Source organism: Lissotriton vulgaris, chromosome 5 (genome assembly GCF_964263255.1).
Source record: "Lissotriton vulgaris chromosome 5, aLisVul1.2, whole genome shotgun sequence".
Classification (NCBI taxonomy): domain Eukaryota; kingdom Metazoa; phylum Chordata; class Amphibia; order Caudata; family Salamandridae; genus Lissotriton; species Lissotriton vulgaris.
In genome coordinates this window covers 2,029,154,543-2,029,298,721 of record NC_141693.1, presented here as the reverse complement: position 1 = coordinate 2,029,298,721, position 144,179 = coordinate 2,029,154,543, and the positions used below count along the sequence as shown (strand labels likewise).

The 144,179-nt window shown below is 48.5% G+C and overlaps 1 protein-coding gene across 3 annotated transcripts; it reads right to left on the bottom strand.

Moving 5' to 3' along the window:
* Window positions 1–73,887: 73,887 nt before the first annotated feature.
* On the bottom strand, window positions 73,888–141,805 carry URM1 (ubiquitin related modifier 1). 3 transcript variants are annotated; one of them, XM_086924928.1, is made up of 6 exons: window positions 141,680–141,724; window positions 112,533–112,603; window positions 100,694–100,769; window positions 93,036–93,117; window positions 87,049–87,121; window positions 73,888–75,117 (listed from the first exon to the last, which is right to left on the bottom strand). In XM_086924928.1, exons 3-6 carry the CDS (start codon window positions 100,716–100,718, stop codon window positions 75,049–75,051), a joined length of 249 nt encoding a protein of 82 aa, XP_086781054.1. In that variant the 5' UTR covers window positions 100,719–100,769; window positions 112,533–112,603; window positions 141,680–141,724; the 3' UTR covers window positions 73,888–75,048. The 3 variants fall into 3 exon arrangements, with proteins under 3 accessions (XP_086781054.1, XP_086781053.1, XP_086781052.1); XM_086924927.1 differs by lacking the exon at window positions 100,694–100,769 and having other exon boundaries at window positions 87,073–87,121; window positions 141,680–141,805; XM_086924926.1 differs by lacking the exon at window positions 100,694–100,769 and having other exon boundaries at window positions 141,680–141,798.
* Window positions 141,806–144,179: the final 2,374 nt, after the last annotated feature.

Genomic DNA, 144,179 nt, shown 5'->3' with positions numbered 1-144,179 from the left:
GCTGTTTCTGAATGGGTGTTCGCTGCTTCTGAATCGGGGTTCATTGCTTCTGAATGGGTGTTTGCTGCTTCTGAATGGGTGTTCGCGGCTTCTGAATGGATGTTCATTGCTTCTGAATGGGAATTTGCTGCTTCTGAATGGATGTTCATTGTTCTGAATGGGTGTTCGCTGCTTCTGAATGGGTTTTAGCTGCTTCTGAATGGGAATTTGCTGCTTCTGAACAGATGTTCATTGTTCTGAATGGGTGTTCGCTGCCTCTGAATGGATGTTCATTGTTCTGAGTGGGTGTTCATTGTTCTGAATGGGTGTTCGCTGCTTCTGAATGGGTGTTCGCTGCTTCTGAATTGGTGTTCACTGCTTCTGAATCGGGGTTCATTGCTTATGAATGGGTGTTTGGTGCTTCTGAATGGGTGTTCGTGGCTTTTGAATGGATGTTCATTGTTCTGAATGGGTGTTCGCTGCTTCTGAATGGATGTTCATTGCTTCTGAATGGGAATTTGCTGCTTCTGAATGGATGTTCATTGTTCTGAATGGGTGTTCGCTGCTTCTGAATGGATGTTCATTGTTCTGAATGGGTGTTTGCTGTTTCTGAATGGGTGTTCGCTGCTTCTGAATCGGGGTTCATTGCTTCTGAATGGATGTTCGCTGCTTCTGACTGGGTGTTTGTCAATTCTGAATGGGTGTTCGCTGCTTCTGAATGGATGTTTATTGCTTCTGAATGGGAATTTGCTGCTTCTGAACGGATGTTCATTGTTCTGAATGGGTGTTTGCTGCTTCTGAATGGATGTTCCTTGTTCTAAATGGGTGTTCGCTGCTTCTGAATGGATGTTCATTGCTTCTGAATGGGTGTTCATTGTTCTGAGTGGGTGTTCATTGTTCTGAATGGGTGTTCGCTGCTTCTGAATCGGGGTTCATTGCTTCTGAATGAGTGTTTTCTGCTTCTGAATGGGTGTTCGCTGCTTCTGAATGGATGGTCGTTGTTCTGAATGGGTGTTTGCTGATTCTGAATGGATGTTCATTGCTTCTGAATGGGAATTTGCTGCTTCTGAACGGATGTTCATTGTTCTGAATGGATGTTCATTGTTCTGAATGGATGTTCATTGCTTCTGAATGAATGTTCATTGTTCTGAATGGATGTTCATTGCTTCTGAATGGGAATTTGCTGCTTCTGAATGGATGTTCATTGTTCTGAATGGGTGTTCGCTGCTTCTGAATGGATGTTCATTGTTCTGAATGGGTGTTCGCTGCTTCTGAATGGATGTTCATTGTTCTGAATGAGTGTTCATTGTTGTGAATGGGTGTTAGCTGCTTCTGAATCGGGGTTCATTGCTTCTGAATGGGTGTTTGCTGCTTCTGAATGGGTGTTCGCGGCTTCTGAATGGGAATTCACTGCTTCTGAATGGATGTTCATTGTTCTGAATGGGTGTTCGCTGCTTCTGAATGGATGTTCATTGTTCTGAATGGGTGTTCGCTGCTTCTGAATGGGTTTTAGCTGCTTCTGAATGGGGATTTGCTGCTTCTGAACAGATGTTCATTGTTCTGAATGGGTGTTCGCTGCCTCTGAATGGATGTTCATTGCTTCTGAATGGGAATTTGCTGCTTCTGAATGGATGTTCATTGTTCTGAATGGGTGTTTGCTGCTTCTGAATGGGTTTTAGCTGCTTCTGAATGGGAATTTGCTGCTTCTGAACAGATGTTCATTGTTCTGAATGGGTGTTCGCTGCCTCTGAATGGATGTTCATTGTTCTGAGTGGGTGTTCATTGTTCTGAATGGGTGTTCGCTGCTTCTGAATGGGTGTTCACTGCTTCTGAATCGGGGTTCATTGCTTATGAATGGGTGTTTGGTGCTTCTGAATGGGTGTTCGTGGCTTTTGAATGGATGTTCATTGTTCTGAATGGGTGTTCGCTGCTTCTGAATGGATGTTCATTGCTTCTGAATGGGAATTTGCTGCTTCTGAATGGATGTTCATTGTTCTGAATGGGTGTTCGCTGCTTCTGAATGGATGTTCATTGTTCTGAATGGGTGTTCGCTGCTTCTGAATGGATGTTCATTGTTCTGAATGAGTGTTCATTGTTGTGAATGGGTGTTGGCTGCTTCTGAATCGGGGTTCATTGCTTCTGAATGGGTGTTTGCTGCTTCTGAATGGGTGTTCGCGGCTTCTGAATGGGAATTCACTGCTTCTGAATGGATGTTCATTGTTCTGAATGGGTGTTCGCTGCTTCTGAATGGATGTTCATTGTTCTGAATGGGTGTTCGCTGCTTCTGAATGGGTTTTAGCTGCTTCTGAATGGGAATTTGCTGCTTCTGAACAGATGTTCATTGTTCTGAATGGGTGTTCGCTGCCTCTGAATGGATGTTCATTGCTTCTGAATGGGAATTTGCTGCTTCTGAATGGATGTTCATTGTTCTGAATGGGTGTTCGCTGCTTCTGAATGGGTTTTAGCTGCTTCTGAATGGGAATTTGCTGCTTCTGAACAGATGTTCATTGTTCTGAATGGGTGTTCGCTGCCTCTGAATGGATGTTCATTGTTCTGAGTGGGTGTTCATTGTTCTGAATGGGTGTTCGCTGCTTCTGAATGGGTGTTCACTGCTTCTGAATCGGGGTTCATTGCTTATGAATGGGTGTTTGGTGCTTCTGAATGGGTGTTCGTGGCTTTTGAATGGATGTTCATTGTTCTGAATGGGTGTTCGCTGCTTCTGAATGGATGTTCATTGCTTCTGAATGGGAATTTGCTGCTTCTGAATGGATGTTCATTGTTCTGAATGGGTGTTCGCTGCTTCTGAATGGATGTTCATTGTTCTGAATGGGTGTTTGCTGTTTCTGAATGGGTGTTCGCTGCTTCTGAATCGGGGTTCATTGCTTCTGAATGGATGTTCGCTGCTTCTGACTGGGTGTTTGTCGATTCTGAATGGGTGTTCGCTGCTTCTGAATGGATGTTTATTGCTTCTGAATGGGAATTTGCTACTTCTGAACGGATGTTCATTGTTCTGAATGGGTGTTTGCTGCTTCTGAATGGATGTTCCTTGTTCTAAATGGGTGTTCGCTGCTTCTGAATGGATGTTCATTGCTTCTGAATGGGTGTTCATTGTTCTGAGTGGGTGTTCATTGTTCTGAATGGGTGTTCGCTGCTTCTGAATCGGGGTTTATTGCTTCTGAATGAGTGTTTTCTGCTTCTGAATGGGTGTTCGCTGCTTCTGAATGGATGGTCGTTGTTCTGAATGGGTGTTTGCTGATTCTGAATGGATGTTCATTGCTTCTGAATGGGAATTTGCTGCTTCTGAACGGATGTTCATTGTTCTGAATGGACGTTCATTGTTCTGAATGGATGTTCATTGCTTCTGAATGGATGTTCATTGTTCTGAATGGATGTTCATTGCTTCTGAATGGGAATTTGCTGCTTCTGAATGGATGTTCATTGTTCTGAATGGGTGTTCGCTGCTTCTGAATGGATGTTCATTGTTCTGAATGAGTGTTCATTGTTGTGAATGGGTGTTAGCTGCTTCTGAATCGGGGTTCATTGCTTCTGAATGGGTGTTTGCTGCTTCTGAATGGGTGTTCGCGGATTCTGAATGGGAATTCACTGCTTCTGAATGGATGTTCATTGTTCTGAATGGGTGTTCGCTGCTTCTGAATGGATGTTCATTGCTTCTGAGTGGGTGTTCGCTGCTTCTGAATGGGTGTTCGCTGCTTCTGAAACAGGGTTCATTGCTTCTGAATGGGTGTTTTCTGCTTCTGAATGGGTGTTTGCTGCCTCTGAATGGGTGTTTGCTGCTTCTGAATTGGTGTTCGCTACTTCTGAATGAGTGTTTGCTGATTCTGAATAGATGTTCACTGTTCTGAATGTGTGTTTGCTGCTTCTGAATGAGTGTTCGCTACTCCTGAATGGGTGTTCGCTGCTTCTGAATGAGTGTTCGCTACTTCTGAATGGGTGTTTGCTGCTTATGAATGGGTGTTTGCTACTCCTGAATGGGTGTTTGCTGATTCTGAATGGGTGTTCATTGGTCTGAATGGGTGTTCGCTGCTTCGGAATGGATGTTCATTGTTCTGAATGGGTGTTCGCTGCTTCTGAATGGATGTTCATTGTTCTGAACTGGTGTTCGCTGCTTTTGAATGGATGTTCATTGTTCTGAGTGGGTGTTCATTGCTCTGAATGGGTGTTCGCTGTTTCTGAATGGGTGTTCGCTGCTTCTGAATCGGGGTTCATTGCTTCTGAATGGGTGTTTGCTGCTTCTGAATAGGTGTTTGCTGCTTCTGAATGGGTGTTTGCTGCTTCTGAAGGGGTGTTCGCTACTTCTGAATGGATGTTCGTAGCTTCTGCATGGGTGTTTGTCCATTCTGAATGGGTGTTTGCTGTGTCTGAATGGGTGTTTATTGCTTCTGAACGGATGTTCATTGCTTCTTAATGGGTGTTCATTGCTTCTTAATGGGTGTTCATTGCTTCTTAATGGGTGTTTGCTGCTTCTGAATGGATGTTCATTGCTTCTTAATGGGTGTTCATTGCTTCTTAATCGATGTTCATTGCTTCTTAATGGGTGTTCATTGCTTCTGAATGGGTGTTCGCTGCTTCTGAATGGATGTTCATTGCTTCTGAATGTGTGTTTGCCGCTTCTGAATGGATGTTAATTGCTTCTGAATGAGTGTTTGCTGATGGATGTTCATTGCTTCTGAATAGGTGTTTGCTGCTTCTGAATGTGTGCTCATTGCTTCTGAATGGGTGTTTGCTGCTTCTGAGTGGGTGTTCATTGCTTCTGAGTGGGGTTCATTGCTTCTGAATGGGTGTTCATTGCTTCTGAATGTGTGTTCGCTGCTTCTGAATGGATGTTAATTGCTTCTGAATGGGTGTTTGCTGATGGATGTTCATTGCTTCTGAATAGGTGTTTGCTGCTTCTGAATGTGTGCTCATTGCTTCTGAATGGGTGTTTGCTGCTTCTGAGTGGGTGTTCATTGCTTCTGAGTGGGGTTCATTGCTTCTGAATGGGTGTTCATTGCTTCTGAATGGATGTTCGCTGCTTCTGAATCAGGGTTCATTGCTTCTGAATGGGAATTTGCTGCTTCTGAATGGGTGTTCATTGCTTCTGAATGGATATTCATTCTTCTGAATGGGTGTTTGCTGCTTCTGAATGGATGTTCATTGCTTCTGAATGGGAATTTTCTGCTTCTGAATGGATGTTCATTGTTCTGAATGGGTGTTCGCTGCTTCTGAATGGATGTTCATTGTTCTGAATGGGTGTTCGCTGTTTCTGAATGGGTGTTCGCTGCTTCTGAATCGGGGTTCATTGCTTCTGAATGGATTTTCGTTGCTTCTGACTGGGTGATTGTCCATTTTGAATGAGTGTTCGCTGCTTCTGAATAGATGTTCATTGCTTCTGAATCGGTGTTCATTGTTCTGAGTGGGTGTTCATTGTTCTGAATGGGTGCTTGCTGTTTCTGAATGGGTGTTCGCTGCTTCTGAATGGGTGTTCGCTGCTTCTGAATCGGGGTTCATTGCTTCTGAATGGGTGTTTTCTGCTTCTGAAAGGGTGTTTTCTGCTTCTGAATGGGTGTTTGCTGCTTCTGAATGGATGTTCATTGTTCTGAATGTATGTTCGCTGCTTCTGAATGGATGTTCATTGCTTCTGAATGCGTGTTCATTGTTCTGAGTGGATGTTCATTGTTCTGAATGGGTGTTTGCTGTTTCTAATTGGGTGTTCGCTGCTTCTGAATGGGTGTTCGCTGCTTCTGAATCGGGGTTCATTGCTTCTGAATGGGTGTTTTCTGCTTCTGAATGGGTGTTTTCTGCTTCTGAATGGGTGTTTGCTGCTTCTGAATGGGTGTTTGCTGATTCTGATTGGATGTTCATTGCTTCTGAATGGGTGTTCGCTGATTCTGAATGGATGTTCATTGCTTCTGAATGGGAACTTGCTGCTTCTGAATGGATGTTCATTGCTCTGAATGAGAATTTGCTGCTTCTGAATGGATGTTCATTGTTCTGAATGGGTGTTCGCTGCTTCTGAATGGATGTTCATTGTTCTGAATGGGTGTTCGCTGCTTCTGAATGTATGTTCATTGTTCTGAGTGGGTGTTCATTGTTCTGATTGGGTGTTCGCTGTTTCTGAATGGGTGTTCGCTGCTTCTGAATCGGGGTTCATTGCTTCTGAATGGGTGTTTGCTGCTTCTGAATGGATGTTCATTGTTCTGAATGGGTGTTTGCTGCTTCTGAATGGATGTTCATTTTTCTGAGTGGGTGTTCATTGTTCTGAATGGGCGTTCGCTGTTTCTGAATGGGTGTTCGCTGCTTCTGAATCGGGGTTCATTGCTTCTGAATGGGTGTTTGCTGCTTCTGAATGGGTGTTCGCGGCTTCTGAATGGATGTTCATTGCTTCTGAATGGGAATTTGCTGCTTCTGAATGGATGTTCATTGTTCTGAATGGGTATTTGCTGCTTCTGAATGGATGTTCATTGCTTCTGATTGGGAATTTGCTGCTTCTGAATGGATGTTCATTGTTCTGAATGGGTGTTCCCTGCTTCTGAATGGATGTTCATTGTTCTGAATGGTTGTTCGCTAATTCTGAATGGGTGGTCGCTGCGTTTGAATCGGGGTTCATTGCTTGTGAATGGATGTTCGTTGCTTCTGACTGGGTGTTTGTCCATTCTGAATGGGTGTTCGCTGCTTCTGAATGGATGTTCATTGCTTCTGAATGGGAATTTGCTGCTTCTGAATGGATGTTCATTGTTCTGAATGGGTGTTCGCTGCTTCTGAATGGGTTTTAGCTGCTTCTGAATGGGAATTTGCTGCTTCTGAACAGATGTTCATTGTTCTGAATGGGTGTTCGCTGCCTCTGAATGGATGTTCATTGTTCTGAGTGGGTGTTCATTGTTCTGAATGGGTGTTCGCTGCTTCTGAATGGGTGTTTGCTGCTTCTGAATGGGTGTTCACTGCTTCTGAATCGGGGTTCATTGCTTATGAATGGGTGTTTGGTGCTTCTGAATGGGTGTTCGTGGCTTTTGAATGGATGTTCATTGTTCTGAATGGGTGTTCGCTGCTTCTGAATGGATGTTCATTGTTCTGAATGGGTGTTCGTTGCTTCTGAATGGATGTTCATTGTTCTGAATGGGTGTTTGCTGTTTCTGAATGGGTGTTCGCTGCTTCTGAATCGGGGTTCATTGCTTCTGAATGGATGTTCGCTGCTTCTGACTGGGTGTTTGTCAATTCTGAATGGGTGTTCGCTGCTTCTGAATGGATGTTTATTGCTTCTGAATGGGAATTTGCTGCTTCTGAACGGATGTTCATTGTTCTGAATGGGTGTTTGCTGCTTCTGAATGGATGTTCCTTGTTCTAAATGGGTGTTCGCTGCTTCTGAATGGATGTTCATTGCTTCTGAATGGGTGTTCATTGTTCTGAGTGGGTGTTCATTGTTCTGAATGGGTGTTCGCTGCTTCTGAATCGGGGTTCATTGCTTCTGAATGAGTGTTTTCTGCTTCTGAATGGGTGTTCGCTGCTTCTGAATGGATGGTCGTTGTTCTGAATGGGTGTTTGCTGATTCTGAATGGATGTTCATTGCTTCTGAATGGGAATTTGCTGCTTCTGAACGGATGTTCATTGTTCTGAATGGATGTTCATTGCTTCTGAATGAATGTTCATTGTTCTGAATGGATGTTCATTGCTTCTGAATGGGAATTTGCTGCTTCTGAATGGATGTTCATTGTTCTGAATGGGTGTTCGCTGCTTCTGAATGGATGTTCATTGTTCTGAATGGGTGTTCGCTGCTTCTGAATGGATGTTCATTGTTCTGAATGAGTGTTCATTGTTGTGAATGGGTGTTAGCTGCTTCTGAATCGGGGTTCATTGCTTCTGAATGGGTGTTTGCTGCTTCTGAATGGGTGTTCGCGGCTTCTGAATGGGAATTCACTGCTTCTGAATGGATGTTCATTGTTCTGAATGGGTGTTCGCTGCTTCTGAATGGATGTTCATTGTTCTGAATGGGTGTTCGCTGCTTCTGAATGGGTTTTAGCTGCTTCTGAATGGGGATTTGCTGCTTCTGAACAGATGTTCATTGTTCTGAATGGGTGTTCGCTGCCTCTGAATGGATGTTCATTGCTTCTGAATGGGAATTTGCTGCTTCTGAATGGATGTTCATTGTTCTGAATGGGTGTTTGCTGCTTCTGAATGGGTTTTAGCTGCTTCTGAATGGGAATTTGCTGCTTCTGAACAGATGTTCATTGTTCTGAATGGGTGTTCGCTGCCTCTGAATGGATGTTCATTGTTCTGAGTGGGTGTTCATTGTTCTGAATGGGTGTTCGCTGCTTCTGAATGGGTGTTCACTGCTTCTGAATCGGGGTTTATTGCTTATGAATGGGTGTTTGGTGCTTCTGAATGGGTGTTCGTGGCTTTTGAATGGATGTTCATTGTTCTGAATGGGTGTTCGCTGCTTCTGAATGGATGTTCATTGCTTCTGAATGGGAATTTGCTGCTTCTGAATGGATGTTCATTGTTCTGAATGGGTGTTCGCTGCTTCTGAATGGATGTTCATTGTTCTGAATGGGTGTTCGCTGCTTCTGAATGGATGTTCATTGTTCTGAATGAGTGTTCATTGTTGTGAATGGGTGTTGGCTGCTTCTGAATCGGGGTTCATTGCTTCTGAATGGGTGTTTGCTGCTTCTGAATGGGTGTTCGCGGCTTCTGAATGGGAATTCACTGCTTCTGAATGGATGTTCATTGTTCTGAATGGGTGTTCGCTGCTTCTGAATGGATGTTCATTGTTCTGAATGGGTGTTCGCTGCTTCTGAATGGGTTTTAGCTGCTTCTGAATGGGAATTTGCTGCTTCTGAACAGATGTTCATTGTTCTGAATGGGTGTTCGCTGCCTCTGAATGGATGTTCATTGCTTCTGAATGGGAATTTGCTGCTTCTGAATGGATGTTCATTGTTCTGAATGGGTGTTCGCTGCTTCTGAATGGGTTTTAGCTGCTTCTGAATGGGAATTTGCTGCTTCTGAACAGATGTTCATTGTTCTGAATGGGTGTTCGCTGCCTCTGAATGGATGTTCATTGTTCTGAGTGGGTGTTCATTGTTCTGAATGGGTGTTCGCTGCTTCTGAATGGGTGTTCACTGCTTCTGAATCGGGGTTCATTGCTTATGAATGGGTGTTTGGTGCTTCTGAATGGGTGTTCGTGGCTTTTGAATGGATGTTCATTGTTCTGAATGGGTGTTCGCTGCTTCTGAATGGATGTTCATTGCTTCTGAATGGGAATTTGCTGCTTCTGAATGGATGTTCATTGTTCTGAATGGGTGTTCGCTGCTTCTGAATGGATGTTCATTGTTCTGAATGGGTGTTTGCTGTTTCTGAATGGGTGTTCGCTGCTTCTGAATCGGGGTTCATTGCTTCTGAATGGATGTTCGCTGCTTCTGACTGGGTGTTTGTCGATTCTGAATGGGTGTTCGCTGCTTCTGAATGGATGTTTATTGCTTGTGAATGGGAATTTGCTACTTCTGAACGGATGTTCATTGTTCTGAATGGGTGTTTGCTGCTTCTGAATGGATGTTCCTTGTTCTAAATGGGTGTTCGCTGCTTCTGAATGGATGTTCATTGCTTCTGAATGGGTGTTCATTGTTCTGAGTGGGTGTTCATTGTTCTGAATGGGTGTTCGCTGCTTCTGAATCGGGGTTCATTGCTTCTGAATGAGTGTTTTCTGCTTCTGAATGGGTGTTCGCTGCTTCTGAATGGATGGTCGTTGTTCTGAATGGGTGTTTGCTGATTCTGAATGGATGTTCATTGCTTCTGAATGGGAATTTGCTGCTTCTGAACGGATGTTCATTGTTCTGAATGGATGTTCATTGTTCTGAATGGATGTTCATTGCTTCTGAATGGATGTTCATTGTTCTGAATGGATGTTCATTGCTTCTGAATGGGAATTTGCTGCTTCTGAATGGATGTTCATTGTTCTGAATGGGTGTTCGCTGCTTCTGAATGGATGTTCATTGTTCTGAATGAGTGTTCATTGTTGTGAATGGGTGTTAGCTGCTTCTGAATCGGGGTTCATTGCTTCTGAATGGGTGTTTGCTGCTTCTGAATGGATGTTCATTGCTCTGAATGGGTGTTCGCTGCTTCTGAATGGATGTTCATTGTTCTGAATGAGTGTTCATTGTTGTGAATGGGTGTTAGCTGCTTCTGAATCGGGGTTCATTGCTTCTGAATGGGTGTTTGCTGCTTCTGAATGGATGTTCATTGTTCTGAATGGGTGTTCGCTGCTTCTGAATGGATGTCCATTGTTCTGAATGAGTGTTCATTGTTGTGAATGGGTGTTAGCTGCTTCTGAATCGGGGTTCATTGCTTCTGAATGGGAACTTGCTGCTTCTGAATGGATGTTCATTGCTCTGAATGAGAATTTGCTGCTTCTGAATGGATGTTCATTGTTCTGAATGGGTGTTCGCTGCTTCTGAATGGATGTTCATTGTTCTGAATGGGTGTTCGCTGCTTCTGAATGTATGTTCATTGTTCTGAGTGGGTGTTCATTGTTCTGATTGGGTGTTCGCTGTTTCTGAATGGGTGTTCGCTGCTTCTGAATCGGGGTTCATTGCTTCTGAATGGGTGTTTGCTGCTTCTAAATGGATGTTCATTGTTCTGAATGGGTGTTCGCTGCTTCTGAATCGGGGTTCATTGCTTCTGAATGGATGTTCGCTGCTTCTGACTGGGTGTTTGTCGATTCTGAATGGGTGTTCGCTGCTTCTGAATGGATGTTTATTGCTTCTGAATGGGAATTTGCTACTTCTGAACGGATGTTCATTGTTCTGAATGGCTGTTTGCTGCTTCTGAATGGATGTTCCTTGTTCTAAATGGGTGTTCGCTGCTTCTGAATGGATGTTCATTGCTTCTGAATGGGTGTTCATTGTTCTGAGTGGGTGTTCATTGTTCTGAATGGGTGTTCGCTGCTTCTGAATGGATGGTCGTTGTTCTGAATGGGTGTTTGCTGATTCTGAATGGATGTTCATTGCTTCTGAATGGGAATTTGCTGCTTCTGAACGGATGTTCATTGTTCTGAATGGATGTTCATTGTTCTGAATGGATGTTCATTGCTTCTGAATGGATGTTCATTGTTCTGAATGGATGTTCATTGCTTCTGAATGGGAATTTGCTGCTTCTGAATGGATGTTCATTGTTCTGAATGGGTGTTCGCTGCTTCTGAATGGGTGTTCGCGGATTCTGAATGGGAATTCACTGCTTCTGAATGGATGTTCATTGTTCTGAATGGGTGTTCGCTGCTTCTGAATGGATGTTCATTGCTTCTGAGTGGGTGTTCGCTGCTTCTGAATGGGTGTTCGCTGCTTCTGAAACAGGGTTCATTGCTTCTGAATGGGTGTTTTCTGCTTCTGAATGGGTGTTTGCTGCCTCTGAATGGGTGTTTGCTGCTTCTGAATTGGTGTTCGCTACTTCTGAATGAGTGTTTGCTGATTCTGAATAGATGTTCACTGTTCTGAATGTGTGTTTGCTGCTTCTGAATGAGTGTTCGCTACTCCTGAATGGGTGTTCGCTGCTTCTGAATGAGTGTTCGCTACTTCTGAATGGGTGTTTGCTGCTTATGAATGGGTGTTCGCTACTCCTGAATGGGTGTTTGCTGATTCTGAATGGGTGTTCATTGGTCTGAATGGGTGTTCGCTGCTTCGGAATGGATGTTCATTGTTCTGAATGGGTGTTCGCTGCTTCTGAATGGATGTTCATTGTTCTGAACTGGTGTTCGCTGCTTCTGAATGGATGTTCATTGTTCTGAGTGGGTGTTCATTGCTCTGAATGGGTGTTCGCTGTTTCTGAATGGGTGTTCGCTGCTTCTGAATCGGGGTTCATTGCTTCTGAATGGGTGTTTGCTGCTTCTGAATAGGTGTTTGCTGCTTCTGAATGGGTGTTTGCTGCTTCTGAAGGGGTGTTCGCTACTTCTGAATGGATGTTCGTAGCTTCTGCATGGGTGTTTGTCCATTCTGAATGGGTGTTTGCTGTGTCTGAATGGGTGTTTATTGCTTCTGAACGGATGTTCATTGCTTCTTAATGGGTGTTCATTGCTTCTTAATGGGTGTTCATTGCTTCTTAATGGGTGTTTGCTGCTTCTGAATGGATGTTCATTGCTTCTTAATGGGTGTTCATTGCTTCTTAATCGATGTTCATTGCTTCTTAATGGGTGTTCATTGCTTCTGAATGGGTGTTCGCTGCTTCTGAATGGATGTTCATTGCTTCTGAATGTGTGTTTGCCGCTTCTGAATGGATGTTAATTGCTTCTGAATGAGTGTTTGCTGATGGATGTTCATTGCTTCTGAATAGGTGTTTGCTGCTTCTGAATGTGTGCTCATTGCTTCTGAATGGGTGTTTGCTGCTTCTGAGTGGGTGTTCATTGCTTCTGAGTGGGGTTCATTGCTTCTGAATGGGTGTTCATTGCTTCTGAATGTGTGTTCGCTGCTTCTGAATGGATGTTAATTGCTTCTGAATGGGTGTTTGCTGATGGATGTTCATTGCTTCTGAATAGGTGTTTGCTGCTTCTGAATGTGTGCTCATTGCTTCTGAATGGGTGTTTGCTGCTTCTGAGTGGGTGTTCATTGCTTCTGAGTGGGGTTCATTGCTTCTGAATGGGTGTTCATTGCTTCTGAATGGATGTTCGCTGCTTCTGAATCGGGGTTCATTGCTTCTGAATGGATGTTCTCTGCAATCGGGGTTCAGCTTCTGAATGGATGTTCGCTGCTTCTGAATCAGGGTTCATTGCTTCTGAATGGATTTTTGTAGCTTCTGCATGGGTGTTCATTGCTTCTGAATGGATGTTCAGTGTTTCTTAAAGGCAAAAGAAAAAAGCTGGATTCTCTATAACTGGAAGAACAGGTATTTTCATTCCTTTTCCGGTATTCATATTTTTGGGACTCATTGAGGATGTAGTGGCAATTCTCTTATGCCCGGACATGCAAACACACACTTGTTTCTCACAAACTAACCGTCTTCTAACAACCGCAGACTTTAAGAAATACCAAGCGACTACACTCAAGGTAAGCCTGTGCAGCTAACCGAAGGGACTCCAACTGGACTAAAGATGTGAGTGATGACAGGAGAAGTCCTAGCTGGACCCTGGTTGGTTCTCTAAGCCTCTGGTGTCTTGAGCTGGCCTAGGCACCCTCTGTGGATGTGGATCTGACTCTTCGCTGCTGGGCGGATGAGGAGGAACCTTACTTTCTAGGCGGTGCTCACAGGTTTATGCCTCTCTTGGCGCTGCTAGCATGTTCACGCCTCTCTTGGCAGTGCTAGCAGGTTTCCGCCTCTCTTGATGCTGCTATGAGGTTTACGTCTCTTTTGATGCTGCTATCAGGTTCATGCATTTCTAACTAGGTTACGTCTCTCTTGGCAGTGCTAGCAGGTTTACGTCTCTGTTGGCGGTGCTAGCAGGGTACGTCTCTCTAGGCAGTGATAGCAGCTTTACATCACCCTAGGTAGTGCTAGAAGGTTTACGCAACTCTAGGTGCTGCTAGCAGGTTTACGCATCTTTAGGTGCTGCTAGGTTTACCTATCTATAGGCACTGCTATCAGGTTTATACATCTCTGGGCACTGCTATCAGGTTTATACATCTCTGGGCACTGCTAGCAGGTTTATACATCTCTATGCACTGCTAGCAGGTTTATGCCTCTCTAGGTGCTGCGAGCAGCTTTACGCCTTTCTAGATGCTGCTAACAGGTTTACGTCTCTTTAGGCACTGCTATCAGGTTTATACCTTTCTAACCAGGTTACGTCTCTCTTGGCAGTGCTAGCAGGTTTACGCCTCTTCAGGTGGTGATAGCAGGTTTATGTCTCTCTTTGCACTGCTGCCAATCTTATATCTCTCTAGGCAGTGGCAGTAGATTTAAGGCTCTATAAGCTGTGGTAGCAGGTTTACGTCTCTCTAGAGAGTGCTAGCAGGGTGATGTCTCTAGGCGGTGTTAGCAGGTTTATGTCTCACTAGCCGGTGCTAGCAGGTTTGCGTCACTCTAGGAGGTGCTAGCAGGTTTACAAATCTCTAGGCGGTGCCCTCTCTAGGCAGTGCCAGCAGGTTTACGTCTCTCTAGGACCGAGTAGGTTTACGTCTCTCTAGGCAGTGCCAGGAGGATTATGTCTCTCTAGACAGTGCTCTCTCTAGGCGGTGCTAGCAGGTTTATGTCTCTCTAAGACCTAGTAGGTTTACATATCCTTAGGTGCTGCTAGACGTTTACGCATCCTTAGGCAGTGCTAGCAGGTCTATGTCTCTCTAGGACCTAGTAGGTTTACATATCCTTAGGTGCTGCTAGACGTTTACGCATCCTTAGGCAGTGCTAGCAGGTCTATGTCTCTCTAGGACCTAGTAGGTTTACGTATCCTTAGGTGCTGCTAGACGTTTACGCATCCTTAGGCAGTGCTAGCAGGTCTATGTCTCTCTAGGACCTAGTAGGTTTACGTATCCTTAGGTGCTGCTCGACGTTTACGCATCCTTAGGCAGTGCTAGCAGGTCTATGTCTCTCTAGGACCTAGTAGGTTTACGTATCCTTAGGTGCTGCTAGACGTTTACGCATCCTTAGGCAGTGCTAGCAGGTCTATGTCTCTCTAGGACCTAGTAGGTTTACGTATCCTTAGGTGCTGCTAGACGTTTACGCATCCTTAGGCAGTGCTAGCAGGTCTATGTCTCTCTAGGACCTAGTAGGTTTACGTATCCTTAGGTGCTGCTAGACGTTTACGCATCCTTAGGCAGTGCTAGCAGGTCTATGTCTCTCTAGGACCTAGTAGGTTTACGTATCTTTAGGTGCTGCTAGACGTTTACGCATCCTTAGGCAGTGCTAGCAGGTCTATGTCTCTCTAGGACCTAGTAGGTTTACGTATCCTTAGGTGCTGCTAGACGTTTACGCATCCTTAGGCAGTGCTAGCAGGTCTATGTCTCTCTAGGACCTAGTAGGTTTACGTATCTTTAGGTGCTGCTAGACGTTTACGCATCCTTAGGCAGTGCTAGCAGGTCTATGTCTCTCTAGGACCTAGTAGGTTTACGTATCTTTAGGTGCTGCTAGACGTTTACGCATCCTTAGGCAGTGCTAGCAGGTCTATGTCTCTCTAGGACCTAGTAGGTTTACATATCCTTAGGTGCTGCTAGACGTTTACGCATCCTTAGGCATTGCTAGCTGGTCTATGTCTCTCTAGGACCTAGTAGGTTTACGTATCCTTAGGTGCTGCTAGACGTTTACGCATCCTTAGGCAGTGCTAGCAGGTCTATGTCTCTCTAGGACCTAGTAGGTTTACGTATCTTTAGGTGCTGCTAGACGTTTACGCATCCTTAGGCAGTGCTAGCAGGTCTATGTCTCTCTAGGACCTAGTAGGTTTACATATCCTTAGGTGCTGCTAGACGTTTACGCATCCTTGGGCATTGCTAGCAGGTCTATGTCTCTCTAGGACCTAGTAGGTTTACATATCCTTAGGTGCTGCTAGACGTTTACGCATCCTTAGGAGGGGCTAGCAGGTCTATGTCTCTCTAGGACCTAGTAGGTTTACGTATCCTTAGGTGCTGCTAGACGTTTACGCATCCTTAGGCAGTGCTAGCAGGTCTATGTCTCTCTAGGACCTAGTAGGTTTACGTATCCTTAGGTGCTGCTAGACGTTTACGCATCCTTAGGCAGTGCTAGCAGGCCTATGTCTCTCTAGGACCTAGTAGGTTTACGTATCCTTAGGTGCTGCTAGACGTTTACGCATCCTTAGGCAGTGCTAGCAGGTCTATGTCTCTCTAGGACCTAGTAGGTTTACGTATCTTTAGGTGCTGCTAGACGTTTACGCATCCTTAGGCAGTGCTAGCAGGTCTATGTCTCTCTAGGACCTAGTAGGTTTGCGTATCCTTAGGTGCTGCTAGACGTTTACGCATCCTTAGGCAGTGCTAGCAGGTCTATGTCTCTCTAGGACCTAGTAGGTTTACGTATCTTTAGGTGCTGCTAGACGTTTACGCATCCTTAGGCAGTGCTAGCAGGTCTATGTCTCTCTAGGACCTAGTAGGTTTACGTATCCTTAGTTGCTGCTAGACGTTTACGCATCCTTAGGCAGTGCTAGCAGGTCTATGTCTCTCTAGGACCTAGTAGGTTTACGTATCCTTAGGTGCTGCTAGACGTTTACGCATCCTTAGGCAGTGCTAGCAGGTCTATGTCTCTCTAGGACCTAGTAGGTTTACGTATCCTTAGGTGCTGCTAGACGTTTACGCATCCTTAGGCAGTGCTAGCAGGTCTATGTCTCTCTAGGACCTAGTAGGTTTACGTATCTTTAGGTGCTGCTAGACGTTTACGCATCCTTAGGCAGTGCTAGCAGGTCTATGTCTCTCTAGGACCTAGTAGGTTTACATATCCTTAGGTGCTGCTAGACGTTTACGCATCCTTAGGCAGTGCTAGCAGGTCTATGTCTCTCTAGGACCTAGTAGGTTTACGTATCTTTAGGTGCTGCTAGACGTTTACGCATCCTTAGGCAGTGCTAGCAGGTCTATGTCTCTCTAGGACCTAGTAGGTTTACGTATCCTTAGGTGCTGCTAGACGTTTACGCATCCTTAGGCAGTGCTAGCAGGTCTATGCCTCTCTAGGACCTAGTAGGTTTACGTATCCTTAGGTGCTGCTAGATGTTTACGCATCCTTAGGCAGTGCTAGCAGGTCTATGTCTCTCTAGGACCTAGTAGGTTTACGTATCCTTAGGTGCTGCTAGACGTTTACGCATCCTTAGGCAGTGCTAGCAGGTCTATGTCTCTCTAGGACCTAGGAGGTTTACGTATCCTTAGGTGCTGCTAGACGTTTACGCATCCTTAGGCAGTGCTAGCAGGTCTATGTCTCTCTAGGCGGTGCTAGCAGGTTAATCACACAAACAGAAGTAGGAGTGGAAACATTTGCTTAAAGAGTCTTATGGCAAAGTCAATATGTTGGAAAAACTGCCCTCACCCTCAACATTGTGGCATGCTTCCTCCGTGGGCTGCTAAACACACCCCTGCTCAGACCAACGCATGGGGTTTATTTATTATTTGTTTATTTGAAAGGTGTTATATAGCGCTGGCTAGACCCGAAGGTATCAGAGCGCTCTACATGAGTTTCAGACCATAGTTGCAGGTTTCATCATTACAAGATTACACAGTTTCAGAGCATAGGTACTTAGTTACATGTTAGATCGAGAAAAACAATAAGGACATATACGTAAGGGAAAGAGCAGGCATGGGGAGATTCACGGAGAGGGGGCAGAGGCAGGGTAAGTAGACAAAGAATGAAGGCAGGAAAGAGGTGTGGGAGGGAGAGAGAGTATGAAAGAGGAGGGGAGGGTGATGGGGGCACAAACCGGACGACGAGTAAAAGCAGCGTCCTAAGTCCAGTAAGATGTGATTCCAGGGGAAGTGGAATCATTCCCACAACTCCATTGCATGAGGCTCCCTTGACGCAGTGGACTCCAAGGCATATATACTGGATCCTTCCCCAACAAGGGGAGAGGGAGTGCTTGAGCATGGGGGCCATACCATAACCACAACTGTGAGTGGCTCTCTAGGCGCTGTGGACTCTCTCAGAGGGGTAACTGAGACAAAAGAGTATGAATATTGGATCTTTCCCCAACAAGGGGAGAAGGAGTGCTTGGACAAAGGGCACCAAGGACAGGGGGCTAAGCGGCGTAGATACATGACAAGGGTCAGGGAGAACTTGAAGACAAAGGAAGGTAGTCAGCGAGTTGTAGAGTCCCACATGGAAGAGATACAGATAGAAGAAAAGGAAATGTATAAGTTGTGTAGTAACTCTGGGGAGAGATGCAAACGGGTAAGCTCAAAATCGCAAAATAGTGATAGTAAGTAAAAAAACTACTACATACATTGGTGGTTAGAGTTGTATCTCCGCAGATAGAAAATTCACTCAGGATTCCATTATCACAACGATTAGTCTAAAAACGATTATATAATATTTATCTCATGCTCCAGGTACCCACAGGCAAGGGCGCACACAGCAGCATGTGGCCAAAGGTATTTATTCGGGTAAAAGATAACGCCATAGTCCAGCTTCTTTACAGTTCATTTCATTTCATTTCATTTCAAAAAATCTTTATTTCGATCACAGATCATAAAAGATAGAGAACAATATATACAATTAAAAACTTATTAAACATAGTGTGATCCAAATTTAAGAAAATAGTTTAAATATTGGTAAGAACCACAGGTGATGTCCATTATACCAGTCTTTTCATCATTCGACTTCGGGTGAACCACAATGAAGTTAAAAATTTTGAAAGTGCAAAAACTACAGGAGGTGAGAGGTCTGATTTTAAGACTCTATAAGCGGTTTGGTAAGATCTAAATCCCAAGTTCCTGAGCATCGGAACTAACCAATATTTCCTGCTCCGCTCGTAGCCCTTGCAGAAGAAGACCGCATGCATGTCGTCCTCCTTCGGGGGTGCACACATTGGGCAAGATGATACGGTGGAGCATGATGTCCAGGATGCTGTAAACGAAGCCAGAGGAAGGCATCCATAGCGCCATTGTAGAAACAATTTCCTTGTTAGTACAGGGGAAATCTCATCTATAGTTTTTTCGAGGGAATAGGTGTCTTTCATTTTCAGGAATAAGCTTGTCAGGGACCCCTCTCGAGTATCATTAGAGGCTCTAGTGAGCGTCATGGCGTAGTAGGCACTCGCGAGTACCTTTTTTGGGATCTTGGTACATGAATTAGAAGGATCTGTCCATAGTTCCGGGAAACCCATTTCCTCGAACCTTCCCTTGACGTAAGTCAGCCAAGGAATCCTCTTTATGTTCCGTAGTTCCAGGAATTCCTGTAGTTCCTCTCTATAAGTTACGAGGTCTGGGCTACACCACAAACGCCTCCAGAATTTTAGGGGTTTGAGTCCTAACTCCTCTGTTATCGGTTTAATTCCCAGGTCTAATCTAAGTGGTAGTAACGGGGTGCTCTGGGGGAGGGCAGCTACCTGTCTCAAAAATTTATTCTCAGTGGACTGTAACTTGGAATGCTGGGTGTGACCCCACAACTCACCCCCATATATAACCCCTGCCCTGGCTTGTGTTTTATATATATGAATAATTGGGGTAAGTGGTCGATAACTTGATTTATTTGCCAGGCGCAAAGTGCCACCCGCCAACTGTGCCAGTTTGATGGTCACTTTGGCCTGGTGCGACGTTCAAGTTAAGTGTTCGTTTATAGTAATCCCCAGGTATTCGATATTATGCACCCGTTCTAGTTGAACCATGCCTAGCTTGGGAGGGGCTCTATTTCGGGAGTTGGGATTAAGAATCATGAATTTTGTTTTTTGGGGATTAACTTCCAGTCCCCGGTCAGAGCAAAAGTCTAGGAAGCCATCCAAAATACGTTGGATCCCCATCGGGGATTTAGACAGCAACAGGGTGTCGTCTGCAAACATAATTGCGGGCACCCTGTTGCCAGTCAACTTTGGGGCGTCAGAATTGGCAATCCTGTTTAGGTGGGCAACAACCCCGTTCACAAAGATACAAAAGAGGGTGGGTGCGAGCACACAACCCTGTCTTACACCTCTGCGAACGGGGAACCTTTCGGTTAATTTGCCACCTTTGCCACACCTAACGCGGGTGTAGTTGTTACAATGAAGTCTCATCAGGATTGCCAAGATATCTGCGGGGACGTTCAACTCTTCCATGACTCTCCACAACCTTGCTCTAGGCACCAAATCGAAGGCGGCACGTAGGTCTACAAAGATGGTGTAAAGACTGCCGCCCTCGATTACCGCTGTTCTCCAATAGAGCAGGTGTAACCTGAATATTTGATCTATGGTGGATACACCCTCCCGGAATCCTGCCTGGTATGGGGACAGGATGTCCATTTCTTGAATCCACGCTTGCAAACGATTTAAGATCAGTCTGCCAAAAAGTTTTTGGGAAATGTCTATCAGACTGATAGGTCGATAGTTGGATGGGAGCAGGGGGGATCCCTTTTTATAAATTGGGACCACCTCTGCTCCCCTCCAAGTATCGGGCACAGTCATTCCCCCCTGGATGGCATTAAATATTAATGTGAGGTACGGTGCCCAGATCCCTGGTTCCTGTTTAAACAGGTCCCCCGGGACCCCATCCAGTCCCGGGGCTTTTCCAGCAGCAAGACCTTTAATGGCCTCCCTTACCTCTTTTTCAGTGAATACGGCCCCTGGAAAGGTAGGTGTAATTAAAAGTCCCTCACTTCTAAGATCCCCACCTCCCTCTGCATAAAGCGCTTCAAAGTGGGCCTGCCATACTGAAGGGGCTATATTGGGCTCTATTGCTGAAGATAACTCAACCGTGCCATTCGCTACTACACGCCAAAATTTACGTGAATCTCTAGTTGACAGTGCTTTGACGAGGTTCTCCCAATAGTCGTAGTCCCATTCCGCCCTAGCATTCACTAAAAGGGATTTATACTTATTTCTCCTGTCACGGATTTCTTCCCTGCTAAGGCGTCCCTTAATGGCAGATAGCAAATGGGCCTTGGCCTTCCTACACGTGGCGTTATACCAAGAGGTCTCTGTCTTATAGCCCTTCCTTATCGTAGAGGTTGTGAACAAATCTTGTTCAAGGGAGTCAATGATATTTTTGTGGATGAGTGCTAGCTCTCCTCTGGTGTCTTCATCTTGGTCTTTAGTGCCTAGATGGAAGGCACTTTCCAGTAATGGGATTAACCTTTCGTAAAGACAGGGTATTTTGTCCGATCTACTAGCCAGCTTCTCCCACTTGACTTTCCTACGATTGATTTCAAGTAGGAGGCCCGACTTGTCATTGCCAGATCCCTGTGATGTGTCCTCGTTCCCGGGAAGGGAGTAAGTCAGTTCCAGGGAATTATGGTCGCTATCCGATCTTGGGCACACTTTAAAGTCGACTATTGCTGGCCACATAAAAGTTTTGACCATGATATAATCAAGTCTGGATTCACTACCAGGTTTGTTGTAAGTGGGATTACTTGGTATATCCGAATTACAACGGCCATTACATGCCCTAAGACCGAGATTAAGAGTAAGGGCATTTATTTGTAGGGCCAGGGGGGTCCAGGCCCTTGGGGGTGGTGCCGCCGTCTCAGGTATGAGCCAGCAGGAATCTTCATCTAGAGAGGGACCGTCACGTAAACCAGGCAGAGGTTCATAGTGGGAGTTAAAATCGCCCCCAACCAGACAGGCAAGATCACACGGAATGCCCTCTAAGAACTTAGCTAACTCGTCTACCGTGGGCGACTCTTTGTGCATTTGGGTCGGCCTAGAGTAGATATTAATGACTAGTAGCTTTGATGAGTCGGGCCATTCTAATAAGACAGCCAGCACATCGTCAGAAGCGGTCTCCAAGTTGGAGGCTTGGCAACCTAGATCCGTTGCTACCCCTATCATTAATCCCCCAGATGGTCTCCCCTTTCCCCCCCACCTGGCTATTTTGGAGAAAGAGGCAAAGCCAGGTAACTCTATTGTTTCTCGCGCCCAGGTTTCTTGTAGGAGAATTAAGTTTTTGGATCTAATATAGGAGCCCCACTCTAAGCAGTCTAATTTACTGGAGAGCCCTGCCACATTCCACGAAATTACTGTTATGTGTAATGATTGGACACGTGGCGGGCTCACAGCAATATCGATGGGCTCGGAGTGGGCCCTTTGGTTTGGGAAGGGATGGGTCATACCCAATGGACTGGTAGCAGTGGGAGAGGAAGGGTTCGCCATGCCTGCAGTCTGGATCGGTTCACCTGAGCTTGCTGTTGATGAATCCGCCAGTGTGGATGTATACATGTCAATTATGGGAACTTTAAGTGTATTGATGACAGTTTGGGAGGTTGCAGGGGCAGCATTCCCCTTTCCACCCACCTGTCAATCTACCATATCTAAATTACTATATCGATTTTGTGTTGGTAGATAGGCTGGGTAGTGAGTTCTAAATGGCCCGGGGATTCCCCTCCTGTAGCCACCACCCCCCCTCCTCCTCCTGGTAACAGTTTCCCACCCAGCCTCGTCCCCGTAACCAGGGAAGTACTCAGTTGGTCTTCCCCTGTGTGGAGGGTAATTGTTGGTCTCTCTGGGGCGAGTTTCCCAGCCCTCCAGTAACTCTTGGTGGTGTCCCCACCTAAAGTCCTCTGAGTTATATAGATCGGAGGGGTAAAAAAATGAGAGGGGAAGTGTTTGGATGGTGTTACCAAAGTCCTCATCAGCAGCACTAGAACAGATATATGCAGCTGTGTTGGGGTCTCTGAAGGAAACCAGAATGCAGTCTCCTCTGATGGATTTCCTAGTATGCCCCACCCATGCTACTCTCTTGGTCGTAGAAATATCACTCGCTGTTCCTCTCGGAAGTGGTCTGTTTACCGAGAGCCAGTTTATCACTTTGTTCTTGAGTGAAGTGAATGATTCAAATGTGGGGGGGGTCAAGTTCAGGGACCCCAACCAAAACTACGGTGTAAGGGGCGGCTTCTGGTGGGAGGTTTACAAACTGTAGTTTACGTTTGGTATGTGGTTTCTCTCCCTCAAGTGGGGGGTCGTGCTTAATTTTTGTCAATGGCGTAGGATTTGGTTTTGATGAGGGGGCAGGTTTAGGAGTGGCAGTATTTGGTTTCTGTGTGGGTGTCGGGGCCTTGTGTGCAACTGTGGGTTGTGGTGCATTAGTTTTTGCAGGTTGTATGGATTTAGGTTTTGAGTCTGATGGTTTATTGTTTATTACAGCCTGTAGGTTGTTGCCTTTAACAGGTTTGAAGCCTGTACCCTCCTTTGATATTTTGGTCCCACTAGTGTCAGTTTTCCTAGCATCGGCAAGTTGCACGGTTGCCTTTTCAATGCTCACTAATCTTGCCTCTATCTTAATCAGTCTCGCCTCAAGGGGACTTAATAGAGACCTGAGCAGTGAGCCTATATCTTCCAAAGTGATGTCATCTGAGGAGGTGTCTAATTGGACATTGTCAGTAGATTGTGGAAGTGGGGTTAGTTTGGGTGGTCTGGAAGTGGTTGACGTTCCCGATCTTTCCACCGTGGGAGCAAGTGCGGTTAATTTCCTCCCCTTGCCCCTGGCTTGTTTGGATTTGGGAGTTTTGGACCTAGGTTCTTCTAAGTTTTGTGGCCCTTGCTTCTTTTTTGGAATGGCCCCCTCTCTAGCTCCATTATTGTTATCGCTACTGGGTTCTGTAGTTAGAGCTGTCTCTGTGTTCTGCAATGGTATAGGCTGGGTGTTTTGGGTGGTAGGTAAAACCATAAGGCTCATGTCCTCTAGATCACTTGGGACATCAATAGTAAGTTCTAGACTGGTTGTTGTGTCCGTGAGGTGGCATGGTACCTGATCAGAGCTATGCATGGTAGCCCTACCCGAACTATTTTCTGGGGTTCTGGCTAGTGCCATGGGTCCCATAGATGATCTCCTTACCCAATCTATCTCTTGTGATATTCTTCGCTCCAGGACCTGGATCTCCTCAATCAGGAGTGAGCCAGCCTTGGCAAAGTAGGTGTCAATGGGGCCTTTAACCGCTCCGGCTGCAGCTAGGGAAGATGTTTTACTTCTTGTTTCCCGTGTACACATTTCACAAGATGTCAGTAGTCTTGGTGGGGCAGGCAAAGAGAATGGGCCCGGACCGGACTCTCCCGTCCTCGAACGGCCTCAAACGGCCCCCTCTTTGCCCGGTCTTAGCCCCGGCCGAAGCCCCGCGCGCGTCCCGCGTGCGCGTTACTGGCTCTTTTAATCAAGGAACAGGGCAGGTAAAGGGGGCGGGAAGAGGACCAGCTGCGGCCGATCAGCGCCGCTCAGCACGCTGGTCCTCGCAGTCCCGCCTCCGGCCTTCGTGTGTGGATGGGCAGTTCCTGAGGGCTCGTTGGTGCTCCAATGCACAAGTGACCAGGTGGCAAAAATTGCTCCAACAATGTCTTGCGCCTACGAGCGGCACCCGCGAAGCGGGGGCCGCGAGGCGTGGTGTGGCGCAGCGGCCGGAAAACAGGCAGGGAAACCGGGACGGTAGCAGCACTCCCAGCAGGTAGGAGGAGGACACAGTTCACATGTCGGGAGTAGTAGCCTGACGCGTTTCTGAGCTTTCGCTCTCTTCAAAGGCACGACAAGGAGTTTGTGCTGCTTAAGACACACCCCAGCAGTCGATTGATTAACGCCCTCCAATGGGCTTCTCGAATGCACACAATGAATGCTGTGTCTTATAGTCCAATGTCTCAAGCACAGGTTAATGCACATTAATTCAACTGTTGCATTTGAAGCCCTCCAATGGGCCTCGGACTGTGTGCTATCTATAAATCCCTCACACGCTGTTCCACAATGCGAGCTCGGCAGAATTCCGAGCCCCGTGGCACCCTATGTTCGCGGGGTAGTGCGGTCCTTCGCGGCTGGGCTGCCGCGTATTACATCATGCTCCAGGTACCCACAGGCATCTATCTACAGAGTGAACGGAGAAAGATGACATCAAAGGGGGTAGAGAGAGGGAGTAAGGGGGAGTTAAGATAGGTGATAGGAGAGACGGTATCTACGGAGTGAACAGAGAAACAAGACATCCAAGGGGTTAGAGAGAGAGGGATGGGGAGATGAGATAGGTGATAGGAGAGACGGGGCCTGGAGTGGTTGGAGAACGAGATAATGCAGTCCAGCCGAGGAGCAATGTCTGAGGGTCGGCAGGATGAGGTCCAACGGACCGAGGGAGAGGAAAAGAAAAACAAATGGTGGCTCCGTGACGAGGATATCGAAGGACAGCCATGATAGGATGCACGATGCAGAACATCACTAGTACAATCTTTTTCTCAATGCGAGTGGGAGGTGGCCATTCCTGTCGCTCGGGGGAGTCTTTTGGCAGCTCATCACACAGAGCAGCTGTTTACTGCTCCTCTAGAAGCTTCTCTCCGTTTGTCCTCTACTTCTTCCTTTGGGTTTGTATATTCTCGGAAATGCTCCTCCTGCCAGGGAGTCTATTGGGGCAGCAGCCCTCTAGTAATCTGGCATTTGGCCATGGCTCGGTAGCAGGTCCACTTTGTTGCTTAGAAAGATTCCTGTGTACGATCTTGGCACTAATGGAAAAATTGGTGAACAATTCTGATCATATCCTGGCCTTGCTTTTGTCTTTGACAAAGTTTATGATATTGGACAAAAGGACCTTAGCAAAAAAAGGCCACATCCCCTTTAGCCAAAGCTTGTGATGTGGTGAATGAAGGTCAATCTGAGCTTGATCCTCCAGCCCTTCTCCAAGCGAGTCTCATAGAGAGGATGTTGTTCCCATCCACTGTTGTAAGGTTTCAACCACACAGGCTGACCCACCTCAGTGTAGATTAAAAGACGAAGAGAAGAAGCTCTTTATGTCAAGGGATGGTCCAACACTGCAAATTCTGTGGACGAAAAGAAGGTGCACCAGGGATGGAGTCAGAGTCATCAAATCAGTCCAGCAGTTTTCTTTATTGTAGAAAGTGTTTAAAAAATGGACATCAGCCAACGTGTTTCGTTCCCATGGAGGAACTTCATCAGGGCTGAAAACATACCTTCCACCAATGATTGTGCGCTGAATCTGCTGTCAATGATGTTCAATGCTCATTTGCCCCGAACGCCTTCCATCTGCAGACAGTGCATGGAGAGAAACTCCAGAATGTGTTTGAAGTGCAGAAAACAGATGTTAAAAGTAGCTCAGGGATGTCCAATTCCCTATTTTATTCCCGACTCCCTGGCCAGGGTTATAAAGGTATAACAAACCAGAGGATGGCGGTGAACAGGGTAGATTATGAACCATTCACCCCTCCTCCCGGTATATGGGTGGAAATGTTTCATCCGGTTGTTGTGTCTTTCTCGGCTTTCGTCAGGACTACTTGATCCCCGTAGTCATACCCTCCTTTCCTACTTTATTATAAGTGGATGAAGGACTGACCCTGTACTCGCATATGGGTCATGTATCCACACTACGGATATAATCTGCACGGAGAAAATATGGCCAAATGAAAAAATGTGTGCAAAATTAATTCATATATGTGCATATTTTAAAAGAAACTTACCACTCTGCCCCTCTAACCTAAATCAGTGCGTACGATGACCTTAAGACTAATTGTTCACTCTCATTTAATCGCAGTATATCAGGACTGTGCCTTCACATAACGTTAATCAATGATGCAGACTTAGAACTCATAATATAAAAGTCATTACTCTGAACTCGAACACCGAAAGACAGTCACTCACGCCCTGGTCACCAGCAGACTCGACTACGGCAACGCACTCTACGCCGGAATAAACAAAAACCTCATCCGCAAGCTATAGAACATCCAGAACGCCACCGCAAGACTGGTCCTCAACCTGCCAAAACACTGCCACATCTCCCAGCACCTGCGCACACTCCACTGGCTCCCCGTCGAGGCGAGAATCACCTTTAAGATGCTCGGCCACGCACACAAGGCCCTCCACGGCACCGGACCAGCACATCTGAACAGCCGGCTCAAATTCCACGCACCCCAAAGGACCCTACGATCAGCCCAGCTTTCCTACGCTGTGGTCCCCCGCACCAGAAAGACCAGATCGGGAGGCCGCTCCTTCTCCTTCCTCGCGGCCAAAGCATGGAACTCCCTTCCGCTCCACCTCAGACAGACAACATCGCTCCCCATCTTCGCAAGAAACCTCAAAACCTGGCTCTTCAACAGACCCCTCCTTGATGGAATGGAACCTGCACCCCCATCCCCCCCCACCCCTAGCGCCTTGAGACCCTCACGGGTGAGTAGTCGCGCTTTAACAAACTCCTGATTGATTGATTGATTGAATTCACCCAAAGCCCCTTACACCACTCTGGGTGTATCGTTGTCCACAGAGAAATTAACCCAGTAATTCTTACCGAGTTTCACAGTAGTTTGAGCTTGAAAAAGTGTAGGACTGAATGTAGTCACACACTAGTTTTAAAACAAGGGGGTAATACATGAATGGTTAAAGAAAGACACAATAATCAACTGTGTTTATCATTCCTCATACAATCTAACAGCACTTGTTGTTCACTCGAAACACATGGAAAACATTCATGAATCTAACCGTGCCTGATCGTACCATGCGAAATCTTATATTGAGTGTTAGAAATGGGGATTTCTGGTTGGCTAAGGCTTGCGCCAAAGCCAGGCAGAAACCACCACTCTAGTCAGGGCAAGGAAGTCACCCGTGAAGATAACCCCTGCTCACCCCCTTGGTAGCTTGGCACGAGCAGTCAGGCTTATCCCGGAGGCGATGTGTGAAGCATTTGCACGCACACCCAGCAACAACACCCAAGGCCCAGCACAAAGGAAAGTCCACACAAGGTTATATATAAAAATAGCCTTTGTATTATACCAAACACATTAGATAATAAACACACAATTTACACTGTGCCAACTAGCACGGGCGGAATTTACAGGGGATTATATCACAGGACAGGGCCACATGGACCACTGTCAGGAATAGGCACTTGGTAGAACTAGCACTTTGTAGAGATAGCACTTTGTAGAGATAGCACTTTGTAAAGAGCACTTTGTGGGAATAATTGTGGCACCAAATAGCAAATGTAGCACACAACCAATAACCACTGGTAGAAGGTAAGTACACACTAGTAATCCTAACCACTTTAGGCATATATCACGCAGGGAACCATGAACTCACTAGCATAACTATACTAGGTAAAACTTGAGCATAAACACATTTAGAGGTATAGGCAAAAAGGTAATGCATATTATGCATAAAATCACATTAGGCAAGTAATCACATTCGCGCCAAAAAATCACATAACTGACCGCAGGCCAACTTGGCCTATCAGGGGCTCACAGGCCCAATGTCCAGAGTGTCTGGGCTGGGTGCGCAGGCAGCCAAAGAAGAATGTGCAACAGGCCTAAACGATGCAGCTGCCCACTAGGTGCTGGGCAGCTGGGGAACTGAGCCTGGCACCAGCGTGCCTCCTGGCTCTCCTCTGGGCTCTTAAACAACTGTGCCCCAACACGTCGGAGCTTCTTGGGCTCTGAAACAAAAAAATGTGCCCTTGGAGCCTCGTGGGCTCGAAACAACAATGCTAGCACAATGGGGGAGCAGCCCTCTGCCAACCGGGGCCGCTCTACCCTCTGAAATGCCCCCAGACGTTGGAGCCACGCACAGGCTCTAAAATAAAATATGCCCTTGCAATTGTTGGAGCCTCGTGGGCTCTGAAGTACAAAGATGCCCCCGTTCACGTTGGAGCCTCGGGGGCTCGAGATACAACAAGGTCGCCACTCACGTTGGAGCCACGGGGCTCTGAACAACAATGCCCCCTGGGTGTAGGAGCCACGGGGGCTTGGTAATTGAGGAATGTGCCCGACCAACGTTGGAGCCTCTCGGGCTCGAAATATACCAAAATGCCGCACCTTAGCAGAGGAGCGACCCGCTGCCCTCCGGGGGCCGTTCCTCACTGAATTGGGACCCCTCCCGAGACGCCCGCACTCACCGGCTGCTGGGAGGCGGCGTCTCCGCGGGGCTTCCAGCGGCGGCCGGTGCTCCTCTCGCCGGTCCTGGGCTTTGGCTGCTGGGCTCTCCCTTCCAGACGGGAGCCCCGGGATTCCTCCGGCTATACGCAAGAGCGCTGGGTAGGCTCCTGTTGCTTCCTGCTTCACGTCGGAGCACTTCCGGGTCACTGCAGGCAGAGCGACGGCCCGCAGTGTTGGTCGCTTGGTCAGCTGCAATCCGGGGTAGGCACCCGGTAAAAGGTCAGGTCCCTGGTGGGGTGGGCACCCGCTTGGGATATGAAAAAAATGGCAAATGAGCGGCTGAAAAGGAAGACAAGGGGGGATCCCCATGCCGGGGAATCCCTCGAGAAAGGGGATTGCAGCTCCGGGCTGCAGATGAAAACAACAGTGCTTCCTGGAAAGTAGAAACACAGCGCTTCCCAGGCGCTTTAGCAAACACAGCCACATATCCAGGCAAAGTCCAGCAAAAGTCTTTGTAGGAGGTGGGGGGCAAAGGCTGGGCCCAAGGGCCAGCTCACAGGGTCCTCCAGGCAGGGAGGCAGTCCCCAGTGGCGGTCCTCCTGGCGCCCAGCAGCAGCAGGCCCCCCTCAAGGTAGGATCAGGAAAGAGAACATTTTCATGGGGTCACAGCCCCTTCTTATACACCTATTTCCTTTGTCTTTGGCTGCAGGGTGGGGGAAATACCAGACGCAGCTGGTTCTGGAGTACTCGGTTGTGCTCAGCCCCTCTCCCCATTCATAGGACATGCTAGGGACATCAGACGCACCACAGGGGGTGGAGCCAGCATTGTGGAGGGAAGGCCTAGCCCTATTCAGGTCCCAGGTGCACTCCTCCCTGCCATCAACATGCAGATCTCTCCATTCACCACCGGGGCAGACCCATCCTGACTCCTGGAGCCAGTCACAATAGCCAGCTCCAGCCAATCACAAGCCAGTCAGTAAATTCACATTTATGACACATACATGCCAACTTCTAGAAGTGGCACTTCCACACTAGACACAGTAAATCTGCACACATCATCGCAAAGCATTTACTCTCACGAGCTCGCACATACCAAACTCGACCCTGCACTCCCCACGCATCAGGAACTACCATGGACACACACATTCCCCCATGCATTCCTATGGGAGGGCAGGCCAATCTCACAACATGCACTCAGAGTGCGCAAGCACTTTACACTGGGACACAGTGTTAAAGTGCGCAGAAGCCAAAAATAACAAACACCAAGTCACATACCAAAGCAAAAAGTTTAGGGGTGAACCTGCCAGAAGGGCAAAGTCCAACATTGAGTGACTGTAGGGATGTCATTCCCATGCTCTATTTATAAACGGAACCAGCTCGTTGCATTCGTTTGGTTTCTGCCCCCCAAAATTCCCCGCTTATTTAGTCAAGGTGAGTCCGCCTCTATGACAACGCCTCTCTATACGTGGTGAAGGTTCCGAGCAAATGATCGGAATCTCTTTTCACGATGTCTACACTTCCCATCACGTGATCCCGGAAGTAGTCACGTGAAGCGGGACGTCTGTGCTAGAGACTATAACGCAGCTGTTTACAAAAGAGAGTGCTTGAACCATCCTGTTGAAAAGGACATTACCACAAACTGTCCATGGAATAGGTTTCAATACCCGCTAAAGGTCTGCACATTTTACACCACATTTGGCGTTGGAGAGTGACACAACAGCTCCATAAGTGTCAATAAAAATATTGCCTGGAAGGAAGGAAGTGTCATCTGGGGTAAATAATTTCACTTATACGCTTCTTATATGCCATCGTCCACATGTGTGGAGATAACAAATAGCAAATGCCCCGGAATGCTACAACTTCGCTAGGGGAATATTAATTTCTGTCAAAACCAGTTCACTATCGTCTAATGAAAGATCTGGTTATCAGAGAGCGGGGTTATAGGTAGGTACTTTTATACCCGTAGTGCAGTGAGATAACTAGGGCAGAGCAGTAAGATGCTCCTATAACACTGTTTACAATCCACTAAGAGTACTCCAGGGAATGTCATCATTGAGGCCAATTTGATGGCTGCGGATCCTGTAAATCCACCTCTGTTCTCTCAGGAATAGGGCTTTTATAGGGTCTTGTGTCGTAGTAGGAATGTTTGGTTTGTCCGGTATAGTCCAATACAGGTCATTTACTAAGTGTCTTTTCTCTGCATAGTGTGTAGTAAATCGTGTCCTGTTTCGGTGGCACCTGATATTGCTTCTGTGCTCCATGATTCTGATCTTTACTTTTCGTGTCGTCATCCGCACATAGAGTAAGTCACAAGGTCATTTGATATTGTAAATGTCATTTTCTGAGTTGCAGTTACTTTGTCTGCGCTGTTCCCAGGGGTGACCCAGGCCGACATTGATGCTTTTTGTATTCTCAATGAGGTTGCAAACGTTGCAGTGACTGGGGAAAGATCCCATAATCTCTGTTGACCACTCCACTCGGTGTATCTGATCGTGGTCTAGTATGGTCTAGGTAGTCCCTCATATTGAAAGAGAAGAGAGGTTTATCCAGGTTCAGGCCATTCGAATTTAAAATCTGCCAATTTCTTAGTATAATAGGTTTGATGTTATTGGAAGCTGTGTTAAAGTTTATGACGCAGATGGTACTGTAGACAAACGGTTTTTCTACACTCTCCAGGAGGGCCCCCCTATTGCAATCCGTGCTCCCTTCTGTTCCTTTTTGATGATTTTATTCAGGTATGGCCTCTTCTGAAGTTTCACTGCCAGTGCATTCGACTCTACTTTAAAGTCCCCTGTGTCAGAACAGTTTCTCCGAAGGAGGCGGAACTGTCATACTGGTAGGTTTTCCCTCAATGATCTTGGGTGAAAACTCTCGAACAGAAGGTGTCTGTTCCTGTCCGTCGGTTTATGAAAAACCTGTTTCATGAGTTTCCCATCCTTAGGGACGATCTCTAGGGCTAAAAATGGGAGACTTTCCTTAGTAACAGTAGATGTAATATGTAGAAGGGGATTCTGGCTATTCAACCAAAGTAAGAAATCTGTGACGGACGATTTATCCCTCTCCCAAATGAGCAACACGTCATCAATTAAACGTCTCCATAGTTTGATATTATTTCCCCATTGTTGGATTTGGGGGTCTCTGGTTGGCACAGGTAAATGCTTGTGACAAGCAGGGACCCTCTCCTCTAGTCAGGATAAGGGGATCACCCTCTAAAATAACCCCTGCTCACCCTCTAGGTAGTGTGGCGCAAGCAGACAAGGTTTATCTTTGAAGTGTGCTACAGGTTAAGCATTTGTGAACACACATACAGTAACTCATGGCCACACCACAAACGGATACCACACTAGCTTTATATCAAAAATAAGTATTTTATGTAAGGCTTAATACAAGACCCAATAACGTTTTACAATGAGGCCACAGTACTAGTAGGGATGCGATGATTACTTCAAAAAATGCGTGATTTATGGTCCATGCGCTTCGCGCTGACTGTGCGCTTCTTTTGGGGCTGATAGTAGCACAAAAGTGTTAAATGAATGTTGCGGACTCTCTGGTCCAGGGCGCACACAGTCGGAGTGCGAATTGTACAGTACCTTTTTCTTAGTTGTTCTCGACGCAGATGATGCGGCAGGTGAAGACGTCCCAAGAGCGTGCGTTGGCTCTTCTCCAGTGCGGGCCCGGCTAGTGGAGGTGCCTCAGTTTGGGGCGGTTGAGCAGGGGCCACAGGGCGAAGTGGACGGTCTGGGTCGTGGAGCTTCACAGTGCGTGATGTTGATCCTTGTTGTGTCTTCTAGCGGGGATGCCGGGGTGCTGTGCGCAGCGGGCACACGGAGGCTAGTATGAGGCGTACGGGCTGAGCGCTTGTAGTGCGGCGCTGCCGGGTACCTGACGAGCGCGGTGCACGGCGGCCGGTACGCTGCGAGCGTACGGGCCGTACTTCAGTCGTGCGGTGCGCTCCTAGTGCTGAGCCAGCGGCAGGAGTGTGAGTCAGACAGTGCGGCTCGAAGGGGGGAGGAGGAAGCGAGGTGCGGGTGGCTCTTGGGGAACGTTGCGAGCTACGGCTCGAATTGAGGAGCGGAGTCACACGGTTCGGAGCGGCCAGGCACGTACTTCAGAGAGGGCAAGTGTACGGCAGGCAGATCTTGGCAATATCCAGCAGGTTTAGGAAGGCAGGAGGAGTCCAATAGTCCTGGGACTCCGTTCAGGGGGCAAGCTCACACACAAGCCCTTGGAGATAGTTGAAGCACAAGTTGAATAAAAGTTTCTTTCAGTCTTTTCCTCTCCTTTCACAGCAAGGCAACCACTGCAGGCCAATCCCCCAGACCAGGGACAGTACTCCTCCTTCAGCTTTTCCAGTTCCTTCTTGTCGGGCAGAGGTTCTTCTTGTTTCAAGCAGGATCTAATTTCTTAGGAGCAGGGCTCCTATATTTATACTTCAAATCTTTTGTTCTTTCAGGCCAGGGGGCCTTTGCCTAGTTCAGTCCAGTTCTTGAGCACTTTGTTGACAGGACTCTGGCTTCTTCTTTCAGTGTGCAGGGCAGAGACATCCGACGCTCCACAGGAGGTGGAACCAGCTTTGTGGTGGCAGAGCACAGCCCTATTCAGAGTCCAGGTGCACTCCTCCCACCCATCTGGATGTAATCTCTCTATTCACCACCTGGCTGCCCAGCCTGTCTCCTGGAATCCCCCCAGCCCTGTCACACACAGAAACCAGACAGCAGATACACATCCTAGCAGAGGCGGGCTGAAATGGTTAGGCAAGCAAAGACCAACTTTCCAAAAGTGGTATTTGCAAACACAGGATATTAAAATAAACTTTACTAAAAGATGTATTTTATTATTCTGAGTTCAGGCATACTAAACTTGAATTTCTACCATGTTCTCTGAGTCTGCTAGGATTATAGAATGTAATAATTCCAGCAGCCCATTCTGGCCTATGGAGAACAGGTAGCCTTACAATAGTGAAAAACGAAAATGGTTGTAATTCACTATTAGGACGTGCCACACACATCAGGGCTTGTCCTACCTTATGCTTACAATGCACCCAGCCCTTGGGCCTACCATAGGGGTGACTAACATGAAGTTAAGGGAAGGTTTAAGGACTGGCAAGTGGGTGCACTTGCGGAGTCAGCATGACAGTACCAGACTGCACGCAGGTTCTGCAATGGCAGACCTTAGAGCACTTGCACTGTGGCACTGATTGGCAGTGGCACAGTGCCCTGAGCGGCTAATATCAGCAAAACGCATGAGACACAGCAACAAAAATGGAAGGGAGACCCACGCCAACGGTACCAGGTCTAACTCCCATGGTCTATCAGGATCAAAGATGAATTGCCGTTCAAAGGAGGCTACATAAAGGCCGAACAAACGGGGGGCAAATGCACGACCCATTGAAATGCCATGGGTCTGAAGATAGCAGGTCCCTTAGAAACTCACAGAAATGTCTAGAAAGTGTAATCTCTGCCAGGTGTAATATAAATGACCTAGTGGTACAATATGACCAATCCTGCGCGTACAGAATCTCTTCTATCAGGGGACTGGTCATATTGTACTTGAGTTCCAAGGGGCCAACTATCTGTAGACCCATGGCACACAGTGCCGCAGGGCAAGGTTGAAGAAATCTAGCTCTTGAACCCAGGTCCGAGGACCCCAAAGGCCTCGACTCTCAATGGGTAGGGTGGAACTCCATTTGCAAGTGAGGTTTTGTGAAGTGTTGCAAGTTTGACAGCTCGCGTGGATCCCGTTCAGTACCAAGGACAGCCAAGTCCCCTCTGCACCCGGACTCCCTCGGCAGGGTAACGAAGTAATGACTGTTGGAACTCGATCTAGGGACCAGCTTGAAGGTATCCACAAGAGGGTTCATTAGAACTCACCCTGCGAGTGTCTGAGTGTCACCTGTGTTTCCCCCCATTCATTTAAATTTGGCCAGTTTGACCTAAAGTGCATGTATTTTTGAATGCTTTAAAAATCCACAACACCGGTTGTATGAATGATACAAAGTTTGTTTTGGTGTCTATATTTATATAAAAATACACTATTTTTATAAACTGGTGTCTGATTTCTTTCGAATTGTCTCAATGACTTATGAACCATAATGGCACTGTAAAATGCTTAACACATGTTCCTCCATTAAAGCCTGAATGCTCTTTGCCACACTGGCAGGATTGAGATAGGGATTATTGTTGTTGAATCTAAGGATCCTCCACTGTGTATTGTGAGATTATTACATGTTAAGGCCCCCAAGCCCATACCACATAATATTCCACCTTGCAACAATTACATGTTAAGGCCCCCAAACCTATACCACATAATATTCCACCTTGCAACAATCACAAAAACTTGCTGCGTTTTGGATCTATGAAATGTCTCGATGCTAGACACCCTCAATGATGGATCTTTTTCTCCCGTTCGAATATTAAGTTACCCACAGACCTGGGACCGACACAGAAAAGCAGAAGACCAGAGAAAAGACCGGAGGAGTGGTAGGCCTTCTCTCAGCGGGGCGCAGCTCGAGAGGATTAGTACTTTCAACTATCTAGGCATAAAACTATCTGGAAGTTTGTCCTGGTAACCACAGGGGACCAAGATGACCTTGAAACACAAGCAGACGGTTTGGGATCTTGAGGACAGAACATAGAGCTGCAAACCGGTTGCTTCTGCTTTGCAAATCTGTGCTCTGCCCTTTCTGAGCCTGAATTGTGGCGATGCGATAGAACGGACCATCTCACCAGATCCGAGCATCCATTTTTAAGGAGCCTGGTGTCGCCGCCTCAGATCGCCCGCTCCACCCTGGGAAACCTCAGCTCTGCAAAGTCGTCGGACGCCCATCCATAGGCGCGTCACCCTTGGCACAATGAAGACCCTGGAGACGGTTTATGAAGTTTCAAAAATAAACAGACTAATTCACCGTTTTGTTCATGAATATGTGTTATACGTTGTTTGTCTTGAATTCAGACGAGATGTATATATCACAATGTTCATTAAAAAAATCCGCTTTCGATGCAAATTCATCCACAAAGTATTAATGCATCATTTTCGGTTAAAGAGAATCGCAATGCATTTTGGGCACTAAGTCCTTCATCAGGGGACAAATCTATAAAGCAAACAATCATAAAGCGCCATGAGTTGGCCGTCCAATCGAAATAGTATTTACATGTTCCACAATGGCGTAAAAGATGCTGCTGCCAATGAAGTGTGGTGGCAGCAGGGCCTGGTGGGAATGTGAAAACTCGGAGATGCTTCAGGTAAGTGAGCAGTGTGTACATCTGCAGGGGGGCTCAACCGCTGTCCCACGTCATAAAGTGCACGAAAATACAGATGCATCAGAAGGTGGTGAACATAAGCCAAGGTGGATGATGGAGATAAGGCCAAGGTGCTCAGGTAACAGGATCAAAGTTCACTCATGGTGGAAACGAACAAGTAAACTGTGCCATGCACCTTAGTTAACCGTGTGTTGACCGATCTCTGTGCTAAATATGGCCGAGGGGATATGGTCACGCAGTGTCATGTGCCCGTGGTAAAAACGAACTGTTGAACAGTTCTGCACGTGGCCTGGGGGTGAATACAATAATCAGAAGTCGCAAGGAAGCTGTGGTGTGGACGGAAATGAGGTGGAAATGGTGGCAAAGTATCATTCTAGTGGTAAAACGAGTGTCGTAATCGAATGTAGATATTTCACTATTTCCCACACCGAAGCTCTGCCCGCTGCTATTTTGGATAAGAATTAGGTCCACTCACGAGCTGCTCCTGTGTGCTCGCGCCCTCGTGGGGGTCAGCCGCCCAGACGAATTGAACAAACAAGCATTTACAATGCAATGGTCTCGGAATTATTAAAGGTAGAGCTATTGGCATTGCTCATGACATTTTTTTTTAAATCATAAATAAATAGCAGTCATTTACAATGCCAATAACTTAATCGCTTGCAAATGCGAGACCTATTGCATTTAGACCCACACAGAGCCACACACACAAAGCCACCCACTCACACAAACAGAGCCACCCACACAGAGCCAGCACTAATTTGAAGGCTGTATGATGTATCAGGGTGGGGGGCGAGAAGGGGGCCACTCCTTGGCTAGGCACCTAAAGCAATAAAATGTTATTGTCGCTCTTTGTAGGGCATTTGAGAGCAGGGATTGGGAGAGGGGGAAGCAGTTATCAGTCACTTAAGTAAATGTGTACTGGTGCGAACATTCACATACGAAGCCAAACAGGGCCGGACTGGGAATTAAAACCGGCCCTGGCAAAGTGCTTGGCCAGCCCCCAGGGGGGGTTGGTGGTGCGACCGAGCTCTTTGCCAGTGCCGGTTTTTGGCCGATTTTGTTACACGGCCGATTTTGCAGATTTGCTGCAAAAACGTCCGTGTAACAAAAACGGCGCCCAGGGGCCCAAAACCGGCCCCCACCTTTGCGGCCCACCGGGGGATTGCCCGGTGCCCGCAACGGCCAGTCCGGCCCTGAAGCCAAACGCTTGCTTCGTGTCTCTCTGGAGTCAGGCATCATTGGTGTACACCTGGCTAACCTGAAGTCCAATCACAAGCAGTCTCCTGAAAGTCTGGAACTCGCTAGTGCAACAAAACTAAAGACAAATCTATCACCTCACACCCCCAAACACTGTAGCTCTGGCTGCATTCAGCCTGTGAGGCTTGCAGGAGGTGGAGAACTGTAGAATCCCAAGCCACCTTTTCGATCACGAGCTGCAAGAGAACCTAGAACATACCCAGAGAGAGATTTAGATATTACCAATTTAGGTAATGGGCAATACAATTCACTAGCAGGTCTATGGCAGGTAGATGAGGGATCCTATTTAAAATACAGGTAAAACCTTTGCAAGCACCAGGGGCCACATATCCACGTTATACAAACCGTTGATCCAACCCTTAGTCACACACAAAAATGAAAGTACTTATCCAGATTTCGGAGGAGGCCATAGGCAGGAGGAGACATGGTGCAGGAAATACATTGATGCTACACAGAGAACACTCCATAACTAGCTACTTCCCTTTGTATGTGCGATCTAATTAATACCAGGATAGCTACTAGGAAACAACTGAGAACTGCATGAAAACGCACAGTTCTTTAAGGAGTTGGCAAACAAATGTTGGCAAATGATGACGAAGGTCACCAAATGTTTAAATAAAAAAACAAGTCGAGGAAACAAACACACTCTCCCAGGTAGATACTGGACTCTACAAATCGTTCGCCCTTTAAAGTAGTGACTTTAACAGAAAACACCTGGTCAACAAATAAACTCACTCCTTCAGGAGGACGCAGGGGGTGAACGTCCCACAATTCACGAGGAGTCTACTGGAATAATATGACGTGCGCCTCATCTAAACCTTGCCGGGTGTATCAAGGCGCTATAAAATACAACAACCAACACCTCTAGAAAGGATTCGAAAAATATATTTACATGTGCCATCGCATACTGTTTATCCACAGACCGTTCGTAGTCGCCGAAATAACAGAAACAGACCACGTGTGAATCCGGGGAAATACAAACAGGCGCACGTGATCCCACCTCGCCCGTTTTATTAGTGGGGGTTGGGGCCGCTGCAAGTGTTAATTCTAAAGTAGAGTTTTGCCTTTGAAAGGAGGCGCACTCACTAGTGCCAGTTTACAGTGCTTTCTACCTAATAGAAAAATGCTTGTTAAATGATCTGTTGAATCCTTGCCTATACTTCTTAGGGCATACCGCAATAGTGTTTTAGTACCTGCTGATTCTCTTTTTTTCTTTCTTAGAGAACCCTTTTCCGACAACCCTCTCGAATTCTCCAGTTCCATACAATGTACTCTTACTGTTTGTTACTGCATTGTAACCGTGTCTTCCAGCAGCTCCACTTGTCCTCCGCTCTGGGTGCAGTTCTGGTGGATTGTGGGGGTTCGAGTCTCTCGCATCCAACTCCTCTGCCCTTGCCGCTATGAATGGAGAATCTTTCATTTTGGTCATGGGGGGCACTAAAGCTAAAGCTAAAAAATGATATGTATTGTCAAGCCAGTGTTATGTGAGGCATTGCTTGAAAGACACTGGGAAAGACTGAAACTGAAACGAACAGTAAACCGGACCACCAGTAAAAATGGGTGCAGGTCCCCGAAGTGCATACCCCGGAAGCAGCCTTGACCTGCAAAAGCCCATGTGTGCAGTGGGGGAGGGCGGAGCTGAGGCATTACTAATGAACGGGCGGAATAACGCTGTTTCTACAGTGCAGTAGCGATTGCCAGCAAAAAGCAAAAAAAAAGCATTGGTTGCGTGTCCACTACAGTGACGATAACGAGACACGCTCTGTTGCGCTGGGGGGGGTTTGAGGGGAGGAGCGTTGAAGCGTTGCGATCAATGCGCAGGGAATGGCATCAGGACAGTTCACACAGCCTTACCGGAAGTCAGGCAAGGTTGCCTGTGACGGGGGCGGGGCCGCGTCCGGACCGGAAGAGGAGGCAGGCGGAGTGAAAGCGTCTCGTGGCCCGGGACTCCTGTGAGCGGTGAGCGGTGGAGAGCCCCGGGGCCGCCAGTAGAAGCAAGTGTTGCGGGGCTACCTTGACCAAGAGGGAGCCCCGGGAATGGAGCTGGCAAGAGCCGCAGCTTGTGCCTTGGTGCCTACCCCTGCCGCGTGCTGAGAGCGGAGTCCCCCGAGATTGGTCTGGTAAGTTGAAAAGGGCTAGGGGGGGTGGGGGGACTCGGTGCACTTGTGTGTGTGCTTGTGTGTGTATGTATGTGTGCAACGGCACGTGGGGGGGCTCGGTGCACTCGTGTGTGTGTGCGCGCGTGTGTGTATGTGTACAGGGGTGTGTGTCTGTATGTATGTGCCTGCATGCATGGGCGCTCGTGTGTGTGTCTGTGTGAATGCGCATGCGTAGACAGCAGCTGGCCACAGCGCACTCGTACTTGTGCGTGTGCCAGTTTCAAATCGCCTCCAAGGAGATGCGTGCGGCTGGAAAGCAGACACGCCGACAAAAGGTCTCTGTCGAGAACGCGCTTCCGCGCGCTTAGCCGAGACTTAAAAAGGAGCTGGTTGACCAGCGCGCCGAGGCTTTATCCGATATTGGATGAAAGGGAATTTGGGAGAATGATGACCCCGTCCTTGTTTCCCCCAAAAGGCCAAGTAAATATACAATGTTGGGATTGGGAAGCAGAGGCCGAGCTAAGCAGCATGTCTTGGCGAAGTTAACACCTGAATTCAAGGGCCACAAACTGGACGGCTCTACGGAGCTCCATCTAGACTTCATACAACAAGTTCCCAATGACAGGAAGTTATATATCAGTTTAGGTGGAATGATTTCACAGGCAGACGGCACAGTAGTTCACCAACATCTCGGCATTGCTTTGATTGCAAAGCACCAATTGAATCTCTTGCCCACGTAAAGTTCCTTTGCCTGGCGTACGCCATCCCAGGGCATATTGGCTAAAACCCATGTGCAAGCAGCTCGGAACTCGGAATCACACCGAAGCCCCGCAGATTCTAAGATCTGATGCTAGACCCCTGGTTACCTGGGCGGTTGCCAAATTCCTCAGTCACATGTGGAGTATCAGGAGAAAAGCCCAAAAGGCAGGGGCATGCTCATTTTAGTATATGCATTATAACCACACCTCTTACGTTGATAGATGGTCCAGCGTCCACCCGTTTCTTGGACAAGCTTTTATCATATGTATCTGATGCCCAGTGGACCGATGTAGGTGTCCTGGTTGCTGTGTTGTTGCTCAAACCAGGGATCGGGTGGGGGCACTGTAGGATAAGTGCAAAGTCTGGGAATGGTCTCGGTGGAAGCTAGGTTGTAAGTCTTTTGCAACTCACCAAAGGAAACCACCTCCACCCCGGAACACAGATCGCCCACCCTAGAAAGCCCAATCAGATTCCACTTATGAAAGTCCTGTCTCATCCCCATTGTACCCAAAAGTTCGGAGCACCACAAGGGAGTTGCATGAGTGATGCTATTTCCGCACCCCAGTTTGCTAAATATCGTGTGCCAGAGGTGGACCGTCAGTGACTCCTTAGGTTAAGATGCTGTGGATTGGTGTAGAGCACTCGCAGACACCTCCTCCCTGGTTGGAGGACTACACAATCCATTGGGTAGGCTGGTTCAGTTATGGGTTGATGTACCAACTGGTTGATAGTCGCCAACTGCAATGCACTGCTCTGTAGTATGTTTGGATATCAGGTAAGGCTACCCCTCCATCATAGCAGCCTCTATGGTTTTGAAGTAAGCATCAGGCATAGGGAATGGCCTGTTCTGTAATACATACAGGAAGCGTGGTAGCGCCATCATTTTGAATAGTGCCGCTCTCCCCAGGAAGGAGAGCGGGAGCGACTGCCAATTTTGGACAGTGTTTTTAAGTCAGGTCAATGGGCCCTGTAAGTTTCTGGCATTTAAGAGGTCTGGACCGGTGGTGATGAAGATTGCCAGGTATCGGAACCCCTCTGCCACTCCCCGAGCCTCAATCCTTCAGCAGACGCGGCGCCGGCTCATGAAGGACAAATACCACCGATTTGGACCAGTTAACTGTATATCTGGAGTATCTGAAGGTGTTCAATATTCTGGGAATGGAGGACTGTGGAGCCACCACATAAAGGAGGATGTAATCCGCATATAACGATATTCTGTCTTCCCAGTCCTCCGTCCAACAGAGGCCACGGAGCAGCAGGTCTCCTCAGACCCTGGCTGCCAAGGGCTCAGGTATTAACGCAAATATAAGCAGTGATAGGGGCAGCCCTGCCTGGTACCTCGCCGGGACTCAGGACATCATTCCATTTACCACCGCCTACGCCAAAGTTTCACTGTGGAGAAGTAGAAGCCAGGACAAAAATCCCAGCCCAAAGCCCATATGCTTGAGCACAGCAAAGAGATAAGGCCACTCAATGGTGTCAAAGGTCATGCGTGCATCGAGGGACAAAACCACAGGATCCTCCTAGATTCTTAGTATGCGTCCCAAAACTCAGTTGATACGTTGCAAATTAAGAGCGGTGTTGCGACCCGGCATAAACCCTGATTGGTCTGGGTGAACCACTCAGCTTAGAAATCAGTGTAATGAGTTGAAGCGCCAAGAGTTTGCAAAGAATCTTAGCATCGGCATTCAGCAACGAGATAGGCCAGTAGGATCTTCCTGTCTTGTGTATAACAACTACAGATGCGAGTCTCCGATCTCTGGGAAGTATGCCAGTTCGCCTGCTCTCTTTGAACATCTTCAATAAGTGTGGTGCTGTGTAGGGTGCATGAGTTTATATAATTCTATCGGCAGACCATTAGGTCCCAATGCTTTGCCCAAGTTTACGGCTCTGATTGCTTGTTTCACTTGGTCCTCTGTAAGGTCGCTTTCTAGGAGCTTCACGTCCTCAGGTTGTGGTAAATAAAATTTACCGTATCATTTTTCCATACATTAAAAGTCAAAAGGATAGCTCAATCAAATGAGAGGCAGAGTCTGTGGAATCTGAGTCATACGGGCTTTAATGAAATACCTCGAGGTATGGGACATCGAGTTCCATCACCACTAAGGTTCAGGAAGGGACATTCAACATTTTATTAACATCACACATTATATATAGTAAAACAGTATAATTGAATCGAATACAGTAGGCGTAACAGGTGAAAAGAGAGAGATAAGAACACATGTGCGTAACAGGAGGCGGGTAAGAAGGCATACACATGGGCGTGTACTTGACATGTCAGAGAAAACGTCACATGATACGTCACAAGTGGGTGGATGCTTTAGAGAAAGTTTGCAGAGTCGGCAGAAATCTTTAACCTAGATGCGCGCGCAACTGAGCATGACGTGTAACTGGGGAGAGCTGGGGGCTTCGACTTTTACACTAGTAGAGGAGACTAATGTCTGGGATGTCAGAACGACCTGCACCTATAGCATATCTGGTATCTCATGTTTGGAGGATGTAGTGTCTGAAGTAAAAGGTCTCTCGGGCAGAGGCCGTTCATCACTGAATGCTAGTGCGTGCATATGAATCTTCATGTAGAGTGCGGGGGCCATGGGCCTACCATGGTAACGGGAGCAGTAAATTACTTGCATGGAGACAGGAAGGCAGGGCCCTTTGCTCTGCAGCCGGGAATATGTTTACCTATTTCACTAAACTGGAATGTGTTTTCGCGGAGGCTGAGCAGATAACTGTAGGCAAAACAACGTTTTGGCAGGCAAGCAGGCCGAGCCGAGCACCGCTCATCTGGGCAGGATGTAAGGTAGAGGTCAGGGATGCATACCTAAACTGCAGCTTTCAGAGGCAGAAAAGAACTTGGAGCTTCGTTAAGGGCCTGGTTCGACTGGGCCAGGAAACATGGAGAAAACGTGTGCTTTACTCAAAAGTGTACCATGTAAAGACGTTGGCACCGTAGGCCTAGAAGCCTAATTAACATGATTTTCTTGGAGAAGTGTATAACTGACATGTTAACGTTGGACGCAAATGCATATGCGTCTTTCTAGCATGCACGGAAAAGGAATTACATGACATACATGGAACACGTGTGTTTGGATGGGGTGCGAGTGGGGGACACATTAGCTACCTGAAAATTTCTATTACCTCATTCCCTCCTTGGCCCCTACTTCACCCTTTAGGATATGTCTATATTCATGAGACCATCTATCTGTTCATACAACATCATTTGCTCTTCTTTCTTTATTCGGGAACGGGAACGTGAACTTGGACGGGGAATACAAGCTGTGGCGCACAAGCCGCAAATCGCTGGCCCACATTGCAGACAGAGACAACAACTGAATAGAATAAGCAGTATTGTTCCTAGGAATGATAGCAATTTCCATCCCCAGGCAGACATCACACTCCAGAGCCAACCGGACCAAGTCCAGGTGCCTGGGTTCTGGTGAATCAGGTGAGCAATTTCGTGAAGCCTTGTTATGGCCTTATACACGGATGGCGCGTTATTAGGAATGAAAACACAACAACTGGATCCGATCACTCTACAAGCCCCGCCCCTATCGGCCAGGATGACGTCAAGGACAAGGCGATTTTGAAGAACAACAAGCCTCATAGCAGATTGTTCTTCGGTCAGGTTACCTAAAGCAGAAGTAGTTTCGTTCACTACCGCTTCCAGGGTTCTAGTTAATTTGCGTATCAATTTACTGTTTTGAACAGGACCTACAAAGAAAAAGAATCCTTTATTGAAATCTGTATATTGTTCCCACGTTGTCTCAGTCTGGTCGACAATTGGGGTCTTGATCTCCCTTCTATGTCTTACATTCACAAGGTGTGAATTTCGATGATAATCAGGCGGGGCTAGAAAAACAGGTGGTAATAGGAACGCAATATAACACGTCCCATCCCAATCAGGGGGCAGATGTACATAAGCTGTCTGACCACAAATAAAATAAGAATGGCGAGAGGCTTTGAAAGTAGACTTTCCTTTATCGCTGAATTCGACCACAGTATTACAATCACTGTGTCCTAGATGTACTGAACCATTCTTCCTAACGCATAATTCACCTTTCACTGGTAAAACTGTTATAAACGGCAAGTTCGAATTAGTCTCGGACTGGACGTTCAGGATCATGAGATTGAGGGAAAAGTTACCTAATTCATACACTTCATTTTCTAGATCGGTCCCTCTCCTTTGACCAGCTGCGTCTGGAAAACATGCTCTATTCATGACTGTATTCAGGTTCCCCCATATCCAATTGTCTTGGGAAACTTGGGACTTACTGTCTAAGGAAGACATTAAAGCAAACCATGCTCCACATGAACCATTATGTGTAAACGGGTAGGGAAAGAGAGGCAGAGCTCCCTTGTATTTCTGATAAGGTGGGAGTCGGCCACATACCCAGCAATTGGTGGCATTGCTGGTCTGGTGAGTATGGTGTAACATACGAATGAATGTATTATTGCGCATTGCTAATCGATAAGACAGCTCATGAGGGGGCAGGTTGCTGAAAGTGTGTTCTACAGAGTCATTAGAGAAAGTATGTACATGTGAATTGAAAGGAGGAAAGAAATCATGTAACAGGAAGCTTACACATATTATCGAAATGCTCAGAATAAACATGAAAATTAACGTTATAATGCATCGACTATGCAAGTTCTTACAATATTGTTCTCTCTTTTTGATTCGCCTATCTCTCTGACTACTTGGGTCTATCTTATACATGTCAGAAACCTGTCTAACCGCTTCACCCAGGGGGGGACTTAAACAATTAAACGCTGTCTGACTTACTAGACCTCAACTTGGCACGGTACTCCTGTTGTGGAGTTTTTTCTAACAGGGGAAGTTTAGAGTCAGTGTCCAAAAGGGGGCAGTCTTTAATCGAAGTCTCTGGACACAGTCCGTGAACTTTTTTAATATGACTGGAGTGGAGCCATCCCTTGCGACCTTTTAGCTTTACGGCGGTCCTCGTTGTCATCAACACCAGCTTTGGCTGCTTCCATCTGGGTTCCAGCGGACTTGATCTGTCGAAATTTCTAACGAAGACGTATTCACCTGGAACGATTTCATGCAGTTTTACTTGGGTGTTGTCCGGGAAGGCAGCCGCAACCTGTGAACGACAAGATTGTAGTGCAGACATCAAGGAAGCTAGGTAATCTGTCAGCATATTACTAACGACATCTGTAATCTTTCTAGGCATAGGCGTACCCCACATATTGGGAGGTCACCCGAAAATTACTTCATAGGGAGATAGTCCGGTTCTGGAATGAGCTACCATGCGCATATAAAAGAGGGCAACTGGCAGTGCTACGATCCAATCTACACCTTTTTCTGCACAGACTTTGGCTAATCATGTTTTCAGAGTCTGGTTGTGTCGTTCGACCAAACCAGCTGCTTCGGGATGTCGTACACAGTGAAATTTCCACTGGTAACCTAACAGGAGTGATACCTGTTTCATAAGCTCGGACGAGAATGGCTGTCCATTATCTGAGTACACGACACGGGGCAAGCCGTATCGCGGGAAAAATTCACGAACCAGCTGCTTGGCAGTGGTCGCGGCAGTGTAATCTGGGACTGGATATGCTTCTGTCCATCTGGAAAGGGCACATACAACTACAAGGACATATTTGAATCCTCTACATCGGTCCATCTGGATATAATCCATCTGGAGGACTTCAAAAGGATGGTCAGGAGGATGGAATCCACCTTGTTCCACGGGAATGCCTTTGCCTGGATTGAACTGACAACAGATCATGCAGGTACGCACTTTCTGTTTTGCTGCTGCACGTAAATGCTTGTTGAACCATAGATTCTGAATGCTGTCTAACATGGCTTTTTCTCCTAAGTGTGCAGGACTATGTGCTGTGTTAATGATTACTTGAACCATAGAGTCGGGGAGGAACCGTGTGGCTCTTCCCTTCGTCATCCATCCCTGTTCTGTTTGGATCCCTCCTTGTTCAGTCCATTTCTTGATTTCGTCTGGGGTAGCATGTGTCTGTATGTCGAGTACTTCTAGAATGGGATCCTTCACTGTCATAAAATGTGTCTGTGTTGGTAATTCAGTCTTTGTCGGGTCAGTCGGAATGTCTGTTTGAGTCTGAGCTGTGAGTTTAGCTGTTCGATCTGCCAGGTCGTTACCCTGGGAAATAGGATCAGTGACTTTCGTATGTGCCTTGCACTTCATGATAGCAATGGATGCAGGTAAGTGTATTGCTTCTAACAGAGCTTGAATAAGGGCACCATGCTGTATCTTGGCGCCATGAGAAGTTAAAAAACCTCTTTCTTGCCAGAGGATACCGAAGTCGTGAACAACTCCGAATGCATACTGTGAATCTGTATATATGTTTACTTTCAGGTTCTTGGCTCGGATGCAGGCTTGGGTCAGAGCAATGAGCTCTGCTGCTTGAGCAGACAACGTGTCAATACGATGTGTTTCTATGACTTCAGTTTCAGTGGTCACTGCATAGGCGGCCACTAACTCTCCTGTGCTTGTTCTCATACACGAACCATCTACGTAAAGTGTCAGGTCTGGATCGGGTAATGCAATGTCTGTCAAGTCTTGTCTGGGCTTTGTTACAGTATTGATGACTTCTACGCAGTCATGTGGTGTCGTGTCAATGGTGCTCGAGGGTAACAATGTGGCAGGGTTTAATGTATTGCAACGTCTGATCTCTATGTGTGGCTGAAACAATGTCAATTCGTATCCTGTCAGTCTTGCTATGGTCAAGTGTTGAGTCTGGGTTCGGTTCAAAAGAACTTCCACGGAGTGTGGAACTTGTACTGTCAGGGGATGTCCTAACACTATTGAATCACTTTGTCTGATTGCTAGAGCTGTCGCTGCAACTGATTTGAGGCACGCAGGCAGAGCCTGGGCCACTGGGTCTAATGTACTAGAAAAATAAGCACAAGGCTTGTGTTTTCCTGCTTGATCTTGTGTGAGCACAGACAATGCTGTGCCGTCGCGTTCAGTAACAAAAAGTGTAAAAGGTTTGTTGTAACATGGTGTAGCTAAAAACAGGTGCTTGACATAGGGCTTTCTTTAATTCGTCAAAAGCTTGTGTGTGTTCCTGAGTCCAAGGGAGGACAGTCGAAGTCGCTGCCTCCTGTGTTGTCAACTGTATGAGTGGTTTGGCTAGATATGCATATTGAGGGATCCATTGTCTGCAGTACGAGGTAAGGCCAATAAAGGCCCGTACCTCCTTTTGTGTCTTGGGTTGTGGCAGATGTGCAATTAACTGGATGCGGTCTGGTGTCAGTTGTCTCCCCCATTTGGACAGCAAGTGCCCAAGGTATACCACTTGCTGGGCACAGAATTGTAGCTTCGAAGGGGACACTTTATGCCCCTTTTCGGCCAAGAAATACAAGACAGTCAGTGACGCATGCTCGCAGTCACGTTCGGTCCGTGCTGTTATTAACAAGTCATCAACATATAGGAGCAGGGCAGTGTCAGCAGGCATGTGAATACTGTCCAGTTGACGTTTCAGGGCTTGACTGTAGATACTGGGACTTTCAGTGAACCCTTGAGGTGCACGTGCAAATTTAAAGCTTCGGCCATTTAAAGATAATGCGAAAAGATACTGGCTTTCCGGATGAATGGGGACACTAAAGAAAGCGTTCTTGAGATCAATTACAGTAAAGAACGCTGCTTCGGAATCAATAGCCGTCAATAAGGAGGATATGTCAGGCACTACTGGGTACTGAGGAATGATGCATTTATTCAGTTCTCGAAGGTCGAACACCAATCGGTAGACTGGTGGTGCATTTGGGTCTGTTCGTTTAAGAATCGGAATGATTGGAGAATTACATACATTGGAGTCAGTTTCTATAACTACTCCTTGGGCAATCAGTTCGTCAATAATCTTCAGTAAGGCTGCTACAGCCTCGGGGGGCAATTTGTATTGTCAAATTCGGGGTAGTACAACTCCTTGCTTAAGAGTAACACAATAAGGTGTAATGTGCATACAACCTACATCAGTTGGACCTTGTGCCCATAAATGCGCTGGTACATTTTGTAATCTTGGATCAAAATCTCGCAACACATAATGACCTTTGAAATCACATAAAAATAATCTCACTCCTTCCGGAGAACAACATATTACAGCTCCTAATGCTTTCAACGTTTTAATACCAAGCAGATTTTCAGGACATGCTTTCGTAAGTAACAAGTCTGTAGTACGGGACAATGGACCAACTTCAAGGGAAACTGGCTTTGACACTTCATTAACAATAGGCTTTCCTGAAAAACCCAGGGAAACATTCTGTGAGCCTGAGAGAGGAGCCCCTGGAACCTCGTCATGACTGATTGTAGTTCTGCTCGCCCCTGTGTCAATCAAAAATTTTCTGTCTTTCCCTAATACCTGACTATGTACATAGGGACCCTCTTGATCTACAGGAACCTCAATAAGAGGCAAGCCAACCTCCCTCTCTAGGCTGTTTCATGAATACTGCTGGTAATCGGGATAATCAGACTGTGCATACTGGTACATTTGTTGCGTGACATGTTGCGTGGCAGCAATAGGTTGGGGTTGGGGTACAGCTACTGTCTGTTGTGCTTGCTGTGGTGGTTGCGTATTCTGTGGAATATGCTGTGGGACATGTTCTTGTCTAGGAGGACGCGGTCTTTCTTTCGTCCTTCCGGTAGCAATATTGTATTTCAGAACCGTACATTTGTTTATATAATGTCCTGGCTGTTTACAGTAATTGCAATTCCCTTTAACGGGAGCTGCAGAATGACCTGGCGGTGCTGTACCCTTTTTCTGACCGTCTGCTGGAACAGACTGTGCTACTAATACTTTCATTTTCGTATCTTTCATACGTCTTTGTTCATGATCATGTTCCTCTCTAATTCGGTTCTGGTGGTACTGTAACATTTGTAACATTTGAGAAGGGGTATTTGCTTGCCATGTGCTCTCGACTTTCAGTACTCTATTTTTAACTTGGGGTAAGGAATTCTCGACTAATTTGGTCACAAAAAGATGTGGATATGATTCACTACTTGTTTTTAGGCCACTATTAATAATAAAACATTTCTCGAATCTGGAATAAAAATCACTAGTGTCTTCGTCTTGTTTCTGTTTGCAGGCTGAGATTGCATCCCAGTCTTCCTTTTTAATTGCCAATAACCTCAGCAAAACCTGTACTAATAATCCTGGTAATGCTTTAGTTTTGTCCCCGAGACCAGTACCTGGAACTCGTGTATTATCTTCGTTTTCTAATTCAGTCCAGATAATCTTTTTATCTCCCACCTCCCATTCTTTTTCTTTAAGTTTTTCGTAAATACCGGCTGGCAACAGTACCTTTAACATTTTAAGTATGTCGGAATAGGTATAATCCCCCATGAGTAACATGTCTTTTAATTCACGGTGAAACCCTGCTGGATCTTGTACATACCAGCTAAGCGTTGTTCGGTTGGAGAAAGATTCAAAAATGTTTGCGCTACTGAATCATCTTTATATACGCTGTTATTATCAGCCCATTGTACTGCTGACCGTGCTAGTTCTTGTTCACACATGGTACTAAGTTCGCTGTAACCTATTCGTTGTTTCAGTACTTTATCAGTGGCTTGGAATAAATGCTCAAGAGAACATTGTTCTGGTATGGGAGAAAGAAAACGTTTCTTGCTTTCTAGGCGTATGGGTCTGTCAAAAGGTCTTGCTCTACCTACGTACGCTATCATCTCTCGGTTTTCTTCTGTCTCTTCTAACTCATCTTCTTCTGAGGTTTCATTCTCTTTCTCGGCTTCCCTAGCTTCGTTTTCCCTTTTGTGTAGTAATACAATTTCTTTGCGGATTTTTCTGTACATGGCTTCTATACTACCTTGTGTATTATGTTTACCATCTGCTATGTTGTTACTCCAATTGACCAAAACATCCATTTCTTCTTTGCTTGTACCTGGCCGATCTCGTTCCCTTATCAAACAATTTATCAAAAACTGTAAGATAATTTTCTGTGTCTCAACCTTATTATGTGCCATGGCCTCGTGAATGCATTCTGGTCTCTCCCCTGTCCTAATAAAATGGTATATGTTATCTAGATGTTCTTCCATATGTGGTAGAAGAGTCAGATAATTTGTGACTCGTCGTAAACGTAGTGAGAATAGCATCATGTCGTCTTCGCCTGGTACTGGATCATATCTGCAATCTGTAATGCACTGTTTAAGGGTTTCGAACGTCGCTGCTCTGGGTGTACGTTGTAATGCTAACTCTCTAAGCGTCGTTCGTTTTACTTGAGGCGGGGTGCGAAGATGACCTCCTGTTGCGCCTCCTGAAGCGGAAGCGAGGGCATGAACTGGCTGTGTTGTAACTACTGGTGTCATAGCGAGTAAAAGTGGCATATGTAATGGAGGTGGACTCTGGATTGCAGCTGTCACAAAAGGATTGTGAGGACCAATGACAGGTGGGACAGTAACAGTAGCAGTAGGGGAAGTGACAACAGGTGCAGGAATCGCGTCTTGGTGACGTGGAGGGGTCCTGGCTTGAACAGACTGAATAGGCTGCTGTACATTATTAACAGGTGGTACGGGTACATTAGTATATGCTGGAGCAACATCATCTAAATAGGAGGAAAGGAAAATATCTGCTGCGGTCTGTTTATGACGGAGCTTAGTCGGGACCAATGGTGGTGGCAAGTTACGTGATACTTCCGGGGTCGCCTTGGGCAGGCCTTCGGCAAGAACGGGATACAGACCTGTAATAAGGGCATTTCTTTGTCTGTCTTGTTGTTCTATTCTGACTCGTTCTCCTTCTTCCAGTAACTCTTTTTCTCTGGCTTTTTCGGATTCTTCTCTACTTCTCTCTGCTTTCCTGATTTCTTTCTCCGTTCTTCTATGCGCTTCTTTACGCCATAATTCTATGGCATCTTTCTGGGATTGTCTGGCTTTCTTTTTCTATAATGCTTCTTCTACCCTCATGATGCAATCAGCATCCCATGTCCCTGAGACAGGCCATCTATACTTCTCTTCCAGACCCTTGGTATAGTCCACCCACAAATCTAGGTACAGTATGGCATCTAAGCCATGCTTATGGTACATAAAATGTCCAGGAGTGTCCCTAAGCGGGACGGGAACTGCTTCTTCGAGTATCCCTTTCCTAGTTCCTATCTGACGTAATTTCGAGAACAGTGGCATCTTTGGACTGAATTGAACGTGAACACAATAAACACAGTAATGAATTGCAAACAATCATTCATACCACGACATAAAAACACATTAAAACATTTTCGAACAATTTCTACCTGGTACATGAAAACATAATTCTGGTAAAACACTCGAGATCCTGGAATGCTGATTTACTAGATGCACTGCTAGAACAGTACAGACATACCGGTCCCATAAAGAGACACGTCATACCGTATTTACCGAAGTAAACACGTCTGGACCAGGTCTGTGTACCCAGACCTGTCTTGACCGGGCACAAATTAATGAACCCGTCTAGATGCGTTCCCAATAACGGTACTCACCGGGAAGCAGAAACTGAAGGCCTCGGAAACTGGACTGGACTGGACTGCGTCAGGCTACGAATTCTCCTACGCATGCGCTTCGGAACAGGTGGGCCTCTGGATACCTCGGACCTTGCTCTCTCGACTTGGGGCTCTGGTCGGGATCCTCCGCATTCCTCACCGCCTCGTCTGGATGCCGGGTCGCAGTCACCGTCTCCTCCGTAGGCCTGAGGGAGATTAGCAGGAAAACCCGCAGGAGTGCACTGGTTCCGTCACGGCTGTAGAAGGGGTCAAGGCCTGCGGTACATCGCCGGCGAGTGGGGAAGGGGGGGGGGGGGGGGGGAGGTCCCTATTCGGGCGCCAAATTATGTGGTAAATAAAATTTACCATATCATTTTTCCATACATTAAAAGTCAAAAGGATAGCTCAATCAAATGAGAGGCAGAGTCCGTGGAATCTGAGTCATACGGGCTTTAATGAAATACCTCAAGGTATGGGACATCGAGTTCCATCACCACTAAGGTTCAGGAAGGGACATTCAACATTTTATTAACATCACACATTATATATAGTAAAACAGTATAATTGAATCGAATACAGTAGGCGTAACAGGTGAAAAGAGAGAGATAAGAACACATGTGCGTAACAGGAGGCGTGTAAGAAGGCGTACACATGGGCGTGTACTTGACATGTCCGAGAAAACGTCACATGATACGTCACAAGTGGGTGGATGCTTTAGAGAAAGTTTGCAGAGTCGGCAGAAATCTTTAACCTAGATGCGCGCGCAACTGAGCATGACGTGTAACTGGGGAGAGCTGGGGGCTTCGACTTTTACACTAGTAGAGGAGACTAATGTCTGGGATGTCAGAACGACCTGGACCTATAGCATATCTGGTATCTCATGTTTGGAGGATGTAGTGTCTGAAGTAAAAGGTCTCTCGGGCAGAGGCCGTTCATCACTGAATGCTAGTGCGTGCATATGAATCTTCATGTAGAGTGCGGGGGTAATGGGCCTACCATGGTAACGGGAGCAGTAAATTACTTGCATGGAGACAGGAAGGCAGGGCCCTTTGCTCTGCAGCCGGGAATATGTTTACCTATTTCACTAGACTGGAATGTGTTTTCGCGGAGGCTGAGCAGATAACTGTAGGCAAAACAACGTTTTGGCAGGCAAGCAGGCCGAGCCAAGCACCGCTCGTCTGGGCAGGATGTAAGGTAGAGGTCAGGGATGCATACCTAAACTGCAGCTTTCAGAGGCAGAAAAGAACTTGGAGCTTCGTTAAGGGCCTGGTTCGACTGGGCCAGGAAACATGGAGAAAACGTGTGCTTTACTCAAAAGTGTACCATGTAAAGACGTTGGCACCGTAGGCCTAGAAGCCTAATTAACATGATTTTCTTGGAGAAGTGTATAACTGACATGTTAACGTTGGACGCAAATGCATATGCGTCTTTCTAGCATGCACGGAAAAGGAATTACATGACATACATGGAACACGTGTGTTTGGATGGGGTGCGAGCGGGGGACACATTAGCTACCTGAAAATTTCTATTACCTCATTGTGCAAGTGAAGGGAGCGGTCGATCGGCCAGATGATCAAGGTAGTCCTGTTCAGTGGACGTTCCCACAGAGGAATAAATACATGACTAATAGGTTGCAAATGTGTCAGCGATTGCCTGTGGGTCACTGAGATACTCCCTGTCATCTGAGCATGTGGTTGCAACCCACTGACCTGCTCTCTCGCACTTATCTAGTCACACAAGCAGTTTTCCTGCTTTGTCCCTCATCTCATACACCCGGTACCGCGCCTCTCTGTTTGCAGCCCCAGCCGCCTCCGTCACCTGATCTTTGTATTCCTGTTGTTTGAGGTTTAGAGTGCGTTGCGTGTCGTCATTTCCATTTCCCACCGGTTGAGTCTCCGCTCCAGCACCTCAACCACTGCCCTCGTCTCGCCTGTGTCCAACTATCAAAAAGAGGGCCTGCCCCCCGACCACCATCTTATAGGCCTCCCAAAGTGTCACAGCCGAAGAAACAGACTGGTACTGGTCTGAGGCTTTAACAAGCGACTTCCTAATTCCTGAGACTTTAATATACCAGGGGTTTATGGTGACTGTCCTAGTGGTGCGCAGAATGCTCACGCTATATTGTGCCAATTATTAGGGAATGATCAGATTCCCCTCACCAAGTGTCACACATCTCTAAAATGTGAAAGGTGTGAAGCCAGCGCTACAAGGCATGCAATTCAAGAGAGACTCCAGTGCGCCCCGGAGTGAAATCTGTATCGCTGTTAAGGTAAAGGGCTCTCCAAATGTCAACCAGGCCCAACTCCCAAACAATTTCTGTCAATCGAGTCCGTGAGGGGAGTAGCCGCCTTGGGGTCAGGCGGTCTCTATTATCACATAATGTCATATTAAAATCTCCCCCGAACAAGAGTCTTCCCGAAGGAAATTCAAGCATAGGAGCACCCGTCAGGGAAGGTTACACCATGTGGAGTCGGTGAGACAGATACTGATAAAATGTTGATTGTTTCTCCCTCTCATGTACCCGAGAGGGATGCGTACCTGCCTAATTTGTGCGACCATACCCTGTCGATAGTGAGGGGGAACTGTTTCTTAAGCAGTATCCCTGTGCCCCTTGAACCAGATGTGAAGCCTGCATGTGCCACCATTGGGTATCCCCAACAGTCTAGGGCTCGACAAGAGTTGCCCATGAGGTGGGTTTCCTCCAATAGGATAACATTGAGGGAGAGCCTTTGATATACTGACGCACTATTCCACTTTGGATCTTATCTCCCAGAATGTTTACATTCCATGTTAATAATCAGATTCCAGGGATGGACTTTCCTGCCATTGTGATCGTACACAACTACACATTGTTTGCCCGGCTTCACACTGGCCGATTCCCCCGGAGTAGCGGGCCGAATAACCCGAGCATCATTGGCCATGTTAAGTGGATTAAAGTGGTGTATGACAACTGTCTGCCTAATGTCACAGTATATAATAAAAGAACCGTTTAAACACCTTAAAATACCTTTAGCCTATCCTACTTGAAACACACCCCACGCATCCCTGCCTGATGGACCCAAAACTGCCCACCCCCGCTGATGTCCCAAAATATTGAACTCAGGAGCCCATAGATCTCCCTACTAAAACCCATAGTGATAGAACATTTAGAGCATTTGACCAGATAGAAAATAATGCAGTTTCAATAAATGAACAAGCCTCACATCCCCAAGGCAGTAACCATTACTAATCAAAAGGAGTCAGTGACAATCTAAGTACAATATGGACACCCCACCCCACCGCCCGGGTCCACGAGACCTCTCGCTCAGAGGGCACAGTACAGTGTCACTGCTATTTCTCAGCTTCCTCGAAAAAAGGATATCGCCCCCATGTGTCTTGACGCGGACGCCGCCTCAGCCGTTAAGTCTCCTGTGGACGCACACACACATCCTCCATCCGTGAAGTACTTACAGCGGAGTGTCCACCAGACGCTGACGATCTCCTCCTTCATCTCTCACAGCGTGCCCCGAGGCCAGGGCCGCCAACTGTATGCCATCCCTCAAGCCATTCCAAGGCCTCCTCCGGTGTTGAGAAAAACCATGCCTTACCCTCAGACTCAATTCGCAATTTAGCTGGTTAATCCAATGGTTAAGTCCTTTTTCTATCAGCACCTTCTTAAAATCCAGAAAGCTACATCTCGGTCTTTGTACCTTCAGGGTGAAATCCGGGAAAAAGGTAACGTTTGTATTATCATAGATCACTGGTGGAGCAGTGCGGGCAGTCTGGAGTATCACATCTCGATCCCGGAAGTTAAAGAGACGGGCGAGGATGGGTCTCGGTGGGGCGCCCTGTCGGGGCCGTCGACTTGGCACTTGATCAACTCTTTCTACTGAGAAGAACTAAGAGAGATCCTGGGGTGGGAGGTGTTTGAGAATGAGGGCGGCCCATTAAGGGACCCCAAAAATACGGCCGTTATTGCACCTGGATCTGCGCTCATAGTCCTCAAGGATTGCTTCCAGGTTGTTATAAACTGCCTGTAGCTCGTGACCTGGACCTTAAGGGCTTTAGTGTCCTTCAGCAAAGTCGCTGCCGCGCACTCCACCTCTAACTCTTACCCCGATATTCCGAAGGTCTGCCCGCATCAGTAAGATCTCTGTCGGGACAGAGTCTATGTGCTTTTTCAGTGCAGTGCGAACCCCTTGTATGGCTGCCATAATATCATGGAAGGACAGGGTGTCTCCTCCTGACGCTAATGGGGTAATCGAGGACGAGTGCTCCCGGGAGCTCTCTAGGGTCTCCGGTCCCTTAGAGAGAGAAAATTTGTCCAGTTTGGTCTGGTGGATTCCCTTCATGTTCTTGCTGGCTGTCATTCTGCTGAGGCAGGTTGAATGGGACTGATGCAAGGCGAATGGGACACTTGGATACTCGTTGCCGCCTGCCAGTTGGCGCGCTAGGCACTCCCACGGCCCATCAGGTTTCTCCCCACGTGCCTAACTACCCACCAGGGTACGTACGTCCACAACTATCAGGCGACGATAAGGCTGGACAGGGATCGGGCCTGTCTCACACCCGGGCCGAAGAAGGGATGGGAGGGGGGAAGGAATCCAGTTCCTCAAAGTAGACTCCAACAATACCGCTGTAGTCAGTGGGGTGCAGTGGGAATCCCAAGAAACCTGAGCACAGTTCGGGAGATTTGCACAGACTCTCCCACATACCTCTGCTAGCCTGGAGATGATGTGCACTCTGGTTGCTGGTGGCTGGGCCCTGCTCACTGCCTCACTCCTGGCACGGTGCAGCCCAGTGGGCGATGCCGTTAATCAAGATGGCGTCCGGCGACGGTAGCTCTTGTTCACGGGGCTGCCTCTACCTTTCTCCACACTTCATCGGTCTACTCCCCTCGGTTCACCACTGCCGCCCAGGTCAGGCAGTTCATCTCCGCGGGGGAGACGCACACAAATGGTCTCTACACATGCCTCACTTTGCTCTGGCCTCCTTCCCCTGTAGCCAGTTCGATGCGCGCGGACACCGCTTCAGAGGCGCCACGCGGTCTTTTGAGGTGCTAGCCGCTAGGGCAGAGAGGAGGGCCGGTGCTTCTTCGCCCCTCCCAGAGGAGAGGGCACACTTCAGGTGTCGCGGGCACGGCGATTGTCGCCAAGGGCAGCAGCTCCCGGCACCGCTCAACCCCGGGAACAAACCATCTGCACGCCACCTCCGTCGCTCTGTAGCAGATGCTGGTGTTCCGCCCCTTTGTACAGGTCTCCCTGCAATCGGCGCTTATGTCGATGCCCGGCTGCTGTATCACACTGGTCTATGGCAACCCCAAGCACCAGTCAACCCTGTTATCATTCAAATCATGACTAGAGGTCGGATTCTGGAATGGATACTAGGGGATGGGGTGGCTGGGTTACAGAGCCGCAGTAGGAAGCGGCCATCTTTTTCGCCAGCAGGCCATGCCCCCCGCCTTTTTTTAATCCTTAGGACATGCTTTTAAATTTGTGTTTTTCCTAAATCTTAATTATGATACATGTTCCTGTATTTTAAATGTTCTGTGTTTTACCATTGTCTGAAATTGAAGAAGTGAAAACTTTACGGCATGTATGCCGAAATAAAGTATTTATGAATGTGATGGAAGGATCCTCTTCTGCTCCCACAGGTCTGTCTTTTACCACCTGTTCATAGCATTTAAAGGATAACATTCTTGATGAAGTTAATTACAGTCTAGGGCTGCGGATGAAAGATGTGAGCCAGGTGAGGTACGGGGTCTCCAGGGCACGACAAGGTGAGTAACCGTGCCGAGGGCTTTGGATGAGACGCGTGGGGAATGTGAGGGACGCGGGGATGGCGCGTTGAGGGTCGAGATGTGAGGATGGTCATGGGTGAGATGTGCGAGTCAGCCAGGTGAGGTACGTGACGCTGGCACGGCGGGAGCGAGGTGCCTAGCTGGATGGAGGGGCGCGCGGCTCCGGCCAGGGGTGCGGGTAAGAGGAGCCGCTGAGATGAGCGTGTGGATCAGGGCAGGAGTGCGCATGGGTTGCCAGTGCTTACCTCCAAAGCTGGCAGAGACGCCTAGTTCATCGTTCTGCCGTCTCTGGGAGCCCAGCCCGCTCCTCAAGGTGGTATTTAGAGTTGTTTCTTGTTCAGTGCTCAAATGTGTGGTGAAGCAGAGCTGTATTTTAATGCTCATGTTTAGTGAACGACTAAAATTAAAGAGATCCCACCACAAAAGTTGTACTATAGCCTTATAGCCCGCCGTAGAGGGCTATACCGGCTATTAAAGGCCCTTTCCAGCATTAAAGGCCCCGAGCCGAAGGCGAGGGCCTTTAACAAGGGAGAGGGACTTTAATAACGGTATAGCCCATCTACGAAGGGCTATAAGGCTATTAGAACATTCTGTCACTAGAGGACAGAATGTTCTAACAAAAAAACAAAGCCTTTTGGAAGCGTGGGGGGATTGGAATCCACTCAGGCTCCCTGAAGCCTTTGTTCACAGCCAGAGATGTGAACAAAGAAACATTGGAATATTGGAGCTCCAGGCTTTTACCAGCAATTATAAGCCCAGAGCACTCCATTGTTTTCAATGGAGCTCCCAACATTCCAATGTTCTAATACAGCATCAGTGCTAAATAAATGCACAACCTTTCGTCGGTTGATGTGTTTCATTAAATGAAGGAAAATTAATAATAACGTAAACACAAAAATGATAATTGTGTTTACATTGTGCAACAAACTGACTAGAAAGTAGAAACAGACCTAATAATTTGGGAACTACACACAGATGCCAAATAGAGCAGCCGTTCTTTAGCTAGGGTCCGTGGCACAATGGGGGTCGGGGGGGGGGGGGTCTGTGTACAACTTCTACTTAGGGAATCCGAGACTGTTTAGGAAATAAAATATTAGAGGATTATTGGGGTGTGTATTCAAGCCGAGAACAGAGAAATGAAAAGCGCGTCAGCCAATGTTGAAGCAAACGCGGTAATACGAAAAAATAGTGTTTAGCTGCTAATTAAGAGACACTGTCTCCCACCGCAAGTAAAAGATCAAATCCCGGTGGGCGGGGCCAAAAGCGGACATGATTGCAAACTTCAGTGTAATGACGGTCCCCGGTGCAATCATTACACTGTGTTTTGCATCATTCATGACGCAAAACAACGCGAACCAAACAAAATTGGCGGCGGAGCCACAACACGACTTTTGGAATCGTCTAGATTCCAAGAAGCCCTCATAGAATGAGAGCAGCGCATGCGCTGCTTTCGCCAGGCCGAGACCTATAATAGGAGACTAAGCGCCAGATGTAGGTAGCCCAATACCAGTCGGTAACGGACGAAATTACAGAATTTCGGCCGTTACCAACCGGTATTCAGGCATTTGGGATGTAGGTGGCCTAAATTGCAAATTCAGTAATTTACCAATTTGGTATCTTAAGGAATCGGTAAATTACTGATTCCTTAAAATACCGAATCGGTAAATTACCGAATTTGCAATGTAGGGAGCACTCAAATGAGTGCTTTTCCCTTTTTAGGATTCGTTATTTACCACCAACTATAAGTTGGTGGTAAATAAGGAATACCTTTGAAAATGCAAATCTGTGCATTTTCAACTGTGCCATGTGGCAGACATACCTGCCCTTAGGGCATGTATGTGTGCCACATCTGCACACAAGCACGAATCAGGGTGTAACAGGGTGTCAAAGTGACACCCTGGCACCCTTGAATGTTTCCCCCATTTTACTGAATCAATATTTACCGATTCGGTAATTGCCATGAATGGCAATTACCGAATCGGTAAATACCGATTCGGTAAATACCTAATCTTAACAATTTGGTAATTTTTACCGAAATTTTAGCTACATCCCATTTACCTATTCCTAAATACCAAATCGGTAAAATTCGGTATTTAAGAATAGGTAAATTGAGATTACCTACATCTGCCCCTTAGTCCTTTCGGATGAGTAAATTCCTCCCATAGCAAACAGCGAACAATACTAGGTCTCTTTCCGAGACCTTCAGACAATCCTTTGATCCTCTACATTCAGCTGTTCGAGAAGGCTACTGTAAGAAGGGTTATAGTCCTGCTAATCGCAGAACTATGAAACTGGGGATTGCACAAGCCAGTTTGGTTTCATTGATTTGGCTCTAAAGCCTATAATCAGCTCGGTTTGATACATTAAGTCCCTGCTCCTGTGAACAGGGATGTTGTCTAATGACTCATACCTCGATTAAGCCACATGCGTATTTGACTAGACATCCAATACAGTACCTAGTGTGGATTCCTAGTAATCACCAGTAGTTTTTTAATTTTTTTATTTAAATACGGCATGACATGTAAGTCGAGTTGATTTCTAGCAAGCTTCTATGTGTGTTTTATTTGTAAGTTTAAGAATATGACACTGTTATATGAATTCTTATAGCTTGTAGTAGGCATTAAAGACTTGGATATCTTCAGAATTTCAATGCTGTTGAACTGTAAAGTGCTCTGACACCCAAGATCGGGTCTTGTTCGAGCTATCGAAAACACTGAATGAATAAATAAATAAATAAATAACGATGTGATCTATCCGTCCTTACTGGATCTGGACTCCATCTGATCTGTGATCCACCCGTTCTCACAAGATCTGGACTCCATCTGAACCTCGTGCTCTCAAAGGCCCTTGAAGCTCCGGAAAGGCCACTGTTCCACTTCCGTCAGCGTCAAGAGCCGTAACGTTCACCCTCCACCACTTCATGGCATTCAAAGTTCCTAAAATTCGTTACAGCCCACTTTGCCAGACATATCTCTAGCCAGCACGGAGATCTTGAGTCTCCAAATTAAAGGCTTTGTAGGACTTTGAAATGGAAGATTTTGCTCTTATCTAAAAGGAGTTTAAAAATAATCCTTCATATTATCTAAACTGTAATTTTTATGTTCATTGAGGACTTTGAAGAATCTGAAAATGGGCCATGCACCTTAGAATATGTATACCTATGACCCTGCTCACAGGCAGGTCGCTCCCCACACTGCTGCACGGCTCTGCCTGCATTGTTTTTGCCTAATCTTGTATTTTTCCCCTGTGCCTAACGTGCTTTCTTGCCCAGACTTGTTTTTATTCCCTTGCCTGTACTTGCTTTCTTGCCCAGACTTGTTTTTATTCCCCTGTGCCTAACTTGCTTTCTTGCCCAGACTTGTTTTTATTCCTCTGTGCCTGTACTTGTTTTCTTGCCTAAACTTGTTTTTTCTTCCTGTGCCCAGTTCTCCCGCGGCCCCCGCCCGTTTTTCCCGCCGCTGTGTCCCTGCGGCCCCGCCCACCTGCAACCCCATTCGCCGCCCCGCTCCCGCCTCCCAGCTACTCCACCCTCCCACATCCCCTCATATGGAAGCCGTGCAGCGGTGAAAGGAGCGACCTATGACCCTACTCGCAGGCAGGTCGCTCCCCACGCTGCTGCACGGCTCTGCCTGCATTGTTTTTGCCTAATCTTGTATTTTTTCTCTGTGCCTAACTTGCTTTCTTGCCCAGACTTGGTTTTATTCCCTTGTGCCTAACTTGCTTTCTTGCTAGACTTGTTTTTATTCCTCTGTGCCTGTACTTGTTTTCTTGCCTAAACTTGTTTTTCCTTCCTGTGACCAGGTCTCCCGCAGCCCCGCCCATTTTTCCCACTGCTGCATCCCGCCCACCTGCATCCCATTCGCCACCCCGCTCCCGTCTCCCAGCTGCTCCTCCTTCCCACATCCCCTCATATGGAAGCCGCTACGTGGCCGTGCAGCGGGCGTGCCGCTGGACGCCACGAACGCCACGAAGCCCGACACCGCTACGATGCCAGAACCCTATATGCACTCAACACCGGATGGTCACACACCTGCTTCCTGGCCGCCCGAAGCGCACCCACGGAGCTTTCACCTGCCGGAACTGCAGCTTCACAAGCATCCACCCCACCATGCTGCCGACCAGGAAAGAACCCAACCACCTTAGATGCCTCCTTCTCAACACCCGCTCCGCCCGAAAAGATGCCGTTGTACTCTGGGACCTTCTCGAATCAACCTCCCCAGACGTCGCCGTCCTGACGGAGACCTGGCTGAATCCCGCCTCGGCAGCCGACATAGCCATAGCCGTCCCGGAAGGCTACAAGATCACCCGCAAGGACCGCACCAACAGAGCGGGAGGAGTAATCGCCATCGTCCACAGGAACACTCTCAGGGTCTCAACCAACACCGACCACACCCTCAGCACCGCCGAACACCTCCACTTCCAGATCCACACCGACCCCAACACCACCCTCAGAGGAACCCTCATCTACAGACCGCCCGGACCCCGACCACAGTTCAGCGACTCCATCGCCGACTTCATCAGCACACACGCCCTCGCCTCCATGGACTACATCCTCCTTGAGGACCTGAACTTCCTTCTCGAGAACAAGGACGACACCAACTCCACTACCCTGATCGACAACCTAGCCAACATCGGACTCAGACAACTCGTCACAACACCCACCCACTCTGCCGGTCACACGCTTGACCCCATCTTCTCCGCAAGCCCCCACCTCTCCTTCAACCACCGAACTCCACTGGACCGACCACCGCTGCATCCACTTCACCTTCAAGAAACCCACCACGCAGATGTCTCACCGCTGCTGGAGCAAAGTCACCGAAGATCAGCTAACCACGACCCTCGCCCAGAGCCCACCCGCCGACCATACCGATCCCGACACCGCCTCCCGCAACCTCAGACAGTGGATTAACAACTGCGCCAACACCCTCGCCCCGATCAAGAAACCCTCCAACAATCATACCAACAAGAAAGCCAGCTGGTTCACTGAAGACCTTCGGGCCTCCAAGCAAACCTGCCAAAAGCTGGAGAAGATCTGGCTCCGTGAACGAACACCGGATAGCCACGCCGCCCACAAGAATGCCACCCGCAGACACCATCACCTCATCAGATCAGCCAAAAGGGCCTCCTTCACAGACCGCCTAGACAACAAGGCGCACAACAGCAAAGAGCTCTTCAACATCGTGAAGGAACTCTCCAACCCTAGCCCCAACACCAAGGACGTCCCACCCTCGCAAGACCTGTGCGACTCGCTGGCCACCTTCTTCCACCGCAAGATCACAGACATCCATGACAGTTTCAACGCCATGACCGCCCCGACAACCACTGAGTCCTCCGCCCCCACGACCACCATCTGCACCAACCGCCTGCTCTACTGGACCAACATCAACGACAATGACACCATCAAAATCATGAACACCATCCACTCCGGATCTCCATCAGTTCCATGCCCACACCACATCTTCAACAAAGCCAGCACATCCATCGCACCCCATCTCCGGAAAGTCATCAACACCTCCTTCGAGACAGCAACCTTCTCGGAGAGCTGGAAGCACGCCGAGATCAACGCCTTACTCAAGAAACACAAGGAGAACCCCAAGGACCTCAAGAACTTCCATCCCATCTCCCTGCTCCCGTTCCCGGCAAAGGTCATCAAGAAGACCGTCAACCAACAACTGACCAGCTACCTCGAGGAGAACAACATCCTGGACCCTTCCCAGTCAGGGTTCTGCAGCAACCACAGCACCGAGACTGCCTTCATCGCCGCCACTGATGACATCAAGTCCCTGCTGGACAACGGAGAAACGGCGGCCCTCATCCTTCTGGACCAGTCAGCCGCCTTCGACGCACTACGAACACGCATCCACAACGCTGGGATCCAAGAGAAGGCCCTGGACTGGACCACCTCCTTCCTGTCCGGCAGAACACAGAGCGTCCGCCTTCCCCCCTTCCACTCCGAAGCCACCAAGATCATCTGCGGCGTACCCCAGGGCTTATCCCTCAGCCCAACTCTGTTTAACATCTACATGGCAACGCTCGCCCACGTCGCCCATCGGCACGACCTCAACATCCTCTTCTACGCCGATGACACCCAGCTGATACTATCCCTCACCAAGGACCCCCACAACGCCCAAACCAACCTTTTTTTTTTTTTACGAAGGAATGGAGGCCGTTGCTGAATGGATGAGGAACAGCCGACTGAAGCTGAACTCGGACAAGACTGAGGTCCTCATCCTTGGATCCAACCCTTCAGCCTGGGATGACTCCTGGTGGCTGACCGCACTGGGAACCGCTCCACCACCCACCAACCACGCACGCAACCTATGGGTCATCCTCAACTCCACCCTCTCCATGACTAAACAGGTCAACGCCGTCTCCTCCTCCCCTGCTTCAACACCCTCCGCATGCTCCGTAGGATCCACAAGTGGATCCCCACTGAAACGAGAAGAAAAGTCACCCAGGCCCTTGTCAGCAGTAGGTTGGACTATGGTAACGCCCTCTACGCAGGAGCCTCGGCCAAACTCATGAGATGGCTCCAATGCATCCAGAAAGCCTCTGCACGCCTGATCTTCGACATCCCTCGCCGCAGCCACATCACACCCCACCTGAGAGACCTGCACTGGCTCCCGGTCAACAAGAGGATAACCTTCAAGCTCCTCACCCACGCACACAAGGCACTCCACAACACCGGACCAAAGTACCACAACAGACGACTCAGCTTCTACACCCCCACCCACCAGCTCCGCTCCGCCGCTCTCGCTACAGTCCCCCCCCCTTATGAAGAGCGACCTCAGGCAGCAGATCGTTCTCCCACCTCACCTCAAAGACCTGAAACACCCTCCCCATCCACCTACGGCAGACCCAAGACCTGCTGACCTTCAGAAAACTCCTCAAGACCTGGCTTTTCGAGCAGTAGCAGCATTCCCCACCCCAGCGCCTTGAGACCCTCATGGGTGAGTAGTGCGCTTTGCAAATTATATGATTGATTGATTGATTGTTTGATTGATTTACAGGTGTGAAACGTATATGTAGAATGCGTAATATGAACAGCTTTATCATGTATTTTACCTGCTTGTAATTGTCTTTACAGCAGTATGTGGAGAGGTGTGGCTCACTGGTTAGAGGCGGCAGACCTGTAAGCAGAGAACGGCCCGGGACCAGGGTTAAATTCCCGACGCGGCAGGGTCGTGGACCAGGGGTCAACGGGCTCGATAATTCTCGCCTCAGTGCCCACTCTAACCAGGGAACACACTTGGTAACTCTGGGCATTAAGCTTGCCTCATCTCTACAACGGCCCCCCACAGACGCCGGGGATGCCTGGTTTCACCCTGGAGATACCCAGAAAGGGACCATCTCACAGGGAAAACCAGGACGGGTTCCCCAGCGGTCTACAGCGCCAGGACACTCGGGTAGAGTAACAGTGCGCTTTACAAGTATCCCACATTTACATTTATGTGTATGAATAAATTACAATAAACTCTTACAGATTGGGCAGAATAGGATATACAAACTAAAAGCTGAATTGAATCATTTATAAGAAATGAAATGTATAAATTAGAAATGCCACTTTGAGCCTTTAGCACTAGGGAGCAGCTGTCTTTCAAAGGTTTAAGTCCCATTTAAATTGAAAAAACTATTTGCTTGAGAGAGTGTTGTCAACACTGTTTACTCAAAAAGAAAAAGACTTTATAAAATGAATTACACTGTTGCTAGGGTTATAATTATAAATCCTTTGAGGAGTGGACACCGTTTGCCTTATGAAGGATTTTCCAACCTAGTCTATAAATAAAGCAATAAAGAATATGTATTTCAGATACCCGAGAGGCACGTTTCTTCAGTTTTTGTTTACGTATTATTCGATGCATACAGGGGTCAGGAACATAAGAACTTGTTGTGGTTTGGAATTATTGGGCACGGCCCTCTCTGGAGGGTAACCCCTAAACGTTTTGCCCCTTCACCCCTCTAGTTTTCTGAACTTGTTTTTGTTGGTTTGTAGGGCTTTGGGCACTTTACCACTGCTAACCAGTGCTAACCTGCATATGCTCACTCCTTACAAAACGGTACAATTGGCATACACCTGATTGGAGCTTTAAATGTATGTGCAAGTCCCTCGTATATAGTACCACGGCCATTCGGGCAGTAAATTAAATGCTACTAGTCGGCCTGAAAAGCAAAACCAAAGGGGAAGATGGACAGAGTGTTGAACATTTCAAGCACTCACATTCTGTCCATCAGTTGTTCTTTTTGCACTAGTGGGCCACGGAACCTCAGCCTGCAGCACTTATTTTGCCGCCCACTCATGTAGCCATTTGAAACATGTCTCGGGTCTGCCATTGCAGCCTGGGTTCAGTTTTAAACTGCTAATTCGACCTGGCAAAATAAACCTTTGCAAGGCCTAAACCTCCCTTTTAGTACATAAAAGCCCTCCTAAGGTAGGTTCTAAACAGCACACAGGACAGGGGGCACACTATTTAAAAAGTTGGACATGTACTTTTAAGTCTTACATGTCCTGGTAATGGAAAACCCCTAAATTAGCTTTTCACTACAGTAAGGCCTACCTCTCCCATAGAATAATACTGAATTACCTTATTACATTTAATAAGTGCTAATATTTGATTGGAAGTAGGTAGAAATGTCCCATTTGGACTCAAATTAATTGTAACTTTAAATGCTTTTTAACAGTAAAGGCCGATTTTAGATTAAAAAAAATTGAAAATGCCACTTGTAGGCAATTGACACTTTCTTGCCCTAAACTTTGAGGCTTTCCATGAAAGTCCAACTGCATCTGCCTGTTAATTGTTCCCCATTTGGCCCAGACAGTGAACAATAGGACCTGGGCATAGCTGGGAGAGGGCAATCCGGCCAGCATGAGATGGGTGGAGCTGTTTTGAGCCTCACTTACATTTAAAGGTGCTGCCTCACCACTCACAAAAATCATGACACCAAGCTTTTGTCACCCCAGGCACCTTGGGGCCTGGGCAGGGAGGAAGTGAATTCCAGAAGTATGGGGGGGGGGGGGGCTCCAGAAGTTTCCACTGCCTTGTATCCAGAGGACTGCCCTGCTGCTTGCGGCCTGCCTTGTTTCCCAGAGGACTGCCTGCTGCTTGAAGCCTGCCTTGTACTCCAGAGGACTGCCATGCTGCTTGACGCCTGCCTTGCTTCTCAGAGGACTGCCTGCTGCTTGAGGTCTGCCTTGCTTCTCAGAGGACTGCCCTGCTGCTTGAAGCCTGCCTTGTACTCCAGAGGACTGCCCTGTTGCTTGAGGCCTGCCTTGTTTCTCAGAGGTCTGCCCTGCTGCTTGAAGCCTGCCTTGTACTCCAGAGGACTGCCCTGTTGCTTGAGGCCTGCCTTGTTTCTCAGAGGTCTGCCCTGCTGCTTGAAGCCTGCCTTGTACTCCAGAGGACTGCCCTGCTGCTTGAAGCCTGCCTTGTACTCCAGAGGACTGCCCTGTTGCTTGAGGCCTGCCTTGTTTCTCAGAGGTCTGCCCTGCTGCTTGAAGCCTGCCTTGTACTCCAGAGGACTGCCCTGCTGCTTGAGGCCTGCCTTGTTTCTCAGAGGTCTGCCCTGCTGCTTGAAGCCTGCCTTGTTTCTCAGAGGACTGCTATGCTGCTTGAGGCATGCCTTGCTTCTCAGAGGACTGCCTGCTGCTTGAGGCCTGCCTTGTTTCTCAGAGGACTGCCCTGCTGCTTGAAGCCTGCCTTGTACTCCAGAGGACTGCCCTGCTGCTCGAGGCCTGCTTTGTTTCTCAGAGGACTGCCTGCTGCTTGAGGCCTGCCTTGTTTCTCAGAGGACTGCCTGCTGCTTGCAGCCTGCCTTGTTTCTCATAGGACTGCCTGCTCTTTGAGGCCTGCCTTGTTTCTCAGAGGACTGCCTGCTGCTTGAGGCCTGCCTTGTTTCTCAGAGGACTGCCTGCTGCTTGAGGCCTGCCTTGTTTCTCATAGGACTGCCTGCTCTTTGAGGCCTGCCTTGTTTCTCAGAGGACTGCCTGCTGCTTGAGGCCTGCCTTGTTTCTCAGAGGACGGCCTGCTCTTTGAGGCCTGCCTTGTTTCTCAGAGGACTGCCCTGCTGCTTGAAGCCTGCCTTGTACTCCAGAGGACTGCCCTGTTGCTTGAGGCCTGCCTTGTTTCTCAGAGGTCTGCCCTGCTGCTTGAAGCCTGCCTTGTACTCCAGAGGACTGCCCTGCTGCTTGAGGCCTGCCTTGTTTCTCAGAGGTCTGCCCTGCTACTTGAAGCCTGCCTTGTTTCTCAGAGGACTGCCATGCTGCTTGAGGCATGCCTTGCTTCTCAGAGGACTGCCTGCTGCTTGAGGCCTGCCTTGTTTCTCAGAGGACTGCCCTGCTGCTTGAAGCCTGCCTTGTACTCCAGAGGACTGCCCTGCTGCTCGAGGCCTGCTTTGTTTCTCAGAGGACTGCCTGCTGCTTGAGGCCTGCCTTGTTTCTCAGAGGACTGCCTGCTGCTTGCGGCCTGCCTTGTTTCTCATAGGACTGCCTGCTCTTTGAGGCCTGCCTTGTTTCTCAGAGGACTGCCTGCTGCTTGAGGCCTGCCTTGTTTCTCAGAGGACTGCCTGCTGCTTGAGGCCTGCCTTGTTTCTCATAGGACTGCCTGCTCTTTGAGGCCTGCCTTGTTTCTCAGAGGACTGCCCTGCTGCTCGAGGCCTGCTTTGTTTCTCAGAGGACTGCCTGCTGCTTGAGGCCTGCCTTGTTTCTCAGAGGACTGCCTGCTGCTTTCGGCCTGCCTTGTTTCTCATAGGACTGCCTGCTCTTTGAGGCCTGCCTTGTTTCTCAGAGGACTGCCTGCTGCTTGAGGCCTGCCTTGTTTCTCAGAGGACTGCCTGCTGCTTGAGGCCTGCCTTGTTTCTCATAGGACTGCCTGCTCTTTGAGGCCTGCCTTGTTTCTCAGAGGACTGCCTGCTGCTTGAGGCCTGCCTTGTTTCTCAGAGGACTGCCTGCTGCTTGAGGCCTGCCTTGTTTCTCAGAGGACTGCCCTGCTGCTTGAGGCCTGTCTCGTACTACAGAGGACTGCCTTGCTGCTTGAAGCCTGCCTTGTACTCCATAAGACTGCCCTGCTGCTTTAGGCATGCCTTGTACTCCAGAGGACTGCCCTGCTGCTTGAGGCATGCCTTGTACTCCAGAGGACTGCCCTGCTGCTTGAGGCCTGCCTTGTTCTCCAGAGGACTGCCCTGCTGCTTGAGGCTTGCCTTGTTTCTCAGAGGACTGCTCTTCTGCTTGAAGCCTGCCTTGTTCTTCAGAGGACTGCCCTGCTGCTGAGGCCTGCCTTGCTTCTCAGAGGACTGCTCTTCTGCTTGAAGCCTGCCTTGTTTCTCAGAGGACTGCCCTGCTGCTTGAGGCCTGCCTTGTACTCCAGAGGACTGCCCAGCTGCTTGAAGCCTGCCTTGTACTCCAGAGGACCGCCCTGCTGCTTGACGCCTGCCTTGTTTCTCAGAGGACTGCCTGCTGCTTGAGGCCTGCCTTGTTTCTCAGAGGACTGCCCTGCTGCTTGAGGCCTGCCTTGTTTCTCAGAGGACTGCCTGCTCTTTGAGGCCTGCCTTGTTTCTCAGAGGACTGCCTGCTGCTTGAGGCCTGCCTTGTTTCTCAGAGGACTGCCTGCTGCTTGAGGCCTGCCTTGTTTCTCAGAGGACTGCCTGCATGCGTGAGGCCTGCCTTGTACTCCAGAGGACTGTCCTGCTGCTTGAGGCCTGCCTTGTTTCTCAGAGGACTGTCTGCTGCTTGAGGCCTGCCTTGTTTCTCAGAGGACTGCCCTGCTGCTTGAAGCCTGCCTTGTTTCTCAGAGGACTGTCCTGCTGCTTGAAGCCTGCCTTGTTTCTCAGAGGACTGTCCTGCTGCTTGAGGCCTGCCTTGTTTCTCAGAGGTCTGTCCTGCTGCTTGAAGCCTGCCTTGTTTCTCAGAGGACTGTCCTGCTGCGTGAGGCCTGCCTTGTTTCTCAGAGGACTGTCCTGCTGCTTGAAGCCTGCCTTGTTTCTCAGAGGACTGCCTGCTCTTTGAGGCCTGCCTTGTTTCTCAGAGGACTGCCTGCTGCTTGAGGCCTGCCTTGTTTCTCAGAGGACTGCCTGCATGCGTGAGGCCTGCCTTGTACTCCAGAGGACTGCCCTGCTGCTTGAAGCCTGCCTTGTTTCTCAGAGGACTGTCCTGCTGCTTGAGGCCTGCCTTGTTTCTCAGAGGACTGTCGGCTGCTTGAGGCCTGCCTTGTTTCTCAGAGGACTGTCCTGCTGCTTGAAGCCTGCCTTGTTTCTCAGAGGACTGTCCTGCTGCTTGAAGCCTGCCTTGTTTCTCAGAGGACTGTCTGCTGCTTGAGGCCTGCCTGGTTTCTCAGAGGTCTGCCCTGCTGCTTGAAGCCTGCCTTGTTTCTCAGAGGACTGTCCTGCTGCTTGAAGCCTGCCTTGTTTCTCAGAGGACTGTCCTGCTGCTTGAGGCCTGCCTTGTTTCTCAGAGGACTGTCCTGCTGCTTGAAGCCTGCCTTGTTTCTCAGAGGACTGCCTGCTCTTTGAGGCCTGCCTTGTTTCTCAGAGGACTGCCTGCTCTTTGAGGCCTGCCTTGTTTCTCAGAGGACTGCCTGCTGCTTGAGGCATGCCTTGTACTCCAGAGGACTGCCCTGCTGCTTGAGGCCTGCCTTGTTTCTCAGAGGACTGCCTGCTCTTTGAGGCCTGCCTTGTTTCTCAGAGGACTGTCCTGCTGCTTGAAGCCTGCCTTGTTTCTCAGAGGACTGTCTACTGCTTGAGGCCTGCCTGGTTTCTCAGAGGTCTGCCCTGCTGCTTGAAGCCTGCCTTGTTTCTCAGAGGACTGTCCTGCTGCTTGAAGCCTGCCTTGTTTATCAGAGGACTGCCTGTTGCTTGAGGCCTGCCTTGTACTCCAGAGGACTGCCCTGCTGCTTGAGGCCTGCCTTGTTCTCCAGAGGACTGCCCTGCTGCTTGAGGCTTGCCTTGTTTCTCAGAGGACTGCTCTTCTGCTTGAAGCCTGCCTTGTTCTTCAGAGGACTGCCCTGCTGCTGAGGCCTGCCTTGCTTCTCAGAGGACTGCTCTTCTGCTTGAAGCCTGCCTTGTTTCTCAGAGGACTGCCCTGCTGCTTAAGGCCTCCCTTGTACTCCAGAGGACTGCCCAGCTGCTTGAAGCATGCCTTGTACTCCAGAGGACCGCCCTGCTGCTTGACGCCTGCCTTGTTTCTCAGAGGACTGCCTGCTGCTTGAGGCCTGCCTTGTTTCTCAGAGGACTGCCCTGCTGCTTGAGGCCTGCCTTGTTTCTCAGAGGACTGCCTGCTCTTTGAGGCCTGCCTTGTTTCTCAGAGGACTGCCTGCTGCTTGAGGCCTGCCTTGTTTCTCAGAGGACTGCCTGCTGCTTGAGGCCTGCCTTGTTTCTCGGAGGACTGCCTGCATGCGTGAGGCCTGCCTTGTACTCCAGAGGACTGTCCTGCTGCTTGAGGCCTGCCTTGTTTCTCAGAGGACTGTCTGCTGCTTGAGGCCTGCCTTGTTTCTCAGAGGACTGCCCTGCTGCTTGAAGCCTGCCTTGTTTCTCAGAGGACTGTCCTGCTGCTTGAAGCCTGCCTTGTTTCTCAGAGGACTGTCCTGCTGCTTGAGGCCTGCCTTGTTTCTCAGAGGACTGTCTGCTGCTTGAAGCCTGCCTTGTTTCTCAGAGGACTGTCCTGCTGCTTGAGGCCTGCCTTGTTTCTCAGAGGACTGTCCTGCTGCTTGAAGCCTGCCTTGTTTCTCAGAGGACTGCCTGCTCTTTGAGGCCTGCCTTGTTTCTCAGAGGACTGCCTGCTGCTTGAGGCCTGCCTTGTTTCTCAGAGGACTGCCTGCATGCGTGAGGGATGCCTTGTACTCCAGAGGACTGCCCTGCTGCTTGAAGCCTGCCTTGTTTCTCAGAGGACTGTCCTGCTGCTTGAGGCCTGCCTTGTTTCCCAGAGGACTGCCCTGCTGCTTGAGGCCTGCCTTGTTTCTCAGAGGTCTGCCCTGCTGCTTGAAGCCTGCCTTGTTTCTCAGAGGACTGTCCTGCTGCTTGAGGCCTGCCTTGTTTCTCAGAGGACTGTCTGCTGCTTGAGGCCTGCCTTGTTTCTCAGAGGACTGTCCTGCTGCTTGAGGCCTGCCTTGTTTCTCAGAGGACTGCCCTGCTGCTTGAGGCCTGCCTTGTTTCTCAGAGGTCTGCCCTGCTGCTTGAAGCCTGCCTTGTTTCTCAGAGGTCTGCCCTGCTGCTTGAAGCCTGCCTTATTTCTCAGAGGACTGTCCTGCTGCTTGAAGCCTGCCTTGTTTATCAGAGGACTGCCTGTTGCTTGAGGCCTGCCTTGTACTCCAGAGGACTGCCCTGCTGCTTGAGGCCTGCCTTGTTCTCCAGAGGACTGCCCTGCTGCTTGAGGCTTGCCTTGTTTCTCAGAGGACTGCTCTTCTGCTTGAAGCCTGCCTTGTTCTTCAGAGGACTGCCCTGCTGCTGAGGCCTGCCTTGCTTCTCAGAGGACTGCTCTTCTGCTTGAAGCCTGCCTTGTTTCTCAGAGGACTGCCCTGCTGCTTAAGGCCTCCCTTGTACTCCAGAGGACTGCCCAGCTGCTTGAAGCATGCCTTGTACTCCAGAGGACCGCCCTGCTGCTTGACGCCTGCCTTGTTTCTCAGAGGACTGCCTGCTGCTTGAGGCCTGCCTTGTTTCTCAGAGGACTGCCCTGCTGCTTGAGGCCTGCCTTGTTTCTCAGAGGACTGCCTGCTCTTTGAGGCCTGCCTTGTTTCTCAGAGGACTGCCTGCTGCTTGAGGCCTGCCTTGTTTCTCAGAGGACTGCCTGCTGCTTGAGGCCTGCCTTGTTTCTCAGAGGACTGCCTGCATGCGTGAGGCCTGCCTTGTACTCCAGAGGACTGTCCTGCTGCTTGAGGCCTGCCTTGTTTCTCAGAGGACTGTCTGCTGCTTGAGGCCTGCCTTGTTTCTCAGAGGACTGCCCTGCTGCTTGAAGCCTGCCTTGTTTCTCAGAGGACTGTCCTGCTGCTTGAAGCCTGCCTTGTTTCTCAGAGGACTGTCCTGCTGCTTGAGGCCTGCCTTGTTTCTCAGAGGACTGTCTGCTGCTTGAAGCCTGCCTTGTTTCTCAGAGGACTGTCCTGCTGCTTGAGGCCTGCCTTGTTTCTCAGAGGACTGTCCTGCTGCTTGAAGCCTGCCTTGTTTCTCAGAGGACTGCCTGCTCTTTGAGGCCTGCCTTGTTTCTCAGAGGACTGCCTGCTGCTTGAGGCCTGCCTTGTTTCTCAGAGGACTGCCTGCATGCGTGAGGGATGCCTTGTACTCCAGAGGACTGCCCTGCTGCTTGAAGCCTGCCTTGTTTCTCAGAGGACTGTCCTGCTGCTTGAGGCCTGCCTTGTTTCCCAGAGGACTGCCCTGCTGCTTGAGGCCTGCCTTGTTTCTCAGAGGTCTGCCCTGCTGCTTGAAGCCTGCCTTGTTTCTCAGAGGACTGTCATGCTGCTTGAGGCCTGCCTTGTTTCTCAGAGGACTGTCTGCTGCTTGAGGCCTGCCTTGTTTCTCAGAGGACTGTCCTGCTGCTTGAGGCCTGCCTTGTTTCTCAGAGGACTGCCCTGCTGCTTGAGGCCTGCCTTGTTTCTCAGAGGTCTGCCCTGCTGCTTGAAGCCTGCCTTGTTTCTCAGAGGACTGTCCTGCTGCTTGAGGCCTGCCTTGTTTCTCAGAGGACTGCCTGCTCTTTGAGGCCTGCCTTGTTTCTCAGAGGTCTGCCCTGCTGCTTGAAGCCTGCCTTGTTTCTCAGAGGACTGTCTGCTGCTTGAGGCCTGCCTTGTTTCTCAGAGGACTGTCTGCTGCTTGAGGCCTGCCTTGTTTCTCAGAGGACTGTCCTGCTGCTTGAAGCCTGCCTTGTTTCTCAGAGGACTGTCCTGCTGCTTGAAGCCTGCCTTGTTTCTCAGAGGACTGTCTGCTGCTTGAGGCCTGCCTGGTTTCTCAGAGGTCTGCCCTGCTGCTTGAAGCCTGCCTTGTTTCTCAGAGGACTGTCTGCTGCTTGAGGCCTGCCTTGTTTCTCAGAGGTCTGCCTGCTGCTTGAGGCCTGCCTTGTTTCTCAGAGGACTGTCTGCTGCTTGAAGCCTGCCTTGTTTCTCAGAGGACTGTCCTGCTGCTTGAGGCCTGCCTTGTTTCTCAGAAGCCGGCCATGTTGCTACCAGAGGTTTGTCCTGTTTGAAAGAGAGAGGACCATCTCCTTGAACCCAGGACTACCAGAATAACTACAAGGGTCAGATGTCTGACCTCCTGTTCTCTCAACAAGCTCTGAACACCTCCCTGCAACTGGCCAGCTGACCCGCTGCAACTGGCCCTTCCTGGACCTGCCTGAATCCTGATGGCCTCTGCGAGAGCGAGTTCCTGATCCCTAGAAAGTGCCTCTCCAGACCTCGGACCCATCGGTTAAGCTCCTCCTATGAAATCCTTTTGTTTTGTTATCTTATTGCTGGACTTTGAGAAGGTAACGTTTTCAGCAGGACTAACCTGGTCCCTGTATCTGTCCCGCACTCTGTAGCGTCGGCCAGAACCTGTGGCTTTGTCCTGGTCTAGCACGACTATAGTGCTTTTACTTAAACCTTTGAAAATGCATATCTCCATTTTTACTGATTGGATTTTTGTCGTTTTGGTCTCATTTTATTTATTAAAGTTTACTCTAGATTTCTAATTTGGTGTAGGAGTTTTCTTCTGTTGTTTTTCCACTTTATAACAGGTTGTGTGCTGCATAGATGCCTAACACTGCGCCTCTCAGTTAAGCCTGCCCGCGTTTGTGTCATGCCACAAGAAGGATGAGCACAGGTTCCTTTAGTGACTTTTCTGGTCCACCCTGAGGAGGATTCTGGATGTTGCCCGAGTGGGGGTCTCAACCCCCTCAACCAATAACCCAATTTCTCACAGTAATTGAAATACATGTATAATGAATGTAGTCCACAGTATAAGAAGTTACGAGTAAGTCCTTGGAACAGTTATATTAAGGGGAGGACTCATTATAGTATTGTTAATTACTTCACTTCTAAAGAAATGAATTTTTAATATTATTCGACACAGACCATTGATGAGGTTTCTTTTTATGTCTGAATAGAAAGAAGTGTAAGAATAATCTTTAAAACTGAATGACTTGGAAAATCAAAGAATAGTTGAAAACAAACGTGTGGTGAAGGCAGGGTAACTGAGAAGGCGAGTTTCCTTTCTGGTTCCTTGCTCTCCGCAGGCGCATCTACAGATCTTGACTTTATGAATGTCCTCGAAGAAGCAGAAGCAAACATCAAGACAGACTTCTCTTTCTCGCGAGAATCCTCGGTGCTGAACTCTCATCAGACCAAACTGGCCCAAGGGCCCTCCAAGGCAAAGTCAACGTCTTAAACTCAGATTAAGGGATAAACTTGCAAGCACGCTCCAAGATATGAAAATGGCTTCCTTGTAGCACAGCATATGAGGTTAAACTTTATTGCCAATCGAGAACACTCCTGTCCCATCGCTTTGTACTGGGTTCATGCAGTCCTGCACTTCTCCCCCCAGGTAAGAACAGAGCCCAGAAACAATAAAACACATGCATGCTTCATTCCACGGTCACAAGGCTTCCAGCGATTCAATCCCTCAACTGCACTCTCGAAATGACAGAGGTTTTAGAAGTCCCACATGACCCCCGCCCTTACTTTGGGGGCCAAAGTTGGCTTATAAATAAGGAGAGGCTCTAGAAAACAGGCATCAAGGCAAGATCAATCTTGTGGCCCAGACAGACCAGAAACAGGAAGCACTCCGGGCACAACTAGCTTGGGAGAAATATTGATCTCAGACAAACAAAATGAACCCTGGGTGGGCAAGGGGCGTTTCATGGACAGATATCCGGTCAGGAACGCCTTGTGATGCAGAAGTTTCACCTTAGGGTGAGCCTTGCATGGGGTGTGGAAGGACCTCAGGAAAGAGGTACAGAGTCAAAGTTCGCCTCGGAGGCATCAGCGTCTGGACACAAACAGTGCCCTTGAAAGGATGAGTCTTGAGATGAAGGGTGGTCTTCAAAACGAAGAGAGGCACCTGGAGGAAGACAGTGTGTCTGGAGTAAAGGCGACTGGTGGAAGGCAGGCTTGGCACACCACTGCCCCATTGTCACCTTTATATGTTTTTTGCTTTGAGTCAAAAGTGAATCTTTGAGATTAACCTCCATGTAAAGTGGAAATGAAGACAACATTGTCCTGGTTCTGCAGAGTGTAGTCCAACTCTCCCTGGGAGGAAAGAAGACAAGACAGGAACAGCGTCATTCTTGAGATAAACAACCACAACAACCAGAAGAAAAACACCGACAGCCAGCTAAGGGCATCCCAGAGAAGGCAGTGTTCAACACATGACAGGGCCATGGGAAGAAGAGGGCAGCAGTCAGTACATACCAGAAGCAATGACAGTCAAAGGCAACAATGGCACAACCAGTAACATCCTCCCAAACAAGAACAGACCCACGGAGAGCAAACAAGAACAAAAGAAGCCACCAATGACATCCCAAGGAAATAATGTCCCGTCAATCAATTATTTATGTATGTATTTACTGACCAAAGGGAATCAGTGCACTTTGCAACGAACAGTAACTTTATTCTCACAATTCCATGAAAGATACAACAAGCATTTGCAATGCAATAGGTCTCGCATTTGCGAGAGTTTGAGCTACTTTTATTGTAAACTAGCTTACCCGTCGCGCGTTGCTGCGATCTCAGAAGAAAGGAAATTTAAGGAAACTTGTTATGATAACATTCAATTTACATTGTGTCATTTTTATTGAAACTTATTCATTTTAATATGGAAAACATTTTAAACTGTTGTTTTTATTCTGTTTATTTATTCGAGTGCTTGTGGATACACTGTATTTTTTGTTTTTCCGTCTGGTGCGTACACGAATAAATCAGAAGGTTTTTCGACGCGTGTGCTGGCCACATACAGTTGTCCATGTGAGAAGCACGGATTCTCCAAATCTAGTCCACACACTTGCAGCGATTGTCCTTATGCTTTGTTGATGGTCATTGCAAAAGTGAGTCGCACCGTAAACTGTAAACGTTCAGTATTGGAAAGATTATGAGGGCCCTGGGGGGGCCTGTGGGGCGATATTTAACAATTTTTTCTTTTTTGTGCCAGAAACCTTCGCAAGAGTGTACTCAACAACTTTTAACCATTTATTTTTATTTTTATTATTATTATTATTTCTTTTTTTTGCCAGAAACCGTCGCAAGAGTGAACTCAACAACTTCCCAAAGTTTCATGGCGATCGGATGAATGGTGTAGTAATGCATAAAGGACAAACAGACATACTTTCGTTTTTATATATACATAGATGACATTGCCGTTTATTTATGTTTTGGTTTTTGAAACATAAATAAAAGCCATTGGCATTCACAATGCCAATAGGTCAAATTTGCGTAAATGCGAGACCTATTACATTGCAAATGCTTGTTTTTAGCTGCCCTGGCCTACTTGTGGCACCAATGCAACGCTGCCCTAAGGTACAATCCTTTGGCCTAATTGGCGAATATTGGTTGCAGCCTGTGCGGAAACCTCGAATGTGGAAAAAAGCGTCAAACTTTGCAGGGGGGAGAAAACAGCTTTGTCCCTGGATCTACCTGTGATAAAAGTGAGTAAATCAGTCTACAGTTTGCGGGGTTCTCGTCGTGCCTAGTAACAACGTAGGTTAAAATGGCATGTGTGGGACCAGTGAACATTAATCTCGTCAATTGGTTACACCGTGGACCTGATCACAAACAGTGACACAAACGGAGGGTGTGAGGGGCAGACAGTGCTCCAAGGCCATCCATTACTCACAGTTTTCTGCTGTTGTTATTTCTTTCTTACCGAGCTCCCGCGCCCTGTCCCTGGAGCACCTAGGCAGGTTATTTTCCTGCCGAGGATGCTACTCTTGCAGTCGGCTGCGTACGTGCGTCTGGCCCTCCTGCAGCCATTAATCTTTGGTTCCTGTTGGCTTTCGATGGTCAGGCCCCGTCAGTGTAATTAAAACCTGCGCCATTAAACTCCGGGCTCCCGCCGAGCTCGGACGGGTCCTGGGGCCGGCGGGATGCCCCGCTCGACTGACACAGAACCCTTCTCGATGGTTTCCGCATATGGCATCTTCGTCACAAACCAAAAAATTGCATGACAGCTGATAAAGCCCTCACCAAGAATCTTTCGCCGCAGCTCCTTCAAGTACCAGCTGTCGGCCTTTCCCGAGTCATGGCATATTTTTCTCCAAGAAAAGTGTCAACCATGAGCTAAAACCTTTCAGTGCTGTAGATAGGAAAGTCTGGCAAAATGACACATGCGTTTGGAGGTCTGCCTCTCATGGTTGAGTCCTAGTGCTGCTGTTGTCAGTATAAGTATTTTAGGAGAATGTACTTTTTTTTTAACCTTCTAACATATTAAATTAATTGGCAGTCCGACCTAGTGTAAACCGGCGAGCTGGTTTCATAGGACTCTGATATTATTAATTGGAGTTTTTAGACAGTGGTGGTTCGCCAAGACCTAGCACTATGGCTTTAAATTCCTTAGTCTGTAACTTTTTAAAACTAGGTCGTGGGTGTCATCGGGGTGCACGGCAGCTGCAATAGGGAGGTCGCCGTCCCTGCAGGCGCGGTGGAGCGGGAATCGGCTGCTCAGCACCTCCTCACTGGAAACGCCGGCGTCAAAGCAGAGCTGGTCTGACATAGCGAGCAAGGCCCGTAGGTTTTGGTAACAGGTGGTGAAGGATGCTGCGAGACGTTATTTCCTGCTCTACCCTCCAGCTGTAACCAGCACAGTCTTCTCCGACAGCCGGGACAAAGAGTAAACAAGGGAAAGTGGGGGAGCGCCATGCGCATGTCGTAGGCGCACCATGCGGTGCACATCGGCGTGGCTTGCGGCTCGTGCCCAGTGGTGGCGCATGCAGACTTCGCCGTACTCATGGGTGCTGCGCAGCTCGCGCAGCCCAGGGAGGGGGCCGCCTGTATTACTCTGAGGTAAGAACCCCCAGAGGTGCTGCTGCTGATCAGGGGTGTTGTGGGTACTTGTAAATGATGCCAAGGTGTGCTATGATAGCCAGAAAGGAGCACTTCGGTGCGTGTTGACGGGCTGTGGAGCCGACGGGGGAGGGGAGAGAAAGTAACGCTGCATGAGGCTTGCGAGGACGGAAGAGGGACAGGAAATGGGTACATCTCGCTACGTGCGTGTTCGCGACCTCCATTCGCCCTGCGCATACCCATCTCCTGTCCCCCTTCCGAGGCAAGTAGACAACAATAGATCTCGTTGGCGACAGCGATTCGCGCTGCATCGCCAGTGCAAGACCTAAAAAGCAGTAATAAGAATGTAACCATCAGAGAGGTTACAAAAACAAGGCGAAAGAAGGGGTGCCCGGGTAACAGAGAGGAAGGGAGACAGGTGAGCATGAACCTCAGGAACCAAGCGTAATGGGGAAAGAAGCATTAAAGGAGGGAGCGGAGACCAGATACTGTAGGACAGGGAAATGAAGTGGTGAGGAGAGAGCTTAGATGAAAGGCCTGTCGGGGGAAGGCAAGGAGGGCAGTCAAAGGATGTACCGACTAACCATCTCTTCAAGTGGGGAAAAAGTGATGTAAACGTTTAGGTGGAGACTGAAAAGTACAATTTTCAAACTTTTTCTAACTGAAATTATGCTTTTTGTGCTTCTCAGGTTCCACAGAAATGGTGCAGCCACAGAAAGTGATTTGGACGTCGTCAAGTGAGATTTAAATCTTTTCAATTCTAAAGGAGGCAAGGCTTACCCAGGCCTAATATGATTCTGGTAGAACTCTAGGGAAAGCGCCAGTCATAACCTGCCCAAGCTGCGCTAGTCCTTCCTGTGACGGCCACCCTACTGTACTCTTTGGCCAGTGAAGCTGCGCTAGTCTGTCCTGTGACGACCCCCCCTATTGTACTCTGTGGCCAGCAAGCTGCGCTAGTCTGTCCTGTGACTGCACCCTACTACACTCTGTGGCCAGTCAAGCTGCGCTAGTCCGTCCTGTGATGGCCATCCTACTGTACTCTGTGGCCAGTGCAGCAGTGGTTGAGCTGTGTTACGGAACAAGAGTTCACAGAACACACCATTAGTGAGGTACAGGACATCGGGGTTCACAGAACCTGACCAGTAGTGAGGTACGGAACATTGGGGTTCGCAGAAACTGACCAGTAGTGAGGTACGGAACAAGGGTTCACAGAAACTGACCAGTAGTGAGGTACGGAACAGCGGGGTTCACAGAAACTGACCAGTAGTAAGGGACGGAACACGGGTTCACAGAAACTGACCAGTAGTGAGGTACGGAAGAAGGGGGTTCGCAGAAACTGACCAGTAGTGGGGTACGGAACAGTGGGGTTCGCAGAAACTGACCAGTAGTGAGGTATGGAAGAGCAGGATTCGCAGAAACTGACCAGTAGTGAGGTACGGAACAGTCGGGTTCGCAGAACCTGACCAGTAGTGAGGTATGGAACAGCAGGGTTCGCTGAACCTGACCAGTAGTGAGGTACGGAACAAGGGCTTGCAGATCCTTATCAGTAGTGAGGTACAGAACTGTTGGGTTCGCAGAAACTGACCAGTAGTGAGGTACGGACCAGTGGGGTTCACAGAACCTGACCAGCAGTGAGGTATGGGACAGCGGGGATCGCAGAAACTCACCGGCAGTGAGGTATCAAACAACAGGGTTCGCAGAAACTGACCAGTAGTGAGGTACGGAACAGTGGGGTTTGCAGAACCTGACCAGTAGTGAGGTACGGAACAAGGGTCTGCAGATCCTGACCAGTAGCGAGGCACGGAACAAGGGTTCACAGAAACTGACCAGTAGTGAGGTACGGACCAGTGGGGTTCGCAGAACCTGACCAGCAGTGAGGTACGGGACAGCGGGGATCGCAGAAACTGACCAGTAGTGAGGTACAGGACAGCGGGGTTGGCAGAAACTGACCTTTAGTGGGGTACGGAACAGTGGAGTTCGCAGAAACTGACCAGTAGTGAGGTACGGAACAGCAGGGTTCACAGAAACTGACCAGTAGTGAGGTATGGAACAAGAGCTCGCAGAAACTGACCAGTAGTGAGCCTGACCAGTAGTGAGGTACGGAACAATGGCTCGCAAAACCTAACCAGTAGTGAGGTACGAGACAGCGGGGTTCGCAGAAACTGACCAGTAGTGAGGTACGGGACAGCAGGGTTCACAGAAACTGACCAGTGGTGAGGTACGGGACAGCGGATTTCGCAGAAACGGACCAGTAGTGAGGTACAGAACAGTGGGGTTCGCAGAACATGACCAGTAGTGAAATATGAACAGCAGGGTTTGCAGAACCAGACCAGTAGTGAGGTACAGAACAAGGGCTCGCAGAACCTGACCAGTAGTGAGGTACGTGACAGCGGGGTTCGCAGAAACTGACCAGTAGTGAGGTACGGAACAAGGGCTCGCAGAAACTGACCAGTAGTAAGGTACGGAACAAGGGTTCACAGAAACTGACCAGTAGTGAGGGACGGAAGAAGGGCTCACAGAAACTGACCAGTAGTAAGGTACGGACCAGTGGGTTTCTCAGAACCTGACCAGTAGTGAGGTATGGGACAGCGGGAATTTCAGAAACTCACCGGCAGTGAGGTATCAAACAGCAGGGTTCGCAGAAACTGACCAGTAGTGAGGTACGGAACAGTGGGGTTCGCAGAACCTGACCAGTAGTGAAGTATGGAACAAGGGCTCGCAGAACCTGACCAGTAGTGAGGTACGGAACAAGGATTCGCAGAACCTGAACAGTAAATGTAAATGTAAATGTTTTTGTACTTGTATAGTGCACAGCTACCCGCAGTGGATTTCCCGGCGCTTGTACGAATACCGCAAGGGAACCCTTCCTGGCTTTCCCTGTGAAGTGTCCACTCCTGGGCAAAGCCATGGTGCAGACCAGGCTTCCCTCGCGTTGTGGGGGCCGTTGTGGAGACTAAGCAAGCTATTGCCCAGAGTTGCAGCGTGGGACCCATGATCAGAATAGGCAATGAGGCAAGAATATCCGCTCAGGGGAATTAATGAGCCTGAGACCCGCCGGGGCAGGAATCGAACCCTGGTCCCTGGCCAGAGCTCTGCATCGAGGTCTGCCTGCTCTAACCATTGAGCCACACTTCTCCAACAGTAGTGAGGTACGGAACAAGGGTTCACAGAAAATTACCAGTACTGAGGTACGGAACAGTGGGGTTCGCAGAACCTGACCAGTAGTGAGGTACGGAACAAGGGCTTGCAAAACCTGACCAGTAGTGAGGTACGGAACAAGAGTTCACAGAAACTGACCAATAGTGAGGTATGGAACAAGGGTTCACAGAAACTGACCAATAGTGAGGTACGGAGCAAGGGTTCACAGAAACTGACCAGTAGTGAGGTACGGAACAGAGGGTTCACAGAATCTGACCAGTAGTAAGGTACGGAACAGCAGGGTTCACGGAACCTGACCAGTAGTAAGGTACGGAACAGTGGGGATCGCAGAAACTGACCAGTAGTGAGGTATGAGACAGCGGGGTTCGCAGAAACTGACCAGTAGGGAGGTACAGAACAAGGGCTCACAGAAACTGACCAGTAGTGAGGTACGGAACAAGGGTTCACAGCAACTGACCAGTAGGGAGGTACGGAGAAAGGGTTCACAGAAACTGACCAGTAGTGAGGTACGGAACAAGGGCTCACAGAAACTGACCAGTAGTAAGGTACGGAACAGTGGGGTTCTCAGAACCTGACCAGTAGTGAGGTATGGGACAGCGGGGATTGCAGAAACTGACCGGCAGTGAGGTATCAAACAGCAGGGTTCACAGAAACTGACCAGTAGTGAGGTACGGAACAGTGGGGTTCGCAGAACCTGACCAGTAGAGAGGTACGGAACAAGGGCTTCCAGAACCTGACCAGTAGTGAGGTACGGAACAAGGATTCGCAGAACCTGACCAGTAGTGAGGTACGGAACAAAGGTTCACAGAAAATGACCAGTAGTGAGGTACGGGACAGGTGGTTCGAAGAAACTGACCAGCAGTAAGATACGGGACAGCAGGGTTCGCAGAAACTGACCAGTAGTGAGGTACGGAACAGTGGGGTTTGCAGAAACTGACCAGTAGTGAGGTACAGAACAGCGGGGTTTGCAGAAACTGACCAGTAGTGAGGTACGGAACAGTGGGGTTTGCAGGAACTGACCAGTAGTGAGGTACGGAACAGCAGGGTTTGCAGAAACTGACCAGTAGTGAGGTACGGAACAGTGGGGTTTGCAGAAACTGACCAGTAGTGAGGTACGGAACAGCGGGGTTTGCAGAAACTGACCAGTAGTGAGGTACGGAACAGAGGGGTTTGCAGAAACTGACCAGTAGTGAGGTACGGAACAGTGGTGTTTGCAGAAACTGACCAGTAGTGAGGTATCAAACAGCAGGGTTCGCAGAAATTGACCAGTAGTGAGGTACGGAACAGTGGGGTTCGCAGAACCTGACCAGTAGTGAGGAACGGAGCAAGGGCTCCCAGAACCTGACCAGTAGTGAGGTACGGAACAAGGATTCGCAGAATCTGACCAGTAGTGAGGTACAGAACAAGGGTTCACAGAAAATGACCAGTAGTGAGGTACGGGACAGCGGGGTTCAAAGAACCTGACCAGTAGTGAGGTATGAGACAGCGGGAATTGCAGAAACTCACCGGCAGTGAGGTATCAAACAGCAGGGTTCGCAGAAACTGACCAGTAGTGAGGTACGGAACAGTGGGGTTCGCAGAACCTGACCAGTAGTGAAGTATGGAACAAGGGCTCGCAGAACCTGACCAGAAGTGAGGTACGGAACAAGGGCTCGCAGAACCTGACCAGTAGTGAGGTACGGAACAAGGATTCGCAGAACCTGAACAGTAGTGAGGTACGGAACAAGGGTTCACAGAACCTGACCAGTAGTAAGGTACGGAACAGTGGGGTTTGCAGAACCAGACCAGTAGTGAGGTACAGAACAAGGGCTCGCAGAACATGACCAGTAGTGAGGTACGGGACAGCGGGGTTCGCAGAACTGACCAGTAGTGAGGTACAGAACAAGGGCTCGCAGAAACTGACAAGATGTGAGGTACAGAACTGTTGGGTTCGCAGAAACTGACAAATAGTGAGGTACGAAACAAGGTCTCACAGAAACCTACCAGTAGGGAGGTACAGAGCAAGGGTTCACAGAAACTGACCAGTAGTGAGGTACGGAACAAGGGCTCACAGAAACTGACCAGTAGTAAGGTACGGAACAGTGGGGTTCTCCGAACCTGACCAGTAGTGAGGTATGGGACAGCGGGGATTGCAGAAACTGACCGGCAGTGAGGTATCAAACAGCAGGGTTCGCAGAAACTGACCAGTAGTGAGGTACGGAACAGTGGGGTTCGCAGAACCTGACCAGTAGTGAAGTATGGAACAAGAGCTCGCAGAACCTGACCAGTAGTGAGGTATGGAACAAGGGCTCACAGAACCTGACCAGTAGTGAGGTACGGAACAAGGATTCGCAGAACCTGACCAGTAGTGAGGTACGGAACAAGGGTTCACAGAAAATGACCAGTAGTGAGGTACGGGACAGCAGGGTTCGAAGAAACTGACCAGTAGTGAGGTACGGGACAGCAGGGTTCGCAGAAACTGACCAGTAGTGAGGTACGGAACAGTGGGGTTCGCAGTAACTGACCAGTAGTAAGGTACGGAACAGCAGGGTTTGCAGAAACTGACCAGTAGTGAGGTACGGAACAGTGGGGTTCGCAGAACCTGACCAGTAGTGAGGTACAGAACAAGGGCTTGCAAAACCTGACCAGTAGTGAGGTACGGAACAAGAGTTCACAGAAACTGACCAATAGTGAGGTACGGAACAAGGGTTCACAGAAACTGACCAATAGTGAGGTAAGGAGCAAGGGTTCCCAGAAACTGACCAGTAGTGAGGTACGGAACAGAGGGTTCACAGAATCTGATCAGTAGTAAGGTATGAAACAGCAGGGTTCACAGAACCTGACCAGTAGTCAGGTACGGAACAGTGGGGATCGCAGAAACTGACCAGTAGTGAGGTATGAGACAGCGGGGTTTGCAGAACCTGACCAGTAGTGAGGTACAGAACAAGGGCTCGCAGAACATGACCAGTAGTGAGGTACGGAACAAGGGTTCACAGAAACTGACCAGTAGGGAGGTACGGAGCAAGGGTTCACAGACACTGACCAGTAGTGAGGTACAGAACAGTGGGGTTCGCAGAACCTGACCAGTAGTGAGGTACGGAGCAAGGGCTCCCAGAACCTGACCAGTAGTGAGGTACGGAACAAGGATTCGCAGAACCTGACCAGTAGTGAGGTACGGAACAAGGGTTCACAGAAAATGACCAGTAGTGAGATAGGGGACAGCAGGGTTTGCAGAAAATGACCAGTAGTGAGGTACGGAACAGTGGGGTTTGCAGAAACTGACCAGTAGTGAGGTACGGAACAGCGGGGTTTGCAGAAACTGACCAGTAGTGAGGTACGGAACAGTAAGGTTCGCAGAACCTGACCAGTAGTGAGGTATGGAACAGCAGGGCTCGCAGAACCTGACCAGTAGTGAGGTACGGGACAGCGGTGTTCGCAGAAACTGACCAGTAGTGAGGTACTGGACAGCGGGGTTCGCAGAACCTGACCAGCAGTGAGGTATGGAACAGTGGGGTTTGCAGAAACTGACAAGTAGTGAGGTACAGTACAGCTGGGTCCGGCAGAACGTGACCAGTAGTGAGGTAAAGAACAGTGGGGTTCGCAGAAACTGACCAGTAGTGAGGTACGGAACAGAGGGTTCACAGAATCTGACCAGTAGTGAGGTACGGAACAGAGGGTTCACAGAATCTGACCAGTAGTAAGGTACGGAACAGTGGGGTTCACAGAACCGGACCAGTAATGAGGTACGGAACAAGGGCTCACAGAATCTGACCAGTAGTAAGGTACGGAACAAGGGTTCGCAGAACCTGACCAGTAGTGAGGTACGAGACAGCGGGGTTCGCAGAAACTGACCAGTAGTGAGGTACAGGACAGCGGGGTTTGCAGAAACTGACCAGTAGTGAGGTACGGGACAGCGGGGTTCGCAGAAACTGACCAGTGGTGAGGTACAGAACATTGGGGTTCGCAGAACCTGACCAGTAGTGAGGTACGGGACAGCGGTGTTCGCAGAAACTGACCAGTAGTGAGGTACTGGACAGCGGGGTTCGCAGAACCTGACCAGCAGTGAGGTATGGAACAGTGGGGTTTGCAGAAACTGACAAGTAGTGAGGTACAGTACAGCTGGGTCCGGCAGAACGTGACCAGTAGTGAGGTAAAGAACAGTGGGGTTCGCAGAAACTGACCAGTAGTGAGGTACGGAACAGAGGGTTCACAGAATCTGACCAGTAGTGAGGTAGGGAACAGAGGGTTCACAGAATCTGACCAGTAGTAAGGTACGGAACAGAGGGTTCACAGAATCTGACCAGTAGTAAGGTACGGAACAGCAGGGTTTGCATAAAGTGACCAGTAGTGAGGTATGGAACAGCGGGGTTCACAGAACCTGACCAGTAGTGAGGTACGGAACAGAGGGTTCACAGAATCTGACCAGTAGTAAGGTACGGAACAGTGGGGTTCACAGAACCGGACCAGTAATGAGGTACGGAACAAGGGCTCACAGAATCTGACCAGTAGTAAGGTACGGAACAAGGGCTCGCAGAACCTGACCAGTAGTGAGGTACGAGACAGCGGGGTACGCAGAAACTGACCAGTAGTGAGGTACGGAACAAGGGCTCACAGAAACTGACAAGTAGTGAGGTACAAAACTGTTGGGTTCACAGAAACTGACCAGTAGTGAGGTACAGGACAGCGGGGTTTGCAGAAACTGACCAGTAGTGAGGTACGGGACAGCGGGGTTCGCAGAAACTGACCAGTGGTGAGGTACGGAACATTGGGGTTCGCAGAACCTGACCAGTAGTGAGGTATGGAACAGCAGGGTTTGTAACCTGACCAGTAGGTAGGTACGGAACAGCAGGGTTCGCAGAAACTGACCAGTAGTGAGGTACGGAACAAGGGCTCGCAGAAACTGACAAGAGATGAGGTACAGAACTGTTGGGTTCGCAGAAACTGATCAGTAGGGAGGTACGGAGCAAGGGTTCACAGAAACGGACCAGTAGTGAGGTATGGAACAAGGGCTCACAGAAACTGACCAGTAGTGAGGTACGGAACAGTGTGGTTCTCAGAACCTGACCAGTAGTGAGGTATGAGACAGCGGGAATTGCAGAAACTCACCGGCAGTGAGGTATCAAACAGCAGGGTTCGCTGAAACTGACCAGTAGTGAGGTACGGAACAGTGGGGTTCGCAGAACCTGACCAGTAGTGAGGTACGGAACAAGGGCTCGCAGAACCTGACCAGTAGTGAGGTACGGAACAAGGGTTCACAGAAAATGACCAGTAGTGAGGTTTGGGACAGCGGGGTTCGCAGAAACTGACCGGCAGTGAGGTATGGAACACTAGGGTTTGCAGAACCTGCCCAGTAGTGAGGTACAGAAGAAGGGTTCGCAGAACCTGACCAGTAGTGAGGTACTGGACAGCGGTGTTCGCAGAAACTGACCAGTAGTGAGGTACGGAAAAAGGGTTCACAGAAACTGACCATTAGTGAGGTACGGAACAAGGGTTCACAGAAACTGACCAATAGTGAGGTACGGAGCAAGGGTTCACAGAAACTGACCAGTAGTGAGGTACGGAACAGAGGGCTCACAGAACCTGACCAGTAGTGAGGTACGGAACAGTGGGGTTCACAGAACCTGACCAATAGTGAGGTATGGGAGAGCGGGGTTCGCAGAACCAGACCAGTAGTGAGGTATGGAACAGTGGGGTTTGCAGAAACTGACCAGTAGTGAGGTCCGGAACAGCGGGGAAATCGCAGAAACTGACCGGCAGTGAGGTATGGAACAGCAGGGTTTGCAGAACCTGACCAGTAGTGAGGTACGGAGCAGAGGGTTCACAGAATCTGACTAGTAGTAAGGTACGGAACAGTATTGTTTCCAGTAAATGGCCAGCAGTGAGGTACCGAACAAGGGTTTGCAGAAACTGACCAGTAGTGAGGTACGGAACAAGGGCTCACAGAAACTGACCAGTAGTGAGGTACGGGACAAGGGCTCACAGAAACTGACCAGTAGTGAGGTAATAGCCCCCTACCTTACCCCTTTGAACAAAACCATCATTACTCACACAGATGTTGATCAGATGACTCACCATCAACTCCCAGTCTGCGTCATTGATGAGCACCAGGATCCCCGGCCGCCTGAGAACAAAACAGAAAGAGTGAAGGATTGTGAGCACAGAAGTCACAAGACCACAAGAGACGAGACCACAGCATGAAAGAGGCAGAATAAGAACCAGATGATATCAAAATAAAGGAGGAGCTACAGGGTCATGAGACCAGAGGACCATAACAGCGAAGGAACTGGAGCCACTGGATCAAAGAGCGAGAGAACAAGAGTCACCAGAGAAGAGAGGCCACAATCAATCAATCAATCAATCAATCAGGACATTTGTAAAGCGCACAACTTACCCGTGAGGGTCTCATGACCCTGGGAGGAGGGGAGGCGGGGGGGATGCTGCTACTGCTCGAATAGCCAGGTCTTGAGGAGTTTTCTGAAGGTTAGCAGGTCCTGGATCTGCCGAAGGAGGGTGGAGAGGGTGTTCCAGGTCTTGGCAGTGAGGTGGGAGAATGATCTGCCGCTGGAGGTCGCCCTTCGGATGCAGGGGACTGTGGCGAGGGCGTGGTCGGAGGAGCGGAGCTGGCGGTTGGTGGCATGGAAGCGGAGTTGTATGTTGAGATACGTTGGTCCGGTGTTGTGGAGTGCCTTGTGTGCGTGAGTGAGGAGCTTGAAGGTGATCCTCTTGTTGACACGGAGCCAGTGCAGGTCTCTCAGGTGGGGTGTGATGTGACAGCACCGAGGGATGTTTCAGATCAGGCTAGCGGAGGGGTTTTGAATGCGCTGGAATCGTTTTAGGAGTTTGGCCAAGGCTCCTGCGTAGAGGGCGTTTCCGTAGTACAGTCTGCTCGTGACGAGGGCCTGGGTGACCGTTTTTCTTGTTTCAGTGGGGATCCACCTGTAGATCTTGCAGAGCATGCGGAGGGTGTTGAAGCAGGAGGATTAGACAGCATTGACCTGCTTCGTAGAGAGTGGAGTCGAGGATGAACCCTAGGTTGTGTGCGTTGTTGGTTGGTGTTGGAGTTGTTACCAGTGCAGCCGGCCACCAGGAGTCGTCCCAGGCCGAGGGGGTGGAGCCGAGGAGGAGGACTTCCGTCTTGTACGAATTCTTCATCCACTCAGCGACAGCTTTCATTCCTTCTGGAGGTTGGTTTTGGCGGTGAGGGGGTTCTTGGTGAGGGAGAGGATCAGCTGGGTGTCGTCGGCGTAGGAAATGATGTTGAGGTCATGCAGTCGGTGACATGGGCTAGCAGTGCCATGTAGATGTTGAACAATGTTGGGCTGAGGGATGAGCCCAGGGGTACGCCGCAGATGATCTCAGTGGCCTCAGAGCGGAAAGGGGGAGGCAAATGTTCTGGGTTCTGACAGAGAGGAAGGAGGTGGTCCAGTCCCGAGCCTTGTCTTGGATTCCAGCGTCGTGGAGGCGTGTGCGTAGGGTGCGGTGGCAGACGGTGTTGAAGGCGACTGATAGGTTCAGGAGGCTGAGGGCTGCGGTTCATCAGTTGTACAGCAGAGCCCTGATGTCAACGGCGGCGGCGAGGAGGGCAGTTTTGGTGCTGTGGTTGCTGCGGAACCCGGACTGGGACGGGTCCAGGATGCTGTTCTCCTCGAGGTAGCGGGTATGTTGCCTGTTGACAGTCTTCTTGATGACCTACGCCGGAAACGAGAGCAGGGAGACGGGCCGGAAGTTCTTGAGGTCCTTGGGGTCAGCCTTGGGTTTCTTGAGTAAGGCGTTGATCTTGGTGTGCTTCCAGCTCCCCGGAAAGGTCGCTGTCTCAAAGGAGATGTTGATGGCTTTCTGGAGATGGGGTGCGATGGCGGTGCTGACTTTGTTAAAGATGTGGTGTGGGCATGGGTCTGACGGAGATCTGGCGTGGATGGTGTTCATGACTTTGATGGTGTCTTCGTCGTTTATGTTGGTCCAGGCGAGCAGGGGGTTGGTGCGGATGGTGGCCGTAGGGATGGAGGTCTCGGTGGTTGGCGGGGCAGTCGTGACGTTGAAGCTGTCATGGATGTCAGCGATCTTGTGGTGGAAGAAGGTGGCAAGGGAGTCGCACAGGTCTTGCAAAGGTGGGATGTCGTTGGTGTTGAAGAGTTCCTTCAAGATGTTGAAGAGCTCTTTGCTGTTGTGTGCGTTGGTGTCTAAGCGGTCCTTGAAGCGGGCCCTCTTGGCGGATCTGATGAGGTGACGGTGCCTGCGGGGGGCATCTTGTGGGCTGCGTAGCTGACCGGTGTCTGTTCACGGTTCCATTTCTTCAGTGAACCAGCTGGCTTTCTTGCTGGTGTGTCTGTTGGAGGGGTTCTTGATTGGGGCGAGGGTGTTGGCGTGGTCGTCGATCCATTGTCTGAGGTTGCGGGTGGCGGTGTTGGGGTCAGTGGGGTCCTCCGGGCGAGGGTGGTGGTAAGCTGGTCTTCGGTGACTTTGCTCCAGCAGCGCAGGGGGATCTGTTGGGTGCAATGATGTGTGGTGGGTTTCCAGAGGTGAAGTGGATGCAGCGATGGTCGGTCCAGTGGTGCTCAGTGGTGTGGTTGAAGAAGACGTGGGCGCTTGCTGAGAAGATGGGGTCAAGCGTGTGGCCGGCGGAGTGGGTGGGTGATGTGACGAGTTGTCGGAGTCCGAGGTTGGCGAGGTTGGCGATCAGGTTGGTGGAGTTGCGGTTGTTGTTGTTTTTGAGGTGGAAGTTAAGGTCCCCGAGAAGGATGTAGTCTGTAGAGGCGAGGGCGTGTGTGCTGATGAAGTCGGCGATGGAGTGCTGAACTGTGGTCGGGGTCCGGGTGGTCTGTAGACCAGGGTTCCTCTGAGGGTGGTGTTAGGATCAGTGTGGATCTAGAAGTGTTTTCAGCGGTGCTGAGGGTGTCGTCAGTGTTGGTCGAGACTCTGAGGGTGTTCCTGTGGACGATGGCGATTCCTCCTCCTGTTCCGTTGGTGCGATCCCTGCGGGTGATCTTGTAGCCGTCCAGGATGGCTATGGCGATGTCGGGAGTCGAGGAGGGGTTCAGCCAGGTCTCCGTCAGGAAGGCGACGTCAGGGGAGGTTGAGTCGAGTAGGTCCCAGAGTTCAATGGCGTGTTTGCGGGTGGAGGGTAAGGTAAGGTATAGTTTATTGTACAGTTAATAAAAACACACAATGTAGAACATACAGTATGTATAAAAATGCAATCATAGTTACAGTTAAGATATAAAAAGAGCAAATGGTCTTCCTCATTAAGATCATAAATGTCACATATGTTTAAAAACCATAGGGGTTAAAAGTGCAAGGTTCTCCAAGGGACTTGGGACAGCTTTTAATTGGCTGGTGCTTTGTGTGAGCCAGATGTCTGGTTCGTGAGTCTTCTGGCCACTATGTCAAAGAATTTAGTTAATCTGCAGTTTAACTGAGTCTCCTCAGGGTTAAAACACAACATCACAGTCTGCCTGCAACTTGTTGTGCCCTTCTGGTTCCATAGGGCCCGGAGTAGGGATCGCCTTAAGTCAATAAGGTTTGTACAAATGCAGATGATATGGATCAGATCCTCTTTTCCTGATAAACAAAGTCGGCAGCAGCTTGCTGAGCCTCCCCTTTTCCAAGGTGCCAGGTGCGGTAGTACGGGAATGATGCCAAGGTGCATGTTTAAAAATGTGTTTTTAGTTGTCTGCCTGAGGCCCGCTTTTAGGTATTCTTGTGGTTTCAGCGCATTATAGTCTTTCAACACGGCCCATCCATGGGCCCTCTTGGCCAAGGTGGCTTTATCCTCTATGGAGGAAATAAACTTGGTTACTTTCGTTACCACCTTTTTAAAGGTTTTGAGGTCTGTTGGGGATTCCCAGAGGTTTGTTAGGTCCGAGCTCTTCAATGAGGCTTGTAAGTAACTCCTTGCAGGTGAATTACCTCAGGTGGATAATTCAGTCCAAAGATGAGCCTTTAATGTTCCATGGTCGGCGTCTCTGATTTTCCGCCACGTTTTGATATATGCCCCCCTTCTCTCCACTGTTTGTTTCTGAAGCCCGAATTCAAGGCGGATTAGAGCGGGCGATGTATAGGTGGGTAGATGGAATATTGCCCTATAAGCTTGACTGATGGTATTGTCTAATGTCGTGGCATCTTTACCTTGCAAGGGTTCGCTGCCATACGTGAGCATGGGTTGCAGTTGTGCTCTTATCACCTGCAATATGGGGTCCAATGACCGGTCTGGGAGAGCTTTCTTCAACGGTTTAGTTGAAAAGTAGAAAGTCGTGCCCTTCCGACGAATGTCCTCTAGTTAGTGCATGAATGAGCCGCTACTGTCTAAAAGGACGCCTAGATATTTGTAGGTTGCCACCTGTTCTAGCCTCTGTCCATCCAAGAACCAAACAAGTTTCCTTTTTTTGTTGTAATTCATGGTCATAATTTTTGTTTTGGAGGGGGTGGAGGGGTGTTTAGAAGAATGCATCAGAGGTAGTTTGGTTCTTTCCTGGTGGGTGGATTAGTGGGACGGATGCTGGTGAAGCTGCAGTTGCGGCAGGAGAAGGGTCCTTGCGTGCGTTTCGGGGCGGCCAGGAAGCAGGTGTGTGATCGTCCGATGTGGAGTACGTGGAGGGGACTGGCAACGTAGCGGCGTCAGGTGTCGTGGCGTTCGCGGGGACCAGGGGTTCTGGCGCTGGGCGCGGGCGAGGTGCGGACGGGCGCAGTCAGGCTTGCCTTAGGTGCGGCCTCCATATAAGGGGAGGTGGGAGGGAGGAGCAGCTGGGAGGCGGGAGTGGAGCGGCGAATGGGCGCGCAGAGGGGGCAGGGCAGCAGGGGAGGCAGCGGTGGGAAATGAGCAGGAACTAGCGGTGAAACAGTGAAAAAATGCACAAAAACGGAATAGGACAGCTGAACAGATAACCAGAAGGAAAAACAAAATACAAGAGGCACAAAACAAAATAAGATTGAGAATGGGGGGGGGGGCAGCTGACTGACAGCAGCTGCGAACTCACATAGCAGCGGGTGGAGGCACAAACACACAGGTGGTGCTGTGTGGCGCGGGGAGCGGCCTAACCTGCAAGCATGGTCAAGGGTTGCTCTCCTCAACGTGCAGCGGCCGCCATATAAGGGGAGGTGGGAGGGAGGAGCAGCTGGGAGGACTACAGATCTCAGACACCGTCCACATCTCTGTTTAAGAAGCCAGTATCGGCTATAATCTAGGGTATGATAGCAAGCAAGAGCCAGTATCTTAGCATCCCCATGCATGGTTTTGCATTTTTTCATTATAGCGCATTATCATGCGCTACTTTTATGCATGGTCTATTCCCCTCTCTTGTGTGCTGTGAGTGGTGTGGTTTTGCTGTGAAGAGTCACGGGATGCCACTTTCCAGTTCTTTCTTTTGAAACGAATGAACACCATATATTTTGTTTCTCACGATTAAGTCTTTCTTCACACGCGCTTTCAGGTAGGACTCACCTGAGCAAATTCAGTACTTTTTGTATCCTTACACTATTTTCCTCTTCACCTTATACAGCAGGCGAATAGGCCCCCAGAGTGAGTTAGGGATCCCTGGCCCCGAGGAATGCCCCAGACCCGTATGGGCTTTGAGGATGGGCAGAAACATGTTGGCCTACTTTTTGTGGTGGTGTGAGTCATTGCTCTTGCATTACCGCCTCACAACCTTTTTTAACCTTACCTAATGTACCCACTAATAAAGGCAAATAGCCGGGATACATTAAGGTATTTTTAATTCTCTGACCTGGATCCCTTCACTGTCCAGTAGCTTTTATCTAAGAACCCTTTTGCTCTGAGTCCAACAGGAGGTTGAGTCCGCCCTGGAGGTACAGTCCTTCCAGGGTGGGGAGAGGCTGCTGAAGATGAAGCTTGACACAATATTGTCTGTGAGGCCTCCTCTTCCATAAGGATGACCTTCCCTTCCCTTCCCCTCCCCTACCCATCAGCACGCGCAGGGCTTCTGTGATGGTCCAAGTGTGATTAATTGAATATTTGTTTTCAGGCACGAAGACTCTTTGTGCTTTCTACCAGTAGCTGTGCATAAAGCAGCTCCACTTACACGGACTCGCCTTGAATGAAGAGCTCCGGCCTTTCCTTCAGCAGGTTCTCCCGGATCCACATCAGCAGGTGCCGGACATCCCCTGAGGAAGGAAATCAGTGGCAGATTGAATTGAAGGTCCAGGTATCACCTAACTGGACTGTGTCCAGCTGCACGGAGGCCTAGACCCTCCACTGTGTGCCGCTCTACCTCTCCAAACCCTTCAACCAACCTCTTCCAATAACCACATATTCACAAAGCTTGGAATCTGCTGCATAATGTCCGCATTTAAGAAACCGCCTCCCAACTATCGTTTTTTCCCCATATTATCTTCTTCTGTAAAGTTTTCGAATATGCCAGGCTGGCTCACTTTCACGCTTACTCTCGCCTCAGAGTATGGATTCTTCCAACTCCCTTCCACCAACAGTGCTCTCACACAAGTGCACAACTTTCTCACCAGCACTCGTCGCAGCCATATCTACTCAATCCCAATCTTAGACTCGCTGTTAGCAGCACTTGAGTGAGTCCCCCACGCTTTGCATCCTCGCCCCCCAAGTACCAGCAGAACAGTAACTGGGTTCTTCGCCTCAGATCTCACGGATTGGTACTTTGCAGCATGTGGAGCTTGGTGCACCAGTGACCCATGTCTTGCTGGAAGGTGTCTGCATGGGCTCAGTCCTGGACCCTTTCCCTCTATCCCATCTCCCTCGAGGACATCATCCTGTGCTTCAGGTTCTTGGATGGTGAACAAATCTGCCTCCAAACCTCTCACCTTCTATCTCGAACCACAGACTGCCTGACACTCATCCCCTACTGGATGGCCGTCTGCATTTCTATACTTAAAGATTCAAAGCCCGTAGACTGAAAACAAATCTACTTTCCATCGCCCACCGCTTCAATATCCCATCTACGTCGATCTCCAAGGCCAGGATGGTCTGAGCTGCTCTTCCCCTCTTCCTCAAGCAGATGTCAAGGCATACTGTCCCAAGGTTCAACAGGCTGAACATCCAGAGGATAGTCCAAGCTCTCCTCCCACACGGACACGTGCCCACTGTGTCTATGCACCGGCTCGACACCAGCAACAGCCTCCTGTTCAGTCTCTGCAGAACTCTTCTGTCCATCCTGGACAAATTCAACAACATTGCTACCCTCACGCTCTCTACCGTCCCAGACAAACACTCTCTCTCCTTACTACTACCATGGCGGCTGCAAAACACCAAAGGGCCCTTTTAAACTCGTCCTAGTATTCCAGGCAGTACATGGCACATCAGCACCACACCTCTCCCAAAGCCGCTTCTGGCTAAAAACCCATGGTAAGCGCTGACCTTTTCACTACCAACTCACTTCCCCAAGGCAGCCTTTGCTTTTTGAAGGTTACGTCTGTAAAAAAAACAAGCACATGCCACTATCAGGTCTTCGCAGCTCATCTCTGCAGAATCCTCTAGTCCAGTTTTCTGCTCTGTTCTTTAGGATCACCTCACCAGTTGCGAGGAGCTGCATGGTGGACTCCAACCACTGCCTCCTGCCTCTCCCCCTTTAGGCCCCATATAGAGGTAACACCGCATGACATGAAATGTCACAGCAACCTACCATCTACCAATAATCATCTTCACTAACCATCTATGAACCCATCTACTGCCCTTGCTGTGATACTAAATGAAATGTTTCCGAAAGATGTGGTTCATTCATAAACTGAACACTTGAGGGCTGTGGGCCAGGGTCCTGTGAGACATTGGCTTGGAGTAGTTTAATTATGTACATTAACTGATTTCTGCTGTGTCAACGTTGCAACAAACGAGTGTCTGGGTGGCAGTGGGAATCCTGTACAGAATCTCACAAGCACTGCTTCTTCCATACTCCGAGTGTCTGGCTGCAAGGCTTGGAGCTTTGCACAGCCCTGATCTGTCACTTTAACCTTTGGAAGCCCTGGAGCTGCGTGAATGAGGCAGCCTACATACCAGAGCTTAGGTCCAATGGTCAGCACTGCAATGTAACAGATGATGTTCAGGTGCAGAATCTCCAAAAGTCACAAAAAGGCTGTCAATGAGGCTTGTACTCTTTGTACGCACCAATCAGAAGCACCGAGTCCTCCATATATTCAGGTGACTGAGGGGCCGCTCAATCACAGAGAAAAGAGATAGAAAGAAGGTGGGAAGACTCATTTCCTGATTAATGTGGAAGTGTGAAAGGCCTCTGGGAACAAAGAGGGGTGCCACGTTCTCAATGCCACCTTACTCTTAGGATAAACTGGGTAAAGTTGTGAAGAGGAGGGAGTCTGAGGGTCACTGGGGACACTGGCTCAAAAGCAGCGCTGTAGTAAGAGTGTGAACATGGACGGCATCTGGACTCATTCAAGCAAGAGACCATGGGGCCGTATAATGGAAAGAGCACGGGAGCGCAACGGACATGAGCGCCCGCACTGCGCGACCCAAGGCACGTTGGTATTACAGAAGAGGCGGCAGACGCCTGTCGGCCTTTTCTGTAATACAGATAGTACTGGAGCATATAGATCCTCAGCGCTATCTGCAGGGGGCGTTCCCTCATTTGCACGTAGGCGTGGCCCCATGCAAAGGATGGAATTCCTTTGCCTCTGTGCCCGTGCCGTATTATAGACATGGGCGCAGAGGCAAAGAAGCTGGCAGCCCTCTGGGGGGCTAAAAGTCATCCCCTTGCAGGCGGGTGCAGTCACTCACTGCACCGCCTGCACGGTGATTTCTCGCTTCTCTTTAAAGTGCAGGTGGGTGCTGCCTGCACAGTGATGTACGAAGTTGCTTTGAAGCAGATGCTCCCTATTTCATTTGAAGGCGCTGCCCCCAGGGCAGCAGGGCTGGACTGGGAACCACAACCGGCCCTGGCAAAGTGCTCCCCCCCCCACTCGGGGGTGTTGGAGGTGCCGCCCAGCTCTTTGCCGGGCCCGGTTTTCGGCCGATTTTGGTACAGGGCCGATTTTGCAGCTATGCTGCCAAACGGCCCTGTAACAAAAACGGCCCCCAGGGGCCCTAAACCGGCCGCCACCCGTGTGGCGCACCGGGGGATTGCCCGGTACCCGCTATGGCCAGTCCGGCCCAGCAGGGCAGCATGTCTTCACGACTGCCCTGGGGGCATTCAATCTAAGAGGGTGCACAATCCCTGTTTGGACCCAGTGCACCTGCTTAAGGTCCCCCGTGGCGCAAACAAGAAAAGTGCGCCCTATGTGTAATAGCCTAGGCCGGGTCATCTGCAGAATACATTCCTGAAACGCCTATGCAGCAATGTACATACGCACATGTAGGGTGAGGGGGAGGCTGAAGGCATCAGCAGGTGCCTTTGTTTACACCCCTGTAATATAGTCCATTAACTCTACACACTATTAATCGATGATAAGGACTTGAATGGGACACAAATGCATCTTTTTGCACTGCATTTGCCCCCCCTGCTCCAGGCCATGCCTGCCAGAGGCTGGGGGCACCTCCACCCTGAAGAGCACCAGAGCACTTTACACAGATACTCTGCTCCCCAACTCATGGCTGGCTGCTTATTCTCCTGCAAAGAGAAGAAAGGCTGGAAAGACAACAGTCCCAAAATGGATGGGGTTCTAGAACTTTGGACATCAGTGCGACAACCCATAACAGTGGCACACGCTACAGTGGCACACGCTACAGTGGCACACGCTAAGTGGCACATGCAACAGTGGCACACGCTAAGTGGCACACGCTAAGTGGCACACACTACAACCTCTGAACGCAACAACCATTTAGAATCTATGGGTCCCTTTGTCAGACATAACAGTCCTACCATAACCACCTAGAAACCTGCCTGGCCAATTGGAGTAAACCAATATTGAGGCCTGCAACAACCCCATATAGGACACTGCACAGAAACCTCTGCCTGCCCCAGGGACCAGAGGAAACCATCATACTGAACTTCAGCAGGGCGGTGCTGGGCAGTGTCGAAAGCATAGGTGATCAGATGATGATGAAGTGAGTCTTGAAAGGAGACAAATACTTGTTGTGTAGTCAGCACCAAAGCTGGCAGTGTGGGTCATTTCAGTGAGAGAACAGTAGTGGACTCAGAAAAGGTTGTGAAGGAGGCTTTCTGCTGCTGGGGTGGAGGCGAAGCGGAGGGAGGCCCTGCTTATGGGCTGGTGCTCACTTATCTTGACTCAAAGCAGAGAGGCTTTCAATTTGGGGGGTTTCTGGCAAACGCCATTTAAATTCATTTTATAACTTTCTTCGCCAAGCTAGTAAGTTCAAATTACTCCCCTCATCGGGCTCTTCTTAAACAACCAAAAGCTGCTCATGCAGGAGTCTTTGGAGAAGTCTGGGGGAGGGGGGGGGCTCTTACCTCTAGATACAAAAGAACCAGGACTTCTGCTTACAATCCGCTAGAGTAGAGTTTGAAGGTTTTAGGGATACACGTGGGCTGGGGCACCTACCTGTGGCTACTCCATAAGAAGCAGAACCTCTTCTTACAATCTGCTAGAGCAGCACCCAGAGACTTTGTAGGTCTCTTCACTTTGCTGCAGTCACAAAGCCTGTGCTCTTTACAGAAGCCATCTGAACCTGCTGCTGTCACCATTACAAGTTCAGACTCCAGGCTCCCACTATCAGAAAAGAAAAGCACATGCTCTGGTCGATACAAAGCTTAGCGCAGATACCAACCCATCAGCCCCCGCCCCAAGCCCCATTCACCACAAACACCAGTCCAGACGTGCTAAGCCATCAAGAAAAACAGACAAAAACTTATAGCCAAGATCTCACCATTGCACACCCCAGACAGACATTTTGAACCAATGTCGCATCATCGCAGAGAACCGCGAACAAAAAACAAATCAATATGCTTCTTCTATTACAAATATCCGGGTATAAGGAAAAATACTAATTCCATAACAACCTATTAGGGAGTGGTAGTGAGGCGGTTGCATAACCTGTAGGTCTCCCCACATACAAGCCTCTGGTGCACTTGCTCTGGGTTCAAATTGTGAACACAACCTTGCCATGGTTTCTGAAACCTGGGAAGGTTTGATAGGAAAAGACACTGGAGGTGAACAGCTTTGGGAGAAGGACAGGGAACAGCAAACTACCTGTCACAAAGACTCATTATCTCAGGTGGATCCGAAAAGACTCTGGAGTGCAGACGCGCTCCAACGTGAAGCTCAAAAAATCCTGAACTGCGAAGGCATCCTTCTTGGGCAACGCCCCTAAAATCTGGACGAGTTCAGCCAACTTTAAGAACCAACCGCTCACACTCCATCTTTAAGAAAGAACTTAAAACCCTCCTCCATCATCGCCGCTTCCAGTCAGGATCTGACGTTTTCTTTTCCTACGATCATGCTGCAATTTACATTTCAATGAAGAAGCGTTGTTCCATATATCACCATATGCCTGATCCTCTGTTACGGACTACTCACTCAGACTACAGATAGACATTCACCCCTCGGGCTATTAAACACTTACTTGTGCATTATATACGTTTCCCGCTCCTGACTCTTTGTAGATCTTTAATAAACTTATGCAGAATGTTTTGCAACCCTGTTGAGTCTTGATAGCGCAATACAAAAATGCAAATAAATAAACAACTAAATACAGATGCAGCACCAGGAGTCGATCATTTGTTAGGTTCCCATGTGGGTCTATGGCAGGGGTCTTCAAACTGGGGGCGGCAAGCCCCCATCGGGGGGGTCTTAAAATGTTCCCGGAGGACACCCAGGCTCTGGCCAAATAAAGCAGTATGCTGATAACAGTGCTTTGGTTTCAGCTGAAGACAATGAGTGGCAGTCAGCTCTTCGGAAGCATCTTTTGTCATTTATATCCTGGCTGGGAGGTGTGGAAAGGGAAGGGACTCCAAATATTCTTCAAACCCCCCACCCCCATCTCTATTAATTGTGAAACAATTTGAGGGGGCGGAAGATTTCTTTTTTGACGGTGCGACATTAAAAGTTTGAAGATCATGGTAGAGGCTGGAAAGATGCTGGAATAAATCCAAGCTATGACCTCATCGTGGCACTAGAAGAATTCACTTTTAGAGGCTAAAAATCACCTCGAGCAAATGCTAACAAAAAATATCTCCATGCCCAGGGGCAGATAGCTCACCAAAGAACCTTTTCATACCTTTAAGGAGGTGCGAGCCCATGGTCTGATGGGAAGCCTCTTCAGGCCTTCACATGAGCTGGGTGGCAGCCTCCTTGCCTTCTCTACCAAAAAGTGTTCTTCGAAGAAAAAACATCTCCCCCACCATGCCTTGGCGTGAAAGCCTCATCCCATAGTAGTTTCCTGCTCAGCCCCTCTTTGTCAGTTCACCTCAGTAATTGAGGAAAGCATTAAAATCTTGATGTCTTTCAAAAATCCTCCCCATCATGGGATGTTTGTAATGCAAAAGTGGAAAGCTTGGGTCTCACTGCATGTTACCTTTCACCACCTCCTCGTCTACGAGATCTCAAACAGGCTATGGCCGCCTCCTCTACTGTAACAATAACTCTGGCAGACCAGACAATCTTTCAAACTGAAGACCCGACTCAGTCTTATCCTGTGTCTCAAAACCACTTGACACAGTATTCATCTCTCAACTTTTATCAGACCCAGAATCAAACAGCCTTCTCAGTGACGTTTATTCGGTTTCAGACCAATAAACAAATGTGTGTGTTGCTAGGCCCTCGGCTCTAGCGAGTATCTCACTTGTGAAACCTCCCTTTTCTTTCAATACACACTGGTACCAACCCAGCACCACTGTCGGGTGGTCCTTCCAGCCTCCTGCCATGTCAGGGACAGGAAGAACACCAAAGCATCCTTCCATCATAAGTGCATTTGAGAAACGTGAACCAGCGCTGGGTGGCATCTCTGGGGCTGCCAGCACCTACAGTGTCAGTAGACCTCTGCTGGGAGGAGGCTGGGACCCATCGAAGCGCGACCAGGACTCCTGACAGCAGCGCGGCGTCAGCCGACTCGGACTGTTAAGACGTCCACTCCATGAAGAGCCCTAGGGCACCCCAGGCGGCGTGTGCACGGTCCTAAAGAAATGCCCATTTGTGGGGGACCATCTACAGTAGAGATGAGAGATCTGCCCCTCTGAGCTCATGTAGATGCAGCAAGCGGTTGAGGTAGCATCAGTCCCCTCATTCTGGCCCAGGACCCTCTGGCCTGGGATTTGTCTCTCTGAGCTCTTCCTGTCCGGTCTAAGCATCTCAAGGCCTCCGAGGACAAGCAGAATGTAGAGAATAGAATTTTTGTTCTATAGAAACAGAAAAAATATCAATTACAATAACAAATAATCCAGTTAAAAGATCACACTTAACCATTAAATTATTGGTCAATGTGTTGTTACTTTCAATCTGTTTGAATCAACAATAAACTTGGTCTAAAAATGTAATCAATCAGACTATAAATCGTAAACCTTGTGAAGAGAAGCCATGCCTTGTTGCATCACTAGATGTCCAACACCTGCTGAGAGGAACCAGGACTTCAAATATCTCTTCCTTGGGTCCAAAAGAGACGAGCACAGACATGTGAGATGTTCAGTAGTCTCCTTGTGTCCACAAAGTCGGGTTGTTTTAGATGGAAGACACTGATTGTTCCAAACGCCGTCAAATTGTGCAATCGGAATATACAAAAGGAGGAATCTGAAATGCTTATTGGCTGGGTCCAGGGTAGAACCTGAATATTACTGAGTTTTATTGGTGTATGTATCAAGTGTAGTCGACATACTTGTAAATCCTTGGCGTGTTCCCATCAGTTCATCTCCCGTTGGTGGTCAAAGTCTTTCGAATCAGGAACTCGCCTCCTATTGGGAGATACCTGTAGGAGTGGAAATATGGCGGAAGATTGGAGGCTAAAATGACCCGCTCTATAACTGCAAGCCAAAGCTGAGTGTTGGAATCAGACTTTCAATAATACGAAGTTCCTTAGCAATTAGATGGTTTAATTAATTGTCTCCGGCCTTGCTGCAATCACAAAGAAAATGTAGTTTATCCCTGTAATTTAGACTGAAACTGATGGAAGAGTTGGCTCAAGTCGTAACTTGACAGACACAATAGTGATTTTTACCTTCCGTATGTAGATTTTATGGTGACCGTCTATTGCTCAGTCATCAAAGATGATAGAAGAGAAAAGGAGTCCATTTTGAAGTAATTACTTTTAAGAGATCAGCTCATTGCCTGGCCGCCGCAGGGGTCGAGAACCTCTTGATTAATCTTGTATTGACAGAATTATTTTCCTTGTGTTCACAACGTGGCTGGCCCAGCCAGGATCATTGGTTTACTATGGTTTCCCCTCAATGTTCATAAGAGGTGACTTGTTCTACAGGGTTATCGATCATCGATGGTCCACTTCTGTTCCTTCAGAGTCTTGCGGGATAGTCTTACTCTGGTTTTACCCAGATGAGTATGTTAATCGTTCCTTCGGTTAAAATCTGCAGACTGGAGAGCTGATTCTGCAGACCTGAAGGGGTAACGAAGAGATCTCATCAGCATAAGTGAGATAAGCAATAGGTTTCTTACCCAGTTTGGGTGCCAGGACCTCTAGTCTAGATATGAAGTGAAGTCTGAGATACATAACAAAAAAATTAAGAGGGCCAAGGCACAGCCGCTTCAGGCTGTTTTGTGTGGTCATTTTAGGTAAAAGGGCACTTTCAGCCAATTTAATCCGAAGCCATGTATTTTCATACGCCTGATTAATACCCCATTTACACCGTTCTTCCCAAATGTGCTTCCAATTTACTGTCGAAGGCCGAGGAACCATCGACATAAACACACAGTCTGAGTCTCCTTTTTGGCCCCCAGTCATTTTAAACAGACAATACTATCAACCATGGAACAAACGCCTCTGAATCCAGATTGATTGGATGGAAGGAGGTTGTTTTCAATTGTCCAGGAGAGAAGCGATCCGATAAATTCGCCGAAAGGTTTCCCTCAGACTCTTAAGAGTACCAGGAGTCGATCATTTGTTAGGTTATCTCTTGCCCCTTTCTAAAAAATTGGATGCATTATCAACCCGATCCACAAAGGATGAATTTGACCTTTTGTAGAACTTGTGAGAATAGTTTATGCAATAAATGCTCCATAGAATGGGCCCTCCTGGTGATATCAGCAGGGGTTCTGGTTGGGCCAGCTGCTTTCTGATGATGGTAATGATCTCATCAGGAGGCATCTCAAAGGAAGAATTTACATATTCAGGGAGTTCTACGTGGTCGCTGTCCGGATCAAATAGAGTTTGTTGATGTAAGTATGTCATGTGTCATACTGTAGGACGTCCGTGACATTTCTGTGTGTGCCAGTCCCGCGGCCGGCTAGTAACCAAAATACTTCTTTTCTTTTACTGCCTTCTACTGACTGCAAGCCAGGACCCTTCTAGAGCGGTCCTATGTATATCTTTTATTAGTGCCTTGTAGTGCTTTGTTCATTCTTAATAGAGAATCCCTGCGTTTGATGTGTGGATACTTTGGGATGGCTGTTACACACCGGTGATGCTTTTTTTTTTTGGCTGATCAGTCAATCAATTGATTACGACGAATAGCCCCAGCTGGTATTTTTCATAGAAATGAAATCAAAAATGTACCCTAGTAATTGTTCCCAGTCTTGAAAGCGGTCATAAGAAACTTGATCATGAAAATTTGAGATCTGAAATTTTACGATAAAAGGACATTTTACTTACTCTGAAAGCATCTGTTCCTGGCATGTAGCGCTGTAGATTCTGTGCATACTCCTGCCATATAGTGTTGGGTTCAGATGTGTGCAAGATGTTTTTTGTTTGAAGAAGTCTTCTGAGTTAGAGGCATAGTGACTCCACCTGCCGCTGGTAATGCACATGGGCATCGGCTCCATTGTTAGATTGTTTTCTGGATGGAGGATGACGAAGAAATGGCGCCGTGGCGATACAGCAGAGAGATGATCATGCAGAAAGAAGCAAAATATAAAGTACATCTGCAACAACAAAAGGCTTCCGGAAAAGCGGGGGGCGCATGTGGCTCTACAGCACTTCATGCCATGTACAGGTGTTTACGGGGCAACATTTTCCGTTTGAGGCATTGGTGGCTGTAGATACACATGCTGTGAATAGACTGTAAACCAGTCCTCCCATGACCGGTGGCTAGCCTGAATAATTTTGCAGAGGATTGAACAAGTGTACAAAGTACGGCCTGACCAACATTGCTTATTGGCGAGTCAATAAGTCCAAACAGTAGTGTTTTGTGAAAGTGTGAGGTGTGGACCAGGTAGCTGCTTTGAAGAGATCATCTGTAGGAATGTTCCCTAGGAAGGCCTCATAGGCCCCTTTAAACTAATAGAATAGGCTCTGGGAGGGACAGGCAAAGGTCTTTTGCATAGCATAATTGAATACCTTTGACTATCCATCTGACTATGCCTGATTTGGAAAGCACCTCCTAATGTGTGGCTTTGAGCAGGCAACAAAGACCTGTTGAGTCCTGTAAAAGGCGTGTGTAATATCCACATAATGCATAAGGGCTTGCTTAACCTAGAGTATGGAGAGCCTGTTCTGCAAAGGAATCAGGTTGGAGAAAGAAAACTGGCAGTTCTATTGATTAATTAAGGTGGAAAGGAGAAACCACCTTAGGCAGGAACTTACAATAAGTACAGAGGACAACTCTATCTCTGTGAACCTGAAAGAAAGGTTTTACTAACATTAAAGCCTGGAGCTCACTGACATGCCTGAGAGAGGTGATTGCGACCAGGAAAGCCTCCTTCCAGGAGAGGAATTGAAGGAGGCAAGAATGGAAAGGTTCAAAGGGAGGTCCCATGAGCCTAACGAGATTAATGTTCAGATTCCATAAGGGGGCCTAGTTGACCCGTGGAGGACGGACTCTTTTCAAACCTTCCATAAAAGCTTTGATAACAGGGATTCTGAAAAGAGGTGTGTGTTGTCTTTTTTGAAGGTAGGCAGCCACTGCTGCTAAGTGGAGCCAAACGGAAGAGTAGGCCAGGCCACAGGTCTGTTGGTGGAGTAGGTAGCAGGCAATTATTTGGAAATTTGCTGCCAAGGGGTTAATGTGTCATGATAGGCAGCTGTGGGTGAACTGATTCCACTTTGCAATGTAGAACACGCAGATGGTGGGCCTGTGCATTTCCCAAAGAATATCCATGCATTCCAGAAGAAGGTTTAGATAGATAAACCCTAAGACCTCAGGAGCCAAGTCACAAGGTTGATGATCTTGGGGTCAAGGTGCCGATACCTCCATGGCTCTGCATGAAAAGGTCTAGTCTGCTGAGGAGCCTCTTGTGCGGTACCACAGAGAGTTTGAAGATGGTGGTGAACTAAGGCTGTTTAGCACAAGTGAGAGCTACAAGGATCCAGGCGAGCGATGTATGCATCTATCCTCTGACCCACGAACAGAATGGGAGGAAGAAAAGCATAAACAAATATCCCTGACCGGTTCATCTGTAGTGGGTTGCCCATAGACTGTGGGTGTGAGTACCTGGAGAGGAAGTTTGAGCATGTTGCGTTTTTGGTGGTCTATGTCGGAGAAAACCCATCGCCAAAAGTACTGAAGGAGGACATGTGGGTGGAGTTCCCAGTAGGGGTCTTGTTGCTGACTCCTGCTGAAGAGGTCTGTAAAGCTGATGTCGCCTCACAGCAGGTGCTCCACCAGCAGATGGACTCTGTTTCTGAATACATACATGGCGGTCATGTCCATGCAAATAAGGACCACCTTGTTTATGATGCGACAATGGAAGACTTTCAGAAGTAGCTGAATGGCCAACAGCTCTAGATCATTTATGTGGCGACTCTGGTGATGCAGTGACGTCTCGTAAATAAGCCCTCTCCACACCATAAGGGAACCATCCGTTGTAATGGTGATCTGCAGGGTAGGGTCGCAGGATGGCCACTCCAGCTAACGGTTGTGAGAAGTTGGCCTGGTATATGATGTTCACTATTCTAGTGAGCACCTTGCACCAGTCCAAACAACCCTTATGGTGATGGTTGTAAAGTCAACCTTATAGACCAGCTATCCTAGTGGTAGCATGGACAAAGCAGTCTTAGGCTAAACTCAAGAGGGCGTGTGAAGCCAGCTGTTTTACCATATGCAATCCCTTTAATACCAAATGAAAGGACACCACACAGGTTATATATTCAAAATATAGATGTATTTATTTCTAAATCAATCCCCTGAACTCTTTATGAGCACAGAAACACAGGCACATAACAAGTAACTTAAAATAACAAACAAAAGTTGCACAAATATGTATAGGGCCGGGTGGCCCGCTAAACCATATACTAAAAAAGTGGTATAAGAACCACGTCACAAACAATGGTAAGGCCTAGGGCCTTGGGAATCGCTGGGGTTACACTGGGCTAACAATAGTTAGGGAGCAGGAGGCCCACGGGATGCGTGTGCAGTGTCTAAAGGCACACGTGTGCACACATAGAAGTCAATGGGTGCGTAACATTAGAAAGTTAAAGGTTTGGGAGTCTTCCGACTGGACTAGAAGCTAACCACTTTGAACTAGGACACTAGGAGAGTTACTCTTTACAGGAGCACCGCAGTACTCGCGTTACCTCACCCACAGGAAGCGGGTGCATAGGTCCCAAAGTGTGTCGGGTTTCGTCGTGGAGTTCTATGGAGCCTTGGAGAAAAGATGCTGCAGGCGGCCAGGAGAGAAGAGTCCGGGTGGATCCAAAGGTGGATCAAAGATGAAGAGGACCTGAAAGCAGAGGGGACAGAGTCTGGGTCACTAGCCAGAGACCAGGAAGGAACCAGGCGATGTCGTGAAGCAATCAGGTGCTGTTGTGAAGCTTGTGTCTGCAGAACGTGGACCAGGAGGCGTAGACGACATCCAGGAGTCAGGCGCGGACTGTCCCACGAAGGCTCCTCGCTTCTGGCGGTGTCGGCTTCAGGATTGGAGTCAACAAGCCTTGGCAAAGGCAACCCACGCAGGATACGATGTAGGCTTCTTACTCAGCAAGGTCTGAGGGGCTGCTTCTTTTGAGGGAAGCAAGGGCCAGTCTGGAGCATCCAGACCAGCGGTGTAAATTCAATGGATCGTCGCCAAGATGGTCACTAGCCACCGGGCAAGTGACCGGGTAGACGCGTCGAGCAGGGAAATGCAAAAGGGCCCCACGCAGAACTCGTGGAGGGTGCAGGGCTGATCTTTGGTGCAGATGCTGCTCGGGGCTGGGGCTTCTCAATCCCCAATGCACAGCTTCGAGGAGGCCTCGGGGGCTGCACAGTTAGCAGGTCGCAGACTTTTCAAGCTGGCCAGTCCCACGTCTCTCGTCGCCTCCACGGGTCTCAGCTTTGCAGGGACTGTGGATCGGGCTGTTGGATGTCTGGTAATCCGGTTCTTGTCAGGCTCTGTGCTCGGGCTCCAGCGGGAGGCAGCAACAAAGCAAGCCGTTGATCGCTGGATGGTGCCTGCTTGTGCAGTGTGGTCACTCCTTGACCACAAGGGAGATTCTTCATTCGTCTTCTTCAAGTAGATCGTCGAAGGTCCAGAGTTTCGTTTCAGAGTTTCAGTCAGGCTTAATCTAAAGTCTTGGGACTCAGCTCCTACCTATATTCCAATCTTAGGGGCTGGATTACCTGCTCCTTCCCTCCTATGGGTGGGATCAGGGAAGGGGGTGGTTACACCCCTTTCCCTTTGTCCAGTTTCGTGCCAGAGCTGGGGCTGGAGTGCCCCAGCACCGGTTTGAACTGGCCCATGCATGGGACACCTTGTGTGCCCCAGGCAGTGTCTCATTCCTTTCAGCCCTCCCTGTCCCAATACACAAAATCCTGTCTGGGGTGGTGCTAGCACCTCCCAAGGCAGGAAACCTATTGTCCAAGCCTCCCTCGCTGCAAGGACTCCCAGCAGCAGGAGGTCATACTTGTGTCTGTGGCAGCAGCATCCATTTTGTGATGCTGAGGCTTTGGTTAACTTTAACCAGGAATAGTAGGAACAACATGTCTTCTCCCTCTAGAAGGGTGGAATGCTACCCCCGTCGCCAGAACTGGCAAGGGGGTAGTATTTCAAATTGTATGTCACCTTACTCGACATGTTTTGATAAAGCCAAAACAGAGTTAGCATCTGACCGCGAGGTTCATAATGCACTTAAGAGTATATGGTATGGCAATATCCTAGAACATCTATAAGGACATGGTTCCAAAAGCTCAGGACAGGCTCAGCTCATGCTAGAGCACCATCTCACATAAAACCAAGCACTCTGCCTCCAGGATTGTTAAGGCCTGCCATAGAAGTGACTTATAGTTGTATATGTGGCCTGGTATAAGGTTAGATATAGGTATACTATATCTAAAGCAAAGGGTAATTACACCACCTTGCCCCAGCTGAGTGATCAGCCAGTTGTGTTAATGTGGGTGGCCAGCCAGGGGTGGCATAATACATGCTGCAGCCCCTGGTAGGCCTTGGATGCACCTATGCCCTGGGTACCTATAGTACACTGTACAGGGGCTCATAAGGTAACCCTGTATCCAATTGGAGATGTACCTAGGGTACATGGAGTCCATTTTAAAGAGAGAGCAGATAGCCTGGGGCCCGATTAGCAGGATCCCAGGCCAACTGAGTCGAAAACCAGCTAAACACTAGGCAAAAAATCTGGGGTAACCATAGTCAGGTATCCACATTCCTACACCGGTTGTCAGTGTTCCACCACTGCAGAGAGCGGGAAGTGCAGCCCCAAATCAACACTAGACCTTCCCAATGACCATCCACCTGAAACCACTGTTATGCTAAGCACTCTTGCAACGGGTGCATGGGTAAACTGCTGTGAGAGACTATGACAATGGAAGACGCATCCTGTCCTAACTGTAACCTGGTGATCTGACTTAAAAAGATGGAGAAGAGCCAGGAAGGACTGCCCCCTTGCGGGACCAGAATATGCCTTGCCCACCACTGAGTTGAGGGCCGCACCTAGACAGGACTGCTTTTGGAGAGGATTAAGGTGGGACTTGGTGGCGCGGATTGTGAACCCCTGGTGGGCATGCTTATGTGCTGGGAACTGTTAATGAGTTGTGCTCTTAATCAGCCAGTCGCCCAGATAAGGGAACAAGTGGATGCCCTTGCCCTACAGGCACTGCTCAAACCAGCTGCTAAACATTTTGTAAGCACCCTGGGGGCACTGGTGACCCTAAACTGCAGCACCTTGAACTGATAGTATTTGCCACTTACCACAAACCGGATGTAGTGCTGGTGAGCTCGATGAATTGGGACATGGAAGTAGGCGCCTTTGAGGTCCAGGGCAGTCTTGAAATTGGCCTTATTGTAGAAGAGGAATGATAGATATCCTGTAGAATAACCATGTGGAAATGTCCTAACCAGATGTACTCATTCAGGGGCTGTAGTTGTAGTAGCATCAGCTTTATGGCACCCTTGAGTAGGATGGCCCCTACTTCTTCCCGAAGCAGGCATTGGTGTTATGGGCGAGAGGATGCGTCTGCGGGTGGTATGTTGGGAGGGGTAGAAAAGTGATTCAAACTGTAACCTTGTCGTATGACAGGTTGAGGAGATGGTGTTGAAAGTCTGGCGTGGAGCCACAGACACGGACCCAGGCGTGCCTGCGGTGGAGTACGCTGCAACTGGTACCAGAAGCTACAGTGTTGGTAGCATCAAAGGCACATCGTATGTTGATATTGGAAATGAGTTTGCTTCAGAGACTAACCCTAGACCCTTTTTGCGGTACTCACCTGGACGATGTTGGAGGAGCTCCTCCATTTCATCCAAGTAAGCCCGGTCATACCGGGAAGGTAAACCGATTGAATTAACAACGCACCAGTGGTTGGCGGATTGTGCAGCGAGGCACTTACCAGCAGCATCAATCGTTTTACTTTCTTTGTCCAGCAGGGTACATCGCCGGTGCCCTACGCATTGGCTCTTTTGTTGCAGCAGTGTGGACCACCAATGAGTTGGGCTGTGGGAGGGGTGGAGGTCAACTTTTAATATATACCGGGTATGACGGGTAGGCCTTATATTTTGTGTCCACCCGGGCTTTAACTCGGTCTTTGAAGGTATCAGAGCTGCTTTGAGCAGCCCCATCAGCATTGGTAAGTAGTGCATGGAACGCTGGGAAGAAGAAAGGGCTTCCAACAGGTCCTCCTCAATGGCATCCTTGTACATTTCCACTTCATGCAAAGAGGGCGCCCTGCCGAGGACCTCATGCAAGGAGATGGTGGTGTCATTTGGGGGGAGGGGTGCGTGGGTTAAAAGTCAGGGTCCGTGTCTCCTGGAGAATCCACATCATAAAGATCCCTGGGAAGATCATAAGGGTCACCTGGACTATGCTGTCCAAACCCCAAGTATGGCGACCCCTGAAGAGTGAAGAAAAGGGGTCAGCAGGCAGAGGGAAGGGGGAAAGGCTAGGCAAGGCAATGACTGAGGACTAGTTGTGAGGTCATATCTCCTCTAGCCCTTCGGGGGTGGTAGAGGGTCGAGCGCTTCCTCAAAGCTGAGGTTGCGCTTGGAGCCGTCGGTGGTTGGTGCCGGGGAAGGGGCGAGGATGAGTCTGAGGACAGGACACCGACAGATGTCGAGTTAGCCCTGCAGCCGCTGGAGAGCAGTTTTGATGGAGCCGACAGTAAACGCAGGTCTCGACGCCGAGGGGTTTGGTGCCAGCGCGTGGGTCATCGACACCAAGCAAGCCTTAGACGATGACAGGTTTGGCTCTGATGGGCGTGTTGAAGCTGCGGCCATTGCCAAGGGAGTGGTCGGCACCAGGTGGGTCAGTTTCAGGATCTTCTCTGGTGCTGAGGCGGGGGGTGATGTCCAAACTGTGTGCCCGGAGCCGACCATGGTCGAGAGGCAGTGGCGGACTGGAAGCCTGTTGGAGAGCTTTGAGGTTGGGTTCCTGGCCCTTGGAGAAGGCTGCTCGCAGTGCCAGTGGGCAGAAGGGGGTTTGTACTCACGGCCTGCTGGGTCCTGGCGAGGCCTTTTCCTCCACCCCTCGGTTTCAGCCAGGGCTCGCCCTAGAGCTCCTGGGCGCCGAAGAGGTCTGGTGTGTCATCGCCACCTCTGGGAGACATCAAGCCCGAAGGTACTGAAGAGTTGAGTGGATGGAGCAGCAGGCATCGCTTGAGCCCCTGGTGCCCAAGAGAGAGGCACTGGCTGCACACCTGGTGATGATCAGTACAGGTGTGTTTGGCATGACGCCGCTGAAAGTAGCGGAACGCACCCGTTCCATTTCAAAGATATGCTTATTGTGGAGGAATGATGAGGGCGGCCCCCTGACACAGGCCCCTACCGGGGCGTCAAATGTGTCCCAACCCCCGGATCAGTCATTGTGCGTTGAGTTGAGGCGAGAAAAGGTGCAGCGATGAGAACACGTCCGAGCAGCCTAGCAATGGAGCTGACCCCAGCAGCAGGTGGAGTCACGAGACTGCGAGACTCGAGAAGGAAACAACTTTCACACATCCGGGCCGTGCAGAGATGGCCGGACCCTGCACAGCCAGACATGCCTCGAGCTCGGGACCACCAAGCTGCGAGGGTTTGACCTGGTCATATCTGTAGCATTTTATCGCGCTCAGATTTACAGAGATTGAAAAATCAAAGATTGTGTACGTTTCAGAGTGATAATGGTCAAAAATTCAGACAGGTATTTACTGGGGGCGTGATCACTTTCTTTTCTTTTCTTTTTATTTATTTTATTTTGAAAGTTTTATATAGCGCGAACAAGATCATTGCAGATATCAGAGCGCTTTACAAAGCAGGGGATACAAACAGGAGAGTGAATAACAGGCCATTAGGTATAGCGTAGTTGTAGGTAATAAGTGGGGTGGGGTAGGTACATGAGGGAGCACAGTACAACAGGTACATCAATAATGCTTGGAATAATCTAGAAATTCTTACGAGGCAAAGGCTGCGTAGTGTAATTGAGTGCAGTCGATTATGCTTCTAGAGTTCACGGAAGCACATGAGGGCTGTGCTGGTAGATCTGCAGCTCGTCTTCCGTTCAAGGTGTGAGCCCTACGTCGGTAAATACTCTGGACACATAGCTGTTGTTTATTGCACAATGTTGAAAGGAGGAGGCACCTGCAAAGAATCTGCAGAGTTCTGGAGTGTTCGTGACATCCCAGGCCCACTCACACCCCCAGCATAAGGACAGCAGCAGTTTTAAACCTCCGCCAACTCCTGCCTCAGACCTTGAGAAAGCAGGAGGCGCAGCTTCTAAGAGCAAGCTCAACAAGAAGACAACCCCTTGGATGGAACCACAAGGCACTGCTACTAAGATCTGTCTCAGTAAGAACTTAGGCCTATTGACTGAAAACAGCGGACAAGTAAGACAAAATAGAGAAGGCACAGCAACAGAGCAAGCGTAAGCAATGTGGGAACTTCAGCCGAGCAGCCAAGTCCCCCTGGTGCACGTGCCGAGGGCGGCTGTCCAATGTCACCACGAGACTACAAAAGAGCAACAAAAAGACTGATCCAGACTTAACATCCCAGGGACCGGAATAGTCCAACCAAACAAAGCTGCTAAGAAACAATCATCGCACATGACCACTACAAGTAAAGACATGAAAGGCAAAACTACCAAGGGACGCTTCCTACAGAAACCTAAAGACTCCAAGTGGCAGCCACGGCTTACAAGCATGATAAACACCCACCCGAAGTCTCCCAAAACCACATACATCACTTCTTGAATTAAGCATACCCAAAGGGGATCTGTTCTTGTCTACGGTCCCCAAAACCATTCAAACCTGCTGATAAGTGATGACCACACACAGCTACAGCCTGGAAGGGACAAAATACTCATGCTTGTGAAGCCTTCATTTGGAAACAGTCACACAGCCAACAAAGGCAACCAGGCCCTTTGAGAGACAACCCTTTGACGGGCGATCCCCACACTGCCAGCTGTTTAATCTATATTACTATACATGCCCAAACCCTTTCGGGGATAGTGCAGTCAAAGTCTTCGAAGGGTAATACTGAACTGCAGCCAAAGGGTTTGTAACGTGATCCTGTGAGCTCCAGTGAGGAGGCCAGCCACTGAGTAAGGGCACTTCTCGGCTCATGCAATGAAGAGGAATGGGTCTCCTTTAGGTATCTGGTTTATAATCCCAAAGTGAGCCAATTGCATAGCAGCAGTGCACGGCCTCACTAGGACACTTTCTGAGGGTGAAGATAGAGAGTGGTGCAAAGCTCTGGGTCTGTGTGAGAAAGATGTATTTAATCAATGCCCACCAACTGTAGAGTCTCAACACTCAGTGAGCAGGAAGCTCAGAATACCTATTTCAGCTCCACTATTGCACCCATAATTGGCCTCGCCCACAGAATTGAAAATAAATAAAGTCCTGTCCCTGTCCCTTCCACCCGCAGGACCAGAGCGGTGGAAGGGCCTTCTCCTACATCACAGCCAAAGCCTGGAACGAGCTCCCGGTCAACGTCAGACGCTACCCTACTATGCACACCTTCAGGAAGAGCCTAAAGACCTGGCTTTTCGGCTAACCTGGAGCTGCACCACCTGCCACCCCCGGCCCCCACTACCCCAGCACCTTGAGACCCTCACGGGTGAGTAGCACGCTTTACACCCCCCGATTGATTGATTGAACATTTGTGTGTCTCGGGCACAGCTCCACCATACATCGAGTTAGCAGCAGGGTACTTACAGGGTTTGGATTGGCTTGGCAGGGTCACATGATGTTTCTTGATTCCATCAAACAAGAGCTCAGCTCCACCCCTGCAAAATTAAGGAAAATGGATGGATCAGAACAGTTGAAAGTTACAAGAACACCGTCATGTCACTGGTACCCTCGGGTAAGATGGTCCCAGCCTTCTGGAGGAAAATGTTACATGAGAAAATAACTTTCACACCTTCTCACACAATACAAACTGCTACAATTAACCTAACTTTCTTTGTTCCCAAACAACTGTTTTTCACAAGTTCTGGCTGCCAAGCTCTGGAACTCCCTTCCCACTGGTATTAGAGGGCTCCAAGATCCCCTAGCCTGTTGGAAAGCCATAAAGACCTGTCTTTTCCCAGCATAACTCTCTCGCCTCTCCCGGGCTGTCACCACTTACGGGTATTTTGTTTTGGGTAGTACTGGGACGCCCCGTTGCTGGGGCAGCTATGTGCTGTACAAATCTTTTAATAATAATAATAACTATTTTTAGGGAGAGAATTCTAGGTTGCTTGCCTCTTCCATCTCTAGCTGTCCTGATGGCTCTCCGCTGCCAAGGCTACACCTCCTGCCACCTTGAAATCATCTCTCAGTCCAATGTCAGATGATACAGGACTTCACCCTTCTTTACAGGGGGTTCTAAAGTGGAATCTTCCAATTTGGATGATAATTGGTGTCCAAACTTATGTGTGACCATTCCAACGGGCCTCGCGCGGCAGATACAGAAGAATCGGAACGGTTTAGACCTGGTAATTCCATAAATAAGCCAAGTGTGAGGGCTGTGAGCGACGGTCTCCTAATCGCATTCAAATAAAACAACTCCTGTGAGGGAGATTTCGACTGCACGGCTGCATCTGCGACATTGTTTTCTAACATCAACGATTTCATCATCGTTCACAAAGGACTCTAGGCACACACCCAGGTGCAGCGTTGGGTTTTCAGCAGCACAGGCGAGGCATAGGTCACTGCATCATAGCCAGTGGGGCTTGACTTGGAATTCCGACCTGCTGACGTAGGGCACTACTTTCAAACTAGCTGCGTCACCACCACTCAACGCCTGGACATCCTTACAAGCCTCTTGTGTGACATCTTTATGTCCTACATTAAAATGGAGTCATTCTAATGGCGGTGTCATCCCTGCACATTCGCAAGCGATCGGGTATTCTAAACCTCTTCCGCATGTAAGACAGCTTCAAAGAGGGCACTATGTTCCCTCAAACAACTTGCTACCAAGAGAATCAAGATGCCAAGAAAAGAATACGAAACCACAACATGGGCAGCCAGACAAACACATGACTCCTGATGGGGGAACATACATAACATCTCTGCGATGCAAGACTCTGGGGGGCCCTGGGAGTTTATTGAGGCAGTAACAGCCCAGGGAGATCCCAGCAGCCTTTGCACAGTGTTTTTGGCTGTTTGTGAGAGTTATGTCAGGCTTTAAGTAGAGGATGCAGTGAGTCCATTGTGTATTCCAACCAACGACGAATCTGCACTCAATGATCCTGCAATCTCTGACAACCTTGCTAAGACCATGAAGTCCTCTAAGCAAAGGGATGTGGTACCCGGCCCGCGCGGCCTCCCATCCGCACGATTCATGCAACGCGCAGCCTCGAAGGGCAGGATTTATCAACACTCTTCGCATGCTGCATTTCAAACCACCCTGTCTCTGTTCTGCACTCATCGTGTAAGTAGAGCCCTTGAGCTCAACAGTTAGCTGCAGGCTAAGCACCTTTCTTAAAGTTATACAAAAGTACAGTAACCTGCTGCTGTTTATCAAAATGGTCTTAGGACTGTGAGGAAGTGGGGTGTATTAAATGGAGGGGTCATGCGACCTCATCGTGTAATGCATTTACCACCCTTTAGGACCCCAACGTTTTGTTTATCTAACCCTCAGCTTAACGCTGATGGGCCATAGCTCGGAGCAGCAAGGCTTCCACAAAGGAACAAGTGTAAAGCATTTAAACAGCACCAAAACAACTGAAGAAGAAATCAACACGACAACATAATGTGTGGGGTGTACCGCACCAGCTGTTTTTACTGTCCGTCCTTTATAAACTTGTAGAATGATGTATTTGAGTTCAGCAGAATCTATCCCAGATTCACCCACATAAAGAGTTTTTGTACCTAGTAATGGGTCCCCGTGGTACTTGCATAACCCGAGATGAGGGACAGATACTTGTTAGACATTTTACTTACACCGGCATGTAAACTTGTTCTTAGTAACTGGAAAAATACCACTAACCTCAAATCGGCAAATTGGAAAATTGGTTCTCGTTTGTCAGGGTGCCGACAATATCTCTCTAAGTCTCCCTGGACAGCAAACCCAATGTTGGTGTGGTCCACACTGGATAATTTCATGACCAACACTAAACCCCGAGAACCCCCCTCTTCCCCCCTCCTTACAGGTGAGTATAGGAAAAGTCACATATTTTTAGGTCCCATGCCTCCTCCGTTTCTCCCAGATGACTCCAGGCTTTGGAGCCTGGTAATGAAGTTACCTGTGGCGTTGCTCTTACCTCTAACACACTCTACTCCAGCCCCCTGCAATTATTCTCTTCTTTTTAATTTGGTTTTATTTAGTCTATCATTTAATTATTTATTTGAATTACTTTGATGGTACATGGAAGCTTCGCGGCTACTCCGGAGGGTACCGTTTGCTCTAACTGTACATGTTCACATCTGGCGCAGTGTCTTCTTCCTATCTCCATTCAGCGGTAGATAGGTCTTCATGTATTTGAGCTTATATAGCGCACAGCTACCCGAAGTGGGTTTCCCGGCGCTTGCTTAGGGAACCCGTCCTGGTATTCCCCTGTGAGATAACCCCGGCAGGGTATCCACAAGGTGAAAGCCAGGCATCCCGCCGCGAGGGGCCGTTGTACATTTTGTACTTGTTTTGAAATTTTTTCCTGCAAAATTCAGGTTCATGGTCCCAAAATGTTATATCCAGACAGCAATTGAGAGTCCGGTTCCTTTTTTCCACACAGGTAAGGCTATGTTAGCGAAGTTTCAGCAGAAGGACATGGAGGGTTATGCTAGGTTCGATCGACAGATCTTGGAGCAAGAGTGAAGGTCCCGCTCTGCAGGATTACCCACAGCTACGTGTGGATCACTTATCGCACCATGCCAGTACCAGCCACCGTATTGTCAAGAAACAGCATCAGCCGGGTGCCAGGAGCTGGTCATCTCGGCTTGCTTTACCCAATGCCATTAGGGCTCTGCGACCCTCTACACGCTGTCGGAATGTAAGAATGTTATAAAAACTTTCAAGACACTGAAGTCCCACAGCCTGCTGGTGGATGGTGGTCCTGCAGTTAAAGGGTGTCAGTGGTGGGTGTAATGCAGACTGAAGAGGAAAGTGTTCACACCACAAGGCGACAGGTTTATCAATAATAAGCCGCAGTCGAGAGAATCAACTAAACAACTTCGAGGTCAGCCAACTAGGATGATGTCACATCAGCCACAGCTGCAGTTTGCAATAAATACTAGAGGTGAGGTTTACCCCAGGAAGGACCCAGGAATCCTCTTTTACATAGATACAACTAGCATGGTCATCACCAACTGGCCATACGGTTCAGTTCGATCTGCTGTGATGCAGGTTACTGCGACTGCCAAATGCAAAACAGACAGGCAACGTCAGGATCAGTGAAGCGACATGAGACTGAAGGTCTAGGGAATCTGCTCAGTGTTCACTTCTGGACTCAAACGTAACCCGAAAACTAATCCCACGTTTATCCTGAATTTGACCCTGTATGTATAGGCATTTATATATAGCGCACTACTTACCCGTAGGGTCCCAAGGCGCTTCGACCGCTGCAAAACCCTTCCTGGTTTCCCTGAGAGATGGTCCCTTAATGGGTATCTCCAGGGTGAGACCAGGCATCCCCGGCGGTCTGGTGGGGCCGTTAGTGAAGATGAGGTAAGCTAATGCCCAGAGTTGCCGAGTGTGATTGCTGATCGGAGTGGGCTACGAGGCGAGAGAATAATCGAGTCCGCTGACCCTGGTCCAGAAACCTGCCGCGCCGGGAATCGAACCCTTGTCCCGGGCCGTCCTCTGCTCTCGGGTCTGCCGCCTCTAACCAGTGAGCCACACTACTTCACTGCTTGACACAGATGCAAGTTTCTAAGATAATTCGTTTTATCCTTTATTTAAATATAATTACAGATAACACTAGGATCTGCTTTTTAAAGAAGAGACCTATGATGCATCACTCGTCCTTTTAGTTTATTTATTCTGTTAATGTACGGACTCCGTAAGCTCACTCAGTGCCCTCATACTAATAATGGATATTTTTTCCTCTGTATACATTGTATTTTTAATCTATGCAAAATATGAGGCGCTCCGACGCCATTCGTGGCATAGTAATGTGTTTTAGTCCTGAGTGACATATTTAACCATGTACTGACTGTCACTATGTTGCTTTAATGTGCACATAGTATGCTTGCTTGCTGTGGATGCAGCTAGCTGAGAATAAAGAGATTTGAAATCTCGGCCGCAGCAGGCACTAGAACCTGCTGGTCTTATTGGAACATTCTTTCATTGCCCGCATTTTCCCCCATAAACAAAGAATCATTACTTGTCCAAGGCAACACTCTGAATACACATCCAGGTAATGGAGGCAGAGTTTCTCATACTCTGTTCCTACTTCAGTACACAGCTGGTAGGGTTTCCAGATGTGTTTGCTGACATTCCTGTGTTTACAGTGTGTGACATGTGAATGCTTGACATGTGACTCTTTATCGGTGCTGAGAGCTCCACTCTTGGTTTTCACCTCGAGGGACACCAGATTTTGAACTTACAATGAACCTATCAACAGAAGCAGAAGAATGCAATGAAAAGAGTGTCTGGAGGATCAGCTCTCGCTGACACCGGACACATGGACAGGTCACTGTAGGATTCCTGAAGCCGCACCATTCAAGGCCAAGATTATGTTTTCTTCTTTGAAACATGAACACTCATTTCTTTCAAGGAGTGAAATAAAATGTGTTTCAAACAAAAAGCACACACATGTACAGACACACATATATATATTCACTAAAAAAACAAAACTTTGCAGGGACGTTATAGTTAGGCTCAGGTTTCATTCATACAAAACCAGTGAAACTCAGCAGTTATAGTTAGATGAGCTAACTAGAACTCCCACCCCTGCAATGCACTGCTTATGGCCTCACATAATACATCGCTCAGGACACGGTCAGTGACATCACTGATGACATCATCCAGTGACTGAGTGTTTAAAAAAAGTTTAAGTGTTATATATCGATCGAGGTATTCAGTTTTCTGATGCAATCCTGCGTGAGCTTCAAATGACGGGTACGGACCACACTTTGGTGCTTCAAAAGGTTTATTGGGTGCTTGTGGTCGCCATGACGCGTTTCGGCCCCTCCCTCGGGCCTTGCTCACATGACAGTGTAAGGACTCACATTGGTTTAAATACATTCAGTATGTTCATGACGTTTAAATTAGAAGCGTCCACATATAATAGACATAGAAGAGCCAAATTCTTCATTTTAAGATGTTACATATCAATGCTTCGATTCATTTTTGCTTATTTTCCTTGTGTTTGTGCAAAGTAGCAAATAAATAGAATACATAGTCCTAATTTAAGATAATATCTTAAAATATTGTTTCAAATAATTTAAACAATTAAAAGCACAAAAAAACGCCTCATTTTGTAAAATCTCACAAGGTAACGTCATTTATGTTAAAACCCAATGTGCAAAGGTTAAGTGAAAGTGCAATAAGTGATTGTGCAAAAAAAGTGTCGCAAAATATGCCCTAATCGTTCCAATAGAATGTTTATGGGCGTTACATATTTGGAGTGCGAAGTTCAGTTCATAGATTTGACTTCTTATTATAGAACTGTATAAAAACATTAGGTCCATACACAGCGACATTGCATTTCATCATCGTACTGGGGCCCCAGTATCGATTGAAATTAGAGGTCAAAGATGTTACGTAAAGTGCTATGTGCATGGCAAAGTTTCATGTGGGAGCATTGAGTCTCTGAGGGTTCCGGTATAAATACCTAGATGACATATTCAAGAAGATTACTGTTAAACAATGCATAGTGGATGTTATAATGAGTTTTTAGTTGTGATGACCATCTTTGTAATAGAGATAAATTACTTTTGAAATAGTCTTCATTTGCATAATAGAATATACAATCTAGTTAATGCAAAGTATAAGCTTAAAAATTACATCTAAAATAGATAAGAATTAGCCTATAATAGGTTTACAAAAAGTTGTATATAAAAAAGTAATGAATAAAATAGACTAAACAAATTCATAAATATTCAATAAATATGGTGTAAAAAACTCATTTTGTTATAATTTCAGTATAAGTAAACTTCATGAGATGAGGTAGGCAGTAGATCAGTAAATCACAGGCATGGAAACAAATCCTTAGACATATTCAGACCTGACGGTTGCTTCGTGTTTAGCTCCAGAATATATCTGGTCTCTAATTGCTGTAGTTTTTCTTCCCTGTTCCCACCTCTCCTACTTGCACCAAGGTGTATTGGTGAATCAGCGGGTGTAAGAGTGCCTGTAGGGAGGATTCGGTGGGTGTGAGATCACTGTATAAGTGAGTGATTAGGTGTCTCAGTGAATGTGTGGATGAGTGACTGGTTGTGTGAATGTATGTATCAGTCTGTCAGTTGGTGTCTAAGTGACTGTATGGGTGTGTGAGTGGGTACATAAGTGGCTATATGGGTGAGTGATTGTTGTCTTACTACCTGTGTGGTTGTCTGACTGCCTGTATGAGTGGGTGTGTGACTGCCTGTATGGATGAGTGTGAGAGTCAGTGGCTGTATGGATTAGTGAGTGTGTGTGTGTGTGTGTGTATGAATGTATAGTTGTGTGAGTAAGTGAATGTGTCAGTGGTATATGGGTGAATAAATGTGAATCGCAGTATAGGTGGGTGATGGGTAATAAGAGTGTCTGTATGGGTGAGAGAGTGAATGTGAGAGTGTCTGTATGGGTGAGAGAGTGAATGTGAGAGTGTTTGTATGGGTGAGTGTGTGTGTGTGTGTCTGTGTATATATATATATATATATATATATATATATATATATATATATATATATATATATATATATATATATATATATATATATATATATATCTGTAAGGGTGAGTAAGTGGATGTGAGTGACTAGGTGTGTGAATAGCCATATGAGTGACTGTTACAAAGTCATCCTGTGCCCTGGGCACCACCATTTTCTGTTGACTGGTACTACTGGTAACTGACTCTGACTGCCCCTGGGCTCTGTCTAACCAGGGCTAAGCTGAAAACACACTTAGAATACAGTGAAAACATCTACATACACCAGGGCTCACTATGAGTTAGAGTAGCCCTATGATTGGCCTGACCTCCCATATAAGTCCATAGAACATAATAGAGCAGTGGGATTAAAACTATCCTAAAGTCCCTAGTATATATTAGAGCATGGCTGTTTAGAGGTACACAGCCTTTTTGCACTTGCATGTGTGCACTGCTGAGAGCCTGAGGTACGTGAGGCAGTGTGTTGAAGGATTGCTTATAACTGTAAATTGTGCCCAAACACAGGTTTGGGGCACATAAAAATTAATAAACTACAATCTTTTGCCATATTAGGTACCCCCAGGGTCTGCCCTGGGTGTCCCAGGGTTGGGGAGTCAGGTACTTATAAGGAGGACCCTTATAAAATAGGTTTTATATGCCCTGGGGATAGTGAAATTAAACATTTTACTCCCCTCATTGTAGTAAAATGCTTCCCAAAGTCGACTTTTGCGCTAGGAGCATTGTGTAGTGAGGATATGTAATATTTGTGCATATTGAGAACCCCTAAAGTCCCCCCCCTAGGTAACCTTGGGGTTGTGGGGCCTGCAGAGTCCTTATAAAAGATGTTTTATAAGCCTTGGTGTTGGAGAAATTGCCCAGTTAATTTTCCCCATTGCAGAACCTCAGCCCCGTAGGTTAACATGGCAAGAAGTTCTTAATTAATAACTCCCGCCAGTAAACACTGAAAATATAATTCAAGGACTGGTATTGATAAATCCAACAATATGCTATTGTTGAATTTATCCTAAAATGTACAGGAAACAAGTTATAAGACTTTCTTGTCTGTAAGCCAAATTTCAGCCTTCCAGTGATCTGTCTTGATTGGTCAAAGTTGCGTGGATTAGCCAGGTTGCTTTGATGAAGTGATAAGTGGCACCTGGAGTGAAGAATCTGAATTGGTGCTGGCCTCTGTCTGAGGTGCATGCCTACTTGCACTCTATCTCAATGTATCCCATGTAAACACACTTTGTAGATGTATTCAGGATATCTTTATTATATCATTATTTAGTTTTCAATCTTGCTTGATTATTCATGTCCATTAAATGTGTTATTACATCATAACATCCATTCTGATTATCTGAACATGTATGTGTGCCCAATGCATTTCGGGAAATTAGCCCTTCTTCAGGAGCTCTGTAACTGTAACATTGAGGAAATTAAAGATTCGGAACAGAACGTATCTTCATAGCATCTGTTTTTAATTATACATGTATTAATGCTGCATGTTGATGTTAACCAACCTATTTATAATGTTCCAATATGTTCGCTGATGTGATCAAAAACCATGCGAGAACCAAAGACTAACATGCTCACAGCTCATTAATACTCCTGGAAAGTTCCAATGACCGGGTTTCCCAGTGTGTAAGGTGCACACATATCGCCCAACGTGAATATGTAGCCGTCTGTACAAATACGAAAGAAAGTGATCGCAGTGTGCCACGCTGCAAGGGTGTATGAGTGAAGAGTTACACAGTACTATGGCGCCAATTTCAAAAAGGAGCGGTGTGCACTGGAAGCTATCGCGCGTCCAGGACGTGAAACGCATAAGGAGGTTTGGGTAATGGTCATAGTAAATGAACTCAGGAAGCATGTAGTCCTGATAAATAAAATACACAAAAGGTCCGTAAACTGTGAATCTCTTAGATCATCTAGCGTAACCAAAATACTGCGATCACTTTCTTTCGTACTTGTACAGACGGCTACATATATGAAAGCATGCAACTCTGAGACAGAGGCCAGCACCAATTCAAATTCTGATTCTATCCTCATACTCAGGAGGATTACTGGATTGCACCACCCACTTGCATAACCAACGTCAACAACCTTGAATTAAACAACGGAGTGCGCCCCACTGGACACATTCCTGGGGTGAAGAACCATTCTGGGAGGAGAGGGTTCTGCTGCATAGGAATGCCAAAGCAAAGGGGAAGGGTCACAAACAATGTTCTTTAAAGTAAGGAGGGTATAGGCAGAACAATTCATTTTCATGTACACCCCTACCCTCTGAACTCAGCCAGATGGCAGGTTTAAGGAAGGAATGTGCTGATGCCAGGGGGAGGGAGAATATGGAGATGAGACATCCTGGAGGTTGGTTTGCCAGCTCTTGCTTCCGTGCTGGGACTTCAGCCATATTGAATTTTGGAGAAATAGTGCTTTCTGAGAGACCATTGTGCCACGCTTTGGAGAAAATGGTCATGCTCTGGGGTACTGCCCTGTACCTCATTGGACAAGAGTTCCCTCCTGTGTGACCCCAGAGAACACTGAATAATTATCTGAGCGGGGCAGTGCCTCTCAGCTCTGCTGCTTGAAACAGAGAAGAAGGATTGCCAAGCTGGAAATGTGATTTGCCCCATCAGGTCATGCATTCTGACTGACTGCGCCTGCTGCATTATCTGGAAATACAGCTTTTAGGATGTACCTTGTTTCGAGATGAATAAAGAGTGGGCTCCTTGCAAGCTACAGGTTAACAAAGCTCACCTGCATCAGCTCCACCAACAGTCGCCTGCCTGGAGTGTATCCAGTGGACCTTTAAGGGTGGTGTCCAGGTGCATTGTGGGAATTGTGATCCCAACCTTTCAAGGACCATCTTGGAGATTCCATACTCTTGGATTGTGTTTTGGACACTTTGGACCCTCAAAAGGAACTTCAGAATAAAGTTCCAGATGATTGGTGAACTTTTGAAAAATGCTCGATAGGGTGACCCAACCCTCACTGAATCCGGCCTGCTGGAGGAGGCTGAATAAAGTCTGGTGAGAAATCCTACAGAAAGGTTTCAAAGTGTTGCGGTAAATTCTTGATCGGTGCCTCCGCATAGTATATCCAACCAGGGCTCCATTGCGGTCAGCCTCAAACTTTGACTTTGTCCCGGTCAGAGGCGGCCAAATGTCCAGAAGTGGCATGAAAGGTTCTATGGGGATGTGAGTGGATGTGTCAAGTGATTTTGTGGATGATGTCATCAGTGCTGTCACTGACATATCACTGACCATTCTGACTCGTCCGAGACGGCCGCTCCTCATCACGCTGCCTCCCCGGCCCCACTGCGGTATCGTTCTGCTGTGCTCTCTTTGCCCAATTTGTTTGCTCATTTGTTCACTCAGCTGCTTGCTGCTTTGTGCTGCGCCCGATTTGTCCACTAATTTAATTACATAGCGCTCCTTACTTCAGCAGAGCAGAGTAGCGCTAGTCCATATCGGACTAATTTACATATTAGCACAGCGCGCTGCAATGCTGAGCTTCACCTGAAGTGCCTCGCTATAACGATTGTGTCTCCCTGTGCCCTAATAGTAACTTTTAGCGTGGGATTGCAAGTGTGTGCCCCGACTGCCATCTTGTTTACTACCTTGTTGTTGTTAGTCTCCCCTCCCCGGATATCCACCCCGCCTCCCAGCTGCTCCGCCCTCGCCCCTCCCCCCCAACTCCTTTATATGACTGATGTACTTCCGCGCAGCATTCACGCGCAGCGATCGCGCCCAATCCGCGCCGAAGGTGCGCCAAAGGTAAGCCCGTCTACGCCCGTCCGCGCCCAGCGCCAGACCCCCTGGTCCACGCAATGCCCGGCCCTCCTGCATTACATACGGCGCCGCCACCCTCCTAGCCCTTAACCCCGGCCGACTCTCCAACTGCGCCCAAGCCGCTCCTGGACACACCCATGGACCCTTCACATGCTACTCCTGCAAGTTCGACGGCACCAAGATAAACTCCTCATCCACTAACACCAACCAGATATCTGACACCAACCACCTACAATGCATCCTGCTCAACACCCGCTCGGTCCACAGGCACGCCATCGACCTCTGGAATCTACTAGACACCATCTCACCGGACGTCGCCTTCCTAACAGAAACATGGATGAATGCCTCTTCAGCCCCGGACATCACCATTGCCATCCCAGAAGGATACAAGATCATCCGCAAGGACCGCATCAAGCAAACAGGAGAAGGCATCGCTATCGTCCATAAGAACTCCATCCGCATCTCAACCAGCTCAGACGTCAACCTTGCCAGCGCCGAACACCTCCACTTCCAGATCCACACCGACCCCAAGACCACACTCAGAGGCACCCTCCTCTACCGACCTCCAGGACCCCGTGCACAATTCAGTGACGACATCACTGACTTTATCACCCCACACGCCCTCCCCTCCAAGGACTACATTCTATTGGGAGACCTCAATTTTCACCTGGAAAAGAGCAATGACAGCAGCGCCACCACCCTTCTGGACAATCTCGCCGACCTCGGACTCAAACAACTTGTCTCTACGCCCACCCACATCGCAGGTCACACACTCGACCCTATCTTCACCTCCAGCAAACATGTCTCCTTCAGTCACACCACAACTCTCCATTGGACGGACCACAGCTGCGTACACTTTATCTACAATAAGACCACAACTCACAACCATCCTCAACCTACTCTGCAAAGAAACTGGAACAAAATCACCATCGACCAGATCTCCTCATCGCTTCTTCAAAACTCCCCCGCCCACTCCTCAAACCCCGACCAAGCAGCCATTAACCTCACCCAATGGCTATCCAACAGCGCCGACATCCTAGCACCGTTGAAAAAACGCCAAAGCAAACTAGACAGCAAAAACGCCTCCTGGTTCAACGATGACCTTAAGAAATTGAAGAAACACTGTCGCTCCCTCGAGAAGGCCTGGAAAAAAGACCCAAACACCAGCACCAGGGACGCCTTCAAAAACGCCACCCGCATACACCACCAACTAATCCGGTCTGCCAAGAAAGCCGCACTCAAAGACCGTCTAGATAACAACGCCCACAACAGCAAGGAATTATTCAACATCGTCAAAGAATTTACCAACCCATCAGCCAACTCCAACGACATCACCCCCTCCCAAGCCCTCTGCGACTCCCTAGCTTCCTTCTTCCACAACAAAATCGCAGACATCCACAACAGCTTCGACAACTGACCCGAAGACCAACCCACCCAACCTTCTGCAGGACCTTCACCCCCCTTGAACATCCTTAACGACTGGAACCCAATCTCCACTGAGGACACCATCCGCCTGATGAACTCCATCCACTCAGGATCCCCAACTGACCCATGCCCTCACCACATCTTCAACAAAGCAGACTCCATCATAGCACCACACCTCCGAGATGTCATCAACTGCTCCCTCAACTCCGCCACCATCCCGGAAAGCTGGAAACACGCACAACTCAGCGCCCTTCTGAAAAAACCCACAGCTGACCCCACCGAACTCAAAAACTACTGCCCCATCTCGCTTCTTCCATTCCCAGCCAAAGTCATTGAGAAAGCTGTCAACAACCAGCTCGCCGCCTTCCTCGAAGCCAACAAATCCCTCGACTCCTCACAGTCCGGCTTCCGAGCCAAACACAGTACTGAAACCGCCCTCATCGCAGCAACAGACGACATTCGAACTCTACTGGACAATGGAGACACAGTCGCCCTCATCCTCCTCGACCTCTCCGCTGCCTTCGACACAGTCTGTCATAGCACCCTTCTACAGCGCCTCAGAGACGTAGGAATCCAAGGAAAAGCACTGGAATGGATCACCTCGTTCCTCACCGGAAGAACACAGAGAGTCCGCCTCCCACCATTCAAGTCAGAGGCCTCTGCAGTCATCTGCGGCGTGCCACAAGGATCGTCACTCAGCCCCACCCTCTTCAACGTATACATGAGCCCCCTTGCGGCCATCGCTCGCCAACACAATCTCAACATCATCTCCTACGCGGATGACACTCAACTGATCCTATCACTCACCAAAGAACCTAACACCGCCAAAACCAACTTACACGAAGGAATGAAAGAAGTAGCCGAGTGGATGAAGCACATCCGTCTGAAACTGAACTCAGACAAAACAGAAGTCCTCATCTTAGGCACCTCCCCCTTCGCCTGGGATGACTCTTGGTGGCCAGAAGCCCTTGGAAAAGCACCCATCCCGACGGACCAAGCACGGAACCTGGGCGTCATCCTGGACTCCTCACTCTCGATGACCAGACAAGTCAACGCCGTTTCATCATCTTGCTTCAACATTCTTCGCATGCTCAAAAAAACATTTCGCTGGATCCCCACCGAAACTAGAAAAACGGTCACCCACGCACTGGTCACGAGCCGCCTGGACTACGGAAACACACTATACGCCGGTACCACCGCAAAACTCCAGAAAAAACTACAACGCATCCAGAACGCTTCAGCCAGGCTCATACTAGACATCCCACGTAAAGAACACATCTCTGGTCACCTGAAAAACCTCCACTGGCTCCCCGTAAATAAGAGGATTACTTTCCGCCTCCTAACCCACGCACACAAAGCACTTTGCGAACTTGGACCCGAATGCCTCAACTCACGATTGTCCTTCTACACCCCCTCCCGTCAGCTGCGATCCTCCAACCTAGCCCTTGCCATTGTACCTCGCATCAACAAAACCACCATGGGAGGTAGATCCTTCTCCTACCTGGCAGCTAAAACCTGGAACTCTCTTCCCACTCCACCCTTCCTCTAGCGCCTTGAGACCCTATGGGTATGTAGCGCGCTATATAAATCTCTTGACTTGACTTGACTTGACATGAGTGATGTAATATGTGAGGTCATAAAAAGTGCATTGCGGGGCGCGTTTTGTACGAGTGAAACCTAAGCCCAACTCAAATGTCCCTGTAACCTTTGTTTTTTCAGTGAATTCTATGTTTTTTTAACTGTCGTGTTTGCAGTGTGGTGGAGAAAGGGAGCGGGCCTCCGACCAGATCTCAGCAATCCCGCTGTCTGGGACTTACTGGAGGTAACAGAAAGGGTTCCTGGCCTCCAAGGACCCTCAGCATCCAAGAAGACATCAGGAGGCACACTTGCAGAATGGGGAAGAAAGGGGGGGTGGCCTCCAAAGACTTCTCAGCTGTGTGGGACTTACTGGATGTAACAGGAGGGCTTGTTGGCCGCCAGGGACACTCTGGAGACAAGGGTCAATTTATTTTTTGGGCTTTATAACAAGAGGGTGATGCGTGGCCTCCCTTCCCTGGGCCAACTTTGACCCCAGGGACCCCATCCCCAGGGCCAGGCTATTTTGAATGAGGGGAGGGGCAGTACGCCCCCGGGGCTGAATTGGGCCCCAGGGGACCCCATCCTCCAGGGCCTGGCCACTTCTTTATCTGTTTTTGTTTAAAACAAGCGAGGTGGGCTGCAAATCCCCCCTCCCCGGACTGATTCTGGTCTTGGGGACCCCATCTCCCGGGGCCAGGCCTTTAAAAAAAACAACATTAATAGTTGGGGAGGAGGACCGCACAGCCCCCTCCCCGGGCCGAATTGGCCACAAGAAACCAGACAAATCAATTTGAAGATGGCCGCTGGACAGGAGCTCTAGGGTTGGGGATATCCAAACATGGAGTAAATCCCTGAAAACCCTAGGTGCGACCTGGAATTCACTGAAGATATCACTGAAGGATCAGAGGAGAGGAAAATAGAAGGATCAGAGCCGAAAATCGCCGAAGAGAACATACCTGGTCAATGATCAACGAGGCTGACCAGCTCATCGGACACCACGGAGGACGGACCTCGGACTGCAGGCCTCGCTGCATGGACACTCGGAGCTGACAATCGGAGTCGGGGGCTGACCTACAGCGGACCATTGTTGTCGCCCTGGGCTGCTCGGAGCTGGAAAAGAAGAGTTTTCCTCGACTGCGCCTCCGATGCTGAGAGCTGGGAGGCTTCGGGGACTGCACCTCCGGTGACTGCAGGCAGGATCCGGTCATTGCGGACTGAAGAGGAGGAGCGACCTGATGAGCGTCGGGCGAGGTACGAGCGCCCCTGCCCCACCGCGCTGCCCCCCCCACCTGATTAAACACGGGGGAGAGGGATATCGAGAGGAATTGAGAGGCTGAGAGGAAAGGAAAAGTGGCACGCCTGACCTTAAAATGGCGGCCGCCTAGACATTGTGTAAACTCACGATCCCCTAAGGACTAGATATACCGGCAAGAGGTCTATCCTGACAGTACCATAAGGAGAGCATACCCAGACCACCAGTCAAGAAGGGGAAGGAATCGGACTATTTCACATTACCACATAGCTAGCAAGGAACATCGACCCAGGGGCATAGACACTGAGAAAGGACAGCCGACATACTAAACAGGGAAGAGAGCCTGCTAAGTAATCGGATAAGTGAAAGGAAAAAGGGACCAACTACAGGAGTGGAAAGTAAGGAAGGGCACTCCCCCCAGAACAACAGGGAAAGAAACGGCGGACATCTTGTAACGGCTAGCTCTATATGGAACCTCTCTTAACTAACTTAACTAAATAAGCAATAGGTAAACTAATTCTTACGGCTTGGTAACGCAGCTATAAAGATATAATTTAGAGGATAGCTGAGGATAATACACTTACCACGAAATATTGGTACCTGACCCATGTCTAAGCCTCTGACTACCACTGTACAATTGCAAGCGAACAAATCAGAACAAATCACCACAAGATTTACAACGGGAAAGGAAAATAGATAATTACCGGCGATGGCTAGCTCCAAAGCACAGACTATAAAATATCCTCCCACGCTATCCAAAAATGCTGCCAAAAATTTTAAACATAACACATTGAGAAAGAACCCAGACATATTGTTCGCAGACCCATACTTTGATAGAGTCAAAGGCACCATAATGAACGACTTGATTTTCTACACAAATAAAACAGCGAAGTGGCGCTATGCCCTCACAGAAATGCTGTTCATAAAAGTTATGAGAAACATCCCTCATGGCACAAAAATAATGACTTCCCCGTCATCAAGCTGCAATGCAGAACTATGCATCACTTTATATAAAACGGGAATAGTGCTGATACAAGCAGCTAATAGGGACCTGGAAGAGTTTGAAAAGTCTTTCCAAATAATAAAAGAAACGCTGGAGAGACCAAGACACCAACTACCCTTGATCCCACATGAAGTCACTCTCGACAACACGGATACTACAACTGGAGACGCCAGCCGAACCGGGGACAATAACAATCAACCTTCCAGCTCGGGAGACACAAATGAAAGGGAGATGGCAACCCCAGAGAACGAGCCAGAAAGAACAGAGAGATCTTCAAAGCGGACAAATGAAGAGCAGGTCCAGGTCCATAGGATACAGCTGATGCCGCCACCAGTTGGTGGGAATCTGCTTGAAGTGAATACCTCAGCTCCTAGCGAGTCACTAAATGACCTGATACCCCTCCCGAATTTCATACCAGAGTGTGATAGATCCCCACCCACAAATTCAATACCTGCAGTACACAACATAAATAACACACACGACATCTCAAACAGAATCGGAAGCGACAACCCAAACAGGGATACAAAGGATAGAACTGGGAAAATGAGAACAGATCAACTACGGAGTCGAGCAAAATGCATAACCCGAAGTGGCAGGGCAATCCTCCCTAAGAAATCACCCCGAAACCAGAAAGTAATTAAGAAGCTCCAGAATATAGTAGGCAACCTGGCACAAGGCTCGATGATAATTTCGCAGGCATTTGATAAACTATGGGAGCTGACGGCAAGCATGCATTCTAAGGTCTCCGATATCCAGAATCTAGTACTCGCCGCACAAAAAAGGAATGAGGAGATGGACGTGTCATTAAAAAATAGGCTCAATAGACCAGACAGGATAAAACCCGCGGCAAACGAAGAAACCCTGGCCTTACTCCGAACCTATGAACAACCGGCCTGGGGGAGTGAGGAGAGAATCAGAACAGTACCAATTGATTCTACTAGAACATCCAGAAAGAATGACAGGAAAGCAATTCACCTCAACCTACAACATATTCAGTTATCATCAAATGAATCTGAAAATGGGAACATCCTTAATTCAGATAATCCCTTGAAATGCCTTCTACTCAACTGTCGTTCGGCATCCAAACATGCATCAGACATAGCAGCCCTCATCATCAATAACGAAATCGACCTGGCAATCCTCACGGAAACTTGGCTAAAGGAATCATCCTCCCCCGCCATTGATCTCTTAGTACCACCTCAGTATAACATTGTGAGATTAGATAGGCCAAGGAAAACAGGAGGAGGCATAGCATGTATTCATAGATCAGAGATAGAGGTCAACATGATCCAAGCCGACCCCTTAGAATCTTGTGAATACCTAGGTCTGAATATAAGATCATCAAGTAATCAAAAATGCAAGTTGCATGCATTTTACCATCCACCAGGAGATAACCCAAAGTTCATAGAGCAACTAATAGAGATCATAACTGCCAACTCCAATCCAGATGCCAACAACATATTCCTGGGTGACTTTAACCTTCACTGGGACGACGGCAATGACAAACTGGTTAATTCGCTTAAAGTGTTCCTCGCCGAACTAAACCTCATACAAGCATGCACCCAACCTACCCATGCGCAAGGAGCGACTTTAGATTGGATCATCTCTAGAAACATAGAGACATCGATCTGCGCCATAGATCCATGCGACTGGTCTGACCATCACGCCATAACATTTGTGATTTCCACAGTGAAAAAGGGCAGAACCGTGCAACCCCCCAAGTCCAGAAAATTGATCCGAGATATAAAAGAGGCGAATATTGAGCTATTAGTCGAAAGCTGCGAGAGAAACTTAAAGCCACCTAACGAAATGCAGGATGTAAATGAGCTAACTGATCACTACATAACCTCAATAGGAAATATCGTCAATGACACCATGCCTCAAAAAATGAAAATAGTTACAGATAAGCCAAAGAATCCGTGGTTTAGTGGGTCACTGAATGAGGACAGGCGCAAACTGAGAACAGCCGAAAGGAAATGGAGACAACACCCTTCCTCACCTGAGCTGATAGCCCTCAGGAAAATCAGAAACGAATATAACAAAAAGGTAATCAATTCGAAAAAAGAATTTATAAGAGCAGAACTAGACAATGCCAAAAACAGACCACGAAAACTCTTCGAGATACTAAAACAGCAATCAGATAAACTAGCCAAATCAACCCAAGAAAACTCAAAAACTCCCTTAAGCTGTGAGTAATTCTCTACTTTCTTCTCTGAGAAAACAAAAGCGCTAGAGGTAGAGCTCTCAAACACCGCGGTTATCCTCCCGACCCAGACTTTGCCGAGGAGCGAGGCCTGTGCGACAACAGAGAGTAACATGACAAACAAGCATTAGAAATGCAATAGGTCTCGCAGCATTAGAGTTAGTGCTTTTAGAATTGTTTATGGTTTTTTTTTTAAATCTTTAGCATGAGGTTGAGGGTGAGTGAGGGTGAGGGGTTGAGGGTGAGTGAGGGTGAGGCTGAGGGGTTGAGGGTGAGGGTGAGTGAGGGTGAGTGAGGGGTTGAGGGTGAGTGAGGGTGAGTAAGGGGTTGAGGGTGAGTGAGGGTGAGGGGTTGAGGGTGAGTGAGGGTGAGGGGTTGAGGGTGAGTGAGGGTGAGGGTGAGTGAGGGTGAGGGGTTGAGGGTGAGTGAGGGTGAGGGTGAGTGAGGGTGAGGGTGAGTGAGGGTGAGTGAGGGTGAGGGTGAGTGAGGGTGGGTGAGTGTGAGTGAGGGTGAGTGGGGGTGAGTGTGGGATTGAGGGTGAGGGGTTGAGGGTGAGGGGTTGAGGGTGAGTGAGGGTGAGGGGTTGAGGGTGAGTGAGGGTGAGGGGTTGAGGGTGAGTGAGGGTGAGGGGGTGAGGGGGTGAGGGGTTGAGGGTGAGGGGGGGTGAGTGAGGGTAAGGGGGTGAAGGTGAGTGAGGGTGAGTGAGGGTGGGTGAGTGTGAGTGTGGGTGAGTGTGGGTGAGTGAGGGTGAGGGATTGAGGGTGAGGGGTTGAGGGTGGGTGAGGGGTTGAGGGTGAGTGAGGGTGAGTGAGGGTGAGGGGTTGAGGGTGAGGGGTTGAGGGTGAGTGGGGGTGAGTGAGGGTGAGGGGTTGAGGGTGAGTGAGGGTGAGGGGTTGAGGGTGAGTGAGGATGAGGGGTTGAGGGTGGGTGAGGGTGAGTCAGTCCGGCCCTGAGTTCCAAGGTCAACCGTTCTGGTCGTAAGGCCACATCAAGGATAAAGGGAGGTAGGCAGGCAGAAGCCATATGAAAGCTCAGCTCATTAAGGGCCCTAGGTTCCAACTGGACCTCAACCGGAGCCAGAGCCGGGCTTCAGGCTTGAGTGTGGCTCCAGCTGTCAGTCGCTCTCCCCCACTTCTATCATTTAGATTTTTATGGTAAGGTGCCTGTTGCATACTTGCGCACTGGGAGAATTTTCAATGTGCCATACAAACTAGCATTTTGCTGTCAAGAGCAACTCAAGACCTAGTGGTGGCGCCCTAAGGCTGTTGTCGTAAGTCATCTTCTGGAGGTGCTATCCTTTGCTGCAAAGATGCACAAATAACTTCACTCTCACAAATTCAAATCTTGATAAGTCCAATCCTGACTTTCTCACTTCTGAGGTCGATAACATTAGTACCATTTAGGAGGGTAACAGTAAGACTTGTTATTCAGTGTCACGAGGCAGCATGTACATATCTAATAAGCACTTAATCGGCGCACTCCATGTTTGCTGGTAGTAATATGTATATCTCCCCACTACTACCAAACTTTAAAAATGAGAATCAGGTTTAGAACGGGTTCCTGACAGAGCAGCAAGCCCAGTCATGCATATTTCCACACACAGGCCATGTTATGCATACTACTGAGAGACAACATTGTGCTACCTCTGCTGATTCACGAAATACCAGCCATATCACAGCAGCACTTCAAAGCAGCGCCTGCTCTGCAGTGTGTGCGCCCGTGGATCACTCTGCTTTTCTTCTTGTGTAACACTGCCCCCTTTTTCTGAAAGCTGGAAGCGGTCAGGACGTTCCCTCCTTGGCATGAGCGAGGCGGCTCGTCTCTTATTTATACAATAGACTCGGGGAGTCATTGTTGCATGGCGGGATACGTTCAGACACGACAACAGCAATGCGGGGCAACAATAAGCAAAAGGCGTGTTCCGTACAAATTGTTCTGCAGGGTGTGTTTTGAATAAACACGCCGAGTTGTGCAGCTTGTTCCCCTGAAGGTTGTGATATTTTTAGGGGGAGTGAGTGATATAGTACTGAGGCAGCGTGTTGAGGTTCTGTTGTGCGACAGCGAACGCAGCCTTGAGACAGAGCTAGGTGTGGTTGACGCGTGACAGAGATAGGTGTGGTTGACGCTTGCGCTATTATCAGAATCTTAGGCCTGTATTTACATCTTTAGCTCGCGAGCGGAAGACAAGTGTGACTACACTCAGTGCGTCAGTGAAACGTGCAGGCGGTGCCAGGGTGTATTTCCGCCGTGTAAAGGGGGCATGAACGTTACAGGCTCGTTATTCTGCAAAGCCCGTCTTATGCCATATTTGCATTTCGAAGTAAGCGCATAAACATCCATTCATGCATATCAATGTCGACCATGCTGTTAGAAAAGTACAAATAAATTGTCAGTTTAAAAGAAAACAATTAGCTTCAGAATTGCACGTGCATTGCAAATAGGTAGTTCACAGCTCTCTGTTCCCTGAATGAAACAGGGAAGAGAGATTCCGAAGTGGGCTGATCCATTGTTAAACAAGAAAGGGTGGAGGGGGCAGGGGAGGAGGGGTCCGGGGAGGAGGGAAGGGCCAGAGGGACTTGATGGGAGTGGTGGGGAGGAGGGGGAGGGTATAGAGAGAGAGAGGAGGAGAGACAGGACAGGGGGAAGCAGCAGAGACACGGCGGGTAAAATAAACAAACAAGCCTTTCACCGTAACACGGCGGGCAGGGGAGGGGGCGGAGAGGGGAGAGGAGAAATGCGACACGGAGGGAAGGGGAGGGGGCGGAGCGGGGAGGGGGCGGAGAGGGGAGAGGTGCGACACGGCGTTAGACGGAAGGAAGAGAGGGGAGGGGGAGGAGAAAGAGAAATGCGACACGGCGGGAGGGGGCGGAGCGGGGGAGAGGGTGTGTGTGTGTTGTTAGGAGACGGACGTGCACGCGCACGCGCTTTTAAGGTCAATGCGCATGCGCATAAGCTCAATGCGCATGCGCATTGACCTTAAAAGTCACGGGCACTGCAAGGAATCGCCACGATTCCTTGCAGTGCAGATAAAGAGTGGATAACTCGCAATAGTCTCGCTTGCTCGATGCGCATGCGCATCGACAGGCGAGACCTAAAAATGAAGCAAATTGGGATACATTTGACTTATATGACCAGGTCAAGATCGCCAAAACATTGTCAGAAATCAGACCAAACAACCACTATCAAGACCCTTTACCTGCAAAATGTGTAAGAGAAATCAGCCACATTGTGGTTCCAATCTGGACCAAAATAATAAACGCTTCACTTACACAAGGGATCCTCCCTGATTGCCTAAAAACAGGACAAGTAGTGCCAATAATCAAAAAACCGACAGCGGACGTATCAGATCCGAATAACTATCGACCAGTAACCAACATCCCTTTACTGGCCAAACTAATTGAGAAATGCGTGCAGAGCCAATTGAAGCAACACATCACCAAGTTCTCCCTACTAGACGAGTGCCAATCAGGGTTCAGAGCAGGACACAGCACAGAAACAGCGATCCTGCATATTGTTGATGACGCACTACAAGCCCTAGACCAAAATCAAGCATGCCTACTGATTCTCCTTGACCGGTCATCTGCTTTTGACACGGTAAACCACGAAACACTACTGTCCAGGCTACAGGACAGGATGGGATTGGCCGGTAATGTGTTGAGATGGTTCAATTCGTTCCTAAGCAACAGAACTCAACGATTCCGGGTTAACCAAGCAATTTCAACCCCGTGTCCCAATGCAATTGGGGTCCCGCAAGGCTCAACACTATCCCCAGATGTATTCAACTTGTATGTCGAACCTCTTACAGACATCCTTCGGAAATCAACGATATCCTACCACATGTATGCCGACGACACGCAAATATACTTAAAGATCGCCTCCCTGGATGACATAGATCTAATGAATAAGACACTAAAGATGGCTATGCAATGGTTAACAACGAACCATCTGAAATTAAATGCCCAGAAAACAGAATTCGTGCTAATTGCTCCTCCAAGGAGCCACCCGGAAGTAAAGGAATGGACTAAATTGGTGACTGCGCTTAACTGCACACCAACCCTAGTCAACTCAGCTAAATCTTTAGGGATCATACTAGATGAGAACCTCGACATGAAAGCACACATCAATTCAATGGCGAAAAGTGCCCGCTTCCATCTGAATTACTTAAGAAAATTAAAACCATTCATATCAGAGGCAGACTTAAAATTGGCGATACAGTCCCTAGTCATTTTCAGGATAGAATATGGTTGCTCTACATTAACTGGCCTACCTAAAACATCCACAGCACCACTAAAAGCCTGTCTCTACGCTGCGGCAAGACTTATCACTGGATCGAGGAAATTTGATCATATATCTCCTCACCTGAAAGCACTAAACTGGCAACCTTATGAGGCCAGAATTCAAATGAGGACAGCATGTATCACCCACAAAGCGGTTCACTATAACACGCCAGGATACCTAAGCAAGAAAATAAAGCTATCAGGAGGAAACAGATCAACAAGAAGCGCCAAGGAGCTGCTGTTGAGGCCGGCCTTTTTTCGTAAGAAAAAGACCTATGATCGAGCATTCACTGGGGCAGCTTCCAGAGTTTGGAACTCACTCCCTCCAAGCATTAGGATGATTCAAAACACTGCAACTTTCAAACGGGAACTGAAAAGCCATATGATGAGGAAATACCTTGCATAGGGAAGCTGACGGAGCGCTGGCATGGACTCCTACCCCTGCTGAAGAGTGGTCCCTCTCCATGAAAACAAACATTGTCAAGAGACTAACTCCACTCACAAGCCTCGGCTGTACTCTGATCGATACCACAGTCTTGGATGAACCAACTGCTGTTTTCATAACCAAACTATATAACCTCTACCTCACCTTATCTAATGATATGGATCATGTTATAAGCTAGGCCTTTCTCACCGTTTATTTACTAATTGCACATGGGTTGGGAATATACTTATTTATGCACCCTTATAGCCACAGCTTCTTTAACCTTCTATTGCTGGTTTTGAAATGATACCTGACTGACAATGTGTAACCTACCTTAATGTTATGTTATATAATGTGCTGAGATGGCTCAACTCGTTCCTAAGCAACAGAACGCAACGAGTCCAGGTTAATCAAGCAATCTCAATAGCTGTTCCCTTAGCCAAACTATATAACCTCTACCTCACCTTATCTACTGATGGATCGTGTTATAAGATAGGCCTTCTCACCTTTTATTACTATTTGCACATGCGTTTGGAACAGACTTATTTAGACACCCTCATAGCCACAGCTTTGTTTACCTTATTTATGTTGGTTGTTAGAACTGTTATTTGACTGTCAACGTGTAATCTACTTCGAAGTATTGTGATGCAATGTGCTGAGATGGGAGATGGTTCAATCCGCTCCTGAGCAGCAGAACTTAACGAGTCCGGGTTAACGAAGCAATCTCAACACATGTCCTAATGCAATTGGGGTCTCGCAAGGCCCACCTTATCTACTGATAGGGACTGTGTTATAAACCAGGCTTTTCACCTTTTATTACTAATTGCACATGTGTTTGGAATATATTTATTTAGTCACCTAGCCATAACGTCTTTTACCATATATTTGTTTGTTTGAGAATTGATATTTGAACGTCAATGTGTAACCTACCTCGATGTTAAGCGCTCTGATACCCACGGGTCTTGTTCGCGCTATACAAAACTTTATAATAAATAAATAAATAAATAAAACCCATCCCCCGGGGCCTGGCCATTTAAACTGGGTTCCTCCAGAGCACTCATTCACCAGTGGGACCGCATGGGGAGCCTGAAGGCCCCTGCGGTACCTGCGGCTCCCTACCTCCTGGGGAAGCCAGTATTGCGTTTAGACAGAGGGAGCGGCTAACATGCAGTTACCTCTATTCAAAAGAAATTCTGCAAGCAAGAGTATTTTTAATGCTCTCGCTGAAAGCAGCGCAGTGTTTGCTAGGACTTGGCGGGAGCGGTGAATTTCCCGCCAAGCCATAGCTATCTGCAATGTCTCAGGGGTGGGCACCCTGGGACACTGCAGGAGCTGACCCTGGGGGGTAGCAGTCCCTTGGGCCATTATTGCCTCCTCCCTATTTTTAGGTCGAGCAGACGTACGCTCAATGCGTGAGCATTGAGCGTGTCTGCTACAGACCTAATGTCGCCCGTATTCAGGAGACTGGACACGACTCAGACGCGCGCTTTTGCAGTGTCGGATTTGACCGCGGGAGCGCGCGTCTGAGCCGCGCTTGCGCAGAGTAACTAGTACTCACAGCCTCTGCTCTCACACAGCCAGCCCCCACCCCTCTGCATGCACGCATACACACAGGCGCGCGCGCACACACACACACACGCTGCCGCCCCCCACCCACCCCCCTGCATACACACAGACACGCCAGCACGGAGCCCCACTCACCGGACACATCCAGCCCCCACCCGTCTGCATGCACGCACACAGGCACGCGCGCGCACACACACACACACACATACACACGCTGCAGCTCCACTCACCGGGACTTCTAATCCGCAGGACTCTTCCGACGTTAACGGGCACAGGGACACCGGCACTCCGCTCCTTGGCTTCCCGGGCGGACGCCGGCTGCACGCAGGGCTCTCCTCTCTGCACCGGAGCCATGCGCCAGCCACTGCAGCCTGCCTCCTGGAAAGCTCCGGTCGCGTGTCCGGCCCCGCCCCCGTCCCAACAAAGGTTGCCTGGCTTCCTGTTGAAGCCGGGCTGCTGCGGTGAGTTTGCTTTTTAACCCTTTCCTGTCTGTAGACACGTCACCCTGGGCACCGCGTCAGCACATAGGACTTCGATATGTGTAAAAGTTGTGTTTTATTTTATTCGCCCGCTTTTCTGTGCTGACACTTCCTTGTTTCCCTGCGCTGCAGAGACCCGGGGGAGCCCCTCGTCCGGGTGACTTGCATTTTGAATGGGGAATGTCATGGCGCTTCGCGTGTCATTCATTATCTCTGTCCCCGCCTCAGAACAGTTTCTGCTGGCGTTGATATTCATGCAGTCTCACAGCTGGGTATTCTCACGTTTCAAGTCATGGAGAATTTGCGTAATTTATTGGCTGAAACTTGTTTGTTTTGTGGCTTCATGTGTCTGGAATTCCTGCGTTGGTGTGGGACACTAGCGTCCCTCTGAGTCTTGTTAACTGTTCCGGTTTGCAGTTCATGACATTTGACCCCAGGCCGCTCTTACATGCTTCCTTTCCACTCCAGGTGCAACAGGCATCCTTTTACCCTGCTGCTGCCAGAAACAAGGTGGGCGCACATAGATCCATCCCTGGTTCTTCAGATTCCCTGCTGTCTGGTTCTATTCAAGGGAGTGTATTTGAACTCAGTGACTGAGCACAGCTATGTACAAGCAGACTTGCACAACCAGTCAGCACCTTCTGTGTGTGTGTGTGTGGTTGGAAGCTCTTTTGCTCTCTTTTCTTCACCGGTAGAGATGTGGCTGTTGAGCCGGAGGATGATGTAACACTTACACAATGAAAAGAGTCTAGCTAAACCTTTATTCCGGCGCTTAATTTGTAAAATAATATATGCATAAAAGTGCCGGAGCTCAGTTTTCTCGGGAGTTAACCACAGATTCTACTGAATGCTGGGATTGTTGAATACTGAGGCTGCCTTGTTTTGATTCCACCTCATCAACTTTTCTTACACCACTTTACTCTTCCTCTCTTATACCTCACTTTCCAGGTTCTTTTTCTTACCCCTGCTGCTTTAGTACCAGTTTTCTTATCCTTTCTTCCTTTTTAGCCTTTCTCTGTTGTGCTCTACACCAAAGTCAGATGACGAAAAATAATTCTTGGACCTTAAAAATAAGTACTGGTGCCCACTACCTGCACTACATGCCCATCCCTGTCTGTTTTCAAATCTGAAACACTCAGCTGTGTTGTGTTGGAGGCAATAGGCTTTTGCAGTAACATCAAGATCTCTGTTGTGACACTAGGTGTGGAACCGGAGAACTACACTGCCAGCTTCTCGTAGTCACCCTCACACCCTCACTCACCCTCACACCCCCCTCACCCTCACAACCCTCACACACCCTCACATCACCCCACCCTCTCACATCCTCGCACCCTCACCCTCACACCATCAAACCCTCACTCACCCTCACACCATCATACACTCACCCTCACACAATCAAAGCCTCACTCATCCTCACACACCCTCACACCTCCTCGGCCACACACCCTCACTCACCCCCCTTCACCCTCCCTCACTCACCCTCACACACCCCCTCACACACCCCCTCACCCTCACACCCCCCTCACACCCCCCTCACACCCCCCCTCACCCTCACACACCCCTTCACCCCCACACACACCCCTTCACCCTCACACACACACACACCCTCACCCCCTCTCACCCTCACCCACCCTCACCCACCCTCACTCACCCTCACTCACCCTCACCCTCACACCCCCTCTCACCCTCAAACACCCTCTCACATCCTCACCCCGCATCACTCATTCGCCACCACAACATCAATCTGTGCAACCATTCAACAACTACTTCAAATATGTTCTCTCAATATTTCAAGCTTTATTACAAATGTAACAAAAACATGTTAATATTTCACTTCTGTTCTAGGAGTTTTGTAACAATAAAAGACACAGAACATAATCTTCACAAGTTATTTACAAAACTTTAAGCTATTACCATTATAAATTATAATACCTTTTATTTAAGTATTAATTATGTAAAAAAAAAAATGAAAAGCCATTGTTATTTGTAATATCAATACATGTAAGTCACGTAAATACAACACATATTGCATTACAAGTGCACTATGTGTCACATTTGCAAAAATTATAACTATTGGCATTGTAAATGACAAAGCTATTAATTTCGCTATTTTCAAAAACAAAACCTAACTAAAAAAATTTGTCATTTACAATTCCAATAGCTCAAACTTTCCTAATGCGAGACCTATTGCATTGCAAATGCTTGTTTTTATCAGTTGACCGGGGGGAGGTGGTGGACCCCGGGTCTGTGTGTCCCCCTGTTTTTTCATAATTAAAGCTCTGGGGAGGGGGCAGCCCCTGGGGTCCGAGAGGATTCCCCCTTACTAAAACTTAAGAAGCCCCGGGTAGGGGGGGTCTCAGGGCTGCGGGGGATGCCAAACAGGCCTTCTCCACATTAATTAGTAAAGAACTCCCAAGGAGGTGGTGGTCCCCAGAGCATGAGCCCCAGGGGGTAGGGCTTGTGTGCCCCCATCTCCTTTATTTACACAATGCCCTTAGGACCTGGCCCACTGTACTGAATGTCCCACTCATATGGTCAAGTGTCCCGTGATGACCATCAACCACCACCATCTGAGGCTTATTTTGTGTATTTTTATATCATATAGAGCAGTGTTACATATGCCTGCCTAGTAAGAAGTAGGGCAGTAGGATTTATTATCAACTTTGACTTACTTTTATGTCACTTTTGCTTTTCCACTTTATCTTGCTTTAAGGAAGTGCATGCTATTGGCTTGAACATGATCTCATATTACTAATTCTGCTCCTTTACGCATAGAACAGCGTTTGCATGATCAACTCCATTTTCTTGGCTGTCGCCATATTCGGAGGTTCGCAAGGTGGGGGGGCATGTTGAAAGTAGTACCTAAAAACACATAAATAGCTCCATATTTGAGGGGGTTCGGGCTCAGGTGTTGTCTGTCGAAAAAAAAAGGACTTTTCTACGGATGTCACTTCTAATTAAAAAAAAGAATTGTTTACACACTCACTGTGTAATTTATTTCTGCAAGAGTAAATCAATCTGAATTCAAGAAAATACGATTTATTGTACTACTTTAATATACTAAATTATGGTGGCTGCAGGGGTTCAGCTTAAAATAAACACTGGCAAAGCCATTTGGTCTTTCCTACAATTTGCTGATATTTCTTTGGGGGCTGACACTGACTCACTCTCGGCACAGTGTTTGCCCTGTAGTATTTGCTTGTTTCTTTTTAGGTTGATGCCTTTTATGTATGTGTTAATTGTCAAAACAGATAAATAAAAGGCATTGTCATTTACAATAAAACACACAAGATGATGGATGGAATGTTGCACAATGGCAAAACATTCACCCCAGTCACAGATCTGGGTTTAATCCATCGTTATTTTGCTCACCAAGCCACCCCAGTTCAGACATGGCCATATGCAAATCAGCCTTGACCCTGTGCCTATGAATCTCCAAGGAGGAGTCACTGCGGGTCTTCTTCAGGACAAATGGGAGGGCAGCCAGTGGAAGTGGGCCGTAGTGCCACTTGAAGTCCTATCTGGGACAATCCACCGTCCGGTTGGGTTCTTTAGGAGCAATTGCGGGAATGAGCCTCGTAGCTCAAAGTGGAAGCCAACCGGGCGGTGGATTACGCCCACAATCAGATAGGACTTCAAGTGGCACTACGGACACTTCCACTGGCTGCCCTCCCATTTGTCCTGAAGAAGACCCGCTGTGACTCCGTACTCACGCACGCTTCTGGGTCGAAACGTCAACGTGCCCCGACACTCGATACCCTGTGTTCTGCATCCCGTGCAAAGTAACAGAATAAGAGGCCATCTCGTTGGAGTCTGTAACGTGTAAGGGTGTGAATCTCCTCGTGTAACGGTCTTGGTTCTATTGTGAAGCGCTTTGAGGCCTTTGGGTAAAGTCTGCGCCCTATAAAAATGCAGCAATAAATAACATTTATAAAACCAGCCCAGGAGACTCCCTGCCTGAGCCTGCAGCTGAAGCAATGGTCTTTTCATAAAAGATGGGGAGTGTTTCTATAAAGTGTAAAGAGCATGGGCTGCAGGCCCACCGGGATCTAAAGACCCCCGGAACTACCGCGCGCGGCCCCTGCTCTCACCCGAACTCCAGAAGCAGGGACACCGAGGCCGCCATCCTGTGCACACCGGAAGCACGCGGCCGGAACACGCCCAACTTCTATCAGCAAAGAGGCCGAAACAGGAACCGCCCACGAAAGACTGGCGAGTAAAAAAAGAAGGACCCGCCCCCTAGTCAACCGTGATACAGCTCTCGGAAGAAGCTCCTAGTACACGCTCAACCGCCTCCAGAAAAGAGGCCGAAACAGGAACCACCCACTAACGATCTCTGAGCTGCTAAAAAAAAAAGGAGAGCCCGCCCCTTAGTCAACGAGACAACAGTGCTGCAGCTCTCGGTCGCAGCTCCTGCCCCAACCGCCACAGAAAAGGTGCGGAAACAGGCCGCACCTACGTAAGACGCCGAGCGGATACACAATGAGGGCGCCACAGCACTCTAGTGTGAGTCGCCTGTGCGGCTACGCGCGGGAGCGCACCTGGATACACGCCCAACCGCCTCGGGAAAGAGACCGAAACAGACCCCGCCTACAGTAGGACGGCGAGCGGACAAACATTGAAGGTTCCCAAAAGCTCATTCTTTCAGGTGCTGAACAAACACACAGAGCATGTAATAATCTGCACACCCTCCATAAATAATCATCTTCTAGCGCTGGCACCCTGCCACATTCCATCTCTGCTACTAACGCTGGCATGATGTATTTATTTATTCTATGCGTTTTCCTATAGCGCAGACTTTACCCGAAGGCGTCAGAGGCTTCACAAAAGGAACAGAACTGATACATGAGAACAATTACAAGTGAACAAATTACAAAAGCAGACGTTACAAGAGGAAAAGTGACAATCACGAGCAAACAAATACAAGAGGAGCAAACAGTGCATTACAGATGGAAAAAGTGTCCTGTGTGCAGGTTACAAAAGCGTACAAAGTACCAGTAGAGGTGTAATACTGCAATAAATGGAGGACACTCAAACACAAGAAAAAACATTACGGAGGCAATGGTGGCACTTGTGCAAGTATCTAAAGCAAACAAAATGTGAGAGTAGCAAACAGTGTGTTACAAGAGAAAAGTGGCGTGTGCATGTTACAAAAGAGATCCAGACACAGGTAAAAGGATAATACTACAATAAATGGAGGACACTCAAACCACAAGAATACACTGGGAAGGCACTTCCATAGTCATGAAGAATAGAAATGTTCTATACTAAAAGGTCTTCCTTCAGATAATAGAGAGGGCTGCTGCTTCCAGAGCAGGAAGGTACCCCATGGATAGGGTGACCAGAATTACAGAACACAGGCAGTTAGAACATACTTAAAATGCAATGTTTAAACCCAGAATCTTGCTTGTTCATTAAATTGCTTTCTTGCTCACAATCTGCTTTGTAAAACATAAAAAAGCCCCTCCAGCCCTTTTCAGTCGACCTCCTCTAAAAACCGGGACAGGAGCTACATTTCATAAAATTTGCCGGGACAGCTGGTGAAAATCCAGGACTGTCCGGGCCAATCCGCGACGCCTGGTCACTCTACCCATGGATCAGCTGCCTCTAGAGCGGACATGTCTCCCAGGGATCACCTGCCTCTCGAGTGGACATGTCTCCTATGGGTCAGCTGCCTCTACAGCTGGAATCTCTGCCATGGATCAGCTGCTTCTAGAGCGGGCATGTCTCTCACGAATCGGCTGCTTCTAGAGCGGGCATGTCTCCCATGAATCAGCTGCATCTAGAGCGGGCATGTCTCCTATGGATCAGCTGCTTCTAGAGCTGGCATGTCTCCCCTCAATCCGCTGCTTCCAGAGCGGCCATGTGTCCCATGGATCAGCTGCTTCTAGAGCGGGCATGTCTCCCATGGATCAGCTGCCTCTAGAGCAGGCATGTCTCCCATGGATCAGCTGCTTCTAGAGCGGGCATGTCTACCATGAATCAGCTGCCTCTAGAGCGGGCATGTGTCCTATGGATCAGCTGCATCTAGAGCGGGCATGTCTCCCAGCGATCAGCTGCTTCTAGAGCGGGCATGTCTCTCATGAATCGGCTGCTTCTAGAACGGGCATGTCTCCCATGGGTTAGCTGCCTTTGGAGTAGACATGTCTCCGATGGATCAGCTGCTTCTAGAACTGGCATCTCTCCCATGGATCAGCTGGTTCTGGAGTGGGCATGTCTCCCCCGAATCAGCTGGTTCTAGAGCTTGCATCTCTCCTATGGATCAGCTGCTTGAGGTCAGAGTCTGAGTAAGGGTTGCTCCAAGCCTTTTTCGTCACCTTAAGATCCCATTTCTTGCACGGGTGGAGCTGGTTTGTTTCTTCTGATTCACACCAACCCATTTCAATCTTGGGCTAACAATTTGTCTTTGAATGTAAGTGTTTGACTTGAAAGATGAGCAGGCAGGACAGCCCTCAGAGCTTTGGCCTCTTGGGAGGAATAGTACACAGACCGGGTGCTTGCTGTTCACAGCTAACTCCCAGCTACAGTTAGGGCCAAACTTGAACAACATGTTGACAATAGAGAAAGGTGTCCGAGCCACTTGGGAGATAC

Coding starts and splice junctions, on each gene's coding strand:
- URM1 (XM_086924926.1), bottom strand. CDS start 141,714: ATGGCGGCCTCGGTGTCCCTGCTTCTGGAGTTCGG. Junction 112,604..141,679: donor TCCCTGCTTCTGGAGTTCGG/GTGAGAGCAGGG, acceptor TTAATTTTGCAG/GGGTGGAGCTGAGCTCTTGT. Junction 75,118..87,048: donor GTCATCTGATCAACATCTGT/GTGAGTAATGAT, acceptor CTTTCCTCCCAG/GGAGAGTTGGACTACACTCT.